General features: G+C 37.0%; 14 protein-coding genes, 1 long non-coding RNA gene and 1 pseudogene across 17 annotated transcripts; 6 read left to right on the forward strand and 10 right to left on the reverse strand.

Moving 5' to 3' along the window:
- Window positions 1-29010: 29010 nt before the first annotated feature.
- Window positions 29011-31601, reverse strand: LOC147532316 (G-type lectin S-receptor-like serine/threonine-protein kinase At1g34300 pseudogene; annotated as a pseudogene).
- A 1396-nt stretch (window positions 31602-32997) lies between these two features.
- LOC147532317 (ammonium transporter 3 member 1-like) lies at window positions 32998-36286 on the reverse strand. The gene is made up of 3 exons (XM_086650356.1): window positions 35314-36286; window positions 34925-35210; window positions 32998-33732 (listed from the first exon to the last, which is right to left on the reverse strand). Exons 1-3 carry the CDS (start codon window positions 35965-35967, stop codon window positions 33200-33202), a joined length of 1473 nt encoding a protein of 490 aa, XP_086506482.1. The 5' UTR covers window positions 35968-36286; the 3' UTR covers window positions 32998-33199.
- Window positions 36287-37383: 1097 nt separating this feature from the next.
- LOC147532318 (ammonium transporter 3 member 1-like) lies at window positions 37384-41488 on the reverse strand. Its single transcript, XM_086650357.1, has 3 exons — window positions 40745-41488; window positions 39696-39981; window positions 37384-38096 (listed from the first exon to the last, which is right to left on the reverse strand). Exons 1-3 carry the CDS (start codon window positions 41390-41392, stop codon window positions 37564-37566), a joined length of 1467 nt encoding a protein of 488 aa, XP_086506483.1. The 5' UTR covers window positions 41393-41488; the 3' UTR covers window positions 37384-37563.
- Window positions 41489-44435: 2947 nt separating this feature from the next.
- Window positions 44436-52136, reverse strand: XRCC2 (homolog of X-ray repair cross complementing 2 (XRCC2)). Its single transcript, XM_086648150.1, has 10 exons — window positions 51793-52136; window positions 51436-51583; window positions 49897-50051; window positions 48500-48570; window positions 46363-46425; window positions 45753-45884; window positions 45364-45460; window positions 45165-45201; window positions 44766-44866; window positions 44436-44664 (listed from the first exon to the last, which is right to left on the reverse strand). Exons 1-10 carry the CDS (start codon window positions 51967-51969, stop codon window positions 44641-44643), a joined length of 1005 nt encoding a protein of 334 aa, XP_086504276.1. The 5' UTR covers window positions 51970-52136; the 3' UTR covers window positions 44436-44640.
- A 726-nt stretch (window positions 52137-52862) lies between these two features.
- LOC147532320 (protein DMP3-like) lies at window positions 52863-54169 on the reverse strand. The gene has a single exon (XM_086648152.1). It carries the CDS (start codon window positions 53719-53721, stop codon window positions 53062-53064), a length of 660 nt encoding a protein of 219 aa, XP_086504278.1. The 5' UTR covers window positions 53722-54169; the 3' UTR covers window positions 52863-53061.
- Window positions 54170-54446: 277 nt separating this feature from the next.
- ABCI1 (non-intrinsic ABC protein 10) lies at window positions 54447-56122 on the reverse strand. The gene is made up of 2 exons (XM_086648151.1): window positions 55981-56122; window positions 54447-55447 (listed from the first exon to the last, which is right to left on the reverse strand). Exon 2 carries the CDS (start codon window positions 55346-55348, stop codon window positions 54674-54676), a length of 675 nt encoding a protein of 224 aa, XP_086504277.1. The 5' UTR covers window positions 55349-55447; window positions 55981-56122; the 3' UTR covers window positions 54447-54673.
- A 6133-nt stretch (window positions 56123-62255) lies between these two features.
- Window positions 62256-66089, forward strand: LOC147532322 (putative magnesium transporter NIPA4). 2 transcript variants are annotated; one of them, XM_086648148.1, is made up of 10 exons: window positions 62256-62760; window positions 63122-63178; window positions 63924-64014; window positions 64087-64247; window positions 64382-64509; window positions 64596-64733; window positions 65079-65171; window positions 65337-65442; window positions 65525-65646; window positions 65725-66089. In XM_086648148.1, the coding sequence occupies exons 1-9, from the start codon at window positions 62589-62591 to the stop codon at window positions 65635-65637; spliced, it is 1059 nt and encodes a 352-aa protein (XP_086504274.1). In that variant the 5' UTR covers window positions 62256-62588; the 3' UTR covers window positions 65638-65646; window positions 65725-66089. The 2 variants fall into 2 exon arrangements, with proteins under 2 accessions (XP_086504274.1, XP_086504275.1); XM_086648149.1 differs by having other exon boundaries at window positions 62280-62760; window positions 65740-65812.
- Window positions 66090-67218: 1129 nt separating this feature from the next.
- LOC147532323 (11S globulin seed storage protein Ana o 2.0101-like) lies at window positions 67219-68981 on the reverse strand. Its single transcript, XM_086647651.1, has 4 exons — window positions 68689-68981; window positions 67656-68379; window positions 67363-67542; window positions 67219-67298 (listed from the first exon to the last, which is right to left on the reverse strand). The coding sequence occupies exons 1-3, from the start codon at window positions 68876-68878 to the stop codon at window positions 67389-67391; spliced, it is 1068 nt and encodes a 355-aa protein (XP_086503777.1). The 5' UTR covers window positions 68879-68981; the 3' UTR covers window positions 67219-67298; window positions 67363-67388.
- A 1673-nt stretch (window positions 68982-70654) lies between these two features.
- Window positions 70655-75758, forward strand: LOC147532324 (histidinol-phosphate aminotransferase, chloroplastic-like). Its single transcript, XM_086647650.1, has 9 exons — window positions 70655-71067; window positions 72076-72159; window positions 72419-72573; window positions 72665-72762; window positions 72936-73044; window positions 73537-73694; window positions 74586-74728; window positions 74841-74981; window positions 75434-75758. Exons 1-9 carry the CDS (start codon window positions 70825-70827, stop codon window positions 75563-75565), a joined length of 1263 nt encoding a protein of 420 aa, XP_086503776.1. The 5' UTR covers window positions 70655-70824; the 3' UTR covers window positions 75566-75758.
- An 883-nt stretch (window positions 75759-76641) lies between these two features.
- On the forward strand, window positions 76642-81002 carry LOC147532325 (E3 ubiquitin ligase PQT3-like). The gene is made up of 8 exons (XM_086649477.1): window positions 76642-77287; window positions 77894-78488; window positions 78582-78730; window positions 79165-79332; window positions 79418-79636; window positions 79738-79782; window positions 79981-80221; window positions 80307-81002. The coding sequence occupies exons 1-8, from the start codon at window positions 77122-77124 to the stop codon at window positions 80845-80847; spliced, it is 2124 nt and encodes a 707-aa protein (XP_086505603.1). The 5' UTR covers window positions 76642-77121; the 3' UTR covers window positions 80848-81002.
- A 1811-nt stretch (window positions 81003-82813) lies between these two features.
- On the reverse strand, window positions 82814-89540 carry LOC147532326 (uncharacterized). The gene is made up of 7 exons (XM_086645310.1): window positions 88823-89540; window positions 87085-87903; window positions 86313-86668; window positions 85548-85759; window positions 84328-84584; window positions 84056-84234; window positions 82814-83258 (listed from the first exon to the last, which is right to left on the reverse strand). The coding sequence occupies exons 1-7, from the start codon at window positions 89034-89036 to the stop codon at window positions 83175-83177; spliced, it is 2121 nt and encodes a 706-aa protein (XP_086501436.1). The 5' UTR covers window positions 89037-89540; the 3' UTR covers window positions 82814-83174.
- Window positions 89541-93831: 4291 nt separating this feature from the next.
- LOC147532327 (DNAJ heat shock N-terminal domain-containing protein) lies at window positions 93832-100536 on the reverse strand. 2 transcript variants are annotated; one of them, XM_086645579.1, is made up of 13 exons: window positions 100292-100536; window positions 99363-99765; window positions 98576-98916; window positions 98378-98455; window positions 98058-98160; window positions 97793-97881; window positions 97439-97550; window positions 96881-96934; window positions 96169-96217; window positions 95418-95512; window positions 95172-95296; window positions 94466-94842; window positions 93832-94220 (listed from the first exon to the last, which is right to left on the reverse strand). In XM_086645579.1, the coding sequence occupies exons 2-12, from the start codon at window positions 99762-99764 to the stop codon at window positions 94494-94496; spliced, it is 1797 nt and encodes a 598-aa protein (XP_086501705.1). In that variant the 5' UTR covers window position 99765; window positions 100292-100536; the 3' UTR covers window positions 93832-94220; window positions 94466-94493. The 2 variants fall into 2 exon arrangements, with proteins under 2 accessions (XP_086501705.1, XP_086501706.1); XM_086645580.1 differs by having other exon boundaries at window positions 100296-100514.
- Window positions 100537-102279: 1743 nt separating this feature from the next.
- Window positions 102280-104548, forward strand: LOC147532328 (uncharacterized). Its single transcript, XR_015228468.1, has 2 exons — window positions 102280-102854; window positions 104322-104548. It is a non-coding gene; the product is annotated as an uncharacterized LOC147532328 (long non-coding RNA).
- Window positions 104549-106947: 2399 nt separating this feature from the next.
- Window positions 106948-110599, forward strand: LOC147532329 (NAC domain-containing protein 30-like). The gene is made up of 4 exons (XM_086648207.1): window positions 106948-107122; window positions 108932-109130; window positions 109348-109619; window positions 109751-110599. Exons 2-4 carry the CDS (start codon window positions 108968-108970, stop codon window positions 110276-110278), a joined length of 963 nt encoding a protein of 320 aa, XP_086504333.1. The 5' UTR covers window positions 106948-107122; window positions 108932-108967; the 3' UTR covers window positions 110279-110599.
- Window positions 110600-115832: 5233 nt separating this feature from the next.
- LOC147532330 (putative membrane protein At4g09580) lies at window positions 115833-118806 on the forward strand. Its single transcript, XM_086646677.1, has 4 exons — window positions 115833-116438; window positions 116836-117106; window positions 117256-117426; window positions 118317-118806. Exons 1-4 carry the CDS (start codon window positions 116188-116190, stop codon window positions 118446-118448), a joined length of 825 nt encoding a protein of 274 aa, XP_086502803.1. The 5' UTR covers window positions 115833-116187; the 3' UTR covers window positions 118449-118806.
- Window positions 118807-118985: 179 nt separating this feature from the next.
- On the reverse strand, window positions 118986-121384 carry RPL21C (Ribosomal protein L21). The gene is made up of 5 exons (XM_086646678.1): window positions 121001-121384; window positions 120762-120842; window positions 119946-120047; window positions 119781-119855; window positions 118986-119256 (listed from the first exon to the last, which is right to left on the reverse strand). The coding sequence occupies exons 1-5, from the start codon at window positions 121331-121333 to the stop codon at window positions 119185-119187; spliced, it is 663 nt and encodes a 220-aa protein (XP_086502804.1). The 5' UTR covers window positions 121334-121384; the 3' UTR covers window positions 118986-119184.
- Between the last annotated feature and the right edge of the window lie 480 nt (window positions 121385-121864).

A 121864-nucleotide genomic window follows, 5' to 3' on the forward strand; every position in this document is an offset into this window, starting at 1 on the left:
AGGGTGTCATCAGAAATGCGAATAAACCTTATTCTTGTAGTCTGAGAAACTAGATTAACAGTACCATAGTAGAGGATAACAGATCGTATCACCATACCACTTATTCCAAAAGAATTATGAGAGGAAGACAATCAATAAAGGAAAGGAAGAAGCAGTGAAGATCTTCGATGAAAAGATGGTTGAAAAAAAAAGGAGAAAAAAAAAAGACAAACAAAAGGAAAAAAACAGGGGGTTAAAACCACAAGAAGATGACAAAGAAGAAATTTTCAAAGGAGTAAAAGTTCCGATGATATCAAAGAGTCTATATCCTCAGGAAAGCTAAAATTCCATTTCGACATCATATCTGTTATCTCTAGGACGGTACTGTTAGATAGTTAATCAGGTGAGAAGATGAGTGAGCTTCCCCATCCTTAGTAAAGTGGTTGAATTCCTTCCATGAGATTGTTCCTTCTGAAATTTTAGCCCTTCTTAAAATCATGTGTTGAGTCCATTTTCATACTCATACTCACACATGCGAGTAAACCATTCCGAGTGACTTTTATTTCTGAGTGTATGTCCGTGAGGCTGAAGTCAAGGCGAAATGTATTAGGATAGGGATTGAGGTTTTTCTTTCTTAGATCTGAAATGGTGCTCATATTGGCTAGCAACGGATACTTTGAGTTTAGATTACTAGTGAGAAAATTTTAGTACTTGAATAGTATCTCAAACTTTGATCTTCTTCTATTAGCTTTCTAAAGTCTGACGTTGGATGAACTAGTTCTATTTTGACTCCTCTTAAACTCCAAATAGTTTGAACCCTATTGTATTTTGTGGGTATATTCACTGGAAACCCTCACGAGACACAACTCGTCCACTAAGGGAAACCTAGGGGTTTAACGGCTTGTTGCACGTGCTAAGTGCAATCGGGATTGCCTGCGAAAGTGAGTTAGGATTTTTATTTTCTTAGTATAGTATTTTTCTGTTTTGCTCGAGGACTAGCAAAATATAAGTTTGGGGATGTTTGATGAGTATGTAAAGTACTCCATTTGTGGGCTTTATTTTATAGTCTTTGCGTATTAATTTTGGTGGAATAATTAAGTTACATGGTTTTGTAGGAAACTCTCAAAAAGATAAAGAAGTTACTAATACAAGAATTTCCTAAGGATATTGAGATAGATGTATGGATTGGTAACTATAAAGGGTGAAGTTGGTGAAGAAAATGATTTGTTTAGCGTGCGATCTGCAGTTTGGCATTTTCCTGGGGTTAATTCTGGATATTAGGGACTGAACAGGAAATAGCATCCCTCCCCCCAAGTGAATTGAAATCTGGTAGATTTAATTACCAAATCTGGGGAAAGCTAAATAGTTTCTCGGGTGTGAAGACTTGGTCAAAAATTGGTCAATTTTGTTTGACAATTTTATTTTGGGGAAAAGCAAAATACTTCTCCACCTCAGCTCTCTCTGATGCAGGCGCATAACACGTGGGCCCACGTCCACGCGTGCCCACGTCCCGGTCGGCCACAATAGTGGTCCTAGTTAGTTTAGGATTAGGAAATTACCTTATGTTGGTATTTCTATTATTTAGGAGTTTCAATGTTTTAAGTATCTTTAATATTTAGGAATCCTAGTTTGAGTCTATCTAGGAAAGTCTATTATCCTATAAAAGGAGGTCTATACTATTTTGATATTCATATTGAAGAGAAAAACCATTGAAGTTAATCAAGTTTTAGTTTATTTATTGTTTTCTTTACAGTTCTTCGTTTATTTTATTGTTCTTATTTTAATTCCGCTGCGTCTACATCACTCTCTCTCTCCACCTCACCTCACTCTCTCTCCACCTCACCTCTTTATCTTCTCCGATTAGGTCGCCGGCCGGAAAATTTTCACAATACAAACCATATTCACATACGGTTCGTGCACTTGCGAGTTTTAATTTAGTCTAGTTAGTCTATTATTTAGGTTCACTAGATTTCACATCAAGTGTGTCATCTAAGGATTGAAGTAATTTTGATTTTTTGTGAAGAACCATCATAGTGAACCATGGTATGCTTCCTGAGAGAATTCCCATCACTATTGCTGCCCATGCTTGAAGAAGACCTAGAAAATTAACATATGTATAACTTGTAGTATTTTTTTTTGAACTACAAATTAATAGGAAGTATAAGTAGTACAAGATTAACTAGATATTTCAATGTAACAAGTGACATATTGGAGAAAGATAATCTTACATTCATATAGACTGTGGTTATGTCGCGACTCTTTTGTCCCGAGACAGAGTCAGACGGTCTAGATCTAAAGCAGCCGGCTCCAACATTATTTGGGGTTCATAATTTGAGTATTGCATAAGACAACAGTTGAGAGTAAATAAGCAGAGGTTGATTTTGTTTACGTTTGTTTGTTTTATACAGTAAGATAATGGTGTAGTGCAAAATATATTTTGTGTTAATATTAGACTTATACTGCTATTAAAGCCCATTTTTAGACCTTACACTAAATTTTTTATTCTCAGCTCCACTATTGCTGAGTCTTTGAGCGGTTGTTATCCTTCTTTTATGAGAGACCCACAAAACTAGTATGCCTCAAAGACTTTGGAACTCAATCACAGGAAGTTGCTTGTGTTGACTGACTTAAGTCTTCAAAGAGACAAAAACCTAAGTACTACTGACTATATGGTCTTCTCACACAATAAAAGACATTTAATGTCTAGATTTACCCCACCCAAAATATCATTTCAAAGTACATTACTTCTGTTGAAATAATCAAAGAAAAACTATATTAGTTTATACTTATTACCGTTATTATTGGATCTCGGTACATTACAAAATACATGGGATGCACATACCTAGATTCTTTTCATAAAAAATTTTGTTAAAAAAAAACAGAATAGTTTCAATAGAATTATTGTACGGAACCTAATGACTACGAAGTAAAACTTAGGAAGTTTTCATCTAGCGGCCAGTTGCACTGAAATTTAGGGTGGCAATTTGACGGTCGGGCACAAAAATCTTAAAGAAACATTAATGCCCGTATTGAGTATAGGTTTCGGGCAAAAATTGGGGATCCCTGACCACAACCCAGAAGCTGATGTGGTTGGCTCTCATTGATTTGAGCATGTAGAGAGAAAAACGTTAGGACCAATGGGAGTCTACTACATCATCTTTCGAGTTGTGGTCAGTCCCTATTTTCGGGCCAAATAGCATTTATGAGTTATGTTAGTGTTTCATCGAAATAAGGTCTGGTTGAAATGGTCGTAAAATAAATTAAAATGATTATAGATTATAAAGAACACACATTTTTATCATTAAGATCAGAAAATATGTATCATCTTACACTAATTTTTCATTAAAGATATAAGCTATTCTAATCTGTCATTGGTTGACCAATAAGGAGACAAGATAAGAATCTTGAACAATTCTAAGGGTTTCATTAATAACAATAACTTATCATTGAACTCAATTTACAAAATATATATCTAATTGGACACCGAGACAATTAGTCCAAGAACCGAGAGTTTTTTGAGGTGAGAGAAGGTCTGGGTGACGTCAGCCCTTCTTCTTCCCTTTCCACTCTCTGCCGCACCAGCACTACTCACCTAAACCCTAATATCATCTTCTTCACGCCACTCAGCCTTGGGAATCAGCAACTCCTTACCCCATTAATCACGACAGAGGATAATCATAACCTCTATGTCGAGTGATTAGTTATCCACCCAATCGAAGTTGGGATATCTTAAAGACTCGCCATTATTACTTGCATGCAACCTTTGATGCACCCGAAAAGGTTACACACCCAAGCGGAGGTATCAAGTAGTAATCCGGCAAAGCCGGGATCGATCCAAGGATAGGAAGGTAGTTTGGATATCGAAGGGTCTTATCCCTCGGTCTAGATATTAAAAGCTAACTTAGACTAAAAAGGAGAGAAACAAGGATAAATGGGGGGTTATGAAATTGAATAAGCAACAAGAAGAGAATAAAACAAGTAAAACTAAACTAAACAAGAAAGTAAACGGGCGAGAGAGATTCGAGAGAAGAGTCGAAGGAACAAGAGTCGGGAGGCAACAAGAGTCGGGAGATAACTAAGTGAGAGAGGTGTCGAACCGGGAATCCATAATGATAAATCTACAGCTATGTATGGTCCGATCTAATGTTCCTAAGTATAATCGATGTTCGACTCCTAAGGTGATGTCTATAAGCACTACGTATATCCGGAGATCATACTTAGTCAAACAAACGTCATAATCGGTTAATCCCGAGTCAACGAAAGTGTTGTCTAGTCGCCTAACTATGTGAAGTGCATGACAAGACACATGAAATTATGACTTAGACTACGATCGATATCGAATACTTCGTTTCGTCTATTAACTATGCGAAGTGCTTGACAAGACACATGAAAATACGATCAAAACGATAATCGAAATAAATGAACATCAATTTATAATCAAAACATCAAATCATATTAAACATAATCACGAATTCATCACATTTCATCTCATATAATCGACACACTAAAGTTAGCTAAACATGGTGATTGAATAAGAAATGGAAAGGAAATGATGAGAGAATCCCCCTTTTTCGATGTGGTTCGAGGCTAAGATCGTCGGAAAATATGAGTCTTTAAGGTGCAGCCGATGTCCCCTTAACAAATTCTGGGTTCCCCATAGCGACCACCATCATCTTCTCCATTTAGAACACAACCTCCATTAAAGCTAACCCTAGCTTTCTCTCTCTAGAAATTTGTAGCCCAAAATCAAATCAAATCACATGGGAAGCTAGCCAAGGACATGAGAAGTAAAAGCCCCATGGTTTCGGATCAAAAAGGTCGCCGGAAAAATCAGAAAATCCGGCCAAGATTCCGGCCAAAATGCATAAAATCCGGCCAACACAAGCTTCTCCTGAGCCGGTAGCTGCTTTCGCGCACGTCCCACAACCGTCCCGTGCTCCATGACGTGAAACCCGAGCCCTCCATGAAGATCCGAGCTGCTGGTCGCGTGCAAGAGAACTCGGAGCTGCTGTTCCGGTCGTTTTCCAGCCATCCCGTGCGCTGCTCACGCTGTTAATGTCGTTCTCTCCCGGGCTGTTGTGCTGCAGCTCCCGTTCCCTTGTGATTGCAGCAGTCCCGAGCTGCTGCTCCTATTGCAGCTCGGGCTGCTGCTCGGCCGGCCAAGCTAGGCCGGCCTAGTGTGCTGGCCGGCCTATGCTTGGCCGGCCCTCCTTCTTCCTTCTCTCTTTCACTCTCAACCCTTCAAGCTCTTGAACCACAAAGCCTCAAGTTTCTAGCCTCCTTTCTCTCTCTCTCTTCTTCCTTGGTTCTTCAATGATGTCCCAAAAGAAAGAAGATGAATAGTGTATTTGACTCAAACCCTAGACTTAGTCAACCTTGACTTTGACTCAAACTTGAGTCCATTGGGTGCCTCCAAAAATCTCTTCCTTCTTTCATCTTCTTTGGGCTTGGGTTTTAGACTTCACTTGGAAATCAAGAGGGTGCCTTCTAGAATTATAACCAAAGGAGGGTGCCTTCATAGAATCATTGTTTTAAGACCGAACCTCGACTCCTTTCTTTCACAACTTCCCCGTCCGAACTCGGAATTGACTTCCGTTTTCACCGTTGGGCTCGTCTTTGACTCCTCTTCTCATATGATTTGCTTGAAGTCTTTTTCTCTCATTTTGGGCACATGAAATGATAGTGATAATTTGCCCCCTTTATTCCGAATTCCATGTTTAGCTCCAAATATGGTACCTAAACAAGAAAAACACATAAAATATTATTGACAACACTCGAAAATGACTAATTAGTCTAAGTTAGGCTCTCCAAATGTGACATTTTCGTGTCACATCAACATCCCCAAACTTAAACTTTGCTAGTCCTCGAGCAAACAAAATAAAATGAAAGCCTAACTCACTTTCGGAGGAATCCCGGTTGCATTTAGCACATGCAACAAGCCGTTAAACCCCTAGGTTACCCCTAGTGGACGAGTGTGGTCTCGTGAGGGTTTCCATTGATGATACCCACAAACATCGAGTTCAAATGCATAAGGGTTCAAAATCCAAATCATAGATAAGCATGATTGATAAAGTAAAGGGTTTAAGCATGTCAACATATAATGAATCAAGTAAATAAGTTCTTGTAAAAGCTAAAGGCCCCTTCACTAATGATCTTACCCTAAAACTAGTGTTTATAGCGGAATTAAGACATCTAATGTCTACACTAGTATTCCCAGGATCACATGCATAAACCTATGATAATCATTAATTAAAACTAGAAAGATAAATACCTTGTTCGCTAGTTTTCCCTCGAACCTTTCCAATTGCTTATGAGAAGATCAAGAGCTTCAAGTGTAGCTCCTCTACTTGGGACACGAGCAAACAATTTGATCTCCCACCTTGTTGTATAGCTAGCACACCAATGGTGGTTGAAAAGAAGAACTCCTTTCTTCTTGACTAGATAGATAGTTAATGGGAATTAGCTCACTTTCTCCTCTCTACTTGATGTGGTAGAGTAAGAAAGCTTAGAGAGAAATTCCACACCTTATTCTCTGCCCTAAGAGTGTTTATATAGAAACCTAATAAGAATCCACCTCCTTTTAGGTTTCCTAAAACACCCTTTAGAATAAGATTTAGGGAAATAGTCGAAAATAGCAACTATTGATATTTTCTCAATTCCCTAAGGAGGAGGTGCCCAAACACCACGAAAATTGGCAGATATAATGTTTATTATATCAGCAACTAACCCTCCAAAATTCAGCCCAATCCGAGTCCTAGAAGTACCCGAACCGGTCTAGGCCCAAAAACCCTGTTTTTGGCCTTTTTGTACTATCTTTGCCTAATTCCTTTTTAGGCCTATGAGATATGTTTATGGGACACTCCCATGATTATATCTCACTCCCACTAGTCATATCCTAGATCAATTTGTCACTCTTATGTGTAACCCGTTGTAGGATCCGATCGAAGTTAGCCGCGAATTACTTCGTAATTCGACGATCGTAGTTGGTCTCTAGCTACAACTCTACGATCCCTAAATCAATCGGACTTGATGATCTTCCACATCAATTGTCCTATCCGACAAATTGTTCGTATTGTCACCTTGGTCGAAGGACATCTCCTTCAACTCCTTCAGACTCCCACTTGGACTTAGAACAAGTACAATGCTCGATTCCCATGTCACTTAGTATCCCATCTGATACGTCACGTCATTCAGACTTTCTTGATCTCGAGTACAACTGTCAAAACAAATGATTAACTTTTAATCCATTTGAGCACGGCCATGCATTTTCAGTTGTTGCTCGTCAAGTGGCCCGAGGACACTGTACCCTAACATGGTTAGGAGGACATAATCCATTCTTGCGCTCCCACTCAACTTCATGTCTATCCTGTCCTTCCCAGTATCTGCCTTTATAACCTCCTTTTACGGCGCGGCGTTTAACGGAACCAAAGTCAGACATTCCTTACATAAGATGAGCTGAGCACTCATGTTTTGAGGAATCTCTTCAATCTTGTCTTTGTGAGAAGTTTGACGATTTCATCATTCTTTGGATGAACTTCTCACGTTGAGGGTTATTCCAGTGTATAATCCCTATTATGCACTCACGTAGTCGAATCGAATACACTATTTCTATAGCCCATGAAACTGCGCTATCCCATCGACTCCCGTACTAGTCTTCGTGAGTCATTGTTGTCCATGCAATGACCTGGACTAGGGAATTGATAATGAATCACTCCAAGTTCACTTAGTAGGGTTTCATTCATCAGATCACGTATCTGACAAGCCTACTCGGAGCGTTTTCTTTATCGTGTGGACTGTCTCTTAAAATACCAAACCAAATTTTAAGGACAAAATAAAATTTCTTTTATTTTATTTATCGAATGTAAGTAATTAGGCACATAAACTCTATTATGAATCCAAATTACATTTGTTGCCATTCCCCAATGCGCTTTATACCAATGTCCCTCATGTGTGAATCATGTTTGGGCTGAGGTAACGGTTTGGTTAACGGATCTGCAACGTTATCATCAGTATGAACCTTGCAAATTACCACATCTTTTCTCTCTATGATTTCTCTAATCAAGTGGTAATTCCTTTGGATATGTTTGAATTTTTGGTGTGCTCTTGGTTCCTTGGCTTGAGCTATAGCTCCGTTGTTGTCACAATAGAGAGTCACGCCCTCTTCCATGCCAGGTACGACACCAAGTTCTATCATGAACTTCTTGATCCAGACTCCTTCCTTTGCAGCTTCCGAGGCCGCTAGGTATTCTGCTTCAGTGGTAAAGTCTGCAACTGTGCTCTGCTTGGAACTTTTCCAACATACCACTCCTCCATTCAGACAGTAGACGAACCCAGATTGTGATTTGAAGTCGTCTCTATCCGTTTGAAAGCTTGCATCCACATGGCCTACAACTTTTAGTGTATCTTCCCCGCCATATACCAGGAAATGATCCTTAGTCCTTTTCAGGTACTTTAGGATATTCTTGGCGGCGTGCCAGTGCGCTTGGCCTGGATTTGATTGGTAACGGCTACACATGCTCAAAGCATATGAGACGTCTGGGCGAGTGCAGATCATGGCGTACATGATTGATCCTATTGCCGAAGCATAGGGTACTTTCATCATGTGTGCTAGCTCATCAGGACTCTTAGGACACTGATCTTTGCTAAGCACCATACCATGTGACATGGGAAGGAATCCTCTTTTGGAGTTTGTCATCTCGAACCGTTGAAGAATCTTATCTATATAAGTTTCTTGACTAAGTCCGATCATCCTCCTTGATCTATCTCTATAGATCTTGATTCCCAATATGTATTCTGCTTCCCCTAAGTCCTTCATAGAGAAGCATTTCCGAAGCCAATCTTTAACTGATTCCAACATCGGAATATTGTTTCCTATGATTAATATGTCATCGACATAAAGAACTAAGAAAACTAGGTCGCTCCCACTAACCTTCTTGTAAACACAAGATTCTTCTGCATTCTTGAGAAATCCAAATTCTTTGATTTTCTCGTCGAATCGAAGATTCCAACTCCGGCTTGCTTGCTTGAGTCCATAAATGGATTTCTTAAGCTTGCAAACTTTTCCAGCATTTTTGGAATCTACAAAACCTTCGGGTTGTGTCATGTACACATCCTCTTCCAAGTGTCCGTTTAGGAAGGCGGTTTTGACATCCATTTGCCAAATCTCATAATCATAATGAGCTGCAATTGCTAGAATGATCCGAATGGATTTAAGCATTGCGACAGGTGAAAAGGTTTCATCATAGTCTATACCATGAATCTGTTTGTATCCTTTCGCCACGAGTCTAGCTTTGAAAACGCTAACGTTTCCATCCTTGTCAGTTTTTACTTTGAAAACCCATTTGCATCCGATTGGTTTTGCTCCATCGGGCAAATCGATCAAGTTCCATACTTGATTTTCTGACATGGAATCCATTTCCGATCTCATGGCCTTTAGCCATTTTTCGGAGTCGGGGCTCGTCATAGCTTGGTTGTAGGTACTCGGCTCATTATCTTCTAACAGTAGGATATCTGTTTTCTGAGATAATTCCTGGAGCCTTTGAGATCTACGAGAGGCCTGAGCAACTTTTGGAGTGTTCTCAACTAATTGAGATGTCTCCTGCGAATTTAATCCGACTTGAGCGGGAGGTACTCTCTCGACCTCATTCTCCTTTTCCATACTTTGTGTATAGATAGGAGCCGCTAAACCTCTTGATATCTCTATATCTTCGTTTATTTGTTGCTCATATCGAATTTCATCGATATCTACATTTCTCCCACTTGTCTGTTTGGAAAGGAATTCCTTTTCAAGGAAGACACCATCTCGAGCAACAAACACTTTGTTCTCAGATTCGTGGTAGAAGTAGTAACCCCTTGTCTCTTTTGGATAGCCCACAAAGAGACATTTGTCTGATTTAGGTGCGAGTTTGTCTCCTTGTAAGCGTTTTACATAAACTTCGCATCCCCAGACTTTGAGAAAAGACAGCTTTGGAATCTTTCCAAACCATAACTCATATGGCGTCTTTTCTACAGCTTTTGACGGAGCTCGGTTAAGTGTGAAAGCAGCCGTTTCTAGAGCATACCCCCAGAACGTGTTTGGAAGATTTGCTAAGCTCATCATAGATCGAACCATGTCTATCAAGGTGCGATTTCTCCTTTCAGAAACACCATTCATCTGGGGTGTTCCTGGCGGAGTGAGTTGAGATACTATACCACAACTCCTAAGATGATCGTCAAATTCTTGATTCAAATATTCACCACCTCGATCGGATCGAATGGCTTTTATTTTCTTGCCAAGTTGATTCTCTACTTCGTTCTGAAATTGTTTGAACATGTCAAACGATTCGGACTTATCCTCATCAAGTATATGTAACCATAACAAGTGAAGTCATCCGTGAACGTGATGAAGTAGCCATAGTTACCTCTCGCCGGAGTACTCATTGGTCCGCATACATCCGTATGTATGAGTTCCAAGGGTTCTTTGGCTCGGTCTCCTTTTCCTTTAAAAGAAGACCTCGTCATTTTACCCATTAAACATGATTCGCATGTGTCATATGATTCTAAATTATACGAACCTAGAAGTCCATGTTCATGGAGCTTCTTCATGCGTGTCATGTTAATGTGACCCAAACGACAATGCCAAAGGTAACTTGGATTTGAATCATCTGACCGTAGCCTATTGGTTTCTATGTTGAAGACTTCGTTCTCAATATTCGTAATATAGAGACCGTTGTATAGCTTAGCACTGGTATAAAACATTTCACCTTTGTATAAAGAACAACGCTGGTTTTTTATTAATAGGTGATATCCCTCTTTGTCTAATTCTGAGACTGAGATAATGTTTCTAGAAATAGAGGGTACATAATAGCAATTATGAAGTTCTAAAACTAGACCTGTTTCCAAAGGTAGACTGAAAGTTCCTACAGCTTTCGCAGCAACCGTTGCTCTATTTGCTACTCGTAGGACAAGCTCCCTTCCAGATAAATACTTGATTCCCTTAAGGCCCTGCACATCATAAATGATATGAGCACCACATCCGGTATCGAATACCCAGGATTGAGAATCAAATGTATTTGCTAAGTTAACTTCGATAACATAGATACCTTGGTCGGAATTGTGAGTTCCTTCCTTTTTCCTTTTGTTCTTCTGAATCAGTTGAAGTTCTTTCTTTGATTCAGACATTCCAATGCCTCTCCGGATTGCCTTAGAAGTTCCGTACTTCCTCAACCGTGATTTGTTTCGGGACATGTCCCTTAATCGACGGATGATTGTGTGCGCATCCATTTTCCTGAATCTCTTATGAAGATTAGGCTCCATGGTTGCCAACATAAGGCAAGTTACTGAAATTGATTTCATCCGGATACTTTTGGCCTGCTTTTGTTCCTCAATCTTTGAGTTCGCAGTTATTCTTGGAATAGGGGTATCCAGTACGCTTTCTTTGTTTGTAGATTTGAGAACACTTCTCAATCTCTTTTCCCAATCAAGGAAGTTATCCATGTTCAATTTGTCCTCATCAAGGATTGAACATAGGTTGAAAAGATTGATTTTTGCCATAGTAAAACTACATGAAACAGAAAAAAGGATTTTGCTAAGTATTACATTCGATAATTTTTGCAAAAAGTCCTAAGTTTTTGCCACATTATTCAAGATAAAACGTGTCCCTAGATGAATAATGCGATTCCGAGATCCCATCTCTCAAGGATTAAGCGGACTAGGGCCCTGCCCTTAATTCCCATTGATTTAGGTGAGTGAATACTTTCACTGATCATACCATATGATTCTCGGTTGATGGATTACATGTTTAGTGTAAAATCCATCTTTTTGCCTCGAGTATCCAAGACTCTCTTGCTGATCTCGTTGAGTAGAACCATTTAGACATGTAGGCCTCTTCTATAGGCCTACCCGCAATGTCCCAAGGTAGAGGAGGTACTCTGCGAAGGCCGACCCACCTTCCTCGAACAAGGGCGCAAGGAGTGTCTTAATTTGGATAGGCACTGTACTCAAAATTACTTTTAGGGACTTTTACGCTAGTCTGGCGTTCGTTTTAGTGAACTAATTAGCCTAACTAACATCCACGACATAAAGCGTAAATAAGTAAGTAAATGCGCGCGAGAAAGTAAATCAAGCACATATGGATCCTAGTATGGCCCCTAACCTAGAAGATCTAATCTCCTTTGGTTTGCTTCTTGTTTCGCCTTTTTAGTTCGTCTAGATCTCCGTCTTTGAACCTCCATTGATTTCTCCCACTCGCCTTTGAATTTCTTCCTTGAGTTTCATCAATGGACTCATAAACCCTAAACTCTAATTACAAGACTCAAACGATTCGCAGATCGTGTAAACTTGAAATTAAAATTATTACAAAACATGCACCCATCCGTGCTCAAAACAAGAATAAGAAATAAATTCTATGGCCATACTAGTTTCCGCATTCACATCACATGCAATCATATAATATATTTCAAGGCTATCAATTATATATGCATGTATATCCGGGAGATACTTTTGTCGACATCCGTATGTCATGTACGCACCTTAAGTCTACATCAAAAGATTAGACTAATGGTGTGTCTTGGTTTGATTTTAAAATTTGATTTTAAAGAGAAATTCCGTTTGGGCCTTGAATGGCCTGGGTTAATTTCGGAAATATTTGGATTGGAATTTTGGGAGAAAATTTGGATAAAACTCCCACTCGAATAGTGGTCCCTTTTCGTGGTCCGAAAAGCCTTGAAAAGACCCGGAACAAGTCCTAGACAAGTCCCGGCCCAAGCCCACAAAAGGGCTTGGACAAGGTCCGGATATGGCACGGCCCATAGGGCCGGCATGTCCGAGCCGAGGCCAATAGGCCTGATCTCGTCCTGGCCGGAGCCAGGACGCTAGTCCAAGCACCAGACGCGTCCTAGACGCATCTGGTGCTGGACCGGACCAGCACTAGGTGTCTCGGACTTAGTCCGAGACACCCAGGACCCCAGACGCGTCTGGTAGTAGCTATTGGACGCGTCCTCAGACGCATCCAACAGTAATCTGGGACGCGTCTACCAGACGCGTCCTCCAGGCTACTGGTCCGGCCAGGAAGCTTCCTGGCCGGACCTATTGAGTTTCTAAAAAAACTCAATAGTTTCCTTTTTTTTTTTTTTTGTTGCAATTTTAAATTGCTTTTTCCAAAATTTGAAACACTTCTAAAATATTTCAAATTCTTTTTAGAACTATTCTAAATTTCCAAATTTTGTTTTTCACAAGTTTCCAAAAAACTTAAAACAACTCTTTTAATCAAACCAATTTGGATCAAAATTTTAGGTTTTGAAATTCTTTTCAAGAACAAATTTTGAAATCTTTTGACAAATACTTGAATCTTATTCAAAATTAATCAAAAATTTTGTGTTTTAAACACTTTTAAACACAATAATCTATCTAGAAAAGCATGGAATTGGTCCAAAACTTAGATAAGATAGGCTAATTGCAAGAGGCTCTGACGCCACTGTTGGGTTTTACACCCTTCTACTAGTGTTTATAGCGGAATTAAGACATCTAATGTCTACACTAGTATTCCCAGGATCACATGCATAAACCTATGATAATCATTAATTAAAACTAGAAAGATAAATACCTTGTTCGCTAGTTTTCCCTCGAACCTTTCCAATTGCTTATGAGAAGATCAAGAGCTTCAAGTGTAGCTCCTCTACTTGGGACACGAGCAAACAATTTGATCTCCCACCTTGTTGTATAGCTAGCACACCAATGGTGGTTGAAAAGAAGAACTCCTTTCTTCTTGACTAGATAGATAGTTAATGGGAATTAGCTCACTTTCTCCTCTCTACTTGATGTGGTAGAGTAAGAAAGCTTAGAGAGAAATTCCACACCTTATTCTCTGCCCTAAGAGTGTTTATATAGAACCCTAATAAGAATCCACCTCCTTTTAGGTTTCCTAAAACACCCTTTAGAATAAGATTTAGGGAAATAGTCGAAAATAGCAACTATTGATATTTTCTCAATTCCCTAAGGAGGAGGTTCCCAAACACCACGAAAATTGGCAGATATAATTTTTATTATATCAGAAACTAACCCTCCAAAATTCAGCCCAATCCGAGTCCTAGAAGTACCCGAACCGGTCTAGGCCCAAAACCCTGTTTTTGGCCTTTTTGTACTATCTTTGCCTAATTCCTTTTTAGGCCTATGAGATATGTTTATGGGACACTCCCATGATTATATCTCACTCCCAATAGTCATATCCTAGATCAATTTGTCACTCTTATGTGTAACCCGTTGTAGGATCCGATCGAAGTTAGCCGCGAATTACTTCGTAATTCGACGATCGTAGTTGGTCTCTAGCTACAACTCTACGATCCCTAAATCAATCGGACTTGATGATCTTCCACATCAATTGTCCTATCCGACAAATTGTTCGCATTGTCACCTTGGTCGAAGGACATCTCCTTCAACTCCTTCACACATATATATACAATCACATTACACACGCAAATAGAGCTAACACATGCTCAAACATACTCATGAACCACTTTATTTCTTCTTCTTTTTTTTTTTTTTTTTTTTTTTTTCATTCTCTCTTTTTTTTTTTTTTCTTTTTTCTTTTCATAACACAAATACAATCAACCAAAGCAAAATACAAGACACCTAACTCTATTCTTGCAATCAACTTTTTTCATTTCATACTTGCTTTTGACATTCTTCATTCTTTTCTTCTCATGTCTTCATTCTCGGGATGTAAGATGATGAATGATGATGGAGTATCCGCCTTCCTCTAGTTGACACTCTTATTGGGTTTCATGGACTACAAGGGCAAGGTTAATTTGCTATCCTAATGTCACTCCTAGTGGCTAAGAAAGTTGAGCACACGAGATCAAATGAGCTCTTTTGATAGTTACGAGGTTGAGTAGCTCTTCATTCTACTCGGAGTTAGCGCGGAAGAGTACACTCGAAGGACAATTTAGGCTTTGAGCTCTCACATGGGTTAAGTCTCCACTAATGACTACTCTAGGTTTCTTAGAGATGTTTCTTCTTCACTAAGATGTTACTCCCATAGTATAATACAAACACTCAAAGACTCGACTTTCATGCAAAGACCATTAGCAATCACAAAACCCATCAACTCGATACATATGCATCAACATTCTTAAAACTATCACTACAATCACATGCAAATCTACTCAAAATGTTCAAAATTTTCAAATTTTGGCTAATTTGAACCATTTTGTCTTTGAAACCCATGGTCATGCATTGGTTATGGTCATATCCCGCATCCCCAAACTTAAAACTAACATTGTCCTCAATGTTCTAAGCATACACTCACCAAAAGATAAAGAGGCACATCAATTTAAAGAGAAGAGTGGAGAGATATTACCATAACCGAAGGAGATAAAGGATGATACTACCAAGACTCGTGTATAAAGAGGTTCCAAGTTGATGCCAAGCTCGCCCCATCCCCAAACTTGGAACAAACCACGCCTTAGAAGTAAAACATATAAGAAATGCTCCTAAAATATCCAAAACATAATGAGAATGAAGCACATAAAAGACATGACCATATAAAATGACCACTCACGCGGGATCACTCGATTGCATTTCGCTATGCAATTAGCCTTTGATTCTCTTGTTTTCACACAAGAGCACGAGTTATGTCTCGCGGAGGGTTTCCAGAGATGCTACCCACAAACATCAAAGGCCACCTAGTCGGCTAACGATCATATAGTAAAAGCCGAAAGATTTGGGGATCAACCCAAAGAAAGCTATATACACATGGTAATCGTCTCACAAATATATACAAGCTATAACGTGCAAGTGAGACGAAAACCGAAAAGAGGCCATCCCCAAACTTAGTGGATGCACGGTCCACTAAGTTAGCATGAATGCTAGGGGCGACGACTAAGAAGTCGTCAAAAGGATCGACATACAATTGAAGGGTCACGAAGTCGGTCGAAGGTAAAAAGTCAAACTCAAGCTTAGTGGATAAAACATCCACTAAGTCCCTAGATATGCTAGGAAAGACGTCCGAAGTGTCCCATAAGGGGTCAACGACCGAGTCTGAGATCATGTGGAAGGTCGAACTAGACTCTAAGGGTAAGGCAATAGGCTCAGGGACCAAGTCAAGGTCCGTAATTTCCTTAGGTAAATGGTCCGATAAACTATCCATTATGTCTCTAACTACTATGTCATCGACGTCCTTAAAGGCATCGGGAGCCTCAAAGTTAGGCATAACACCTTCTATTCTACATAACCCATCCAAATAATCACAAGTGCTCAAGATTGGAAAGTTCAACATTGTGTGATTCCCAAGTTTGCTCGTAGAGCTATCATCATAGATGGGACATTTTCATGTCTCATCAAACACAAAAACTAGATGGGCCTAGAAGGTTTCCCTAAATAGGTCTATACCGCAAGTGCACGGTGGTCAAGTAATAAAATCCCAGTAAGACCGGGGTCGATCCTCAGAGACTAAGTGAAACTTGTTCCTAAACTTAAAAGTAACACAATTTTTCTTCAAAGTTGGTTTTGGTGATAAAATACTAAAACAAATTATATAGACAAGTACAATAGAAGGAAATCAATGGGGAGAAGGTCTAGAGTTTCGAATCCACTCAAACACATGCATAAGGATCGACTTAAATCTAACATCTTTTGTGGGTCACTATGATCAATTTTCTAAAACTCTAACTATTACCTATCAACTAGCAAGTATCCACCATTAAAGAACCTAATCTAAACATGGTGGATCAAGCTTCAAGAAGCATAAGTAATGAAAGATTAGACATGTCTCCACAATAGACTATTAACTAAGAAGTATTGGCCATTAAAGAGACTACTCTAAACATGACGAATCAACTCGAGAATTTACTCTATGAAGAAATCACGAATATTATTGAAAATGAATGCATATGAGATGCTTATCAAACTAGTAAGACATTACATCAATATCTCATGCAGAGTTTTAGTATCATCAAAACCCTAGAATCAGAAAAGATTAGCTAAACATTGTTATGAAAGAAAGTTTAAAGAAGAGTTTCATTACAAAATTTAAGATTAAGAGAAAAGATATCACCAAAGTATTAGATTTCTTATTGTTGGTGATGAATTGATGAAGAACTCCATTAATAGATTGACATGAATACCTAAACAACAATTCTCTCTGTTTCTATTCCTCTCTCTCTCTCTTTCTCTCTCACTACAATTATTTCTCTCTCACTGAAATTACAAAGTAGTAAAAGAAGAAGTAGAAAACTCCTCTCTCTCTCTCCCTCTCTCCCTCTCTCCCTCTCTCTCTCTCTAAACCAACCACTGTTTCTAGCTCTCTGTTATTCTTTTTCTCTCTCTGATTTCTGTTTAAGTCGTCAGCTTCTCTCTATTCTTCTCCTTCTCTCTCTCTAGAATGATTCTTTGAAGCTCAGAGAGGAAGCAGAAGACATTGAGGGAAGGTTCTCTCTTCCAAAAGTGATCAGATCCCCTCCTCTGTTCTATCACCTCTATTTTTATAGAGAGATGAAGCAAAACCGGATCCAACTGTCTCTCTGTCAAATTTCGAAAATCTTCTTGATGTTATCTCTCTCTCTCTAAATAAAATCAAATCCCTTTCTCTCTCTAAGAAGATCTCTTCTTCAATCTTGTGTAACAACTCATTCTTTCTAGAAATTATCTCTAATCAAATCTTCTAACTCTGGAAATCTTTGAATCCTTCTTGTCTCTCTCTTCTGAAATTGAAAATAGTAGAGAGAAAAGGAAATTAAATCATCTCTTTCAATCTCCCTAAATCTTCCATCACAGCTCATCGAATCCAAGCTTTCAATCAAGCAATCTCTGCAAATAGAGGATAGAGATAGATCTCTTTCTCTCTCTAAAAATCTTTCTAAGACTTCTATTTCCTTCCAAACTAGAAATCAATCTTCTTCTCTTTTTGATCTGTTCCAGCTCCTCAATCCAATCTCTCTTTCCTTTCTCTATTGTGAATTTCTAATCTCCTTCAAAAACTTTCCAAACGTCTTCTCCCTCTACTGTCAATGTTATCTCCTTCCCATTTTGGCAGTAGAGAAAAAGAAAGAAAGCAATCCCGTGAAAAGGTTGCAGTAGGCGTTGGCTGTCAAGAGAAATCGATAGGATACATCGCAGGCTACTGAGTCAAGATGAAACGTACTCCAAGGACGACGGATTCACGCGATAATTCTACACCCGTCCGATCTAGCTTCCGCGATTGAGAGGCAACCGAAGTGTTGTACTCTCGGTTCCACTGGAACAGACCATCAACAACCCCTAGTGGCGTCCCCATGTGCCCGATATCATACCGAAATATTCAAATTGTCGGCTTGGATTGCGCCACGTGTTGCTGAAGGTTCCATGTTGACCAGATTTTGACCAAGACTTTGACTCGATATAATTTTCGCACTCGGACTCTGATTTCACTTCCGCTTTCGCCGTTGGATTCGTATTGGACTGTACTTTCACATGAGCACTAATATGGACCAGAATACCCTTGTCATTAAAATGACCAAAATGCCCCTCAAGTATGTCTTTATCACGATGTTTTCGCATCGAACTCCGTAAATGAGACCTGAGAAGGAAAATCAAACAAATCATCAGAGTAACCGCTCGAACTGGACTAACTAACCCGAGTTAAGAGATTCAGATGGGACATTTTCATGTCTCATCAATCATCAATATCAAAATCAAATGTAGTCGAATCATGGTGAGTTAACAATGGTCGAGGGAATGAGCAATGAGGGTTATCAGTCAATTCATGTTCAAAGGGTCTATTAGGAGCTTCTTCGACATTTAACTTAAGACTAGAGTTAGGTGTATTACCCTCACCATCATTCATAGTCTCCTCTTGAGTTTGGGGTGCGCAAACCCCTTCCTCGTCGACGATAGGCTCTGACTCAAGTCTATCAACAATTTTGAGAAGCCGTTCCGTGATCTCCGTTATATCTCGATTAAATCTAGTTTGGTACTCTAAAATTGCTTGGAGAGTGTCTTCAGACATCTCCTCGTAATAAGGCACATGAGTATAACTAGACGAAGACTCTCGCGGAACACGGATCATGGGACAATACTCGGTCAAATGGTCTAAGCTCGCACAAATAGCACAAACCGGGTTAATGGTCTCCAAGGTCCTTTCTTCACTACCTTCATGTAGATACCTAGACTCGACACTTTGAGTGGAATCATCGAGTCGGGAATTGTCATCACTAAAGGAACCGTTCATATATGCTTGTCGATAGTCACGAAGACTTCGACGTGGTCGATCAATACTAATAGAACTACGGTCCTCATCAAATGACAAATTCATACATGAAGGTGTGGTCATCCCAAATTCTTGTCGATAGTCTCGAAGACTCTTACGAGGTTGATTACCCTCATGCTCATAATCCCTAGAACCATGTTCATGACGAGTCTGACCGACTCCATACATCCGTCGATATTCACCCATGGTCATCCTAGGTCGGTCAGGGTCAACTCGCCTATTCCTATCACTAGTCGGAACATTCCTATATAAATTTGAGTAGTCCTGGTGACTTGTAGATGGTCGACTAGTGTTGGAAAGGGTTCGCATAAGGTCATTCTCATCAAATGACCAACTTGCCATGATCTCACAATTTTCAAAGATACTAGCACACACTCACAAAATGGGAACTAACACTTGTAAACTAAACAATAACACACAAGTAAAAAGGATGAGATAGAATGCGATACTATCGAGTGTTCCTCTCGTTTCGTTCGCCTTTCTTCTTAACTTCTCGAATCCTTCCTTTTCCTTCGCTTTTATGTCTCTTTTGGCTCTTTTCTTATAATGGTACCTAAAAGAAAATGAAATTAAGAAAGTACAAAATAAAATAAAGACGTCTAAGTAGCAAATAACACTAAACTAATGAACAAAACAACAAACGATATCCTAACTACTAAACCTATCCCCGGCAGCGGCGCCAAAAACTTGATGCACCCGAAAAGGTTACACACCCAAGCGGAGGTATCAAGTAGTAATCCGGCAAAGCCGGGATCGATCCAAGGATAGGAAGGTAGTTTGGATATCGAAGGGTCTTATCCCTCGGTCTAGATATTAAAAGCTAACTTAGACTAAAAAGGAGAGAAACAAGGATAAATGGGGGGTTATGAAATTGAATAAGCAACAAGAAGAGAATAAAACAAGTAAAACTAAACTAAACAAGAAAGTAAACGGGCGAGAGAGATTCGAGAGAAGAGTCGAAGGAACAAGAGTCGGGAGGCAACAAGAGTCGGGAGATAACTAAGTGAGAGAGGTGTCGAACCGGGAATCCATAATGATAAATCTACAGCTATGTATGGTCCGATCTAATGTTCCTAAGTATAATCGATGTTCGACTCCTAAGGTGATGTCTATAAGCACTACGTATATCCGGAGATCATACTTAGTCAAACAAACGTCATAATCGGTTAATCCCGAGTCAACGAAAGTGTTGTCTAGTCGCCTAACTATGTGAAGTGCATGACAAGACACATGAAATTATGACTTAGACTACGATCGATATCGAATACTTCGTTTCGTCTATTAACTATGCGAAGTGCTTGACAAGACACATGAAAATACGATCAAAACGATAATCGAAATAAATGAACATCAATTTATAATCAAAACATCAAATCATATTAAACATAATCACGAATTCATCACATTTCATCTCATATAATCGACACACTAAAGTTAGCTAAACATGGTGATTGAATAAGAAATGGAAAGGAAATGATGAGAGAATCCCCCTTTTTCGATGTGGTTCGAGGCTAAGATCGTCGGAAAATATGAGTCTTTAAGGTGCAGCCGATGTCCCCTTAACAAATTCTGGGTTCCCCATAGCGACCACCATCATCTTCTCCATTTAGAACACAACCTCCATTAAAGCTAACCCTAGCTTTCTCTCTCTAGAAATTTGTAGCCCAAAATCAAATCAAATCACATGGGAAGCTAGCCAAGGACATGAGAAGTAAAAGCCCCATGGTTTCGGATCAAAAAGGTCGCCGGAAAAATCAGAAAATCCGGCCAAGATTCCGGCCAAAATGCATAAAATCCGGCCAACACAAGCTTCTCCCGAGCCGGTAGCTGCTGTCGCGCACGTCCCACAACCGTCCCGTGCTCCATGACGTGAAACCCGAGCCCTCCATGAAGATCCGAGCTGCTGGTCGCGTGCAAGAGAACTCGGAGCTGCTGTTCCGGTCGTTTTCCAGCCATCCCGTGCGCTGCTGACGCTGTTGATGTCGTTCTCTCCCGGGCTGTTGTGCTGCAGCTCCCGTTCCCTTGTGATTGCAGCAGTCCCGAGCTGCTGCTCCTATTGCAGCTCGGGCTGCTGCTCGGCCGGCCAAGCTAGGCCGGCCTAGTGTGCTGGCCGGCCTATGCTTGGCCGGCCTTCCTTCTTCCTTCTCTCTTTCACTCTCAACCCTTCAAGCTCTTGAACCACAAAGCCTCAAGTTTCTAGCCTCCTTTCTCTCTCTCTCTTCTTCCTTGGTTCTTCAATGATGTCCCAAAAGAAAGAAGATGAATAGTGTATTTGACTCAAACCCTAGACTTAGTCAACCTTGACTTTGACTCAAACTTGAGTCCATTGGGTGCCTCCAAAAATCTCTTCCTTCTTTCATCTTCTTTGGGCTTGGGTTTTAGACTTAACTTGGAAATCAAGAGGGTGCCTTCTAGGATTATAACCAAAGGAGGGTGCCTTCATAGAATCATTGTTTTAAGACCGAACCTCGACTCCTTTCTTTCACAACTTCCCCGTCTGAACTCGGAATTGACTTCCGTTTTCACCGTTGGGCTCGTCTTTGACTCCTCTTCTCATATGATTTGCTTGAAGTCTTTTTCTCTCATTTTGGGCACATGAAATGATAGTGATAATTTGCCCCCTTTATTCCGAATTCCATGTTTAGCTCCAAATATGGTACCTAAACAAGAAAAACACATAAAATATTATTAACAATACTCGAAAATGACTAATTAGTCTAAGTTAGGCTCTCCAAATGTGACATTTTCGTGTCACATCAACCTTCACCAGTCCTTTAAGGAAGTGGCGGACGTTGGTGGTACATCAGCTCGAGGTCCCATTCAAAGCAGGTCGGCAGCTACCCCGAGACTCTACAACTCACGCATAAAATCGCATTAAAGGTATATCATCTCGGAAACCCTTCAACTTCTTTGTCCTTTCTTGGTCTTCTCTCCTGTTTTCTTCTTTTATTGGTGAGTCTTTCTTGTCATTTCGGTTTTCTGTCCTTCTCTTTCTTCTCTCTGCGTCTTCTCTTTCCCTCCGGGATGTCAAGCGTCTTGTCCGACGAGTAGACAGGTAAGGTGGTCGGCCCCAACCAATCCATGAGCATGCATGCTGTTCTTAGGTGTGATTTCTTCACTTGGACCCTCCTGTTTCTCCCCATATATATCCTCATTAGATCTGCTTCAAACCCATCTCCATCCAAACCTTCCCCCTCTCTCCCTTACCTCATCACTCCTCTCTCCACTACTGTTATTACATCCACGCTCATGGCAACCCACTTCGCTATTTCTCCTAGAGGCCATCTTTCACTGCGTTATCAAAAACCCTCCACCAACCATGAACTGCAAGAGACATCCGAGGGCTTTGTAGCTAGGTGGTGCTGCCCGGAAGAAGCATCACTAGCTCAACTCCGACGGATGTTATACCCCCTTACTGTCTTCTTTCGTGATTGCTTCTACTCCTCTGTGGAGGGACCTATTAACACTTTTCTAATAAAATCGAAGAGCCTCTTTGTCCTAAACACTATCAACGCAGGCCGACCTTGGATTATGAGGGGTAGACTCCTGGTTCTTAAGCAAGTAGAACTCCCTCTTAATGAAGCAGTTGATGATCTATTTTTTGAACCGATGTGGTGTACTTTGTATAAGCTTCCATTGGCCATTCAAAACAAGGAGGATTTAGATGTTATCTTTGAAAGGATGGGCAAAATAATTGAGTTAAAACCAAGGAGCTTAGGTTTTATCAACAACAAGGTCATCAAGGTGCACTTCATGTACGATGTTCAAACCCCTCTCCTAGCCGTCATCAACCTACCTTTTGCTGATAGAGAATGCAACATCAACATTAGCTACCAAAAGTTCCCGGGAGCTATTTGCCAAACCTGTAGGATCATTGAGCACCCTCTTGGCCACTGTCCCGAGATTGCTCCAGTTCTGCATTCGGATGATGCTGACGACTCGAGCTACGAACCAATGGAAGATATTGAAGAAGACCCCCAGAGTTTCATCCCGGAAGAACCAGTACTTAGGGCTCCACCACCATCACCTGTCCAGGCCCACAACCATGTTAGCTTAAGGATTTCAACCACTGGCAAGAGAGTGCGAACTAGTTCTTCTCACTTGTCAATTAGTTCTTCGGATGATTCCCCCCACTCCCCACCACGTCGTGCTCGCCTGTTAGCCGAGGAAGAGGCCAATCACTTGCCAGAGGAGTCCAATGTCATGTACCAAAGCCTTGACATCATCACTGCTCATGGAGAGGAGGGTGCCTCTAGACCACCAGCCTAGTCTACTGTGTCTGTTTGGTTCTTTGTCTTGTTGTTCTTTCTGCTGTTTCTCTTGTGGTTGTTTAGTTGTTTTGTCTTGTTGTTAGTTCTGGTACACCTGCAAGAGAAAGGAACCCTCAGGTGGTTCGTGTGGTGGCGTGATCCCCACCTTTTTGTTTTCTCTGGCATAGTGTACCGGAGCCTTGTCTGTCCTCGGAGGTGCCATTATACAGTGGGGGCGCCTCCAGCTTAGTCTGGGTCCTGTGTTTTGTTGTTCTGTGGGCGCCTCTTTTTAGGGGCGGGCCTTGTATTGCTTTTGCTTGATTGTAGTTTTTCGATTTATCGGTTTTAGTTGGTTCTTGGTTCTCTTTCTTTCTTTCCTCTCTTTATGGATCTCTCTAGGTCTGACTCGATGAACCCTCACCCCACTAACCATAGGTCTGAACCCACCTATACTTCTACTTACCCAACACACACAGACCCTCTCTCTCTGCTGTCCTGGAACGTTAGAGGTTGCGGAAACTTTCTCAACAGAAAACATCTCTGGGCCATGATCAAAGAACACTCCCCAGATCTTGTCTTCCTTTCTGAGACGAAATGTATGAATATGAATATAGATAGACTTCTCAACCTACATAAAATTTACAAGAAGTTCACGGTGGAACCTATCAACAAATGTGGAGGCCTTGCCCTTTTTTGGAACCCAAACATTGACCTAACCGTGCTCCATGCATCCCAGAACATTATCCACGCGTCCTTGAACCTTACTGAGTCTTCGGATAAAGTTCTGATAACCTGCTTCTATGGGTGCCCGTATAACAAGGATAAAATTAAGCCTTGGGAAACTCTTCAGATCTGTTTCCCGACATCCCCTACCCCGTGGCTAGTTATCGGAGACCTTAACACCATCATGCATCCGTCCGAGAAAAGCGGCCCTCCCAAACCCCTATCTTCTAAGGCCAAACACATTTCATCTATTATCCACGAGCTCGGCCTTCATGACTTAGGCTTCAGTGGATCCCCTTACACCTGGTCCAATCGTCAATTTCATGGCAATCTGATTCAAGAGCGCCTTGACAGAGCTCTTGGTAACTTGCAGTGGCTCTACTCCTTCCCTCACTCCAAAATTAATCACCTACAAGGGGTGGGATCGGACCATTTGCCTATTTTACTCTCCACCAACCCCCCTTCTTCTGTGGGCAGAAAACCTTTCAAATTTATCAGAACCTGGATGTCCCACCCAGATTGCAAAAGCTTTATTCGTGAAAATTGGAGTGAGAACCATTACCTGATCCAACAAAAACTCAATCACCTAGCCATTAAGCTGTCTCAGTGGAATAAGCGCGTCTTTGGTCATGTCGAGCAAAAAATCAAAAGCCTTACATTTCTTATTCAGTCCACGTATAACCATGAAACCCTCCAACTTCTGATGTCCCAGCTGGAAGAGGTGTACCATTTTCAAGAGAGCATGTGGAAGGAAAAGTCCAGAGTGGCTCATGTCCAGCTGGGAGACAGAAATACCAAATTCTTCCATGCCAAAGCCATCACCAGAAACCGAAAAAACAACATCACCACCATAAAGAGAGAAGATAACTCGTGGTGTTCGGATACTCAAGAGATTTACAACATCTTCACCTTCAATCTGGGGAAAATCTCCACATCCACATCCCAAGCTGCCCCTAGTTCCATTAAACTCTTGTTCACTAAACAAATCTCTACTTCACAAAATTCAATCCTAGTTGCGGCTCCTAATGATGATGAAATTCGAAAAGCTACTTTCTCCCTTAAACCCGAAGCGGCCCCCGGGCCGGACGGCTACCCCACTTTCTTCTACCAATCCAACTGGGACACGGTGAAAGATGATGTTGTCCAGTTGGTGAAAGCCTTTTTTCAGTCTTCCTCTCTTCCGCCTTCCACCAACCACACTCATATATGTCTCATCCCCAAAACCAAATCCCCACAATCCACTGCAGATTTCAGGCCCATTAGTCTGCTCAACACCACATATAAAATTATCACCAAAATTTTGGCTAACCGTTTGAAGATTACTCTGCCAGACATCATCTCTCCCTTTCAAGCTGCTTATGTGCCGGGTCGTCAAACCACTGACAACATAATCATGAGCCAGGAAATTGCCCACTCATTAAAAAATAAGCGAGGATCGAAAGGCTTCTTTGGTCTTAAGCTAGATATGTCTAAAGCCTTCGATCGAGTTGAATGGAACTATCTTGAGGACATCATGATTAATCTTGGCTATGATAAACACTGGATCAAGCTGATTCATTCCTGTATCTCCTCTTCTACTATGGCGGTGCTCATCAATGGTAGACCGGGTCCGTCTTTCAACGTGTCTCGAGGTTTAAGACAAGGTGATCCACTATCCCCCTTCCTGTTCGCCTTGGCCATGGAAGGTCTCAGCCGGTTGCTGGACTCCCCGGAGAGCCCTCATAAATTCATCGGTTTCTCTATCCCTCGTTCATCCTTCACTATCAACCATTTACTGTTCGCAGATGACTGCATTATTTTTGGACGAAACACCCTTGATAATATCAACAACCTTATCAAGATCCTTACCTTATTTGGATCGGAATCTGGACAAATCATCAACTACAACAAATCCACTATCTTCTTTTCAAAAAACACCCATCCCAAATTCAAACGCTTGATCACCAAATCACTCAAGGTGCACCAGGCCTCCTCCCTTGATAAATATTTGGGCACAAAACTGTTCATTGGTGCTAAGAAATGCCAAGCTTTTGAGACTCTCATTGATCAGATTCAGCATAAACTCTCGAAGTGGCAAACTAACCTCCTCTCGCAAGCTGGCCGCACGGTAGTCATTTCGACTATCACTGCAGCGGTTCCCCGATATCAGATGCAATGCTTCGCCATTCCGAAAGGCGTCAGCAATCGCATAGAGACCATTCAACGGTCGTTCTGGTGGGGAAAAAAGAAATCCATTCACACAATCAATTGGGATGCCATCTGTCGCCCTCGAAAATCTGGAGGTCTCGGCCTTCGGAAGCCTCTTCTTGATAATGAAGCTTTCCTTTGCAAACTAGGGTGGCGACTACTCAAATGTCCCAATGCTCCTTGGGCCCGTCTTCTTCAAGCTAAATATTACCCGAAAGCACCCAAACCCTCTGCACCTAAACAAAACCACTCATGGTTTTGGAAATCGTTGGCAGACCCTCTCAGTAAAACCTTCACTCTCACCTTTTGGGATGTCAACAAAGGAACCAACGTTAACATCTGGGATGACTACTGGATTCCTAACCATAAACCTCCTAATCCTAACCTCTATAACTGCCCCTTCATTACGGTGAACCAATTGATATCTGATAATGCATGGAATGAGACTTTGATTCAGCGATTTTTCAATGAGGAAACTTGCAAAGCTATTTTAAGTATTAACCTTCATCAGTCCACGGATGACACTATGATATGGACGCTGACCAACTCAGGTAAATTCACTACTAAATCTATGTACAATTACCTCTTTTCTGACGATAGGGAAGTTGCTCCTATCGACTGGTCATTTATTTGGAACATAAGAACCATCCCTAGAATTAAACTCTTCCTTTGGAAGTGCTGCACTACTAGTCTTCCAGTTAAAGACAAAATCGGAAAATATATCGGAAGCAACTACAAATGCGTGTTTTGTGAGGAACGAGAAACACTGGCACATGTCCTGCTGCACTGCAATTTCGCGAGAGCAGTTTGGTTCCATTTCCATGTAAGAACTGACGGTCTAGTTTCGGTGCTAGATTGGATAAAGAGTTGGTCTTCCCTTGACGATCAAACCATGACGCTGCTCGGCAAAATTATGTGGTTCCTCTGGAAAGCAAGATGCGACAAATGTTTTGGTAAAAATGACAGCACGCCCTCACAACTGATAAGGAAGATTCAATGCTACTCTACCATTATCCAAGATGTTCATATACCTAAACAGATGGCCGCTCACCCGACATGGCAACCACCACCACAACCTTTCCTCAAAATGAATGTAGATGCATCCTTCATAAAATACACAGACCCGGCGGGTATAGGCTGTATTATTCACGATCCGAAGGGAGACTTCATCATTGCTAAGGCGGAAACCATTAGAGGTCAGACGGCAGAAGAATGCGAAAGTTTGGCGATACTGAAGGCAGTGCAATGGGCCCAGGAGCTTTCCATAGCTCACCTCATCGTCGAAAGTGACAATAACAATCTGATCAACCACATCCACGATAGCACCAAGACCATCAACTGGCAATCTCTGCAGCATATGGCGCAAATCAAAGCTCTCTGTAATAACTTCGAGCTAATCCAATTCCACTATAGTCCGAGAAAGACTAATATTTCAGCCGATGCATTAGCTAAGTGGGGGAGAAAACAAGGGGTCAAACGAACGTGGAACTCGAAGGCTAGCATGAATCGTGATTTGAAGTTGTAACTAGGTTTCTTTCTTGTAGTTTGTTAGTTCCCTCAACAAAAAATATATATATATATATATATATATATATATATATATATCTAATTATGGGAACTAAATGCAAATGTTTTAGCTCAAGTTGCCCTAACTAGGGCAAGAGAATTGTATTTATAGAATTATCTCAAGAAGTACAATTACAATTCTATCCTTTTTACATAAAGGAGTAAATCTCAATTAAGTTAATTACATTGATAAACTAAGTTAGAAACACTTGATTAACACCCCCCCTCAAGCCGATCGTCGGTTAACAAGAGAGAGCTTGAAGGACAACTCTTGAAACCGAGAAGATGAAAGACCTTTTGTGAATAGATCAGCAACTTGAGAATCCCCTGGTAAGTAATGAACAAGAAGCTTCCCTTCACGAACGAAGTGAAAATCGCTGGCTGCATGACGTGTTCGAGAATGTAAGACAGGGTTGACGGTTAAGTAGGTTGTGCTTAGGTTGTCACAGTAAACAACAGGAGGAGTGTGGGTAGAAAAGCCCAATTCCTTGAGCAAATTTTGTAACCATATTATATCGGCGCTCGTGTGGGCCACGACCCTATACTCAGCCTCCGTGGAGGACCTTGCAACAGTTGGCTGAGTTTTAGAGGTCCACATAATCAGATTCGGTCCCAAAAATATGCAAGATCCTGTGGTTGATCTTCGATCATCTGGAGATCCGGCCCAATCGGCATCGGAGTAGCCAAGTAACGGAAAATCAGTCGCCGATCTGAGAAGAAGACCGGTATTCATGGAACCTTTTAGAAAACGAAGGATTCGTTTTGCCGCAATCCAGTGAACAGAAGTTGGTTGATGCATGAACTTAGACACTTGATTAACAGAATATGCAATGTCTGGTCTAGTGAGAGTGAGATATTGTAAAGCTCCCACCAAACTTCGAAATTCTTGAGGATCAGATAGACGAGTGCCATCAAATTTAGATAACTTCTTTCCTGTGATAACCGGAGTAGTAACAGGTTTCGAATCTAAAAGACCAAAACGAGCGAGAAGGTCCATGGTATATTTGTGTTGTGTTAATGTTAAAGTATGATCATCACGAACCACTTCCATACCCAAAAAGTAACTTAAATCCCCCAAATCAGTCATTGCAAAATTTGATTTTAGGGCTTGAATTAAACAGTGAAGATCTGAATTAAATCCCCATTCCTAGTCTTCTCTAACCTTGCTATAATATACATATCAAATTATAGTAGAATTGTAAAACCATATCTGGCTAGTTCCTGATTCTTACCAGCAATCATAGACTCATAGTTCACCTCTTGTCTCAGAAAAAAAAAAAAAGATGATAAACCTCATGAAGCTTGAACTGATGAAGATGATGATGATGAAGAAGAGTGAGAAAAATTGCATTTTCACTGAAATTCGTGCCGCCATTTGGGTTAACAAACCCTTCTGTTGATCCATTTGGAACTGGGTGGTCTCTCTATAGGAGCAATCCCTTCGAACATTTGTACTACTTTTCCCATTTTTGGTCTATGAGATGGTTGCTCTTGAATGCACCAAAAACTTGTCTGAATTGCCTTAATCACTTGCTCCATATCTATGTTCTGGTCAACTAGTCTTTTGTCAACAATGTTATAAATATTTCCACACTCGCCCCGTTACCATCTCTAGCAACACCATTCCATAACTATAAACGTCTGATTTCGGTGTTATTGCAAGATTAGCTACCCATTCTGGAGCTAAGTATCCTCTTGTTCCTCTAAGACTTGTCAATGTTTTACGCCAATGATGTAGATTTTTTGTGTTTATGAGTTTTGAGAGGCCAAAATCCGATATGCGGGCGTTATAATTCTCATCCAAAAGTATGTTTTCTGGTTTTATATCACAATGTAGGATACATTCTCGACACTCTTCGTGTAAGTAGGTTATTCCTTTCGCTGTTCCATGTGCTACTTTAAACCTAGTTTCCCAATTCAATGACTTCCCTGAAGTTTCTTCTGCAGTGAAAATGAAATTATCCAACGACCCGTTTTTCATGAACTCGTAAACCACCAACCTATGTCGACCGAGAGAACAAAACCCTATTAACCTCATCAAATTCAAATGGTGAGTACTACTAATAATTGATACTTCCATTCTGAACTGTTTTTCTCCTTGTTCAATCCCTTCAAGTTGCTTCACTGCAACTACTGTCCTATTAGGAAGAACTCCTCGGTAGACCGAACCGAAACCTCCTGACCCAATCTTCTCTGTGAATCCCTTAGTCGAACGTTCGAGTTCTTTGTACGTAAATTGAATTGGAGCCACAGACGCATACCCTACTAACGCGTATTGCCCTGATAATCCAACATGGTTTCGGTCGTTTCTATAGTAGCATAACCAAATAACACCACCCATCAAAACCAAACATAGAAGAGTAATTAAAACAACATAAACAATCACCCATCTGCGTAAGGTAAACCTTTTACCACTTGGTAACATATTTGGATCGAATAATGGTGGATTAAGGATAACCGGTCCACAAACCTTGATATAAGAAGTACTAGGGAAGGCAGGAGAGTGATACCCACTAACGATTTTCGATCTTTTCATGTAACAAAGCCCCGTACCATCGGCTAGAGAAGTCGATGCAGTACAAGTATCATCGGGAAGACAATTTGTTTTGCACGCTAATATCCCGGCGGCCGTGAGAGACTGAGAAGTTAACTCAGGTTGGTATGTAAGGAATTTAGTATTGTCTAATTCTAGCATAACTTTCTCAGTAGGACAATTTTCAATTTCGACTTTCCTTTTACACCCTTTTCTACTATCATTTTGATCAAAGTAATCGAAATTTCGAGATGGGCAAATACAAATAGGTTTTGATTCATTATAACTACAAATACCCATATTACCACACCATCCATAAACAAGACATTGATCTTGAACAGCTGCCCATCTCTCAAATAAATTTCCATTATCAAAACTGTAAATTCTCAAGTTTCCATCAGAATCAAGTTTTAGAAACCTAAAAGTATCATTTCCTTCTCCATAATCACTACTAAAAGCCAAATTAACAGGATTAGATAGATTAAAATCGTTAAGTTGGAGAACTCCAGTGGGTGAAAGGGTTAAATATGGGGAAATTAAGTTGGAATTGATTGTAGAATTTAGACCTAAATTCCAGTAAGTGGTGTTTTCATTCCATTTAAGAGTAAGATTACCAGAACTAAGAAGATTAAAAGAGTAAACCCCAGATTTTAGGGTTTTAGATGTTGTGAAATTCTGGGTAGGTAAGATTGTATCAGTTGGATTATCAAAACTAGACCAAACAGTAGTTGAACCATTTTTTAGGGCTAGATTACCTGAATCATCTAGGTTTGCTACAGTAATGCCGAGATTTGATGTGTTGGATTGCCAAATAATAACATCTGAACCGTTGATTAAACAAAGATTACCATTGGGGAGGAACTCAAATCGTGAATTTGAATCAACAATGGCGAAATCACCACCAGCTTTCCAAATTGGGATATTTGAGAAGGAAATGGCGAGGGAGAAAGATGAATCAATGGGGATGAAAGAAAGAGAAAATGAGTTATTGGGAGATTTCCAAGGGTTTAGGGTTGTGGGTAGGAGAGTAGAACCGATTTTGATTTCTGCAGAAGAAATTGTGGAGAGAAGGGAGTAGAGAAAGAAGATTAAGAATGAAGATGAAGGGATTATCATTTCTTCTCTCTCTCTCTCTCTAAACTTGTTTACCTTCTAATCTTATTTATGTAGCTCTGTTTCTCTCCCTTTCTCTCTCTAAAACATTAAAGCGGGAAAGAGCAAGTGGGTGGAGAGTGAGACAAGTTGGGGTCTAGGATCCAACTAACTTTTGATTTTTCTTTGGAAGAACTATTTTCATTTGGCCCCCCAAAATTGTCCAAATGACCTTTTTAGCCTCCTTGGTTAGTCGTCCTGTTAACTACAAGTTAATTTTATTAATTTATTCCAACTGTACCCTTTATATTTTTTCTTAACTTTTTAAAGTTAACAATTTCTTCTTCGTCCTCTTTTGAATCTCCTCAATGGAGATAATAAAGGAAATTCGACCGTGAAAGTAGCCTCCTTCAATCGTTATTCGAAAATGGACCAAAGGATAATTTTTAATTTAGTTGGACTATGGTCAATTCTCAGCCCTTTAAATTGATTGATCAATTACACTTCAATTTTGGTGGTCTCACCATTAGAGTTGAAAAATATTTAAGAATTGTCAGAGATTCCTAAGCATTAATTATAATCTCACTAATGATGTGAACACGAGTTTCACAGATAACCTACAAGATATTTGTAAATAAATAAATAAAATAAAAAATAGAAAATTAACATTTGTATAAAAAAATTTGTTAAAATTTTCAAATCTACCTTTCCTCCAGGATTCGTGGGCAAATAGTCCAAAATAAAAAATAACTTGAGTTTACAAAATCCAATTTTTATGAATAGTTGTTTTTGTCTCGTACTATTATGTAAATGTATCGCTAATGGGTTGATTGTTTGGTTAATATGTAGATATGTGTAAGACTAGATTTGTTTTGTACGTAACACAAATCAAATTGCGTGAACTTCAACACTAAAATGTATATGATTATTTACATTTTGTTTAATACAATAAGATAACGATGTCCTGCAAAAATAATTTTTTTGGTGACTCACCAAAAATAGTATATTTTTTCTTTTTTGTTGAACACCAGAAATAGTATATACAAAAATAATTTATTTCATACACTTTAAAATTTATAATTTTTTTTTGCCTTTTGACCTATTTTGTGTTACCAGTGGACTTATTGTACTATTAGGGTCCATATTTTGGACTTTCCAGGAATACTTCCTATCACACCCTTTCTCACTCTAAAACGATTTTCCTTCTAGAAAATAATTCAAAATCCTTAATCGATTGTTTTATGGGATCTTTCTGTCTATGTAGGACAATGTTCACACCTCGTGCGTTTGTTTTGTTTTTTTCGAGGTAATCATATACTTTTTTTATTAAAAAAAATGACTAAGTTGATACACTTTAAAAGCGATAACTGATATGGAGCAGAAGGTTGATTTACTTAAACTATCGACCTAAAAACTACCCAAATTATAAATGTTGAATTGAGCCAATCTTTAGACTAGGTAAACCTAAATGAAATTATAAACATAAAGACTAATTCACATCAAAGTCAAGTTATAGCTAGTCTAATTACATAATCCAACATATAATTGAAAGCAAGTACTTATATACATCTCCCTAAAACTGAAAATATAAATGAATACTGCTATATGTTCTATATTTGTGTGAAATAAAGGGAAGAGAGAGATAAGAGACTAAACAGAAGCAAGTTGAATACCAACAACATTATCTCCCTGCTTTTTATGTAAAGTTTCATCAGAATACCATCCATGTCTTGACTCATCATAAGTCTCACCATCTCCCCACAGTGCATAAGCTTCTTCACCATGAGCAGCATCATCCCCTACTATCAAGTGTTCTTCAGACATTCTAAGTGGCATAACCAACTTAATCAACAAGCATATGATTGAGGTCACAATAACATTCAAAACCACGATAAAACCCGCTGAAACTATCTGTTTTACAAGTTGCATTCCGCCCGATCCACCATAGATTGCACCCCTAGAGTTTGTGACAGGCAAGAAGAATGCACATAGTTCAGGCTCAGCAAATAAACCAGTCAGGATACCTCCTAGAATACCAGCTACCGCGTGGGTATGAAAGACGCCGAGTGTGTCATCAACCTTTTGAAGTAATGTGGATTTCTTGTGAATGACCATCATAGTGAACCATGGAATACTGCCTGAGAGAACTCCCATTATTATAGCTGCCCATCCTTGAACAAGACCTAAAATGATGAATTGCCAATTTAGTCATTGATGTGAAACCGAAGTTTTGGTTAACCTAACTATTTGTCTTCATATTTGCTAGCTAGGTCTTTTGAGTGGATTTGGCGCTTATATTGGCCTGTCAAGCAACATGGGGTGGTTGGGGATAGCCCATGTTCAGAAAATAGTTTGTACCATACGAAAAATTTGAATTGTTCCCTAGTCATCTAGCTACAAATTGAACTCTGAGATACGTATTTTATACAAAAACATTGAATGTTGTAGAATTCATCTCCAGCCTATTGAAATATTGCAAAAAGGACATATTCTTTTTAAACCATCTTACTTGTCGGCAAAAGCAAGTAATTATATTAGACGATGTCAATTTGAAAATTCTTCACAAGATCCTTCAACCTTCACACCAAGTTTTCACATTTAAGATAATGCAAAATCTTTAAAGTGTCACATGTGTAGGTCAAAAGTAGGGTTAGATTAGAAAGTACTTCAACATTTTCATACTAATTAATGAATTGCATATTCAATTGATCTAGATCCAATGCCCATAGGAAGTCATAGACTTATAGTTCTTATCTAAGGAGTTTCCCTCCCAAAAAATTTCATAACATGAATGTTTATATGGGAAGGATCTTGAAAAACTTAAGTATTACCTGTTAAGTTTGTCGACATCCAACTAAAAACTAATCCTTTCAACAAAAAAACTAAAAACTAATCGTCAAAGAGTGAAAAAGAGTTATATACTATATAATTCATTATGAGAGTAGCCTCTATCTATGTGGGACAACACTCAAACTCTCCCTCGGGTGTGGGATTTGTTTGAGATTAACATGTGTCTTTTTGTTAGTGACGTGAAACAGGTGTAGCGACCATTGGGCATGTTATGCGGGTCTAGCTCTATATTGTGTTAAGTTTGTCGACATTCAAATTCAACTCAAAATCAATTGGCAGCGATATTATATTTTTGGTTACTGTAGTACTCTTTCCCTATATGAGACTATTATTACATTTGCATAAGGCATCCACCGTAGTAACTTGTTGATAGGAATGGGAGTACCGGAGTAGGCCGAGCCATTCCCGACCCCAACTGCATGCTTAGGTCAAGATAAGCAGCAATATATAACATCCTCACTAATACAGACATGTATGTACATACAAAAAAATTTGCAGCGCATTAGGGTTAGACTACGTGATTACCTGCACCGGGAGTAATGCAAACGAGACCAGTGATCATGCCTTGAACAGCTCCAATGACAGAAGGCTTGTTGAAGAAGATGACATCCAAACAAGTCCAGACTAAAAGGCTCGTGGCAGCACAAATGTTGGTGTTCAAAATGGCCATGGATGCATCAAGGTTTGATGTATAAGGAGCACCACCATTAAAACCAGCCCAACCCATCCACAATAGTCCTGCCCCTGTCAATGTTAACAATACATTGTTTGGTGGGAACCTCTCCCTATCTTTCTTCAATCTTGGTCCAACCTAAAAATCACATCATATAAAGAAAAAATTGTAAGTTTAGGTTCTTTCGTTCGATCTGGGCCCTCTGGCGGTATAATGAATCACAAAAGAGAAAATTACGTACCCAATAAGCGGCGGTAAATCCAGCTATACCAGAAGAAAGATGAATAACGTAACCACCGGCGAAATCCATAACACCCCAATGAAACAAAAACCCACCACCCCAAATACTAAAAGCACCAATTGTATAAGAAAAAGTTAACCAAAGTGGTACAAAAACCATCCAAGCTTTAAAATTCATTCTACCCAATAAAGAACCAGCCAACAATATCAAAGTAACTGCAGCGAAAACAAATTGAAAGTAAACAAGCGAAGCCATCGGATAAAACGGAGCGATAACGGCTGTCTCGATATCTCCATTATGATAATATTGTGTAGATTCAGGTACTATAGCTTGTTTAACTAAAAACTCTTGACCTAAAGCTGGACCAGGCATACCTAAAAAGGGTAAAAGTTTGTGACCAAAAGACATTTTATAAGCCCAACTTACCCAACATATTAAAACAGCAGCAAATGCATATAAAGCCATGAAAGCTGAATTTACTGCCCATTTTTTCTTCACAATACTTCCATATAGAATTACTAACCCTGGTACACTTTGTAAACCAACTAGGGTTGCTGCTGTTAGTTGCCAAGCATTGTCTCCTTTGTTTAACCAGTCTGGTACTGAGGCTGATGTGTTTCCTTGGTATGCAACTGGAACAACATTTGCTGCCATGCCCCCACAAACTAGCCCTAATTTCTTTGACTCCACAGACAGAGAGAGAGAGAGAGATAGAAAATGGAAATTATGAGTATTTAGATTGAAAAAGAGAATGGGGGTTTAGAAGTTTTTATAGATAGAGAAAGAAAGAGATTCTGGAGAGAGACATAATGAATCTTTTTGGAATCTGGATCCAGGGTTTGTGAAGCTGGAATTTTGTATGGTTAATATTTTGTTTGGGAAGTTTTATAAGGCTCCCCATGAACCATTTTACTTGCTAAATTATCACTAAGGGGAGGCCTTTTAACAAAAATGAGGGGCCCTATAAAATCTCCCATTTTGTTTTTCAATTAAGTAATTAATATAGTACTATTAACAGACAGAATTTCAGTTTTTGACTTAGGGTTTTATTTTGTTTCACTTGTACTTGACGTGGGTGAGAAAAGCTGTTCTAGTGTTTGTAACTGATGACTTAGATAATGTTGTGTTTGTTCACTCATATTAATGTTGGGTGAACAAGAATATGAAAATATTGTTATTATTAGGTGTAGTTTTCAATGAGTATGGAGCGAATCAAGGGGGATTCTTGTTTTAAGGTTAAAGAAAGAATCTTAACTTGGGAAGGTAAAAGAAGATTCTTAGGATCTAGCTGTTCTTTTGTAACGGATCACTCGTGAGTTGTCCTAGGTAATGACAAAATTAGCCTTTTACTAATCTATTATATTAAAATAGTTGGGTGATAAGTTTAACCGTCCATTTTATTTTAGAGATTTGGTTGGGCACCCATCCGACGGATGATATAAAATATTTTTTATGTAAATAGAATCTATGTAAATCAGTCAAAATTGGTTAGAATATCTACTACCCAGATATCCATTTCTCTTGTAATTTTTTTCTCCCACTGATTACATCATAGAAACTACCAATTTTCTCAACTTTACAGTAGAAAATCGTGGTAGATATCGAAATAACGAACCCACTCTCCTAAATCTTTCTAATTTCTCTCTCAACAGCCTAACTAATTAAAATTCTCTCATTTCCTCTCCAAATTATATTATGTTTATGTAGACTACTATATTCTTGATCAGACACTTATCCCTAGAGCTGTGTGTGTTACGACCCGAACTTCATCAGTAACCTATATTACGCTCAGTATTATATGTCTTCGAGGCCTAGGTTAAGCTTTGCATAAAATATTAATCTTCACGAATAATCTGTTGTATACTTAAAAAGGTAAAGTGCTTCCTGAAATTCAACATGAACATGTAACTAATATCACTGACGTTCTTCCAAATAGTAAGACTATCACAATAGAATGAACTGTCTAGAGGCGATGAAGAACAAAAGACCTTGCAGAAAGAGAATTAAGAAAAACATAATTTCGTACTCTAAAATAGAATCAAAGAAACTAATTAAAGACCTAAAAACACATGACAAACCACATTTAAACAAATTTTATAAAAAGAAATCTTCAATATTAAAACAAGAGAAATAGGTAATAGTTTTTTTTAGAACTTCTTATTCTTCCTACATTTGAACATAACAAACAACAATGTTTAATTTCCTTAATCCACAAGACCAACATAAAACTAAAACCTAGGTTTATTAGCACTAGACAAGCTGAGTAACCCCAGTGGCAAAATTGTTATTAGTATGATGTGTAGTATCCTCAGAATGATGAACTCCATGTTTAGACCAATCATATTTCTCTCCATCACCCCAAAGAGCATAAGCTTCTTCACCATGAACAGCATCATCTCCAATCAACAATTGTTCTTCGGGCATTCGAAGAGGAATCACTAACCTAATCAATAAACATATAATCGTAGTTACGATTATATTCCATCCGATAACAAACAAACCTCCAACTATTTGTTTGAAGAATTGCATTCCTCCTGGGCCTCTATAAAATGCACCTTTTGAGCCAGTTACAGGCAAGAACAATGCACATAATTCCGGCTCGGCGAGAAGTCCAGTAGTGAGCCCACCAAGATAACCAGCAACAGCATGAGTATGGAAGACACCAAGTGTGTCATCAATGGATTGAAGTAATTTTGATTTTTTGTGAACAACCATCATAGTGAACCATGGTATGCTTCCTGAGAGAATTCCCATCACTATTGCTGCCCATGCTTGGACAAGACCTAGAAAATTAACATATGTATAGGTTGTAGTTATAAATTAATGGAAAGAATGGGTAGTCAATCTGTCAATGTTAACTAGATATTTCAATTTAACAAGTGATATATTGGAGAAAGATACTCTTACATTCATATAGATTGTAGTTATGTCGCGACTCTTTTGTCCCGAGACAGAGTCGGACAGTCTAGGTCTAAAGCAGCCAACTCCGACATTATTTGGGGTTCATAATTTGGGTATCACATAAGACACGGGCATAGAGAGTTAGAGAGAAAATAAGCAGAGGACAATTAAGAGTCCTATCTATTACTGCACCCATAGCTTCTATTATGAACCTAACTTTGAAATAAAAGGGGCCTAATTTATCTTCACAAGCAAACAAGCAAAAAAGTTTGAGGATTTTGGAAGGGTTGGTGGTTGACAAGTCCAAAAAAAAAAGAAATATAATGAGTTTGAGGCCTAAACTTAACTTAAAAAAATTGGTAACAAATCCATTTTTCTAAATTTTCTTCGAGCAAATACACAAATGAATTGTTAATATGTTAACATGTTTAGTGAAAAGGTAGATATGTGTAGAAACAATTTGTTTTAGTACACACCACAAACTAAGTTGCTTGAAAATTAAACAGTAAAAGACGTAAGGTTATTTATGTTCGTTTTCAGCCCATTTTTGGACCTTACCCTAAAATTTTATTTGTTCCAAGTAAATGTGAAAATGAAAAAAATGTAGTACTAAATTATTTTAATTCTCAGCCCCACTATTGCTAAGCCTTTGAGCAGTTGTTATCTTTACTTTATGAGAGACCTACCCAGAAGACTAGTACACCTCAAAGACTTTGGAAATCAATCACAAGAAGTTGCTTGTGTTGACTGACTTGAGTCTTCAAAAAGACAAAAACCTAAGTACTACTGACTATATGGTCTTCTCACACAATAAAAGACATTTAATGTCTAGATTTACCCCACCCAAAATATCATTTCAAAGTACATTACTTCTGTTGAAATAATCAAAGAAAAACTATATTAGTTTATACTTATTACCGATATTATTGGATCTCCGTACCTTACAAAATACATGGGATGCACAGACCTAGATTCTTTTCATAAAAAAATTTGTAAAAAAAAAAAGAATAGTTTCAATAGAATTATTGTACGGAACCTAATGACTACGAAGTAAAACCTAGGAAGTTTTCATCTAGCGGCCAGTTGCATTGAAATTTAGGGTGGCAATTTGATGGCAGGGCATAAAAATCTTAAAGAAACATTAATGCCCGTATTGAGTATAGGTTTCGGGCATATAATATATAATATGCTCGAGTCAATTTTTTTTGTTGAAAAATGCTCAACTTGATAAGCAAGAAGTATAGTATGCCTGAAAGCTACACCTGATTGGAACGTGTATATTTCACTGAGATTTTTATGTTGAGTTGTGCACAAAAAAAGTACTAATAAAAATGAATTATCTAAAGCTAACCTAGTACTGTTCAAGCCTAAGTCAAACATAGGATTCAGGCACGATAGAATTGTTACAGAAAAATATTGTGAATTTCTTTTCCGGACTTACTTAAGACGAAACATAATAATACAAGAAATTAATGACATACCAGCCCCAGGAGTGATACAAACAAGACCAGTGATCATGCCTTGAACAGCTCCAATAACAGAAGGTTTTTCAAAGAAGATGACATCTAAACATGTCCAAACTAGAAGGCTTGTTGCTGCACAAATGTTTGTGTTTAATATTGCCATTGATGAGACTAGGTTTGCTGCGTACGGTGCACCGCCATTAAAACCAGCCCAACCCATCCATAATAAACCCGCACCTGTTAATGTCAATAAGACATTGTTTGGTGGGAACCTCTCTCTGTCCTTTTTCAATCTCGGTCCAACCTACAAAAACAACATCATATTCATGAAGAGTTTTGACTAAAAAATTGTGGGATTTTACTTGTCCTATCGGATTCATTGATTAGGAACTTTTTGGTTCTAAGTTATTTCATATTTGTCAGTTATTCTAGTTAGACTTATTTTATGTCAAACTAAGAATATTAACGGATTGGATACGAATGAGTCAAATGGAAATGACTTACACCCAAATGCCTAAAACTTTGAAAATTGAAAAGATAAACAAGCAAACATTACCTTACTTAGAGTTTCGAAATTCATCGATATAAGACTTTTTTTTATAAGAAAAATAGCATACGTGCATACACACAACCCTCTCACATTGAACCGGATAGTAGGTGTATTGGATGCAGACAAAATCGACCTATTGAATTTGAAAATCCTCTCATGTGAGGGAGTTGTACGTGCAGAGGGGTGTCAAACTCTATATCATAAATATTTGTTCGGACATAGCTTACGCAAATCCAGAAGCTGTTTTCCGTGTCCAAAATACGTTGTTGAAAAAATAAAATTCTTGCAGAAATCAAAATTGACCTCTACTTCTTACTTCAACCAATTCAAAGTAATCCCTAGTTTGGGTATTTTGAAAAGAAATTGTCCAATCAATGAATAACTTACTAAACAACTTTAAGTTAATAATGGACATTAAACTCGTAATTAAGATAATATGAGCTTGACACTAGGAAGAAATAGTATGGTCATTAGGGACGGGTAGAAGTTCTAAAGAGAGAGAGAGAGAGAGACTAACCCAATAAGCGGCGGTGAGACCAGCGACACCGGAAGAAAGATGAATAACATAACCGCCAGCGTAATCCATAACACCCCAATGAAACAGAAACCCCCCACCCCACAAACTAAAAGCACCAATTGTATAAGAAAAAGTTAACCAAAGTGGTACGAAAACCATCCAAGCTTTAAAATTCATTCTACCCAATAAAGAACCAGCCAACAATATCAAAGTAATCGCAGCGAAAACAAATTGAAAGTAAACAAGCGAAGCCATCGGAAAAAATGGAGCTAATACCCCTGTCTCAACTTCTCCATTGCTGAAAAATTGAGTTGATGCTGGTACTCTAGCTTGTCTGATTAAGAATTTTTGACCTAAAGCTGGACCAGCTTTACCCCAAAATGGTAAAAGTTTATCACCAAATGACATTTTATAAGCCCAAGTTACCCAACATATTAAAACAGCAGCAAAGGCATATAAAGCCATGAAAGCTGAATTTACTGCCCATTTTTTCTTCACAATACTTCCATATAGGATTACTAACCCTGGTACACTTTGTAAACCAACTAGGGTTGCTGCTGTCATTTGCCATGAATTATCTCCTTTGTTTAACCAGTCCGGTCCCGAGGCCGACGTGTTTTGGTACCCTATGGGTATCACCGTCGTCATGGCTCTTTTAGGTGGTGGTGGTGGTGGTGGTGATTGTGGTGGGTTGTTGTTCCTGGAAGTTTTTCAGTGAAAGATATTGGTGAGTTTTGAGGCTTTATATTGTCAATAAGGTTGGTCCTTTATATTAAGAATGAAAGGAATTAAGAGAATCTTTGAATCTTAATTAGATGAAAAAGTCTACTAGGTCTTAAGATGGTGATTTTGATTGATTGTGAGACCTTAAAATTTAAATTGGGTGGTGGTGATCCATAAATACGTTTTGGTTGACTTGTGGGTAGGAGCCGCCTAAGTTGAATAAATTTTACACAAAAAAACAATTAAAAGAACACAAAGTAGTTAATCATGGGATCTTTCTTACACTTTGATTCATATATGGTAGATTCTCATGGTATTCCATTTACATTAAGCCTTAATCACCTCTCACACGTATCCGTAATTAAGTGTTTAAAACATTCCTCTATTAAAGTAAATTGTCACTTTTTTTTTCCCTTTTATACTTCCTTGTACTTTTCTTTCCTCATTACTAGTATTTGCAAAAGAAACAAAACAGTATTTTCTAGCAAGTGTTCTTAAGGAAGACCTTAGGTTAGATGAACTCAAAATAGTTTGGAAATTAGATGTGACAAATTATCCATTTTAACTTTTTTTCTGCAAACTTTGACCATGTATAGAGTTTTCAAATAACTACATATAATGAAGAGGTATTCTTTTTTGGCCCCCTATTTCGTGACCAGTTTTTTTTTACCCCCTACTTTTTATAAATTCAAACTTAACCCACTTTTTAATGTAAGTGTCATAACTACCCTTCCTATAAATATATTTTTAAAATAAAATTAATTAAAAAACATTTTTCTCCACCTCACCTCTCTCCCGACCTCACTTTTCTCTTCTCTAGCGAAGGTCATCGACCGGAAAATGTTCCGGCCTCAAACATTAAAAAATACACTCTTTCCTCTCTTTCTCTCTAAACACTCTGGCGAAGGGAAACCCCTTTGTCGGAGTGTTTAGACAAAGAGAGAGACGGAGGAAAAAAGTTTATGTTTGAAGGTCGCCGACCAAAAATTTTTACGGCCAGCGACCTTCGTCACAGAAGACAAAGGTGATGTGGAGAGAGATGTGAGGTGGAGAGAGAGGTGAGTTGGAAGTAAGGTAGAAAGGGAGGTGAGTTGGAAGTGAGGTGGAAAGAGAGGTGAGTTGGAAGTGAGGTGGAGAGAGATGTTTATTTATTAATTTTATTTTAAGAATATATTTATAAGAAGGGTAGTTATGGCATTTATATTAAAAAAAAGATGAAATTCGAATTTATAAAAAATAAGGGGTCAAAAAGGAAGCTGATCGCAAAGTAGGGGCTAATAAGGAAATAACTCTAAAATGAATTCTCCTCGCCATTGGATCATTTTCTTGTAAACTCCTTATAAATTAGATTATTTTCTCTTTGAATAAGTAAAGTAGATTATTGGCTCATCTTCATTAATTTGCCAATTTTATTACCCTTCATTTGGAAAAGGAAAATAGGGATTTCCCGAAATTGAAAATCATACATTCATGGATCATGATGCCATTTTGTTTCTTCTCCCTTTCATGACAACACAACTTCTTTTTTAAGAGTAGAAAAATTTGCTTGTTAGCAAAACCAACGATACTTTGACATTGTACTTTGTATACACCGAAAATAAATAATACATTGGTTATCTTTTAAGATGATAATGTAAAATCCTACAAAATATAATAGAGTTTTATCTCGTATTCCTATGTCTTTGTACACAATTTGTTACTTTCAATATTGCGAATAGGTTCATAATATCAAAACCTAAAATAAATAAGAATATAGGGTTATAAGTGGTTAATTGGTTATCAAGCTAGTATATATATAATAAATGAATATAAAAAAGAAACTATGAAAAATTATTGACAATTCAACATTTTGACTTTATGGTTGTGCATTCAAAGAAGGAATTAATTTTGATTGCAATTTACTCAAACATTTAACATCATACATCATTTGATTTTGATATATCAAGAATATGTAGACCATTCAAGCCACTTGAGATATATTTGTATTCCAAAAGTCTCCAAAAATAAAAAGCCTATATAGTACTGGCCGTATTTAGAGTGAAGTCGTGTCATGTTCAACCGAATACGATTGAGGTGATGAAGGGGATAGAGGGGTTTAAGTCTAACAACTAACTTTCCAAACAAATATAATCATAAGAATCACCATCTCAAAATCTACAAACTTGAAACTTCATAACCAAAAGTCTATGGTGACAATTTGAGGCAGATATATCCACAAGTATATTATATATATATATATATATATATATATAAGTATAATGGAAGGCGTGACTCGGGGGACAAGGTCGCCCGAGTCTTGAGGATGAAAATGACAGTCTTTTTGTTTCTCAATCTTAAACAAATGTACGATAAATCATTTGAGAGCAAAAAAATGAAGTCATCCAATGAAATGAACATAAAAGTCAAAGAATCTTATACTTCAAAAAAGAATATTATAGAGAGTGACATTCATAAATATAATACAACTTATGAACACATCATACTACTAATACCATTTACTTTATACACTTTAATGAGCTTTCGTTATACCTAATGGAGAAACAAAAATACATAATATCTGAAACGTGTTATGCAATAATGGTTGAATTTCTTACAGTAAAGACGCGTAATCTCTCTATCAGATAATAGATGGCATTGCTCGTTGGAAAAACGAACAAGCCAAAAAGAATATAGCTTATTTTTTTGTTGACAAGTTTTTTATTACCAAATTATGGATTTGAGATATGGATTGATACCCTTTTAGTACGCTAACATTTACAAAAAAGTCTTCAAACTAACTTAGGTTTCGGTTTTTTGTCAAACACAAGTTTGAAATGGTGAATCAGAATGGGGTTTGAGTTAGCTATTAGAATGTCGATTTTTCTTTTTATTTTTGGAGTTTTTGACACGTCTGACTTGTCTAAACGAGTGTAAGTTGAGTGTAAACGTAAAATCCATATGTAGCAACCCAAATTGCACTTACAGAACATCTAAAATACTTGGCTAAAATATATAATGAAAAACCGTCATCTCTAGTTTACCGAGTTAAACAGATATATTCTATTCTTTACTAGTTTAGCTCAAACCATATGCTAATATTTGTACGAAGTCAATTAAACAAGTAAGCCTAGGAATCTAAAATCATATAAAAGATTAGGCAAGTACCAGCTAGACTCAATGCTGCAGAAATGAGCTCAAGCAACCATGAAGAGACCTGCCTGAAGGACATGACAACATAAGCAAGAAACGGATCAGAGTTCAAAAAGTTATTGAATTGTGAAAAGAATGAATCTTAACATTTAGGTATTTATGTTCTTACATCTGAAACGTGAAATTTGTCGCAGAAACTTAGTGATGGAAGCAACCATTCACACAAAAATGTTGATTGATATTCATTGTTGCTGCTCCGAAGATCATCACCTGCAATTCAGTAATAACAGTAGGATGGGATATCCATTAATATTCCTTTAGGGTTTTGCTCCATCTCCTTAGGTTAGGTTTGCACAAAGTAAAGTTGGTATAACTTCGCACATAGTATGAAAGGTTTGCTATAGTTTGCACAGTTTATAGAGTTTATACAGATTCTCGTAGGGAGTCCAAGCCTAAAAAAATGTGTTTTTAACCAAGACCAACAGGACTTCGGCGAAAACTGAATTTCCTGTATTATATATAATGAAGTTAACATAAAATTAATAAAAGTTTGATGGAAGTTTCAAACCTGAAACTTGTACAAGTATCCTGTGTGTAATAAATTGCTGCAAGAATAAGATACATTAGTACGAGTTGTATTTGATTTCCCAATATACTTACCTAGTTGAAGGGTTTAGGTTTCAGGGTTTAAGCCAGTGCCAACAAGGATAGAGATGATGTTAATCTAAAAAAGAAATATGCGCAATTAATTGTCACTTGTCACTTACCTGCCAAACGGAAGGCATGTATTCACGATATGAGTGTTTCTTTTGGCTTCCATCAATAGTCTTGGAGGTATCTTGCCGTGACCATTTACTGAAAGAACTATTTTCAAAAATCTTCATTAGTTAAACTTAAAAGTACACTTTATTCTAGAATTGTACTTGGAATAAAATAAGAATAAGAAAATCTTGTGAAAGGGAAAAAAACATATTAAGCTATACACCACAATCCCGCAAAATTGAATACTAAAACTGATAGAACAACAAAGACAGCAAACAAGAACTAATGAAACAAACTCTGCTCGCGATATTGTTCTCTATATAGTTATATAGGTTGAAGCTATCACAATTTTATTATTTAGAAACAAGAGTAATGAAACAATTTCCCTACTAACCTTTTGTGTTCACTTAATCCATCCCCAAAAATGGTTGACTTGGTAGCAAGAAGAAGCATAGGTTGCATTTGTAGAAGCTTCCGAATTTCCTGAACAACAGTTTCTACCACACTATGAAGAGACAAGCTTTTCCTATACAATTTTAAAAACACAAGTACAGAAAAAGAGGTAGAAGAGAGAAGCTGATCACAACTGCAATGCTTAAAATTGAATGGTATATACTATATACTATATATATATTAAAACAATAGTAAATTGTGTAAGAAGAAACTCATCCAGTCATCCTAGCAACAAACTGAACAATCGATACTGAAATTTATAGCTAACTAGAGCAAAACTAGAAATGAGATGTCAAAGGAGGGTCTCTATCAACCTAAATCCTGAAAACAGAAAGGTGCAAGCAAATATGCCCACAGCCCACTTATAAGGATTCAACGAGTAAACTGGATCATAGCACGAGAACACCCTCGAAGATTTTAAACCAAATACCAAACTGCGCCTCGCTTACAAATTACAAGATGGTCATAATAACACCTTATTATCACAGAATTTCATAAAATTTGATGAAAAAGTAAAAGAAATAAACGTGTAAGAAAATGAGTACTTTTACCTGTTTTCACCTCCTACAGGCAGAGTAGTGGAAGCTCGATCAGCCCAATAAAATGCACCAATGCTGGAGAATATCAATTCCAAAATAAGTTGATTACCTAATAATAAATAATCAATCATGGAAGTGTAGACCTAGTAAACTCTATCCCAACAACTAGTTAAGCTGAAAAGACTAAAAGAAGAGGAAAACATGCTAAATTGTTCCTTGTTATTTCCTTCATAAATTTAGTAACCAGGTTAAAAAACTACATATTAGTTTATGACTGGACACTTTCTTGGTTTAGTTTAAGTTTTAGCGTAAACACCTTGGAACTATGTCAACAGCAGATAACCCAACAGTCACATTGTTATATAGGGAAAAATCAGCGATGCGCCGAAAGAACTTTTACCTAAGGCAGAAGGACCAGGGTCCTAGAGATGGAAAACACAACAAAATTAAAATACTAGAAGTAACAAGAATGAAAATGACAGAAAAACAAAAGGGAGTTACATATAGGCACTAACAGTGAGACTTGGACAATAAAAAAAACATAACATTGAGGAAAGATACTAATAAACTGTTTCTTCTATATAACTCCGTTCGGCCCACCTTCGCCGGATCCCCTTTTCGTTTTCATTGTGTGTTAGGCTTCCCTCCATTAATAGCTTCTCCTAATGTGAGAGATACTTATGAATCAAAACCAATCCTTCATATAGTTTTCTATCTCTCTCTAGATTCTAAAGAAATGGCATCATCCTCATCAACAAGATCATCAATTATCTATTCTTCTTGGATTCTTCCTCTTGTTATTCTCTCCCTAACATGGACAATAGATGCATCTTATAATGTTACAACAATTAAATTCAACCAACGATAATCCTCTTTTTGGTAATTTCAATACCCTCCGTTCATCTTATGGCAATTCCGTTCGTCTTCTCCTTAACCGTTACTAAGGATCAGGGTTAATTTTGTTAAGTTTATACAATCATGGAGTGTTCGGTGCAAAGATCAAATTGTCGGCTGTCTTCACTGCCGGAGTGGTTGTTGTTTTCTACATATCAAATGCAGATGTATTCGAGAAGACACTTGTTGAATTGGTATTGCATTTTTGGGGAATATTGAAGGAAAAGAATGGAGATTTCAGACTAATGTTTATGAAAATGAAAGTACAAGCATCCTGTGGACTGAAAAGATTATCATATAACTCGCACAAGATGAACAATAGGAAATGAGTGTGATTACGGTGATGGCGTGGTGATGGCGGTTCTGGGATTTAGTGTTGACAGTTCTTCTATGATGGTGGTGGTTTTCCGGTGTGGGCGGCGGTTTCCCGATGACGGTTTTCTGGTGATGGCGACGGTTTTCCGGTGACGGCGTCGGTTTTCGGTGTCAGCGGCGGTGGTTCTTCCAGTTATTTTGTCACATTTTGAGTTTATTTGTATTAATAGTATAATAATTTCGTTATTGTGGCGGTTCTCCGGTGACGGTTTTCCGGCGATAGCGGCAGTGGTTATTTTAGTTTTTTTCCAGTTTTTTTTGTCAGACCTTTAGGGTCCCATTTCACGATCTATAGGATCTTCTTGTCGACCTTTAGGGTCTTTTTATTCTCGATCTTTAGGATCATTGTGTCTGTGTCTTGTCCAATTTCTTTCCCTTCATGAGGCACTTTGCATTTAAAGGTATGTAACTCTCATGAAGTCTTCAGAGGAGAGAAATAAGAATTATCATCCTTGTATCATTGTGACTTTGTCACTTATTAATGGAATATGTTTTCCCTTGGCTCAAAAAAAAAAAACTCCGTTCGGCCCACACGAAATGATCAAAGTTCTCATGTTCTTCAGGAGACATCCCTACATCATATAGTTCAACTTCACTCAAAAATCATCCTGCCCTGAACCTTAACCACTATTGGTTAAACCAAGTTATGAATCTAGCTTATCAAGTTAGCATTCAATTTCAACAAGCAGATGCTGGAGTTAGAAGTTTCAGAAAATGATCATTTTGGGTAGTTATGATGAACGTAGTAAGTAGAACTTTTAACAAAAATTATCCATTGTGAATCTTCATATTAACTACAAGTAGTGGTGTAAAGAGATCATGTAGACAAATACAGTGTAACACAAATCCTATAACATGAAATTTGGGACTAAAAGAAAACCTGTCAATCATTAGAAAATGAGCAGCAACACCATTTGCTTCACTTTCCTTTTGAAGTCGGTAACGCAATGTCTATATATTCAGTGAAAGAAAATATAACATTAGTGTAGACACAAGAAAAAGAAAATTCCATGAAGTTGTGTTTAGCATACAAACAACCAAATCAAAATTAACAACTATCAAACTCAAATAATAACTCCGCAGAACTAATCACCATCTCTTCACAGGTATGTGATTGCTTATTTCATTCCCAGTCACTGATTCAGAGTCGTACATGCAAAATTATCCAAAAAATCAATCAAGTGCTTTCATCAATGCTGTTAAGATAAGTTGGTGTCGTCCTAAGAATATCAACCAAGCTTTGAAGCCATGGGAGTTTATGAAAAACCAAAGCTAGGTACAGAAATTTGGAACTTGATACCGAAGGCAACCATGTGGTATTTGTGGAAAGATAGGAATTTTAAAAATCTTTAAGGAATGAAATCAATATAGTAATATACTAATGTGGAAGTATAGGATGTAGAGGGGATCCTGTTCCATTGGAGCAGGAACCTTAAATGGGCTAAAACAAAACAATATATAGATTTTTTTTCGCAATTGGGAGGCGTTAAACTGACATATCACATGTAGCTCATTGCTTTTATTGTATGTTCTTTTTCTTCAGTACACTGACTCGAAGTTTCAAGATAAACTTTTATTGAGTGTAAATCACAAAACTATCTTTCAAATGCAGTAAGCATATCTCCATGAACTCAATACTAAAGTTCATAAAGGGACACTGTTTTGCTGGAGCGGCGGGGAGGGGGGGAGACAGAATGGGATAAGTAGCGTTTTTTATTTAGATTTAATAATAGCATGGGAAGTTTGGCAACGTTGCAATTTCGTGTTGCTGTAGAAGATTCTGCTGCCTTTTGCCTACAATTTTTGTAGGGCGAGAAATGTACATTCAATCAATCCAAACTGTTAAAAGAAGTCTTAATGTTATTCAATATCTAAGGTAGCAAATTTAAGTAGTTCGAGTAGGTTTAGGACTCTTTTGTAAGGAGGTATAAGGAGCTCTACTTACGAATTTCAGGCAAACTTTTCATATAAGGATGACGTTCATGCCATGCACTGAGTAAACAAACTTGTGCTACCATCCGACCCAAAATTTGCACTAGTTTGTATCTTTTCTTATGATGCACTATATACCGCTCTTCAACAGAAGAAATTTCCTCATGTATATTATTTCACAGGAGGTTATAACAACAACAGCAACAACAACATAATTGGTTACTTTCAATCCCAAACTGTTTTATGGAACTAGAAATATCGGACTAGATCAAGTCCTAAACACACAACACGAAAAAACACTTTTTCCCCAATAAATAAAGAGCTATAACAGCGAAAGAAGCTCACCTTGAGTGTGCCCAAAAATTCATAACTATTGTAACATCTTATGTATAAGAAACGCCTCATGCAAGCTACAAACAGTTCCTCGTCAAAGTTGGTTGGCGGTTCCCTCATAACACCATACTCTTGAAGATCCTTATTTAGTTCTTTGTTGCTCGATCCTAAAATATTTAAACTGATCATCAATTAAAATGACCCTATAAAAGCATCACTACTTGAAGTCTGTCCTATTGAGACAAAGATCGTAAGGGTAACCAGCACAGCTAAGGGAACAACTCCGATGTATTAACTGATGTCACACCCTCCCCAATATCAGCCATATTATCATTGATTTGGGCACCACCGAGGCCTGTTATGCCAGTTCCATCTGGTACAAGGTTTTTCCTTTCCATGGGCCGGCCCTAAACCAGCTAACAGTTCTAAGCGTCGAACTGACCAAAAAAGGCCTCACCAACTTAGACGCCAAAAGACGTAGGCTATATGTAAGAGAATTTCTTGTGCTGTTCCATCTCTTGAAAGGTTTTCCTAAGCAACAAGGAACTAAGTACGAAGTGCCTTGCACAAGAAGCTTCTATTTGACATCATTAACCTACTCTAACACTAATGTACATGCGATGGCAGAAGCTTCAGTGGAGGTTTAATACAATCCCAGCTGCAAACCTAGGAAACTGTTCTAATAACTTTATTCACTTCAAATTTGATATAACCTTAAACTATAACGTCACCCAAAAAATAGAGAGAGTAAAAGAAGCACAATAAAAGAGAAGAAGAGAACTCCCTGGCACTATCTGAACTAAAATGCCTACAAATATTTCCTTATGGCTGAGTTGTCAAATTAAGAGTCATGAGGCATGCCATTCTCTTCCTTCAACCTTTTGTCACCAAATTGTTAGACATCGAGCAATACCTCACCTTGATAACAATAAAGATAGATTGCCCGCCTACTTGACCTCCTACTTTATCATATGAATATAAGACAAGAGAGGGAGAGATGTGAAGTGGTCATGATGCCCTCAAAGCTCAAACCCATCTATCCCCTCTTGTCCTATTATCCAGACGGTGAAGTAGGGGGGTCAAAGGAGCGGGCAACCTAGAATTGTTGCCTTGATAAAGAGTTCAATAGCAAAGTGAAGTTTCACTTCCTCTTTTTCATTTAAAAAAAAAAACGGGTTTCCTAGTAACTTCAAAAGGTGTGCCAACACTTGATATAATTGTACTCATCTCCAAGAAGTTCTCCAATTACTAAAACAACAATGATGGAAAAGGCTAAAAAAACAGACGTACACCAACGTAATTGGGAATCAACGATCTTAATTTAGAGTGACGAAGTCCTTCAAGAGAGTTGACCCGAAAACGAGAACCCTTGATTTTGTTTAGGTTTGAGGTAGGTTTTGACTTTAGCCTTTTCTATCATTGTTATTAGCTGTTACTAAACTTACGAATAAATAGAAAGTTCATACACCCATAAATTCGAAGACAATGAACATCATATGAACAAAAAAGTAGCACGCCAAAATTGCGAATATATAGATTAATGCAACTTACTAGTTGCTTCAATAATATGATGCCTCAGCACTTGTGCTAAACGTTCGACATCAAATCGACAATCCAAGTCAAAGTACATTACTAAACGCTCCAACCCACCATATTGTACACCTTTCCACTCCTTGGGAAGGATACAACTAACAGCAGCCTACATATACAAGATACCCATATATCTTAATATCAATAAAGATAAGAAATTTCAAAGATTTGTAAATTTATTTAGAAATTTCATCAATATTGATAAACTACAAGTGTTGTTAACATTTTGATAGTTTGGATGAGAAATGTCATAGTTTTGATCATATACATGTAAAAATGAGTAGCATATATATAGTGATGAGACAAGAGAGAGGGAACCTGTATTAAGATTTGGGTTTTGGCGGAAGGAGAAGGGCCAATGATTTCGACAACATTACCAACGCGAAGAGGAACGCGATGAAGAGGAGGGAGAAGTAAGAATGGTCTTTCTGTTAAAACCCTAGAAAGCATTTCTTTCGCACTTTCATCTCCATTTATCCACTCTTTTGGTCTCATTGATAAAGAACCGCTCTCTCTCTCTCTGAATGTCTAATGTCTTGGCGGGAATTCTCTACTTCCCTATATATCCTGTGGCATCGCGAGTGGTGTCAACTGCCCGGGCTATCGTGACTCATTCTTGATATACGGCCAACCTAAAGAGGGCCAGAAAATGAATGTTTGTCTCAAACATATTCCGGCCGAATCGTGATACGTATGCGTTCGGACAGGATTTAGTAAGATAAAGTGATATAATTTCTTTCTCTAAATCCTGACCAAACACATTCTGATTCCAACGCGATTTTCGGACAGGATATGTGTCGAACAGAGCATCATGGCTGAAAAGACCCTGGACAGTTGGTTTTAAGAAGGGTCAGACCTGGTGTCCTACGAGGGGCTAGCCAGCTTTGCCCAGTTCGCCACGTGGGAGTCTATCGTCGATCCCTATTGAACCTGCTTGTGTGAGAGAGGTCAGATGGCTCACACAAAGTAGGCCCGAGTATCACTTGGCTAGGCACATTGGCTCGCCTAGCTATCAATCTAAGCGGGTTACATGATATACGGGTTCAAAACGTCTTGGGCCTCCTGATTGACATTACTAGCTTTTGACCACTCGATTATCAATTGTCAACCATATTCCCCCATCTTTCATGCGAAACTTCATTGTTTGACTTACAGTACTTCTGTTTAGTTCGAGTATTTGACTTCTTATTAAGAACGTAAAACCAAACTACATGTTTGCATTCGAATATTTCCGTATCATTTTCAATCGCGTTCAACTGGCAAAGGAGGTTCTCTTAATTCACCCATTACATAAAAGTTACTTACTCACATGACATTGATAGAGAAGAAAAAGTAGCTCTCTCCCTTTCTTAACCCTTTGAACACCATGTACAAATGACTCGTAAAAATAATCTAAAAATTAAGATATTGTAATTTGTAATTAACAAATGTTAATTCAAATCTTTGTTATTAAAACATAGATCAATTACATCTAATATAAAATTAAAAAATAATAATAATAGTAATAATAACATTCTTCCCAGAATTATGGGAACCCATTTCAGATAATTTACAGAAATTGAAAACTTATTACAGAGATGAACAAATCTACATTATCTTCCCTGAGCTAAGAGGATAACCGATACCGTGTCGTTTAGTCGGAAAAACCACAAACAATAAACTACTAATAAGTCCAATTCCAACTGGAATTATATTCAAATATTGTTGAATTTCATTATCTGGTTTTGGGTAAAAGCAAGTAATTACATTCTTATCTCTTAAAGCTATAGATATAAACACCAAAACTGATAGAATTGCATGAACAAAATCAATCAATCTTAGTTTATATTTTGAAAGATCAAGAAGATTAAATTGAGAAGATCCTGATGTGGGTTCATAATCAAATACCCAAATTCCTTTGAAAGTAGCAAACCCATGAAAAACTTGACCTTCAGGTGTTTTAATGGTGTCAGTAAAAGAAGCAAGAAAACAAGAAGTAGCAAGAAAGAATAATAAAAATTTTGTCATGAGATAAGTTGCTGTATCACAATTACCATTGTTGGTAAAAACTGGTGTGAGAATTTGAAATGCTAAGACAGTTCCTGTTGGAAGGAGATTGGCTAAGTTTGCTGTACTTGTTAAGGTTTGGGATAAAGCACTTTGGGGAAGAGGAGGTTTATTCTCTGTTTGAACAATAAGAGAATCTTGTTCTTGATCTTTAGTTTCTATTGTTTCTTTGAAGGATTTGGTTGTTGGTCTTAGAGACATCTTGGGTTTGTTTTGAATTGACAAAGAAGATTGTGATTAGAGATGGAAATGGGTTTTTGTATTAGAAAGAGTTGCAGGATTTGAAGATGATGATTTGAAAAAGAGAGAGAAAGGAAGGTGGGGGTAGGTGAAATGTTTGGTTGTTTCAATGGTGCTTCCTAATGTTTGCTTGTTTCAATTGTATGAAATTTGACATTCTTCCTTTGAATGAAGCGTGAAGTTATTGAATACCAACTCATCTTGATCCAACTTAAAGAAAGTACAGAGAATCATTTAGGTAAGTTTGGTTATAATCTATTTTAAGTTTTAGGTCATGTTTGGCGTGGGAGAAAGTAAACCAATTAGCGAGATTAACAATCTCGGAATTTGTAAGCGCACTATCTTCTTTTACTGATTGATTTGGTCAAGAATTAAATTCGTGTAGATTGATTTCGATAATAGATCATTTGATTAACTATTCAAAGTAGAATTAAATGACAAACAATCTCAACTTGTAGGCAACTTCCAACACGGTAGGTAAAAATGTTAGTTGTCAAATATTTTTCTATACACTTTAATAATACAATTTGTTTTTATTCGATCTCAAAGCATAATGGTGCATTATATTAAAAAAAAATGTTAATAGAGAGCCGACTAGTTGAAATTTTCGATTTTGGAACTATTATAACTTTGAGAGATAACTTAGTTAGTCCCTTAGTAGGTATATGTTGCCTATAAAACAATTAGAACCAGAAATTGGTAATCTTATTTGGAAACAAAATTTGAGGAAAATTTGATTCTACAAGGAAATAGACAACCAATTTTTGTAGTTTTGAATACAAAGAACAATGGCAAGTAAGAAATAGATAACAAAAACCTTCTTCCTCTGCAACAAAAAGGAACGACCACGAAATGAAACCTAGAACGTATAAGTTGGGTAAATTCCCATGCATTGTCTCTTGCTGTGTATCGATCAATCGAGCAAATCAACAGAGGTTTTCCTTCTGGGGAACCTCTCAGGCAACCTTAGATTCATAGCATCTTCGATCTTAATAGGTAAATGTGTAGCTACAAACACGATTCCCCCTTTCTTCCGATGCTCTGAAATGATATATTCGAGTAAACCTACACCTTCTGTATCCAATGCCACTGACGGCTCATCAAGAAGCCAAATTGGGCGGTCAAGTGCTACTACTCTAGCAAGCTGTAGTCTTTTCCTCTGACCCATAGAGAGCATCCTTGCCTTCTCGTTAATAAGTCGGCCAAGACCCATGAGTTCTAAAGCGGGCTTTGATTTACCACACTTGCCTTCAAGAACTTCAAACCATTGAACATTATCAAGAACTGTTCGATTGTCTTTAATAGCATCTTTCAGGGAAAGCCAGTTGAGTTGGAGTTTATATTGCTCGAAAACTCCGGAATTTGTGATGTCATGACCGTTCCAAAGTATCTCTCCGGCTGACGGTCGTGAGAAACAAGCTAATAGACGTAAGAATGTGGATTTTCCTGCACCATTGGCTCCGGTTAACACGAGGGCACCTCCATCGTGCAATGAGACATTGATGTTACGAAGTATTAATTGGGCGTTTCTCATGCAAGAGACATTGTTGAGGAGCATTCGAGGAAGTGGTGGTTTCCTTATAAACATTTTATATATCCTCTCAAAAATCTGGTCGAAATTAGGGTAGGAGCTCTCTTTTCTACTTGTAAGTCGAGTAGTATAAGAGTACTATTCTGATATCTGAATCTGCATGAACAAAAAATACATGGTCATTGTGGACTTAAAAGACTATGTTTTGGTGTATTATGTGCAGAAAGGACTCTACAATCTCCACAAAGAACAACAAAACCCTAAAATTTATAGAGTTCAGCCAGCATTGTCTCTGTGAAATTCTAATTCCTATTCTAACTCTTGCTTTCTAATATATTAATTCTAACTAAACTTGAAAATCCCACTAAAGTAGACGTCCTATAAAAGAACCTAAATCAACTTAATCTTGGTTTCTAAATGTTTAAAGATACAAAGGAAGTACTGGTTGAGGATTTTCATCGAACAACTGGAGCTCATGTTCGTAATAGGAAGTTTCTGAAAGATGAATTACTGAATCTCAAATCACAAGAAATACAAAATGAAATTCTAAACATATAATCAAGCTAATAAAATCAAAGATGAATACCCAGATGTTAAAATCAATTTAAGCATCGAAATTTATTTCGAATCAGATTACGGGTTGAAAAATTGAAAATCCCAAGTAGAAGAGAAAGAGAGAATTTGAGTACCCAAGTAATTAGGGGTTGCGGTTGTTCTCAGTCGTCTTCCTCTGCTTGTTCCTTCGTCGGCATCGGTAAAAAGAGAGAGAGAGAGAGAGAATTAAGCTGGCCTGTAACTTGTAAGCTTGTGGTTCAATAGTTGAAAGTGGTCAATTCTGGTTCTCGGTGATCCCAATTCCGGTTCCTTTCTGGTTCTCCGTTACTGATCATTATAACAATCGCCCTATGGGATTTGTTCGGGTCGGGTCGGGTGGGGCGATACAAGGTTTCCTGGTGCCCCTACCCGCAAAATGATTTGGCCCATTCGGGCTTATCGGGCCAGGCACTCTAGCGGAACACGACGCCCATGTATAAGTGTTTGTCCGCCTAATCGGGTCACGCACTCCAGTGGAGCACGACGCCCATGTATCTGTGTTTGTCCGCCTACTCGTATATGAGTGTCTATCGACTCGCTCGAACATGTGCCGATAGAGTCGGGTATCCGACTCTCAGACTGTTTTCCCAGCCTATAGTCGGACACTACCCGCAATTGGGCTCTTAAAATGACCAACTTACCGAAATGATCTCCTAAACATGTCCAGCTTACCGATATGATCTCCTAAATATGCGCAGCTTCTGAAATAGTCTCTAAACTACTCAACTTTGCCCACCTTAAAATGACCAACTTTTGGGATCTTGGATGTTATTAACCCAGAAGATGATTTTATTTGGGGTCAGGATGATCATCTAATGGCTTTACCTACCTTCTTGAGAAGAAGATTCAATCGATTAAATTTGGGTTCTTCCTCCAAAGTCCATTTTCGTCTTCAGAGATCTACATCACTTTGTCGGTTAAGGAAGAACTTTAATGAACAAGGCCTTATAAGTTCAAAAATGATGCTATGCCCGGTTGAATCCCGGCCGAGTTGGCAGTCCAACCGGGCATAGCATCATGACGTGTTATGAGGGAGAGGGTAGTTTTCTGAATTTTACAAATTGGTCCCTCAAGTTTTAAGCCTTTTGAGTTGAGGCCATTCTCCATCAAAACCAAAACACGGGATTCCATTCCCCTCTTCCTCCAACATCTAAGGCAAAATCGATTTTCAGTCTCGGTTCTCTCAAAACGATTTCAGCTAGGTTTTTAGTTCAAAAGCACTCGATTGGGCATCCTCTTCTTCACTCGATTACAACCCCAGGAAACTCAAAAGCACCCGATTTCATTCTCTTCTTCACCCTAAACGGTTTCATCTAGGCATCATCAGGTAAGTTTAAACATCCAGTGAATAACCAATTCGTTCTTCTTCTTCTTAGTTTGATTTGCTCGATTCTAAAGGTACGTATTCCTTTTATTAACATGTTGAAAGTTTTGTATATACTGAAATACACATTTCTGATCTTCTCCTTGTATTACTTTGATGGTGGTTGATGTTGAAAGTTTTGTATATACTGAAATACACATTTTTGTTAACAAATTTGTGGTAGTGGAGTTTAGACATGAATGTTGTATATAATTTATATAGTTAGTAATACTCTGAAATCAAAATTAATCTCTTCCTTACGATCCGATTTTATCCATCAATTATGTAAACTACTTTGTAATGTTTATGTTCTTTGAATTTAGGGTATTGATGGGGATGAACCTAGTAAAGTTATCAACTTTCAGTACTATAATCAGACTATTTGTCACCTGGTTTCTTGTTTTTCAATCTTTATCTTCTTGTTTAATCACTTAAATTCGTATATATTATCTCTCAATAGAGGTACCCATGATTTTCTATCATTTTCTTTGTCACTCAAACTAAGATGTATTTCTGAAATTCTTGATTATATGTTACTAAGATGTATGTTCTGAAATTGATTATATGTTCTGAAATTTTCCTAAGATGTTACTATTTTGTGAGGTTTTGTTGATAATTAGTGTTTGTTGCTATTTTTTTTGGGTTTTGTTGCTAAGATGTATGTATTTGATATCTTATACATATTTTGGCTGCAGAAATGTTAAACTCTTCACAGAGTGAGGATGTGGATTGTTTCGACAAAACGTCTGAGAATGACATTGACAAACAGAAAGAAGACTTGTGCGAAGTTACAGTACCAACTGTAGGTTTGGAGTTCAACATTATGGATGAAATGTATGCCCTTTGTCTTACCTATGGTCGAAAAGAAGGTTTCTCACTCAGAAAATGATCAAATAAAAAAGAAGGAGTAGTTCGATATATGACATTGACTTGTGCGAAAAGTGGGACAACTAAATCAGTAGGTAGCAATCTTATTGAACAACAACCTAGTAGTCGAAATAGGTGTAAAGCCAAAATCTGTTCGAAGTTGAATGAACGTGGGAAATACGAAATAACTAGTGTTCTTTTAGGGTCCGTTATTCGTTAAGATCTTTTTACTAGAAATTTAAAGTCCGGATCTTCGAAGATCTCAAAAGTTTTGGGACAAAAATTTATCAGAATTTTGAAGGTTCAGGAACTTTTAAGTTGTGAAAATTTTTAAAACATTTTTATCTGGGACATTGAAATTCTTGGATCATTAAGTTCTGGAACATTTTTATTGGAACTTTAAGTTCTAAGACCTATTTTGTTAGAATTTTGGAGGATCAATTTTAAATCTAAGTCTTTCAAATAAATGGTTAAGATTAAAACAAAAATTGAACATTAGGTGCATGTAGACAAAAATTGCAAGTAAATGCGATTGCACGAATAATAATGTCATTGTTACTATTTATTTTTTCAACATGTTCCTCACCTTCAACATTATCTTAATCCATTTGATAAATCCTAACAAATAAACAATGAAATAAAATACGTCAAAAACATTATAACATAACCCTTATAAGATTGCTCAATATAAAAAAAACATATAGAAAACCATATAAAGTAAATAATATCTTTAAACGATATTGTCGTTCCACTAACATAAATCAAGCATAAAATAGAGTATTTGAAGCATAAACAAAACAAACTAAAATAAATCTTAAACCCTAAACTCCAAAGTATCATTTATCAAGCTCCGATAGTATCTAATTTTTTCGCTCATCCAGATTCATCATGGAAAACATCATTTTCTGCTCCGGAGATTTTATAAGTTTTGCTCCTTCCATTTTCATTGTGCAGTCCAAATCAGGAATCTCATAAAGTGTTTTACACCAATCATTTGGACTCTTTGTAGTCTGAACAAGTTCTTCAAGACTCAGAGCCATTCTTTCACTAACTTCTTCATAGTGTGTCCTTGCTCGTTTTCGTTGGACAGGTAATTTGCTCCTACTTGGTTGGTTTGATCTATAAGTATTATCCTCAACGTTTGGAGGCGCATAATGTTGGTCACAATTAATACTGTTAGGAAAAGGGTCTAAGTCGACATCGAAGTTGTCGACATCGATCCCTTGTAACCCCTCGACTGATGCTTCACAAGCATTATCTCCAACAGCTAAAGACCCTCCAAATATTGTGCATCAATCCTCGTATTCTGGATATCTGTCACTCCGGTAATCCTTAGCATTAGAGTGTTTCTGCAATAAACTACTTGGATCAAATATTTTACTAAGAATTTTATTACAGTTACTTAAATTAAATTTATGTTTAATTACCTTAAAATATTCTTCCCAAACTTCTTGTGGAACGGTGATCTTACAGGTGGTTGCATCCCAACCAAATCTAGAGCATGAAGAACACAAAACACGTCATGATGCTATGCCCGGTTGGACTGCCAACTCTGCCGGCCGGGATTCAGCCGGGCATAGCATCATTTTTGTTATAAGTTTGACCTAGTTGGGTTCCATACTTTTACAATGCACAAAATCATCATGGTTCGTATGTAACGTGTCACACACACGCTCAACTTAACTACGAATGGACGATTTCCATCCACGTGGGAGTTTAAATCAAAAGTTTCCAGAAAACAGGACTATAGTCCAAATAGTGATATAACACCAAGGGGTGTGTGCCAAAATCTCTCTTTTTTCTTTGTTTGGATTTTGGATAATTAGGTGCTAGTCCTAAACCTGGACAGACAGTGAGAGCCGGACCTACGTATAAACACGTGCATGTCCAAACACACAAACACCTCTATCTATATAAAGCATAAAACCCGCGTTTATAACCAACCGCCCCACTTCACTAATTAGTTGCTCTCTTCTTTCTCTCTCTCTCTAGAAATTGAAATCTCAGGGCTCTTTTCAATCTTCTTCTCTCAGAATCTCTTTCTATTCAAAACTCGTAATAGATAGATAGATAGATATATAGATAGATATACTCCTAGATTAGGTAAATGATAGACAACTGGCTAATTACTTGAATCATAATTTGTAACCTAGCTAGCTATTATGGATCCTATCCTTCATCATTATCATCCTATTCATCGATGGAATTTATAAGATCTTTCTGTAATTCTTCGCATTGTTGGTAAAGCTCCATAGCTTTACGAGATTCTAACTCCAAAGACATCAATTTTTCAGCAATACAGCTTATTTCGTCTTCTCTCGTAGACGCTTCCGGTATGTCATCACAATCATAAATATCTTCTTCGAAAATGTGAAAACCACATCCGCGCTTTCCATCATAAGATGACTTTGGGCAACAATAGAACCTTCGACCTTCATTTTGCTGTGATGAGCTTAGCAGGACCATCGCCACATGGACACAATCGAAGCTCATCTAACCAACACCAAAATCCACATCCATTGGCATTAAATGCTCTCTACACACATAGTGAATGATCGTAACCACATTTAAATAGTTCCAAATACTTCAAATAATGTATATAACACATAGTAAAAAGAAAAATGATACCGCTTATGGACACTTTGTAAACCATCAATTAGGATTGCGCTCAGTTCTGGAAAGCAACACCTTAAGAAAACCCTTCGAGCAAGCACATATGATTTGTTTTTTTTTCTTCTACGGAATCCGATATCATTAATTTTCTATTGCCAAAAACAGAGAGACCTTTATTATAACATCAAAATAGTATCTAATAAACACACACACACACACACACACAACCACAATATTACCTTTCTGTTTCGGTTAGTCGAGCCATCACCTACAAAATAATATATAACATGAAATTATACCCTATTTGAGGGCAAATTCTCTCAAATTTATCACACCAGTTATGTAGATAAAAATTAATTGCAAAATCATACAAAGTTCATAACATTTATAACATATAATTAGGGCAACAAAACCCAAATTCATCAAACTAGACATATATAATTTATGACAAAATCTTACAAAGTTCACAAATTTTAGAACATTTATAGCATATAATTAGGGCAATTTCTCCCAAAATCATCAAATCAGACATATATAAATCAATTTATGGCAAAATCTTACAAAGATCACAAATTTCAGCACATATATAACATATAAATATGGCAAATTTCTCCCGAATTCATCAAATCAGACAAACATAAATCAATTTATGGCAAAGTCATACAAATTTCAGAACATTTATAACATATAATTAGAGAAATTTCTCCCAAATTAATGATAGAAGAAGAGATTAGAATCTTACCTAGTCTGATGAAAGAGGGAAGAATGAAGAACCTAGCCTTTTGCTCCCAAATTTCCTCTTTCTCTCTTATGTTCGATTTTTGCCCTAAGATGAAGCTTCAGTTTGAGTTGGCAAAGAGAAAGAGGTAAGAGAAATAGATAAAGATAGAAGAAGAGATTAGAATCTTACCTAGTCTGATGAAAGAGGCAAGAATGAAGAACCCTAGCTTTTTGCTCCCAAATTTCCTCTTTCTCTCTTATGTTCGATTTTTGCCTTAGTTTTCTCTCAACTGGTCGAATAGAGTACCAGGTTGACTAAAAAGACTGATTTTCAATAGACCTAAATTCGAGGGTTCAAAAATGAAATTAAAATTCAAATGAACAGAAACACAAAACACGTCATGATGCTATCCCCGGTTGGACTGCCAACTCAACCGGCCGGGATTCAGCCGGACATATAGCATCATTTTTGTTATAAGTTTGACCTACTTGGGTTCCATACTTTTACAATGCACAAAATCATCATGGTCTACACACACGCTCAACTTAACTACGAATTGACGATTTCCATCCACGTGGGAGTTTAAATCAAAAGTTTTCAGAAAACAGGACTATAGTCCAAATAGTGATATAACACCAGGGTGTGTGTGCCAAAATCTCCCTTTTTTTTTGTTTGGATTTTGGATAATTAGGTGCTAGTCCTAAACCTGGACAGACAGTGAGAGCCGGACCTACGTATAAACACGTGCATGTCCAAACACACAAACACCTCTATCTATATAAAGCATAAAACCCGCGTTTATAACCAACCGCCCACTTCACTAATTAGTTGCTCTCTTCTTTCTCTCTCTAAAAAATTGCAATCTCAGGGCTCTTTTTTATCTTCTTCTCTCAGAATCTCTTTCTATTCAAAACTAAACTCGTAATAGATAGATAGATATACTCCTAAATTAGGTAAATGATAGACAACTGGCTAATTACTTGAATGAAATTGTAATTATAACCTAGCTAGCTAGCTAGCTATCATGGATCTTATCCTTCATTATTATCATCGTATTCATCGATGGAATTTAATAAGGAGGAGATTGTGAAGTTTTCAAATTGGGGTTTATTATTATTAGGGTTTCATTATCAACAGTCATGGCTGAAGGAAGAATTTCTCGGAGGAGTTGGACTGATTCTTATTACGTTATGTCATCAGATAATGTCAAGGGTTTGGTTTTGGCTTTATCTTCTAGTTTCTTCATTGGAGCTAGCTTCATTATCAAGAAAAAGGGGTTGAAAAAGGCCGCTGCTTCCGGAATTAGGGCAGGTAAATTAACCTACCTAGATCCTTCCATCGTTACATTTCATAGAATATCAACTCATAGTTCTGTAAAATCCGTCATACCGCTTCATTTGATCGATGTAAAAAAAGAAGAATCTGTTTTTGATCTATTGTCAAAATGGGAATATAATACTAGCTATTCATTATCATCATAATAATCGTCTAACTGGAAATATCTCAATTCATTTTTCGAACTTTGTTCATTTTTCATGGCGAAGAAACATGAAGTGAATTAGGGCATATAAGAACAGAATTTTGTGTTTCCTCTGTTCTGTTATTGTACATTTGTTAATCTATATTGAAATCTTACAGAGAAACAAAAAATTTCTTATATTATTTTTCACAGGAAATGGAGGTTATTCTTATCTGTATGAACCACTTTGGTGGGCAGGCATGATAACAAGTGAGTTTTCTCTATGTTTATGGTTGCTAATGCCCATGATTTATAGTTCAGGAAGTCTTTTGATCCCGAGGTTATGATTCATGGACCTTCGTATGTAATTCGGGTATATCTTCTCGAGTTCAAAAGAAGGAGAGGTTAAAGTTAGGACCACGCCAGAAACCTGGGGCGGAACCCTAGTTCGGGACTAATCTGTTTTACATTAAAGTATTGTGAGAATAGTGCCACATGGGAGAATGGGTAACTAGCAACCAAGAATATAAAGTAGGTCCTCTCCACTCATTGCCAATTGGTTTTGAGTTGGATGGCCACAAACTTAACATGGTATCAGAGCTAGGCCCACACGTGATAGGCTTAAAAGCCACACGTGCTCCACGTCACCCGTAAAGAAAAAAAATACACGCGTTAGGCTCAAAAGACGCCACACGTGAGGGGGCGTGTGAGAATAGTCCCACGTGTGAGAATGGGTTTTGAGTTGGATGGCCACAAACTTAACAAGTATCGATGAGACAATTCCTTCTAGCTGAGTATCTGAGATGAACGCGACCCGACAAGTAGCCCCACGTCTAACTTGTGCCTTAGTACTAAATTTGCAAAAATGCGTTACAATTTTAAACTTCAGGTGGTCGACTAGGGTTTGAGAGAATCCATCTTTATCTATATTAATCTAAAGAAACACAGCTTTTGCCGTTCTGTTTTCTGAGGTTCTAGATTTTTAGTATTGATGCGGTGACTGCTATTCTTGCAGTGATTGTCGGAGAAATTGCTAATTTTGCTGCTTATGCATTTGCTCCAGCTATTCTAGTCACTCCTCTTGGTGCACTTAGCATTATTATCAGGCATGGTTCTTAGTCATGTTTTGTATTATATCTTCTCTCTGTTCAACTAACTAAAACCATACTATGTTGCAGTGCTGTACTTGCTCATATTATTCTGCGTGAAAGGTTACATATATTTGGCATCCTCGGTTGTGTTTTATGTGTGGTCGGGTCGACAACAATTGTTTTACATGCTCCTCAAGAACGTCCAATTGATTCTGTGAAGGAAGTATGGGACCTCGCCACAGAGCCAGGTATCCCTTTCTATGTTTGAATACTCTATCCCTCTCACTCTCTCTACTCTGTGCCCCGGTTCAAAAATTTGGCACCATTTCTCTTCTCTGAGCTACATAGTGTATTTGACTTAATATTGAAAGTTTTTCTGCAGCTTTCATTATGTATGCAACTTTGGTCATAGCGGCAGCGTTTGTACTTATATACCATTTTGTCCCCCAGTATGGCCAGACACATATAATGGTCTACATTGGGATTTGTTCACTTGTAGGATCTCTATCGGTGCGTATTCAAAGGAAAATTGGGATTGTTATTATGGTTTTCTTTTGCCTTAAAGCTTACCTAAGAGGCATTATACTTTTCGATAGGTCATGAGTGTTAAAGCTCTCGGAATTGCTTTGAAGTTGACGTTTCTGGGAACAAATCAGTTAATATATCCTGAAACATGGGCTTTCACGACTGTCGTAATTGGTTGCGTGCTTACTCAAATGAACTACTTAAACAAGGTAAGCTTGTTAATTTCATGAATTTCCTTCCAATGGCTTTACCTAGTATGTTCTTAAAGATAATCTCCAAAAATATAAGAGGATCTTTTTTACTTCTTTCCAACTATATGATGCTTTCTCGGATGTAAGATAACACTGTTGTTTCTTTGGAAACGAGCAGATTAGCTTGAATTTCTTTGTTACGAGTATAGTTTTCGTGAAAATTGGTTTGATCAACCTGAACTTACTAATATGATCTCGAGGAGACCGCATCAAGAAAGCAGTTCTTTTCCCGTTTCCCCATCATCCTTTATCCCCATTGAGAGTTTTGAAATAAACATATGTTTTCTGCTATTTCAAGTGCAGGCCTTGGATACATTCAACACGGCAGTTGTATCACCGATATATTTTGTGATGTTCACAACATTAACTATTCTGGCTAGTGTGATCATGTTTAAGGTATGCCTTTTTTCTTGTCACAGGCCTCTGAACTTCACATCACTTGGCCAACTCAAGACCAATTCCACATTTGACATCTCATAGTCCGTTGTTTAATGACAATATGATCTTTATATCTGATGTTTCCCACACAACGATCTTGATTGTACTGTTTCCTTGAAACAGGACTGGGATCGGCAAAATCAAACTCAAATCCTAACAGAGATATGTGGATTTATAATGATCCTCTCCGGAACTTTTCTTCTTCACAAAACAAAAGACATGGCTGATGGTAAGTTTCTTTGAGGTCTGAATTGGTTTGAAATTTAAGAATGTTTGTTGATCCACGATTCTATCACTTTTTTCTTGTACAGGCATGTCAACTCGTCCTTCCTTTAGGTACAACGATAACGAGACTCGTTTTGCTAATGAAGATATTCCTCTTCGGCCCCAGGAATCTTTGAGATCACCACAATCTAGTAGATAATCCATTTGGGTACTTAGTTCAACTCTTTACTTCTTATACAACTTATTATCCTAATCTCGGTTCATAATCCGGTAAAATGGCAAACAGGTTCTTGATAAAAAGAAAGAGCTATTTATTCAGATATCTCTGAGGCCCGTTTCTTCTCCCAGCAGCACCTTATAGCAGAAGTATATCCGGTGAGATCAGCTTCACATTATGTCGTTTTCTGGGTGAAAATACTATAAAGGAAATAGAGTTTGAGTGGGAGCTAAAGCATCTAGAGTTGTGCTTAATTTAGATGTAGTTAGATTTTTTTTAATTCTATGTTAGACAAATTACATGGTGTAAAATGCTTTGATTTGTGAAAGATTTGTGCATAATGAGCTAACAAAGGTGGTTGTTTAACACCCGATTGCTCTAAATCCAAAATATATGCTATGGTGCAAATATATGCTAATATTCATTGATGTATCGACGCTGAAATCCAAAATGTTGGGGGTTTTCATTCCCTCTCATGAAATTTAGTTCCTTCATTTTGCCCCCCATATTCAATAACCATCTATTTTTAGAAGAAGATATTGGGTACCTGTTATAAATTACTTCTAGCTAATAGAACAGGATGTTATTTCCTATGGAAGTTTTAAGGTGCCTCGTGTTTGACTTTTCTTTGGTAAAGGCGCATCACAATCGGTGGTTGCGAGCTGGTTTTGGTTCACAAAAGTGGTTCCATTCTACCGTTTTGGAGTTGATATTGGAAACATAATAAAATATTGTTTTAACCAAAAGATGTTTTACCAGACGTAAAGAAAAGAAATTTGGAAAAAAAATTAATATTCATCGTTCTTTGACCTTTCTAACGCACTGAAAGTATGATCGTTCTTCATTGTCTGATTCTGTCAAAAGACGTAATTCTGACTCGTTACCCACACCATCAGAAGTCACAGTATAAACAAAGTTATTAGGTACACTGGAACTTCCAATATCTCTCTACGTGTCCGTATCCCCCCATTTTGAATGTGCTTCTCCCACGACAATATTACAGTTCTTCCAACCACTTTTCTTTTAATTGTTCAGCGTGCCTCGAACCCTTGACTTGTAAGGTGGAAGATGCCACGACAACATTACAGTTCTTCCAACCACTTTTCTTTTAATTGTTCAGCGTGCCTCGAACCCTTGACTTCTAAGGTGGAAGATGCCTCGAACCCTTGACCCCTTGACTTCTAAGGTGGAAGATGCCTCGAACCCTTGACTTCTAAGGTGGAAGATTATACCTCTTACCACTCCAACCGAGGGTTGTTGGCTTCTTCCAACTACTTATCAGGCACCAACAACAATCTCATTACTTCATTCACTACCCTCTCTCTGTTTCTCTTATAGTGTTGAATTTCTTAACAAGAATGGTGGATGCTGTGACTTCCCATGGTGTGGGAGTAGAAATAGCAAAGAAATTGAGAACACCCATGGCTAAGAGGTTTATGTAATTGGTCATTTAAGTAGAAAGAGCAAGCCTGAATGTCTAACTTTAAAGAAGGAGAAAGATAAGAGGAAAATAAAACTGCCATGTTTCAATGCCTAACTTTCAAGAAAAAGAAAAATAACATCTAAGTTCTCAACATCTTCAATCTATATTAACTTAATTTCAACTAAACTAGCAAGAATTTGCAAAAAAAAAAAAAATTAAACTAAACTTGTAAGAAAGTAATAACTGGTATTAAAAACTTCCTGTCCAAAGAAAAAAAAAAGTACGACGTAATATTCTTCGTTCTTTAATCTTAATTTGGTGGAGGGAAGAATATGGCATCGGCAGTTCTCTTTGAGCGGAAATGCTTCTCGGCTTCAGCTGCAACATTGAATGAAGCCTCAAGAACTTCAGGAGACAGAGCCTTCCACACAGACGTCCTTCCTGCTAAGTGACTGAATATAGGGCTGCAAAATCAACATCGACCAATAAGAACTCAGAAAACTTGATTAGATAAACACTTGCAAGATAAAGAAGATAGGATAGATTAGACAGAGAAAAGGATGTTATAGTAACTTACTTAGGAGTGGTGATGATGGAGAACCATTCCAAGCCATCCTCATCGGCTATCTTTGAGACCACAAAGAACCTCGGAACAATGAACAAGTTGCCAGCCTTCACTCTTGTTTCCAGGACACGACGCCCATCTACTCCAACAACCTGAACATGGCCGCTACCCCTAATGATATATGTCACCTGAAGAGCTGAATCACAAGAGAAACCAGGCGAACACATAGCACTCCCATCCAACCTGACAAGATCAGCACCAAGTCCAACCTCTCCAACCAAGGGCAAATTCTGAGTATTCAATACCACTACACGGCCACCGTTCTTAATATCGACATCCAGTGGTGCTTCTAAACAATTCAAAGCCATCCCGCTTCTGTCTTCCTCCTTTGGCTCTGGCATGTTGACACCATCGGCTAGCTTAACAATGCCACTGGCTTTTTGGCTTCCAACAAGCGCATTCACCTTATCTTCTTCCAAATCCCATGCTCTACCAACAAACTCAGTTGAGAATCCAGTAAAGATACCATTTGAACCAGTCAATGAGAATTCAGTGAATTCACCAACTTTATGACCTTTAGAAGTATCCCCCAAGAAGAGAACAACAAGTTCGGTGTCATCTTTGTTGTACCACCATGTGACAACACCGAAGGGGAGGGCGATTGCATCACCCTCCTTGATCAAGATCACCTTCTCCTTTTCGGCTTCAGGAAGGACTATACCAGCCCTACCACTACCTGAAAAAACATAAAGTTAGTAGGCAATATGATGTAGGAAATTATTGGATGTCGACAACGAAAACGTCATCATCCAGTACAAGCATATATCTATCTGTATGGTTATATGAATTTAAAATTTGTAAACAACAATTTGTAGGATTTTTAATCTATGAATCATGAGGGAGATAAACTAGTAGTACCACCATTGATGAACATCAAAATCAAATACCCATTTATGTAAACATTAAACCCTATAAGTTCTGTGATCAATACAATTGAAAAGAAAACAATACAAGAAGAAGAAATATAATAATAATAATAATATACCTTGAAGAACGTAAGCAACCTTGGAAGAATCAGAGTAGGAAGGAAGAGAGAGACCATTCTTATGGAGAGAGAGTTTTGATGCACCAATGTTACCCTCACGAAGCATGGGTAGTTCAGAAGGAGACCATGACATATATGATCCTCCTTCTCCTCCATTCACTGTCTTTGCCAATCTTGGTGTCAAATCCATTAGTCTATGTAAACTTGTATACAAGTGAAGAAGAAGAATAAGGAAGGTGCAGAATAATTAAGAAGAAGATGAGAGAAATTGGTGAGATAGAAGTGAATTTGTCAACTTGTATTTATAAGGAAAGTTAAGGGTATTGTAATCCGGATTAGAGAGAGATTAGGATAATTGAGATACCTATTATCTTTTACTGTTTTGATGAAAAACATAAGTTAGATTTGGATAAGTAGAGATTTATTAGTATAATCACAGGAATTTGAGTAGGATTAGATTATCCATTCCATGGGTTTTTCTTTTCCTCCCCACTCTGTGACACCTTCTCTTTTGCCCCCTTAATTTTCACAATTTAAAAAATGACCCTTACTTTTACCATCGTCAGTAATCTGTAACACCTACCCTTTTTATTTTCCTTATTACCCTTAAAAAAATATTCTCTCTTCTCTGCCGCCAAAATGACCGTGGGCGGCTGGGTTTGTCGGTCAACGGTTGGGAACCTTTATGAATTTTTACATGGATTAGTCGAGCTACTTAGCATAAACAAATAAATAATTTAACTTATACAACATATCTAAAGGGATCCATCCTAGGTTGTCTACTAATGAGTCTGGTCGTATCTGAGCGCCACTACAGACATATTACTTGTTCTGATTTTTTACTTCAAATATTCGTTCAATTAGTAGATGTCGATTATTTTCAATTTAAACAATAACTAATAAGTTAATGAACATGTGTTATGTTTCTCTTATTCATTATTAAATCATAAAATGACGGAGATCACCTATGATCATTCAACACGAGCATATAAATGAACCCTTTGGTAAAGTGAATTTCTCGGGAAAATCCAAGGTTGTAGCAAACACTTAAATTTGCATTTTACCATGATCAATTGACTTCTTTCCCTGAGAAAGAAAATGGTTTTCACATCAAATACTTTCACACGTATCAAACAGACCCTTAGGTAAATCAACCGCTAGATGTTAATGTTTTTTTTTCTCAAAAAGAAATGATTAGTCAATTTAAGAGAGTAAAAAAGAATCAATTTTTCCCCATCAAACTGTTTTGTTACAACCTTTGTCTGATCTAATGGGGATGTTCGTAGATTCTCATCTGTGACGGGAGAGTTAAAAAAGCGTAATCAAAATGAACGAAATTAGAAACTTAACCTTAAATTTCACCCTGTAAATTTGTAGTGGAGAAGGAGAAACAACATCACTTAAAAGAAGTTCGCCTAAAACTCTATTTGTTTATCTGTTTTTTCATGGTTTGATGTCAAACAACTTGATCACGTGCTGGTACAAATAAGTTTCTTTAATCTTTTTCTCTTGATAGATTCCTCAAAGACCTCAAAGATTTCAATATGATTTGTTTTTTATTTCATAAATGATTTTGGAAATACAAGTCAGAGTTAGTAAGGTTTGCAGACGAACTTGCAACATTTCCAACACCATATTTTATTTGCGCAACAAATTTACATTATTTTATTTGCGCAACAAACTTACATTTCAAAAACCGAATTTGCAAGATTATAAACTCAATTTGCAAGATTACAAACTCAATTTGCAAAACAAAAAAAGATTACATTTTTTTTTCTTAACGGATTGAAAGCGTGTCTTATTAATAATAAACTAATACACAAAAAAAATTATTTTTGAGTATCTATCTAATAAAAAAAATATTTATTGAATTTTATTTTTGGTCTAATTTGCAACAAAAGAGACTATTTTTTTTTTGTTGAACTACAAAAGAGACTATTTAAAAAAAAAAAAAATGGATCAAAAAAAAAAGACCCAGCGGTATTGGTCCAACCGAGTCAGAGGATCCGCAGTCTAATCACTAAAAATTGTCAAATAACCTAATTGTTCTCTCTCTCTCTCTCTCTCTATACCTACTACTACTTTCTCTCACTATCTCTGAACTCAACTTTCTCCATTTTGTAGGTTTTGATTCTCATGGGTGTGATTGATATGCACTGTGCTTCTTCTCTTTCTATTAATAAAACCACTCCTCCTCAATCAACTCGTTCCAGTTGTTCATTCAGAGGAGGAGGAAGAAGAAGTTCCATTCTCAGTATGGCTTCGATTATACCAGTAAATGAACAAGTCAACGACAACCCAGTGAAGTTAACTGGTGATTCATTCATCCGTCCCCATCTAAGAAATTTGTCTCCTTATCAACCCATTCTCCCCTTTGAGGTAAACCCCAAATCTCTCTCTATTCCCAAATTAACACATTTAGGACTTTTATTTTTGTGGATAGTCATCTGGATTGTTGTTTTGAGCAATTTATGATATTTATTACCACTTCTGTGAATAGATGATGGTTAAAATTCAGAACTTGAAATAGATTTATGGAAAAGCTATTAATTTTGATGATTTTGACCTAATTCCAACTTTGATTTTTGCAACTTAAGTTGTTTCATGAGTGTTGTTATCATAAGCCAAACTATTTAATTTATGTCTCTACAGTAAGGAATTTTCAACTTGGATATGGTGCAAATATGGTTTGATTCAAATGCTTATATACCCATCTTATAATTCTTATTTATTACTTGTTTTTGTGATTCTGCTAAGTTTTACTTTTCGAGGAAGAATTGTTCTTTACCTTTCTCCATACACTGTTTTTCTAAGTTACAGAAAGGAATTTTAGTTCTTTCTAGCTTTTCAGCTTTTTTCAGTGCTTGAGGTTTACTTATCGTTTCGTTTTAATGGGGATTAGGGTATTAAAATTTGTATAACTGTAAAACGAATTGTCATTTCATAGATGTATTTAGTATAACGAGTCTGTTTGAAATCATCCTGAGAATGATAATTGGTAACCCATTGCATCACAGTAGCTATTTGTTTGATTCTTTCATACATAAAAAATGAGTTACGTTGTTTTAGATCCTTAAATGCAATTAAGATTTACCTCAAATTTTGAGTTGTGAAGTAACGTCGACATAATGGGTATCAATAGCTTCTCCCATTTTTGGTGCAATGTAGTTTGGTACTCACTGAATTGTTCCACAAATGTATGTTCAGGAACTGCTGTCATTTAAATTTTACATATAGTTGTATGGTTATCAATCTTATTGTAGGTTAAGAAATGTACCATACATCTGTTTTCACGATTGGCTTAGCTCTTGAGAAAGATCCTTACAGATTTGAGTAGGCGATGGTGTTCTACTAAGTAGTGCTAACCAAATTGTCTTCAACATGCAGGTCTTGTCGACCCGTCTTGGAAGAAAGCCTGAAGACATTGTTAAGCTAGACGCAAACGAAAACCCATATGGCCCCCCTCCAGAGGCTAGTGTTCTATCTCATGCTCCTTTTTTTATAGTTTAATAATTCAAGGTGGTGCTATGTAACCACAGAAAAAGAAAAAGAAATAGGTGAGAGGTGACTTGGCTACTATCCTCACTTTCTTTAAAATGTAGTGAACTGGTTAGTGTTAAATATGTTGCAAAATGGTTGTCCCCACTAAATTCTGAATGCTATAATGCCAGGCATAAACCTGGTTGTTTTAGAGTTTCTCTTCTGAGTCCAAGTTCCAGATTGTTTTTAGGTGGTTGAAGCTTTGGGGACAATGAAGTTCCCTTATGTCTATCCGGACCCTGAGAGTCGTCGTTTACGTGCTGCGCTTGCCGAAGATTCAGGCATTGAGGCTGATTATATTCTTGCAGGATGTGGTGCTGATGAACTCATTGATTTAATCATGCGGTAAGATATTGAAGACACACGATGTGAACTTAATGCAGCTAACTGAACTTCCTGATTTTTTTTCTTCCCTTTTATGGTTTCCCGATGTTAGATGTGTTCTCGATCCTGGGGATAAGATTGTGGACTGTCCTCCTACGTTTACAATGTATGAATTCGATGCAGCAGTTAATGGAGCATCAGTCATCAAAGGTAGAAACGAAATCTCCTGTTTTTGCATTTTGGCCTTTTCACGTTTATTTTTTGGCATTTTTCTCTTGTGAGTGCTGAGTTATAATCAGATATTGTCTATTTCGGGCTTACTCTTGCTATCTAGTATAGTAAGTTACACTAATCACTGACACAAGTTTATCTCTATTCTACAGTACCAAGGAAGTCAGACTTTAGCTTGAATGTAGAAAGCATTATTGAAGTTGTCGACCAGGAAAAACCAAAATGCATATTTCTTACTTCTCCCAACAATCCTGATGGAAGGTATGTGTTTAGTTAGAGATTCTCGCAGCACATTATATAGAGATAGTTATGGGAGTCCGGAAAGCCATCTTCTCAATTGCCCTACATATTTTACACTTCTAACTAGTAATTAGTTACCTTTTAAAAAAAAAAAACAAGTCAGTAGCTTTTGGTTCTCTTATGTGTTTAATTAGTTGACCACCTCTTGGATGGGTTATGAGTTATGACTAGAGAATAACTGAATATCGATCTCTGTTTCTTGACTTCTTCAAAATTTATTTACGTTTTGTTTTTCTTGGAAAAAGAACCAATTCTTCTTCTGGTGGTCTATTCTTTGTAATGTACTCCACTCTAGAGGCACCATTGGTTCAATTGTTTGCTTTGGTGCTTAGCAACATTATAGGATATAATGTGTTTATACTACAAAATTCAAATTTAGGCATCGTATATCATGATTTTATTGTGGATCTCTCTCAAAACCTCTGTGCTGATATGGAATGGAACTTGTTACAGCATAATCAATGACGATGTTCTTCTGAAGATTCTTAAATTGCCTATTCTGGTTGTACTTGATGAAGCATATATTGAGTTTTCTGGAATGGAGTCTAGGATGGCTTGGGTAAAGAAGCATGATAACTTAATTGTTCTCCGGACATTTAGCAAACGTGCTGGTAAGTTCAGAAATTTTACTGGCATGTCAGTTTTTATAATCATTTTGTGTATCATTTTTTCTATATTGTATATTTGTATTAGCATTATTACTTTCTGAAGAGAATTACTCGTCCTCTGGTAACACTGTCAAACTCTTTTCCTATTCTTAAACTGATTTCCTTAATTAAGTTTGCGCTTTCTTAATCTTCTGACAACAGTGATTAAAATAGTGAGATAAGTCAACTTCTCTTAAATCTTATCTTCATTCGCTTACGTACCAGTATAGGAATGTGTCTGCTAAAAGACAATTTATTGTTTTTCTTTACATTGTTACACCTAAACTTGTATCGGACTCCAAAGGAAATACTAGTTACTACAGCAAAGTCCACTTCCACTTATATAAGATCCTAATATTCAAGATACTAGGTGCTGGCCCCTATTGTTTTAATAGGCAGTTCTCCGCCACTTCTCATCCACAGCTTTTACTTCTGTACTTCGTCGTAAAACTGTAAACCCAAAACCGCAACCAAAACAAAAAACTGAAATAATTCTTCATCTGCTGCGATCCAACTCTCAACGCCAAGTAGTTAACCAATTCAGCTTTCAGGTATTGTTTTGAATCAAGTAACGGCCTACGGATTCACTGAAAAAGTGCAGACCTTTTCCTACAAGTGTTGCATTACCTTATTTTGGTGTTGTTGCTTTACTCATTATTTAAGCTTCTACCGGAGTACTTTGGGTAGCTCTAATAAAAAGGGATCCAATCATAAGAAACAGTGATCGACCTGCTTATGATTCTAGTGTTTCTTTTTCTGAATTGAGTATAAGTTGTTGTATGCAATTCTGAAATTTATTTCGACTGTTATAAGGCTCTAGGCGTAGTTTACATACGAAAGTGAATTTTCAAACAGGTTTGGCTGGATTACGTGTGGGATATGGAGCATTTCCTCTAAGCATTATCGAATATCTCTGGAGAGCCAAGCAGCCGTACAATGTCTCAGTTGCTGCCGAACTTTCTGCTTGCGCAGCATTACAAAACCCCGAGTATCTAGAGGTACCTTGTTTTTTTTCTTCCTCCTGCCCGTGGGTGTCGGTTCTAACAATTATTCGGTCTTTATTCAAGAATTACTTAATTAACATCTTTTATGGCCTGATAATCTCATCAGAAAGTGAAAAATGCTCTGGTGCAAGAAAGGGAGCGACTATTTTCGCTCCTGAGTGCAGTGCCATTTTTGAAGCCATATCCAAGCTACTCTAATTTCATTCTTTGTGAGGTCACTTCTGGCAAGGATCCGAAAAAGCTAAAGGTACTCAAAACGTTCATATAAAACTGTTGCTTCATGTTTGAAGTATTCCTGATTCTGCAATGCTATGTTTGTGGTTCCATGATATCTTCTTGATCTTAAAATCTACAAAAAATGGTTTATGAGATCGAGCCTAGTAGTCTGAATTTTAAATTATACTGTTTTCGATGTTTGTCGTCTTTTGCATGCTTTTACTATCGTGATTCCAATTCCTTACAAAATTATCGCGCTTCCTAGGGGTCTTTTGTTTCACATAGTGTAATATCTCGCTTCATTTGGGAGAGCGTCTGGCTATATAGTTCGAGCTTAGACCTAGTAAGTGCCGAGGCCTTTTGGATGGGCTCGTGAAGCCTTGTATCCGTTGGGGTTTGGGTGGAAAAAGTGGGGACAATATCGGTAGCGGCTAGGGCTTAGCTTGTTAAACATAACTGACGTGGGTGTTTTGTTATTTTCAGGAGGACCTTGCGAAAATGGGTGTTATGATTCGACACTACAGTAACAAAGAACTAAAGAGTTATGTCCGAGTTTCAGTCGGGAAGCCTGAACACACAGATGTCTTAATGGAATGCCTGAAGGTCCTGACTTGAAATAATTTTTACCTGAAGAAAATGAAAAGTGAAAAATCTATAACATTTGTGGGTTTATGACAACTAGTAAAGGAATTTAAAACAATATGTCTATTTCTCTTAATACAGTTTGAGTTACAGAATTGATTCATCTGTCTTAAGTGATAAACAGAGTTGAATTTGAGGTCAAAGTTAAAGATCCCTAATTCTTCTCTTTCCTATTTATTTATGTTTTATTTGAGTATTTCGTAATAGAACATTCATAGAAAAACAATTTGGATATGTTGGAATCACTAATTCGACTGGGTAGAGATTCCACATTCAGAGTTTATTGATGAGTTTAATCCGTGGGCGCGAAGCTACCGTGTGCAGAACCTTTTTTTGCTTGCTTTGGGTTTGAGCTATCTTGACATTAGACTCAAGGAGTCTTTACCAGTCGATACATTATTAGTATTAGTATTTAATATAAAGATACATGATAAATTGAATAAGTACTACAATCACCTTCTATGAAATCTTAGGTTATATGGTCTATATAACTACATTAATTTTAACTACTTTAATTTCATGTAAATTGTTTCATAAAAAGAAAATGGTGTAAATTGTTTTTTTTTTTTTTTGTTGAAAAAGGTGTAAATTGTTTTAGAAGCCATCAAAGTCGACTTGGAATTAATAATACTATTTTGATTCCAAAAATATTTCTGAAAAAAAATTGAACTTCTTTAAATTACAAATCAAATTGCTTTTGGAACAAAACCGATGAATTTGTTACAAATTGAGAGTCAAATCAAAATTAATTTTAAATTTTGAGTGCCAGTAAAAAAATTTAATTTGAGGTCATCACATTATCGCATCATATTCATGTATCAATACCGGTGACTATCTAACCATTTTTAAAAGAAAAAACAAAAAATAAATTATTTAATTAATAATAATACTATCATTAGTGGTAATAATTTAAATTTAGAAAGTGGGCCCACCCAATTGGAAATGGAAAGGTTTGGGATAAAGGAAGCATCCGCCTAGTTGGCACTCTCCTATTGGACAGCTTAGCGCACACGTTTTTACACGCGCAAATAAGAGGCGGTTACGTCTTTGCTTAACTTCTACGCTTCTAATTCCCGCGTTCTCTCGTCTTTCTATAAATACCTTATAACAATCTACGCTACTACTGTATTATTCTCATCCCCATATTTCTAAAACCCTAACCCTAGCTTTCCAGTTAATCATATAATCCCTTTCTTCTTCCAACGAGGATCTCTATTTGATTCAACTCTCAAGGTTCTTCATTCGGCGGTGATATCATCTCAAGATTTTGGTTCTGGTTGTTAATTCGTAAACATCGGTGTTGTTCCGCGATCCTATAATTCGATCTTGTGATTTCTTTTTTCACTTGTGGACGAAGAAGAAGAAGAAGAAGACGATCAAGAGACGAAATTAGATACTTGTAATAATCATTGTTTTCGATTTCTTGTAATATTGATTAAGAATTAGGGTTTTGATTGTAAACTGAGAGATTTGTAATTTTTTTCTGAAGCAATTCTTTGTTCAGATAAACAGAAAATAGAAGAAAAATAATGGCTGTTTATTACAAGTTTAAAAGTGCAAAAAATTATGATACAATACCAATTATTGGTCATTATATATCTGTTGCAAATTTGAAAGACCTAATTTTTGAATCCAAGCGTCTAGGAAAGGGCAAAGATTTTGACCTAATCATCACCAACGCCCAGACTAACGAAGGTCCGTTGTTTTCTTAATTGTTTCAGTCATTAATCTTATCCACGCTATTAAATTTATGAATGTTGTAATTAGGGTTTCTTTTCTAGTTTCCTAATTAGGGTTTGATTATCTGTCTCATCCCTCGTGAAATTCATGATCTTGAGATGGATTATTGGATTGTGAGATTAGGGTTTTGATTAATTTTGCAAAGCAATTTGTTTCCTTGCAAATTTTGAGTACACTGATATTGCAAATACGTCAAATTTTATTTTTGTTAATTTGGAAGTTTATTAGTTGGGAATCTGAAATGTCTTGAGTCGGACCATGGAAATTGTGAATTTGATCTTCCTAATGCACTAAAAGATCGAGGTTTCTGTTTAACCTAATGGTAGAACATTGATTTCATTTTCCTAGACTTTCTAAGGTCCATGTTAAAAATGTAATTGATAATCGATATCACATTCTGGTTTCTCTAATAGATCGTCTTTCTTGTGGTAGTAATTGCGAACAACTCTTCTCATAGCGTGCACCATTTGCTTGCATGCCACCTTATCGAAGTCTTCCATTCTTAGTTTCCGTTACCCTCGTCGCAGAATTTGATTCGTTTTTTTTTTTAATGAATTTCAGAGTACCGCAATGATGATAATATACCGAGAAATACCAGTGTTTTAGTTCGACGAATTCCTGGTGTGCCTTGTAAGCCCATTGTCTGTGAACCAAAAGAGAAACCAAAAATTGAAGATGCCCAACCACAAGATAGCAATACCACTGCTGTTTTGAGATATCCAGGAGAGGCAGAGTGGGATGAGTTTGTTAAGGAGTTTTTTGAAGATCAGAAAGTTCCATCTGCTGTTTCGGGTCCTGATGATTCTCTTCTCAACAAAGATGATGAAGATAGCAAGATTAAAGCTCTGGTAGAAACTTCTGCCTTGAAATCGGGTGCTGTAAGAAGTTTCGGGAAGTTTATGGGCGAGAAATTGATTGGTGGTCGAAGTTACGGATATGGTGGCCTTACTTGCAAGACACCTCCAGAAGGCTATGTCTGTCACAGATGCAAAATCGCCGGGCACTTTATCCAACACTGCCCTACAAATGGTGATGCTAGTTACGATATAAAAAGAGTGAAGCCTCCGACTGGTATTCCGAAGTTGATGTTAATGGCTAACTCGGATGGCTCATATTCATTGCCAAGTGGTGAAGTTGCTGTTTTGAAACCAAATGAGTAAGTTGATCTCTTCGATAACAGGTTCCGTTTTTGGTTATCTTCTGTTATAGGCATACTTAACTGACTTGTACACTTCTAAATCTGGATCAGGGCTGCTTTCGATAAGGAAATGGAAGGCATAACTTGCACCAGAATGACTGTTGACATTCCTTCAGCACTTTGCTGCCCATTGTGCAGAGAAGTAATGAAAGATGCTGTTTTTACCAAAACGTGCTGTTTCGAGAGTTTTTGCGACAAATGTTAGTATTCCTTATCTTTCTATCATGTCATATCCCTTTTCTCCATCCTCGCGTTAATATTGTATTGTTTCTGTATTCTATAAGCCACCTTACCAGTTTAGAGGAGAAGAGATGATTGTAGGAATATCCTGTTGGTTTTTTCATGTTAATATAGTTTTCTGTAAATTTTCATGTGAACTGTGGACTCTTCCAGAGTCCATGATTGACCATAATAGCGTATTGGCTGTATGAAGACATAAATAGTAAAAAAAGAAAAATTCTAGGATAAAATATGGGTTACTGACCCGGAGGAAGTCTTACACGATATCACTACGCTCTTATGTTACTTTTGTATTATAGCATACTTATACCACTCATTCGAATTCGTTGTTTCTCTTATATGGTACCAAGATGTTACATACTCATTTTATTTCATTTTTGAAACATTTAATCAGGTATAAGAGACCACATAATCTCGAAATCAATGTGCTTTTGCCGGGCTACAAATGTACTTGCAGATGACCTTATCCCTAATATGACACTTCGGAGCACCATCATCAGCATTTTAGAGTCAAGTAGCAAGGGTAGTTCGACAAATACAGGAAGCTCTCTTAAAAATCAAGGTTTGTGATCTATCTATAACATAATGCATATATTTGGTTGTTAAAACTGTTTACTTAGTCCTCTTATGACATATACTTCCTTCAGGTACTACAGAGTCTGCTCATAGTTCACTTCCTAAAGCACCATCACCTACTCTTTCTGCCACTTCTGAGAGAGAGAAAACGACAGTACCTCTTGAGGGCCAGCCTGCAATAACTGTTAATAGATTTGAGCCTAAACAAGAGGCAGCGGAACCAAAAGAACAGAGTCGTGCCTCGCCAGTTGAAGAGAAAGTGCAACAGAAGCAACCTGCTTGTGAGCCAGGTGAGTGTTTTTATGCATGGATGAATTTTGCACTTTTTTCACGTCTCAATGAACCACTTCCTCTTTATTCTGACATTTTTTTAATGTCTGTGTTATTTCAGGAATAAAAAAGAAAATGAAGAAACCCGACTTCTTGCCCGCGAACGGTTAGTTATCCTCCTTAAACTATAATAGTACTTTATCTGACTTATTTCTTAGAGGAGCTGGAACTCATTCTATATGACATTCTTCGGCTGTGGCCTTTTGATCCATTCATCTTTCTTTTTCATCAGATTAACTGATTAAGCAAACCGTAAATTTCTGGTTGGTCCTAATAGTTTTTTGATTTTAATCTTTTGTTGCAGACCTTATATGGGGGACATCTATGGCTGCCAAAAATTATATGATGCCTTCTTCCTCTTCAGCATATCACCCATACTGGGGTAGCGTACAACTTGGGATGGATGGATATATGTCTCATTTTAATGGTGGAACGCCTTACATGGGTTATGTCCCTAATCCGTATGATAATCATCTTGGTGGGTTTATACCTCAGGCCCCCTTTGGATGTCAAGGATATCCCTTGCCAGCTGTTCCACCTCTGAGGTATTGTTGATCGAAATTGTTACTTTTGTTATTTGTGAAATGAAACAATTGGTTTACTCAACACTAACTTATAAAAACTTTTCAGTGCATCATCTGCGCGTGATATGGGTCCTAACCACGTATTACCTCCTCTTATGGGTAATGAGGAGTACAAGGAAAGAAAATCAGATCTAAAGAGGAAGCGTGAATCTGGAAGGCGTGACAAGAGCAAAGAATACTATGAAGATCACAAGTTTAGTAGGGGAGCAGAGAGCAGGAGTGAAGAAGTTTCTTACACGAAACCAAAACACGTGGATAGACACATGAATTCTCAACGATCTGACTCTTCTGACATTGACGAACGTCGCCGCCATCACCAAGCCAGGTCAGAGAGGTTCTCTGGTGGAGCACCGAGAAGAGCATACGACGATGAACTTAGTGATAATGGCGATGATGACTGTGAGAAGAACCTCAAGAGAAGGCGCTCTTGGTACGATAATTCTTCACAAGTTTCTGTCGAAGCCAATGTGAAGGGAAACCGAAGTGCCTCAAGAGAGGATCGAAATGATTTCTCCAGCAGCAGAGAATACAAGCAGGACTATGGACGTTGTAAAACATGGGGACGGGAACAAACTGTTTTAGTATAAGATCGAAGTTGTAATACTCAGATCGATCCATCATGATTTGATCTCTCTGTAATTTGTCTCTGAAAAGAAATTGCTGAATAAATTTAATTTTTCCTTATCCCTAACTTGTATCTGAAAAGGCATTGCTGAATGAATATATTTTTTTACCTTCAAAATGTTTTGTGAAGAAATTTGCCTTTCAAAATTTATTTTTTTGTTGAAGAAAGAGAAGAGGAGCATTTCAAACTCATGTTTTTTTTTTGAATCCAAGGGAAACATATCCATTAATAAGTGATAAAATCACAATGATACAAGGATGATAATAGTTATTTCTCTCCTCTGAAGACTTCATGAGAGTTACATACCTTTAAATGCAAAGTGCCTCATGAAGGGAAAGAAATTGGACTAGACACAGACACAAGGGATCCTAAAGATCCGAGAAAAAAGACCCTAAAGGTCTGACAAAAGGATCCTAAAGATCCGTGAAAGGAGACCCTAAAGGTCCGACAAAAACGAAATTATTATACTATTAATACAAATAAACTCAAAGGACGACAAAATAACTGGAAGAACCACCGCCGCTGTCACCGGAAACCGCCACCGTCACTGGAAACCGCCACCGGAAAATCGTCGCCATCACCAGAAAATCGTCACCGGTAAACCGCCGCCATCACCGGATTATTTATCTTCTCTCGTCTCCCTCTGAACTCTCTCTCTCAATCTCTGATTTAAGTCATGAACTAATGTTCAATGTCCTTCTCATGAATTCCATCCCATAAGTTTGAAGTTTTTGTTTTCTCTACATTTTAACATTCATTAATTACCATTGAAATAGCCACGAAGGAAGAGAAGAACTTTGAGAAATTGGATTAACCTTCTCTAATCACCATTGAAATAACAATTGAAATGCCTATTTTCTCAAAACAGAGGAGATGATCCCCGATTCACCATTGTGTCACAAGAGGATTGAAAGCCGATCTTCTTGATTCGCTTTCGACAAAAAACCTAGAATCCACAAGTTGATAGGGAGAGAAATTAATAGAAAAGAGGGAAGTATAAAAGAGCAAAATCCGGCGAAGGGAGACCCTTCGCCGGAGAACTAAACTCCGATCTCTCTCTAGAAAGAGTTATGCAGAGCCGTTTATCTCTCTAATTCCGATGAGAGGTAGGGACTATTTTTCCAAACTCATGTTATGTTGAGCTCTTTCTGCAAGCCTTCCAACTGTTGCAGTTACTAATGGCCTAAAACCCAACGAATTAAATGGCCTAAAAGCCTACAGAAAATACTTTATTTATACCGAAGTTCAATATTCCTGGATTTGCAGTTCCATGGGATCGAACCTGAGACCTCTGCTTTGCGGAGTAGATGCATTGACCAACTGGGCTACCAGTTGTTGACTCATGTCAGATTTTAGATGTATAGATTTTTTCTGTTTTTTTTTTTTTAATATTGAATACAATGGTTATTACAAGGTATTGATACATCCATACGATGTGATAAACACGATAACTTCTGAACTGGCCTTTAGCCCGACGAAATTGAATGACCTAAAGCCTACAAAAACTACAATATTGACACCCAAGTTCAATATTTCTGGATTTGCACTGGATCGAACCTGGACCTCTGCATTGCGGAGTAGATGCACTTACCAACTGGAGCTACCAGTTGTTGGCTTGTCAGATTTTAGTTGAGGTTGAATTCATTAATCAAGGTTCAGTCAATGAGAGAAAATACCAATTCCATTGGTCATCTTAGACTACTGAACCACACTTACTATTGAAGCCATTTGTTCTATCTCACATTTTTCTCAATCTTTACCCTATAATGGTTTATGCTGCTTTAAGGGAGAGTGATGGTTAAATATACATATTTGTGCTTCCTTTAAAAGTAGATAATCATAACGAAAGTTTCGACTAAACTGCAAAAATTTTGTGAACACTAGAAATGAGTGATCCATCAAAAAATTTCAGGCAAAACAACAATACATGCTCTATGAAATGAATTCAAATATCAATTTCTCTTTCGTCTATATAACAGTAATAGTCGTGCTCGTGGTAGTACAATGGTAGAAAATGTGATTTAGACAACATACCTTCAATGAAGAACCATATGAATCAATAAAATACATCTAATAGTAATTTTGAATCTCACTTCTTACAAAATGGAATATCAGAATAATGCATCATCTAACGCTGTTTGCTGCGAAATCTTTCTATACGCAGTCTTCTAATCGAAGCAGATGAACGTTTGGATTAGATGAGATATCGTCGAAAATTTGATGATGCATCAATTCAGCCAAGCTTAACATAGCACAATGAAGGTTATCCATTTATGCAATAAGACACAATCACCCGCTCACTTGCAAAGGCATGTTCCGCTTATTCTCAGGTCTGTGACGAAATAGTTTTGCTATAGCTCGTCTCTCGCAATCCTGATTTACAAGCAACCAAACAACAAAAAGGAACCTCTTAAGAAACGTGACGCACTTCTTTTGGACAAGTGTTCCACTTCTTACAGTCACATATGGAACAAAGCGTTCATGACAAATATCCATATATACACTATGCTCCTATCCACTAGTTACAGAAATAACTATCAGGAACGAAGTAATCCTTTATCTGTAGAGCCCTCTTCTCTTTTCCGATAAAGAATATATATATATATATATATATATATATATATATATATATATATGTAGGTTGGAAGTTTAGCCCATGACCTTTCCTCTTGTCCGGATTTGTTATGGACCACGGGTCCAACGAAATCCGACATGAGATGCCACGCCCGACCAATTAAATGGGTCGAAATTAGCATTTTATGTTACTTGTATAACAATTTTTTTTATCATAGTATGTGGTTATTGGCCCAAATTTCAACGGGCTTGGATGGATCTGGGATATTAGTATTGTGAATGTACCAGACCCAAATATGCCCCAAAGCCCGAATGGTCCTTCAATTTTAGTGCTTAGTCTGGCCTGCCTGAAAGCTTAGAGTACGGAGTACCCACCCACAAGTACCCGACCCTGCCCGATTCCCTAAGTAGATAATCTCCACGATTGTTAATAAAGGATTTCGAGAAACCTGAAATTGGTTACACGTGTTGCTTTGCACGAAGGAGTTTGATCCTTATGGTGAGGTTCTTGGTCATCTTTATAAACCACAATGCTTTGATCTTAAAAGTTCAATCAAAAAGTGCAAAAAACTAGTTATTATTGAAAATAATCTTACCTTAAACATATTAAGATGAAAGGGCTTCATAGGATTCATCCTTCTTAGCTTGTGATATGTATATGCGAAGCTCAGTTGATCACGAGGTGTAAACCGATCAACTTCGTTGAACCAAAGACAGGAGAACAAATTTGACATTGGTGTGTGTGCTCTAATTATAAAGGACCCTTCAGGAACATCTGCTCAAAGTACAAGCAGCAGCGGCAAATAGGTAAGTTACAATTTTCATATGAGAAACCAGAACACCGTTAATGGAGTGAAAGAACTCTTACTGCTTGGAAGTAGTTTCTTAGGATCTGAAAAATTGAATCTCTTTAAGCCATCATTCTGGTAGAAAGCAAATTGTTCATCGATGACGGAATGGTTGAACTTATTCAGTTTCTTGTTTTGTGCAACCTCTTCCCATACACAGTGCCGATCGTAGTGATTGGAAATAGCATACTCGTGACCTTTTCTCCACAAAAAGTATTCCAAAATCAGAAGCGGGTCATTCTGGAGACGCAATTTGCTATCCAACCAGATCGAATACCTGAAAAACGAAAGAAAATTACAACTCGATTTTCAGAACCACAAATAAAGGTTGTTGGCCAGTTGTCTATCTTCAGGAATCAAGAAAATTAACATCTTCTAGAAATGTATATGCGAACATTATGATGGGCGAAAATCATCACTACATTGTTATTTGTTAATTCACTATCAAGTTGCTTGAATAGTTAGTCTAAGCGTTACCAAGTTGAAAAATATCAGTCTGATGAAACTGATCCTTATAGAGGATAGGGTCAGATACTTGGATTTCTAATACAACCGATCTGAATTGAAATTTGTTTAATATATTTATGTCTTAAATCAATCAGGAAGCTCCTAGTCCACCGTTTTTCAGAAAACAGCAAAAAGTTTATCCATTCGCGGACAACATAACAGCCATCCAAAATAATTAAAGATCAAAAGTTAAACACTATTCTCTCAGGAAAAGAAGGAACCAAAGGGTAGTTGTAGTAGTGTTTCTCGTAGTCTTTCAGTATTTTGAACTTTTCCCCATCACTACTCCAACAGAAATGAAATGACTTAATGCACCGGTTACTAATAAATGTTTACCATCACCGCATGAATGTAAACCCCATATAACAGTAAGTTCCTGGCAAAGTTGCACTTCCTAGTTCCTAATACATAATCTTATCATATAACTTCTAAATGTTCATTTCTTGGAAGGTGTCACTAATACCCTGTTTTAATAGATGTTACATACCCCAGAATAGACTTATGTTACTTATGAAACTAGATATAGTATTGTCAAGGCGGGCGTTCAGAATATATATATATATATATATATATATATATATATATATATATATATATATATATATATATATATATTAATTTGGATGTTACACAGGAGAGAGTATATTGGTCACTCAAAAAGGTCGCCAATCCTATTAAATCATAGGAATCAACGACACCGTTGACGACACAGCTTCTACTCATGTAGACGTACCTAGCAGAAGGAAACAGTCTGTGCGTCAAAAGCTTTGGAATTTTGCCCACTCTCCGCATGTCAGTGTAGGGTAAATTCCTCACCACCACAATCTTCCATAAACCAATGAAACCTGCTCTGTCTGGCTGTTGGCCTTCTGAAGAAAGTGTCTGCAATGTCCTTTCATCCACAAACATTACAAAACAGACATTTTTCCTTGACAACCTTGTCACCTGCATTAAAGATAAAGTTTCTTATCCACAAGTTCCAAAAATGGAGGACATTTGCCAGATCAAAAGAATTTGAAGATTTGTCTACCAAAAAAGTGCTATTCATTAGGGGTTGGAATCAGACAGCAGACCAAGCTGGGCAAAAAAATTTAGATACTTATATGATTGTGTGCAAGTACCCTCAAATATACATAAAAAGTAGTCGACTATCCATAATAAGAGAACACCAAAATGAAATATCCATGATAAGTTGTATTTTACACAGCTTAAAAGCTCCTTGTTGATTTTAAAAATGCTGACATTGCATAGAAAGAATATGAGAGACAGCAGTAGAGAAAGAAACAAATAAACAACAACCAACAAGATAACAGGAAGCTGTAACAAGCAGTAAGGGAAGTATGAGTAACGATACTATTTACTATTTAGTATAACATTATATGCTCCAAAGAGATCAATGGCTTCCCACTTTTCAAGAACAATATTATAAAACTCAATAACGTAGACCAGTTCACTCATAACCAATAGATAAAGGCATATGCAGGTATAGTAACAGTACCATTTTACCGTAGGGGATCCTTAGTTTATCAGAGTTTCCAAAAATGCACGAGGATACGGCTATGTGACAACTACTCATAAATTTTGAGTCGTCTTCTGCTAAGTCAAACCCAGTACTTGCAGATCCTTTAGGACCTTTTACAAAGCCGCAATTAATCTTTTGGTCGCGTCCATAAAATGATTCTTCCCGTTCTCTCAGACTTTGATGGCCAGCAAATCTAGGTTGCCACTGCTCTTCTCCTATAGGTCTCTCTTCCACTTCTGTGTACTGCAATGAAAATCTTGAAAACTTGTGACTCTCTAAAGGTTCTACAAGTTGTGCAGTAGAGTCCAAGAATCTCATCTCACAAGATGAACCTGAGTTTATAAACACAATTTGAAGGTCATAAGCTCATTCAGTATTGCTGCAAAATTGATTTATAACTTTGTACTTGGAAAGTCAAAGCATAACATGGAATATTAATATTAAAAAAATACATGAACTATCAAACGGAGCTTTAAATGCATACATATATGCTCTTATATGGCACCAAAAAAAAATAGCAGCTACCATGAACTAAACAACAATCCTATAATGGTATTATCTACTGCCGTGAAAATGAAACTCTAGGTAGGAAGCAAGCTTACTCTGTTATGATATAGTTTGAAACCTGTAGCTTTCCAGCCCCATACAAGAGGAACACTATAGTGTCTATGGTCTAAATGAAAACACCATAATATACAGAAATGAACAAGTAAAAGGTCGCTCGAGTGGGTGCAGATGTAGAAATTACCAGAAGTTCTATGGCGCTTTGGTCTTCTTCTTGAATTTGTTTTCTTTTCAGAGGTAGAGCTCCTAGATGTTCGGCCACTTGCAACACTTACACGTCTTGAATCTGTCTTAACAGAAGCATCAGTTTCAGAAGTGTCCTCTGATATTTTATTGTAGTCCTGATCAGAACTCTCAGTCCCCTTATCAGACAGATCATCTCCTGTTAGAGCTTCAAGGGTATCAGATGACTCTTCGTTATCATCATCCTGGCCTTCTGCTTCATCAGACTGAAGTTCGTTTTCTGTCACGCGGCCATCACCAGAATCTATACCATCATCATATTCATCGTCAGAAAGAGCATCTTTATTTTGCATGGTCAAACCAACATCATCTGATATGTCATTATGATCATTTTTACGAAATTTAGCTGATTGACTAACATTCTTCAGAGAAGCCTCGTACTTAGCTTCGTAAAGTTTCAATTCGTCACGCCCAGCTTCATTATACAAACCTACATTTCTTTTGTCAACTGCATTCTTCTCATGTGACTTCTTCTTGATATTGTTATCAGAGGTTTGTCTTCTATCACCTCTCTCCTTGACATGCTTCTTCCTCGTGTCCCCATTATCAACATCATCCACATTAACAAGCTCTGATGCATTCTCGTTATATTCATCATCCCTTCTTCTGTCATCCGTATCCCAATACCTGGAATCCCTACCATGAGCTACCGAACCATGACCAAACTTGAGAACTTTAGGATTCCTAATTCTAGTCACATTCGCAAGAAAATCCACATCATTCTTCAAAAAGTCATCTTGATCATCAAACCTGTTAAATTCTGCATAGTCATCCCTTTATAGTTATTTTAATGCTTTAATCACCTATCATACATGATCGGACCATCTACAAAATCAGTTAAGAAAAATAGTTCCTAAACGTAATTGTTATATGCAAATAGAAGTCAACTATGCAATTCTTTAACCAATATAGTACTATCTATCAGCAAATATTAAATAATTACAACAACTAGTTTTGCAATTTCAACAGTTTGATCAAATTAATTCAACTGAAAATCCTACTTTAAACATAAGCAGCTTGACCAAAACTGCACTAAGAGGTAACCAGTTCCATTTCCAATTTATCTAGAATTTTCAGCGCTTTGGCCCGAACTTTCTAACAAAGTTCAGAATTTGAGAAGCCCACTTTAGTTGGAAGTTAACAATGTGTTTGTCCACTGGGGGAGACCAGGATTTGAATATTACCTTTTGAAGAAAAGGTTTGAAATTTCACCCAATTTCAGCTAAACCCAAACCCAAATCTTTTCATATCTTCATCTATGTATAAAGTTCATTGTTTTTGCAAGTTTTAACTAAATCAAACCCAGAATGCTCGGAATCTCAACTCAAACTAAAGATAAACAGCAGGTTCCTACCAACTTGACCAAGCCTATAACAAAATATTAATAGTATCCTAACAAGAACTTCAAAAAACTCCCAGAATAGACAAATTTCTTCTTTACTGTAGAAATCACCAGTATGAAATACCCAATTTCAGATTTATTCCAAACTTCACCACACACATTAACTAATGCACAACCTAAAATCTAATCCCTTAAATGAACCAGCACTACTAAAATTCACACAATTAGTCAATTAGGGATTAATTTTTTAAAAATGAATCAACTTTTTTTTTTTTTTTTTTTCTTTTTTGTGGGAAAGTAACAAGTAGTAAATAATAAGAGAAAGGGGAATGAATACCTTTGTCTCTGGAGATATAATGGTAAGCAAAAACGGTGACAGTAAGAACAAGAGAAAGAATGAGAACGATTGAACCGATTGAGATCTTAGAAGAACGATTTGATCTTCGAGTTCGAATACCTTGTTTATGTGATTGAAATTTAATACCTAGTGAGACATGATCTGTTGTTGTTGGTGTTGCTAATGATGAACTTGTTTGTCTATACTGAGCCATTCCCACATTGTCTTCTTCTTCTTCCTTATCTTAGTCAGAATTAATTAACTTCAATCAATCAATTTGTTGATCCATAAAAGTTTAAGATTCTTCTTATCAGGAAGAACTTTAGGGCTATTGATTATGATTCTCCCTCTAAATGAAATTCGTCAATTAAATCGCCATTGGAGAATGAGACCAGATCGAATTCCTCTCTCTAGAATCTCTAAAATCTCACCACGCTTTCTCTCTCTCTCTCTCTCTCTATAAAGGAAGAGTAGATAGAGTAGAAGACAAGAGAAAATGTTTTGATTGCCAAAATTAAAAAATAGGGAGATTTTATTTATTTATTTATTTTATTTATTTTATTTATTTATTTATTTACTTAGCCTTATTAGGAGTATACCCCTAACATGATTATTGTTCAAGCGTTAACCCCCAGAGGCTAATTTTCCGTCAAATGACCGTTATATAAGGGGCGAGTGAGTCACATGCTACTTCTCGGACGAAAAATACCCCCTCCAAATCCGACAGTCAGCATAGGCCTAATAGTTTCAATTGTCTTGATCAATTAATAACATCCCACCTTCTTGTTCACATCCTCTTGTAATTTCACCTACATGATCCATACATAGAATGAAAGAGAAGGAAATGGTAGTATTAATTAAACCTAACAGAGATCCACTTATAATACTTGTTGTATTTCTGCCAATTGAGAAGTATGACAACACATTTTCTCAAAATGAAGAATCTTGAACGATGTTCTCTTGATATCACAAAAGCCCACTTCGCCTTTTCCTCATTGCTCCTTATTTTTTCGTTTTTTTCCTTCAGTCATATTTGTTGTTTATGAATTTGCACCACCAACCATCACGCACCCCTAATTTCTATTTCAAAACTAAACACAAAACAAATAAAAACTCAATTGGAAACCAACCTCAATTGATTATGATATTAGATTGTTATCTTCCCCTTAAATGAATAATCGACCACCAGAATCACTTTAAGAGACTGTAATTTCAACACCATTATAAGCAAGGATGTCGCTAAGATCAGGTTCGTTAGGCATTGTAACGAAAGCTTTACGGCCATCAACAGTTGTGAGTTGCAGACTCGTTTTATCTTTGTTGAATCTCACTCTTTCTACTTTACCCTTTTTTTATTGCGTTGAGAAATTCACTGTATCTTCATTGATTACCACTTGGGAGATCAGATTGGATCTGGGTTTGGAGTTTTGGGATTTTTAGAAGAAGATTTTGAAAGATGGGGAGATTCAGATGTGCTTAACGGTTGTGGGTTGACTTACAAGAGATGTTAAGAAGATGGCGTGATGTAGTCAATTGATCTAGATCGTTGAAACTATTATGCCTCTACTGACCATTGATCTTGGAGGGGGGTATTTTTGTCTGAGATAAAGCATGTGACTCGCACACCCCTCATATAACGGACATTTGACGAAAAATTTGCCTTTGAGGATTAACGCCTAAACAATAATTATTTTAGGAGTGCAGTCCTAATATCGCTAAGAAAATGGGGGTCGATTACTAAATCTCTAAGGAATACTAACATTTTTGTTTAGAGTAAATTTTTCCATGCAATTAGAGAAGATAACGTCTTCAAAACCGTTGATGTGTTCAACTCATATTTTGAAATTAATTTTTGGGTTCCTAGTCAAAAAATCTACACCTAAACACAAATTTAGTCCGTTCTAATATTAATATAAGATTTTAAGCCAAAATAATAATTACTCCATAATCGATATTTAGTCCAAATTAGTTGAAGTATCTCTAGATGTCAAAGTTACAGTGTTTTTCTGTTTATTGATTCTTGTTTTGTTTCATAAATTACATGTTATTTATTATTAAAGTTTCATACTTTATTTCATTTTTTTTATATGTCATACATAACACATTATGTATCAACAATGTTTCTTCCAAAACGGAAAAAGACTAAAAACCCTTTTTTTGGGAAGATTGGACCCTAAACTCTTTTTTGACTTTATTTTGGACTTAAATCCCATGGACCATTTTGAGATTAGGATAATCATCTATCTCCATGAAAACTCAAGATCTAGAGGGTCATATTTAGACACCACTCTGTATGTAGATGTATGAATGTGGGCCAGAAAATTATACTCTATAATGTACCACAAAAATCTATTATTTGTGATAACTCCCTGATAAATATCTTGGAAGTCTTTCCAAGCTTAGGTACATTTTTTGCATCGCCTCTCGCTTTCGAAAGTAAGAAAATGTTTAGATGAAAAATTCTAAAAAAAAATGAATTGTGAAGTTTGTTAAAATTTCTGGAGTACAAAATTTCAAGAATTTTTTCAAATTTTCTAGAACAACAAAATTTCTTTTTCTCTTCAGCTCCGACCACCCGTCATTAGCTACCGACTCCGGCCATTTCCTCCATTTTCTCATCCCTTTCTTCTTCCCCTCTCTTCCTTTCTTTTTCTATCTCTTACCTCTTTCCTCTATTTGTTTCGGCAACGTGGTGCTCCCTTTCGCTCGAATCTAGATCTATCGGGTGGTTTGAATCCCCAGACCTGTAGCTTACAAGTTTGGGTAACACACTAAAATAAAAATGTCGCCACTGAATACAAAAATTGGGTAACGTTTAATGGTGTAAGAAATGGCTAACACGCTCTCTCTCTCTAACCGTTCCATTTCTTTCTTTCTAAGTCGCACTTTCTCTAACCGACCCAGTCAAGTAAAACGCTCACCGTCAACAGTTGGTGGCCCAAGTGGTTCCAAGGTGTTGACATAAACTCCAGAAATACCTGGAGGTCCCAGGTTCGAATCCCAGAGAAGGTGGAATCTTGGGTTATTTGAATTGGGATTATTAGGGTGTAAATAAGGTAGTGTAGTTGGGCTTTAGGCCATTATCTAGTTGGGCTATAGGCCAGGTTATGTTTGAGTGGGCTATAGGCCAGGTCATGTTAGAGTTTGAGTGGGCGGGTAGCAAGCTAATCACATCTTTGATGTATTCAATGCCAATTGTACGACAATGTAATCGGTTTCCAAAAAAAAAAAAAAAACGCTCACCGGATCCGACAACGGTTTCGTCTCTCTCTCTCTCTCTCTCTCTCTCTCTCTCTTTTTAACTGTTGATTAGTTTGTGGGGATGTGATTTTATTTTGGTGGCACGATTTGGTGGTGTTTAGTGGCGGTGGTGGTGGTGGTGGGTTCTGTGGTTGAGTGGTGGTGGTGGTGTTGAGTAATGAAGAAGATGGATGTGTTTAATGGTGATGGTGGTGGATCTGTGATTCGGTGGTGGTGGTGTGGAGAAATGAAGAAGAGGGTTGTGTTCAATGGTGGTGGTGGTTTTTGTGGTGTTATGTGGTGGTTGTGTGGTCTGTGGTTTTTTAGTGGTGGTGGTGTGTTTAGTGGTGGGTCCTGTGGCGGTGGTGGTGGTGTGGAGAAGAGGTAGAGGAGGGGGTAATTCAGTATTTCGACATAATTAGTATAATAAAGTTGGCGATTTTTCAGTAGTGGCGGCGACTTCCCGGTAATGACGGCGGTGGTTCTCTCCGTTAGGGGCACTTTTAGTCTTAGTTCAATTATATTGTCGTCCTTTAGGGTCTTTTCATTCTCGATCTTGAGGATCTTTTCATTTTTCGACTTTTAGGGTCTTTTCGTTGAGCCTGTGTCCTGACAATTCGTTTCCCTCCATGAGGCATTTTACGTTCAATAGTTCTGTGTAAAACTTTACTTATGTAACTCTCATGTAGTTTTCAGAGGAATAAGAACTATCATACCATGTAGTGTTGTGGATTGATTTCACTTATAAATGCAATTATGATTTTACTTAAAAAAAATAGATTTGGTAAGAAGTACGTAACAAAATTTATGTCACCTTTAAGGGGTAAGAAATAGGTTCTGTAAAATGATAATTTGTCTATAAAAAAAAATGAAGATTCCCTAAGAAAATGAAGACCTAAAGGTTCTGAATTCCACCAGAGACTAGTGATATTCCTAATAACCACATCTACTCGAATGATATTCCTAATAACCACATTCTACTTTTCTTAAGAAACTGACTACGATAGTCACACTATAAAGTCATTGTACCATTGATATGACGTGATAAACACGATAGCTGCCAAATTTAAACAGTTGGAAAAACAAGTTGAACGCCTAACTGATACTGACCTCAAACTCAGTTAAACTAGCCTAACTTTTCTTAAGAAACTGACTACGATAGTCACACTATAAAGTCATTGTACCATTGATGTGACGTGATAAACACGATAGCTGCCAAATTTAAACAGTTGGAAAAACAAGTTGAACGCCTAACTGATACTGACCTCAAACTCAGTTAAACTAGCCTAAAGCCCAACTTAACTACTAGCCTGAAGTCCATCCAATTACTATTATTTTTTTGAAAAATCGACTACGATTTACGTCAATCGTTACAAGGCATTGATACATCATGAAGATATTATAAACACGATAACCGCATAAACATAAAAGAGGCCCAAAACTCAACAACATGAAAGAGACCCAAAACTCGACAAACTTCTTACATTATTTATCCCTTTAATAACTCAAATTCTATAACTATGGATTCCACGTCCCCTGGAATCGAACCTGGGACTTCCAGGTTTGGAATTTATGTGTAACACTATAAACCACTTGGGCAACCAAGTGTTCACAAATTCTTCAATTTATACCTAAAATTCAATAAATCCAGGACTTCCCCTTACATGGGATTAAAGTTGAGACCTCCCTACTGCGTAGATGCACTACAAACTCGACTATGAGTTGTGTTGTTATAGCCTCAATATTACCGTTAAGAGAAAAAAAAAAACTCAAATAAACACATTTGATCATTTTCACTTGGTGCAAACATTAGTTGGAAACTTGGATGGAGTTCAATTATCACTTTAAAGCCCTTATGCTACTCTTAGAACTTATCGATTTACTCCATTAGAACAAATTCACCCATCTTGGACATGATTTTCTATTGAATACATAGTACTCATTTTCTTCGATCAGTTGCCTATAGAGCACAGGAACAAAGCAAGCAATAATCCACTAATGACTTAAACAACTTCGAAGTCGTAGGCATTAGAATCTCGTCTCCATATTGCATGATAAGTTTGATCAAATTAAAGCTCTAGTTTTGCTGTGGATTATCAAACTCATGTTGAGCATTCAGATATTCTTTGGGCCATGGTCTCAACTCTCAACCAGGTACCTGAATTAGAAAACAAAAACAACTTTCAGATCAACATGAAGCTTTGAGTAATTATGAAAGTCATTTCTCATTATACTAGAAAAGTACATTGTGGTCAAATCCTCGACTGATTTCTAACCAAATAGCTTTCAGGGCCTAATTTGAACATAAAGATCAGGCATAGGATTTGAACATGTTAGAATTGTAGTATAAAAACTTAAAACATAAACCAAAAGAAAAATATGTGCTTCAACATGTTTACTCACAGATAACAAAACCAGATATCATTTTCTTCTACAGAAAGTTTCTTTGTATGGTTCCCGATGAAAACCGAGAAGTCAGTCCTTCTACCATGCCTTCTGCGTCCAAATTGACCTTTTGTCGTCCTGCTGTTAAATCTTTCTCACGGTCCCAAGGTTTCCATGGGTGCTGTCCTTCCCATTCTCCTTTTTTCGCCTCTTGTTTTGAAACTTTTGATTTCTTTTTCGGGCGACTAGTTGATGACTCTTCTTGGTGCTTCTGCACCAATGATTTCGAACGTCTAACGCTATTATACTGATCCACTAAATCAGCATCTGGATTAGTTCGTTTAGTTTCCTCGTTGGCAGCAAGTGCAGCAGCCTTATCATAAGCCTCTAAATAACTGTTAGAGAAAAGGTGTTATTGCATACCAAAATCAGAATACTAATCCCCAAGACAATTTAGGTGTTCGTTTGTTTGCTTTCAAATTCAGATTTCAGCCTGTTTTTCTTGTATCTGATTCGGGTCTCTGACTCGTCATCTAAATGGTTGACTCGGCCTGATTATGGGTCCATTTGAGCCTGACATAAAGTATGTCGCAGTTAAGAGCATATAGTCTAATATAATCTAAAATGACGTAAAGTCAAACTCAGACGAGCCAGATCCAGACAAGTCAGACCTCTGCGAGTCAGATTCAGACAATTGAAAAACAACACCACCTAATATACATACTTCATTTTGGCTCTCTGCGCCTTCTCCAAAGGATTGTCGGTCCAAGCGCTAGTATCACCACGTCCTTCTTTAGCATTCCTACTAAAAGCTGTGGTTGACTGCATGTTTGCACTTGGAGGTCCTGGCTGGCGATGAAAAGAAAAAACGGGGGCAGTGATTACCAAACAATTTGAAGATATGGGATTTTCATTAGAATATAATTAACTTAGTTAACATGGTCACCAAAAGAGTGAAAAGAGATCTTACTTTCTTTTCAGGAGGAAGAGTTGTCATCCACTCATCTCGTGTAGGTGGCAGTTTGATTTCTTCTAGCAGCTCATCATCTCCAGCAAGTGATATTCCTGCAAATGTAATAAAATATCTTAAGTTCTTAATTCATTGTCGGAAAATTTTATTTTGTATCTTTGTATGAGGGAATTGATAGTATTGCTCATTCAAACTTGCACATGAGACTCTGAGAGCAACATTATATGACACTATCCATCAATTCCTAATATTGAGCTCCAATTATAAAATCATTAGAGTTACTTGAGAGAATAAACCAAAAAAAATTGTTCAACGAAAAAACTATACAACCAATTCTATTTAAACCTCGCGGACATTCAGAATGTTGACTTAAACTAAAAGGCACATGCCACTGCTCAGATACTATGACATAAACTTCATAGACTGTTTCATTATCATATGCAAAGGAGAGATGTGTTATTAAATGGTTCTCAATAAAGCAATTGTCAAGATAACGAGTTCTTTTCTTCAGTTTGTCTGATTAACAGGATGAAAAGTTTACACGTTCATAGGGAAAAGAAACTTCCGTTACAAAAGCTTCAACCAAATTCAATACATTATTTCAAGAAATGACTCTAGGTTTATCCATAAACTTAAAGTTATATTGTAAAAAAGAAAAGGCTGAAGACAAAAGACAAGAAAAGATGCACGCTACATTGTGGATTAGGTAACAAGAAACTAATTTGAAGTCCACAACTGAAGAAACACTAACCTTGCAATCTCCTCCACTGTGCTGCTTCTCGCATTGCTTTTAACTCAATCTACAGTTAGCAAGATTTCGGTGACCAAATATTCAATAACATGTATATTTTTTTTAGTATTCTTTTTAGCCAAGGAAATAATAATTGGAAGTCATATAAAGGACCGCATAACAAAGACAACAAAGTATATGTGATATATCGTCAAAGGTGCCTGCTGTGACTCAGTGACTACTCTAAAAGACTTCATTTCATCATTTGGGAACCTCGCTCTTCTGAGTGACCACATTGAACCTTTTGTTTAGACATTCTAATAGTTATATTTTCTACTATAGTGTCAAATTGTTTATTTGTTAGTTGAATTTACTAATTCATGGTGTACAATGTAATTTAAATAATATTCTATAATATCAAATACAGGATATATATGTATTCAGTTATTCATATTGTGTGGGTGTGCCATGTGCCACCCACACCTCACTCCGCTTTTCGCCCCCAAGACAACCTAATATATGTGTACACCACTATAGCATTCGTCCATAGGCAAAAATAACATGAATGGAGGGTGCTATGTTAGTATGGCACTACACCTGCTGAAGCTGAACATAGTCGAGCTTCCCATAAATAAGATACCCCCCAAACCAGTTCTAGGAACCAAAGGAACTGCATGCAACCACAAATTCCTATTCACAGAATAGACATATTTACCAGCACAAAGTTTTATACCTTAAACTTCGCCTTCTCCTCTTCCTGCTCAAGTTTCTCATCTGTTGCTTTACGCTGTGAGAAAAGTCACACGAGTGAGAGATTCCAACATCACTAAGTGCCACAATTCGAAGTCTTACCAAGTAAAAACCGTGAAATAGATAATAGAAACTCAACTATGATAGTTAGAACATTTTTATGACGTTAGTTGACTAGAAAAAGAAGGAAAAAAATTGGGAGAGGATGAGTCGTTTATTTTCATGAATATGACAAAAGCATGGTGCATCAGGAATTTCAAGCACAGACACTCTCATGAACATCCAAGTGTGTTAGAATGGCATATGGAAATAAATGTCCACATTTAAAAAATTATAACATCTCAGCTTACAGTTGCACATGAAAATGGCTAAGAATTTAATGGACTAGAACGGAAAAGGCTTTGGTAGCCTAATCATCTTTGATTTTTTATACAGTAAAATATTGCATAATGCACTATTGCTCAGTTGCTTTCTCGTAGAGGATATTTGATACGAAATTCTACCAATTTGTAAACTAAACCATGATAGTAACAAGTAATACCTTTTCTGGATCTTGTAATTCTTTAAAAGCTTTATTTAGTTTGATGAATGCCTGATGGGCCTGAGGATGGGAGCATTTATCAGGATGAACCATAAGAGACAGCTTCCAGTACCTGAGTCAAAGATTTTATTAATAGCAAGGGGAGACCAACGTGATCACTGAGGAGAATATCCTTCATCAACATAACTGAACAAAATATAGTACCACGTACTGACAATATATCAGAAAGAAACAGAAAAATGAGTACATCTATTCTATGAATGGTAAATTTGAAGACTAACATTTCGTGAAAGGACTCCAATGATACAAATGTTGGTCCACACAAACTAATAGACCTTTTCTTGATCAGGTTACCTTTTCTTAATGTTATCACTGGACATTTTCCAGTTCACTCCAACTACATCATATGGAGAATCAATTTCTACTCCCATGATTCTTGTGACCTGGCAAAATCAGAAAATGGACAAGATGGCAAGTAAGATATGTAAGAACAAAATTAAAAAAATATAATTTTTATGTTTAACATATGCGAGCATGCAACCATCACTAAGCTTAAATACCTTCTTAGAGAATATAGCTTATTGATTTGACCAAAATTTTGAAGGATAAATTTGATTACCTCTTCAAAGCGTTCTGCCTCATTTGCTGAAGCAGCTTCAGCAACCAGAGCAGGCGGCGGAGGGCCTATAAATAAACCATCATCAGTCTCAACCTCTGCATCCCTGAAGATAATATCATGTAAGGGTAAAAGAGAACAATCACACAGTGCCTAAATCTGCATAATTTCTGAATAAAGAATGATCTAATGTAAAAAAACAAAATAAATATCGGTATTAAGTTAACTATCAAGATTCACATGAGACAAGTTAGTGGCTTAGAAATTTGAAGTTAGTTCTGGCTCGTTATCAACAACCAATGGAAAGTCCTTTTAATAACTACCTTAGCTCAGCTTCCGCTTCCGTCAATTTCGCAGCAGCAGCTAATAACTCAGCAGATGGCATTTCAGGGCCGATCACTCTATTAAAATAACAAAGTGTGAGGTGAGCGGAAATATGAATAACAAGTGAAAAATGTGCAATCAGTATGATCGTATCATTATGAAGTTATAAGCAAAAATACAACAAATATGCCTCTGACCTTCTTCTCGGACCAGGATTATCATCCGGTACTGATTCTGTCTCTTGAGTTTTATCAGCCTGATCGGTTGTTTGTTTGGAATCTGAATTTGAACTTGGAGGTTGCATTTTGTCTGGTGATTCAGAATGTGAAACTTCCTCCCTACTAAGTTTTAGATGTGAAGAAATGATAGGCCCAATGACTTCCAAAGTAGGACTAACCTTCCGAGGCAGAAAGAAAACGCCACTCTCAGTTTCTTTAAGGTTCAAGGTCAAGAATAACTTCCTCAAAATTTTCACCAAAGTCTTATTAGGTATTCCTCTCGTATCAACAGCTTGTCCATCATCGATCATGTTTAAAAGCTGAAACAACAAAAAGCAAAATTATAGTTCATGTTTCAGCTAATTGAAAAGAGAAAAGGCTAAAAAGATTTTGAATAAGAACAGAGGCATGAATCTCCTGTTCCATAAGGATAACGAACTAAATGATCTAGTAGGCGTCCTTGTTAGGTGGCACAAATCTGTCGCTATAGATGCAAAAAATTGTTGTCAAGGCACACAGAAACACATTCACCACCTTTGACCAAGTTAGGGACATCCATAAGATAAACTCAGTCCAATTAAGTACCATAGACTGAACCGACAAAAACGTACGAAGCATAAATACTACTTAATATTGTCATGAAGACCATCAACAACTATCGAGAAATAGGATATCCATAACTTGTATTTTTGCTCGCACACATAGTTTTAGTTCCAGATCAGTACAATTAGCAATCTATGATAATGAACTTAGTAAGTAATTATACCTGCTTCAAATCATCTAGCATTTCTGGAAATTTATTCATAATGTAGCTAAGGACGATCTCTGGATTCTTTGATGATTTTGGCAGCTCTGATTCATCATCATTTGATGAACTAGAATCACTTTCGTAGTTAACCCTCTTTTTCTTCCGTTTCTCTTCTTTCATCCTCTTTTCCTTTTCATCCCTTCTTCTTTTACTTTTCCCATGTTCACGATCTCTCTTACTCTTCTTCTTCTCTCTCCCAGACTCCTTACCACTCCTCTTGTACTTCTCGTCTTTATGACGACGACTCGTTCTCTTCTCCAAACTATCTTCATTGTCAGAGCTGAAAGATGAGGAGGAACTCGAGCTGCTTGTGTTCGACGTATATTTTTTCTTGCTTTTGTGCCTTCTACTACTTCCCATACTGATAACATAATCCACATACCAAAAGAACAACTTTTATTCGCATATGAAATCTAAATCAATAATACCAAAAGAACAATTTTTCTTCAAATTTGAAATCTGAACTAATCATTCAAATGAAATTCATCTAAACCCTAATTCAAGTGATAGAAATCAAACCCTAATTAATTCTTTAACTGTTGGATCCTTCTAAAAGTTAAGATGGAAATGTATTTATATGTTTTCTCTCTCTAGGAAATGAAAAACATAATTCACCAACACAAATAATTACAAGAGGCCACATTTCAAATTTTCTAAATAATTCATGATCTCGTTGTTCAAATAGTTTCATGGTCCAAGTGTTTTCTTTCTCTAGGGCTAAATGTCTACATAACTCTTGTCAGATTAAGAAAACAATAGCAATCTACTACTGTTCGGGAAAGTATAAAAACCCTAATTTCGAAATTCACCATTCATTCATATATAAATTCAAAAGTGAAACCTGAGTTAGATAGGTAACGAAATTCTTTGATTTAGAGCCAGATTACTGACCTTCACTTTCGGGTTTGATTAGAAATTCTTGAAGAGAAGTTTACTATCACAACACTTAATTCGAAGTTGAAGAAGAAAAACCAAATCAAAGCGAATTCGATTCCTAGGGCTTCCCTCTTCGCCCAACTCAGTCCCAATATAAACCCTCGTTAACGGCAAGCGTTAAGAGGCTCTTTGAGGCTTTCATTCGGTATACATAGTTTTTTTTGTTGTTTGTTTGTTGACAAAGAGTCAGACTAGGGGTGGGAATCGGTCCGGGTCGGGCCGGGCGGGTTCATGTTATTCATCGGGTCGGGCCGGGCGGGCTTTGAAACTCTCTGTCCAGTCGGACTTTCAGTTTTAATCGGGCGGATTATTTAAAACATCCTAGTGTCCAAAACCCGTCCAATTCCGTCAAACTTTTCGGGTTTCTCGGGTATCGGATGGTCGAGTAGCGGGTTTTCACCAGTTTCAAAATATCTCGGTCGAAATCACCAAATATTTATATTCCGATGGTACCGAAATTTCTATCGAAACTAAAATTTAATTAAATTTCTCTTAACAATGTTTTGTCAAGGGCATTCCTCACTTGGATAACAATATATGACAACAATATATGTATATATATATATATCTATATTATACACTTCAAATATTTTAAAAATATATATATATATATATATGTTATACATGCATACATAAATACATACAAGCAAGCATACATATAATGTGCATAGGTATTATCATATAAATGGATGACATTATTAAGCAGGTTATGTCGGGTATAAAGATTATCGGGCTGGCTCGGGCGGGATGCCGGGTAGCACTTCAAAACCCGTACCCGACCTGTTGATTTCATCGGGTCGGTCGGGCTAAACCCGCCTTCGGGTTTCGAGTACCCGTGGGCTCTAATGGACTCGGGTACCCGCGACGGGTTTCGGGTTTGCAGACTTTTTTCCCAGCCCTAGACATGGTGGCCTTTTTTTGTCCCTGGGACGATACATAGTGGTTGACTTGGAATCACATGAACCCTTAGATAACCCGTTCATGACATTCAATTGAATCAAAGAAGTCTTTTTTTCTTTTTCCTTCTCTTTGGTTTGAGTACCTTTTTTATTTTTATTTTTTATTTTTTATGTAGCGAATTCAAGAATAGTGTGATGTAATGGATTCAACGATAGCGTCCGTCTTTCGGTCTTGATTCAATTCTTCCTTGGGGTATGGATGTAGCGTCCTGACCTTCGAGTCGGAGAATCAGACGAGTTGGATCGTCGAACAAAGCTAGCAATTGTCAAGAATTGGTTTCGAGTATATATTTCAGTTGATTCAGACGACCCATTGGATATATCTCGAGAAATAATAGATTTTGACTAGTCACATGTAAAGATCGGACGTTGTTTGGCTATTGTTATGTATTTGTTAGTTTTCTTTGTGATCCGGTTAGTATCATATAATTATTTCATGGTTGGTTGTGGGAGGAAAAGGAAATAAAAGGTTAAATTAAGGTTCTAGTGGAGGTTGAATTAGAGAGATATTAATATAGTGGGACTTTCTTGTGAAGTAGGTATAAATGGAGGACTTAAAATAGATTAACTTTCATGGCCACTTCACTAAACCACATGTGGCACCCAATTCCCTTACTTCTCAACGCCAACCTCATTTCATGCCTTACACGTGACAACCAATTCATAACCCCACCTCTCCATTTCCCATTTTCATTTCTTTCAAACCCAATAATCCATCAGCAAACATCAGATTAAGGTTGTAACGACTGGAAAATAGGGCTTCGAGCAATACAAATTTTATTCGTCGATTATTTCGCGTTCGATGGTCGGAATTCAATGAAACTTGTTTCAGGTAATCCCATTCGACTTGTTCTACATATCTATCCGTTCAGAATTTTCAATTTCGTCCGTATTTGATGGTTTTATGATTATTATTTCGATAACTGTATAGTTGGGTCTAATATCTCTTGGGTTCGTAATTTAGATCTATTTGGGATAGTTATAGTTATATTTCTTCGAATGATTTATGTTCAGGATCGTGTTTAGGATATTGTGGACTATTTTGGGCTGTCCATATATGGACGGGTTGCTGCCGAATTATTTTATTGCTCGAATTTCATATTTGGAATAGTTTTGGAAATGAGTTGGAATAGAGATGGTTACCCGAACTTTGTCATATTTCACATAAATGGATAGGTTGAGTTATGGATTCGTGACATTGGGTTCATTTTATGATTTGATAGTTCAAGATTCATGGTATTTGGTGTGTTATATAATTTGTCAGCTTATGAAGACTCGGAAATGTAAAATAGAGTTTGTGGGAAGTTGGTTGGTTTATATTCATTTCAGTTATTTGATGAGACGTCTCAGTGAATTGTATAGTGCCAATAGGACATTCCTAGTATAGTTTCATTCATTTTATGCATTCTTGCTCTGCAAGAGGACTCTTGACAGTTATGTAACTGTCAAATGACCGTTTTTCCCTTTCATATTTCAGTAGGACTAATGAACTGCAATAGGGAACTCGAAGAGAGGTGAAGGGTAGCCAGGAGCACCATTGGAGGCGCAAGAAGAGGTAGGATCCTATGAATCTTACTTAGAGCACGGGTATTCCCCGTTTCACCATTATATATATATATATATATATATATATATATATATAGTCATTTTTCTTCTTTTTTATAGTTCTCTAGTTCAATTTATGATATGATATGGTATGATATGAATGTAGTGGTGTGCTATATGTTATGGATGTTTCTCTTTTCAAAACAAATTGGTTTTTCTGAAAAATAATCACATAGAGGCGGGATCGCTTGATCTGTGTGATCGTTTTGTGTGAATTGTAAACACGTGGTGGCGGAATCGCTTGAGTTGCGTGTATAACATGGAGGCGGAATCGCTTTATCTGTGTTACGTGTATTGATTGTTTGACGCCGGGCATTGGTTGGTCCCCTTGTTTATATTTCTGTTGTGGATTAGCCATGAATTCATGTTAAGGGTTACACTCGGTGCGTGTGGCCAGCCGTTTGGTAACGACCATTCTTGTTTACCCGGAATGGGGTCCGAGAGAGATTGGGAGTTGGGGTATTCCGACCCTTGGAGTGATTAGGGGACTGACCAGTGCCATGTTTGTTTATTTATTCTGCTAAGCCACTGGTAAGTGTGGTTTGAATTCTGTAATGTCTTGTGTTTGATACGTACAATGTTTCACCGAACCGAAAGAGGGTGTTTACCCAAGTTTTCTTAAAAGAAAATACTTAATCCCTGAAAGTGAAAACTTGTAAAAGCTTGGCTTTAAACAGGGTTTACCCTACCTTGAGACACAAGAACGCTCTTCTCCTTCGGTTGATGGGACTTGTTAGGAGGGCTCTGTTCTTGTAGCTTTGGGAGCCTATCAGATCATTTAATATTATTATAGGTTCATGCATATGTTTGGGTATTCTTCGAATGGTCAATTAGTTACCTTGCGAGGAAGCGTCAGATCTGGCCGGAGATAGGACGCGCCTCAAGACGAGATAATTGTATCGCCGTGGGTATATGGCTCTACTAAGCGACGATACTCTTATAGTCGTCTGCGTAAGTCATGACATATTCTAAGCGTATCATTGTTTGGGTGAGATTTACTATTCGATGCGTATTGAGATCACAAGCCAGCCCGATGGGCGATGATGACGAAGGGAGAGTTACGGAAGCTCTTACCGGGGTATTACGTGGATCCATGTGTACACTGCAGTAGTCAAACGTTCGATAAGGCGCTGCCTGCCTACGCACTAACAAAGGCCTACCGGTTCTTCCTAGCCGAATAGTAGGTGACCCCGACTGAGGGCGTATTCAGTCGTGATCTTGGTAAGCTAGAAGAATTATCTTGCTATATTGTTTTGCTTCGTGTGCATATTGATATCTCTGTATATATATCTGTATATATGTAACACTTATAACTATTAATATATTAAAATGTTGATGTGTGTGGTACGGGTAGGATGTCTAGGTATCCTACTGAGCTGACCTTCGGGTTATCTCATTCCTATTTGTTGTTGTTCAGTTGCAGGTATTGGTGACCCGGAGTGACATAGTTTACTTCGACGGCTCACATTATGTAAGATTATAACTTCTATTGTATTTTCAACATAATCACAACGTTAATATTATATATGTATCATCTAGAATAGTTAGGATCGTTCTCTCACTCGTTTGCGATTGTACACATGTAAATAGTATGCACATTATCACTTTCTATTTGATGCTATTGATATTTAGAAGTTTGTGAGATATGTATGATGAATGTTTGACAGGTTTTTCAGGTTTGATATGTTCAATTTATAGAGGAGACTCTGTCCTAATTCAGTCTCTTCTGTGAACTTTTTATAAACATGAATTCAAGTTGTTTTTTTTTTCTTTATGAAAACTATTTTGGGTTACATATTTTCCGAGCATATTTTCAAAAGGTTTAAACTATATATGATTTTCCGCTGTGTTTGTTCTTGATTTGTAACCCGTGATGAGAGTTTTGGCTTGGGTTTATATTTGAAACTGGTTTTAGTGAGTCTGAGACCGAGTTTCTTTTATAAACTGCCTGGCAAACCGTGATTCGGAACACGGGGCGTCACAATGGAGGTTGCGTTGTGGGACTCGCAATTGATTGAAAGAAGGCCACTGGCTTATTCCATCATCAGATCGGTTCTGGCAGACTCTAGAATGGTATTAAGGTTAATATCGAGCAGACTCGTCTGGTGCCCAAAACCCGTTTAAGTCCGTCAGATCTTTCAAGTTTACATTATTAAGAAAGAAGGAACTTTTCCTCATCAAAAAAAAAAGAAAAGAAAGAAGGCACTTTTACACGCTACTCAAAAGAGCAACACCTTTAGACGATGCTGACATGAATTCATCAATGTTAAGGCCTAGTAAGTCACTTGAGCTTAAAGAAAATTTGAGAAGATCAACAATTATAAATGAAGGTCATCCAAACATGTGTTATCATTTTACGATGTGAAACTCAAATACTTTTATCCCTCTCTTTTCTTCAATGACATACATTAATAAGTGAGTGATGTCGGACAAATACTATGGGGTCGGGTTTAGGTCGGTTTGAGGTAGGATGAAGCAAATGTAGACCCAAGGAGAGCACTAAGGAGATCAACCTGTGAGGTTTTTTAATTGGAGGAGAACATGAAGATTCCATGAACCATCTTTTTTAATACTATGTCAATTGAATCCCATCCTATGTTGTCGAAAGCCTTCTCAATGTAATCTTGAACATCAGGCCGAAGATTTTGATCTGACCGCTGACTCTATCGCCTATGAGAATTGAATTTAAAACTTGTCTATTGACTACAAATTCACCTTGTATATCAAAAGTTAGCTTATTAAAAATAAGTTTGAGCCTATTGGAGAGAGTCTTATTTCAGTAAACCAACCTAAGAAAACATATCATCGAGTTCAACAAAAAAAAACATATCATCTTTTAGTTAGTTAATTGCATTATCCAAATTAGGTATTATTTTTATCCAAAGGGGTGCTTGTGGGTTAAGTGACCTCCCAACTAATATGTTACCAAAAATGAGAAGTACATTTGTTGCCATTTTGTGATTAAATATATAATTTGTTGAAACAAAAACCTTATATAATATTCTAAAATACAGTTGGATCAGTTTCCAAAATCCAAACCTAATCACAAAAGTGAAGCATTGTTTGTTTCAATTCACATAAGTAAATTAAGCGCTAATACACAAACAATCGACAAGTATTTTTTTTTTTCGACCTCCTAACTAACAATTCATAGAGATTTTAGTTTACAATTGTTAATTTGTAATTCATACAAATACGGTGATTCTAGCTAGAGATTTTAAAGTTAAACATAAGGTTCTTTTAATTTTTAACATCCAACTCAAAATCAATCATCAATGTGTAAAGATATAATCTGATGAACTAATATTAAATTCTTGTTATCTAAGTGACTATTCCACAAATATAATATCCTTCTGTCTAAAGTTTTTTTTGTTTTCAATGGATAGTCATAGCATATGATCAGTCGGCCAATTAAATCACGCGAAAGAATGTTGTGGTGGTGGCCGCTTGTGGTTCATTTGGTGGGTCGGACCATCATAGAAGTGCATAAGGGTGGTTAATGGTGGGGTGATGATGAAAAATGAAGAAAATTGAGAAAGACACTAATAATTTCATACATGATCATTTATTTTCCATGGATTATGGATATATGGGGAAGAAGAATAACAATCAATATATAAGGTAAGGAGGGACTAGCTAGCTAGGGTGGGCATTAATTTGTGATAAAAGTGAGAATTAGAGAGAGTTTAATTGGCTAGCTAGCTAGCTAATTATCCATCAAATTCAAATATCTTGGAGAAGTTGATGGGGTATCCAATGAAAAATAGTTAAATTATATTTGCCAACAGTTTGAGTGTCTAGCAAAATATCGGTGAGGAGTTGGCGTGAGATAGATACAGGCACTACCTAGACAGACAGAGAGAGAGAGAGTTTTAGAGAGAGAGAGAGAGAGAGAGTTTTAGAGAGAAAGAGAGAGAGTTTAGAGAGAGAAAGGTTGGTGTGAACAAGTCATGCACCAGCTCTCCAAACAAACCTTTATTTCTCTGCCCACCCGGCCACCCCTATGAGCACTTACTAACATTTCTCATGCACCATCAACTCTCTCTCTCTCTCTCTCTCTCTCTATATATATATATATACATCTTTTTCTATAACTGATTATATATCCTCTATCAACCCAACATAACCCAACCTCAAATTACCTCTCTCTCTCTCTCTCTCTGTCTTTGTGATTGGGTGTTTCCAACAACAGAAGATCCAATAGGCATAAATTTTCAAGTAAGTTTTTCCTTGTGCTTTAATTCCACCCCACAAGCTAAGTTTATACTGAATTTTATCAATTGTACATTAATTATACTTACGATTATCTCATTTGCTCGTCTTGGGGGGATGATCATTTAATTAAATCCATGATTTTATCTCTTTAAGAGTCACCAATCTTTCATTAATTATGACATCTCAAACCTATATATATATATATATATATATATATATATATATATATATATATATATATATACATGAATCCTCTCTTTTTGTACTTATCTTGGGTGCCTACTAGTCACCCTCTTATCAATATATATATATACCAGTATTCGGAAGCACTGGTGGCAGGGAACAAGAAATTTCGGGCAGATAAGGAAGAAATCTCATGTGGCTTCACATGATTGGAGCTTCCAATGATCAGTATCCACTTCTACTTCAATCATGGGAAGCCACTTAGAATTTCTGCCAAGAGCCTGTTCGAAATTTCTTTTCCGTAAACATTTTTCGTCAATTGCAATAAAAAGAAAACATTTTTCGTCCAAAAAGTTAAATCGACCATATACATGCAAATGAGGGCTCCTAAAAGAGCTGTTAATACTAATTTCCAAGAGGAACGTCAAAGTCTGTACTATAGGTGTGATTCCAATACCTAGATTTAGGTTGTGCGAGGACTTTTTTTGGAAGATTTGTGCTAACTGCTAACCTCCAAGAAAATGGAACCCGACACTACTTCAAGGAGCCTAACCAAATATAATATCACACATGTCGTTAGGTTCTGAATCGGTACACAATAAATTATCAAAGCACTGAGACACCATAAAGATCAAGAACTCGATCTACAAGGAGTCACATCCATAGTACAAGAAGGTCATCTTGAAAAGTTAACGGATAGATTTTGTACATGTTTTCGGAGGCGTACGTCAATGATAAGTTCCCATTAGTAAACATATATTGTTCATTGTTGCTATGTGTACAATTAGTGGTAGGTGAAATATTAAAATGACTTCCACCTTAATATATACATATCTACATATATTATATATTGAGTGCACCTCACTCTAAGAATGCAAATACATCTACAACACAACATACACATTTATATTCTATGTTTTGGATAAAAATCATGCCAAGAAAGCCAATATATATAATATATGATGAGATCAAGTGATTTCAAGTTCCAAATTAATGGTGGGTCCTATACTCCTTGTATAAAGATAACACCATTATGTTGTTTATGCAAGTTGTGGATTCATAAGGAGGTCTAATATACATATACTGGAGTGTACTCCAATTCAAAAGACCTTTTTTTTTCAATAAAAGTTAGGTGGTTGGTTTCCTTCTTTGCTTGAGAGAATGTTTATTGTTATATATATATATATATAGGACTCCTATATATAGATTGTCCTCTCAATTACCTAAAAGGCCGGGACATCTTAGATCCTTTATTCATATAGGTTTAGATATTTAGGACCCACATCTCTAAGTAAGGGTCCTAAAAATTTCTACTTGCCCTTTACGAGTACGCGTAGAAAACCTCCATGGATCTAGTAAGAGTCTAACTAAGACTCCATGTAACTAATTGCCTGTATATCCGAGTTTAATATGTGTACGATGTTTTCAAGTATAAAATTATATTTTTGGTGATAGATAACAAATTACATATATGTTAGATTTTCGAATATTGTACACTTTTAATTGGAGAATCACATTGATGGAAGCATTTGTAGCTAGACTTAAAAAAAAAAGATTTTGGGGACATTATCATCAAGCTTTGACTCTATATACAACATTTTATGGGTATTTTTGTTGACTTTTCACCAGGGTGATAATTGATAAAGGAATTTAATTTATCAAAAAATGGAGGTGGAGTTATCAGCAGTCCCACCAGGTTTCAGATTTCATCCAACAGAAGAAGAATTGGTGGGTTACTACCTTAGAAGGAAAGTCAACTCAGAAAAGATTGACTTAGATATTATCACTCATATTGATCTTTACAGAATAGAACCATGGGACATTCAAGGTATGTAATTGTAAATGTTATGGTTGATTCCAGTTTGCCCCAATTTGTGATCAAATGGAAAATTTGGTCCTCGTATTTTTCAAACGTTTCAATTTTACCCCCTAATACCAAGACTTTATTAGTCAAACTTAACCATCAGTATTTTCTTTCCCTTTCTAGCCTTAATTTGAAGAAGGTTTCATCCATGCCTTTAATCTATCATTTGGTGTATATATAGACAGGTGCAAACAAGGTAATGAAGAGAAGAATGAATGGTACTTCTTTAGTCACAAAGATAAGAAGTATCCTACCGGAACACGAACTAATAGAGCCACGACTGCTGGATTTTGGAAAGCGACCGGGAGAGATAAGGCCGTGCTTTCTAAGCAAAGCATAATAGGGATGAGAAAGACCTTAGTTTTTTACAAAGGTCGTGCTCCTAACGGAAAGAAAACCGATTGGATCATGCATGAATATCGACTCCAGTCCTCAGAACATGGACCCCCTCAGGCATGTATGCTCGCTCATATAATATTCTTTTGATTTATACAGTAAAATTTGAACTCTGGTCTCCATTTTACGAAGACAAAAATCAGTCTAACAAAAAAAAAGTCTTCTAATCGACGTCGACGTTTATGCAGGAAGAAGGATGGGTTGTTTGTAGAGCATTCAAAAAACCAACTCCAAGCCATAAACAAGGTTACCAAGCTTGGCATCACACTTATAACCTAATCAAACCAGCTTATAATCTTACAGGATTTCAATCATTCAATGATATTGCAAGTAGTTCATCAATTCAAGGAGTCAATTTTCATCAACAATATTTCAGTTGTGATCAAGAACTTGGATCAAAGAACACTCATTTGGATGATCACCATCAAATCATGGAACTACCACAACTAGATAGTCCTTCATTTTCTACAAGTTTAGCTACTAACAAAGAAGGGTTTGATCCTAATCACAATAATATTGATCAGAGTAGTTTGGATCATGACCAAAAAATTAATTATGGAGGAGGAGAATTTGTTGATTGGAAAAATGTGGATAGATTATTGCTTACTTCCCAACTGACTGAAACTAGGGTTTCTCCTAATGCAGATTTATCAGTGATGCAGCAAAATTATGATGAAAATACTCATGGTAGTGATGACTTCTTTCTCAACTTGTAAGGACTATAAATACCCAACTGATAAAGATTACTTATGTAACTCTCTCTTTCTCTAGGTTATTGATTAGCTTGCATTAATATCAAGCTATTAGATGAAGAATAAAAGATCTTAGGATGAAGGAGGGAATGATTAATTAAATCTTTCTTTTCCTTCCATCTTTAAATTGTGTATTATGTTTTTCATATTGTTTTTAATTTGAATATGTGAATTGTCTAGACAAAAGTATACAGCTCCTTTGAGGTATATAGAATCCATGGGAGACTAGCTCTTGTAACCCTAGTTAATGATCTTATTTGAAACAATTGTTAATGTTTTCATCAGCATCTTATCTAGCATTTCTCTTCTATTGTTGGAAAAACACCCAATTTCCTATGGTTGTCTGTGAGAAAGGTTAAGTTTGTAGTCATCCAATTCAAAATCAAATGTCAATGAGTGGAGAGGACGTAGACATTTTCTTCTTGGTTGCTACCTTTCCCCCATGTAGGACTATTTTCACACGTTCCTTCACCTGTGGCATTCTTTGAGTCGAACAAGAGTGTTTTATTTTCTTTCCTAGCTCTAATACCATGTTAAGTTTGTGGTCATCCAATCAAAACCAAGTGGCAATGAGTGGAGAGGACCTAGACATCGTATTCCTCGTTGCTAGATCGCCTTTCTCCTATGTGGAACTATTCTCACAAGAAAAACATGTTAGCTTTTCGAATAGTATACACATTTAATTTTTTTTTTGAGTTAAACCAGAATTTCATTCGTTCTTAGGAATTCAATAAACACATTACATGATTTTGAGACTTTTGGCTCCTTTGATTACAACACGGATTTACCAAAGTAAATTACAACATGAAACTTACAAATGTAAAGACAACATGAAGGGAAGGAGTACAATATTGAAAAAATAAAATAGAAAGACCCTAATAAAGGTCACAAATAAAAAGATCCTAAAGATCACGAATGAGAACACCCTAAAGGTCGTGAGGTTTGTTATACTTAATGAAGAAGGATGAACCAAGTAGATACAAATGATGGTTGCATCAATAACACCACCAAGTTTCTCGGAGGAGAATTATGAATGTCACCAAAGACATTGACATTTGATTTTAAAGCTGAAGATTATGTTATTTCATAACTTTATCTTCTTGAGCGAAGATACATCAGCCTTTTCTTTTCCTTCCATCTTCTCGATATCTGTTGTGACGTCAGATCCTAAAAATGCAATACGTATGATGTCCTTTCTCCACACCATTACCACCATATAAAACACCACCACCACTGAAAACACCACAAAACACACCACCACCACATAACCACCACCACCACCACTAAAAACATCACCACAAAACACACCACCCCCACTGAAAACACTACCAGACCCGACCACCACCACCACTGAAAGCACCACCTCCTCTGAAAAACCACCACAGAACACACCACCGCCATTGAAAACACCGTCAGATCCGACCACCACCACCATGCCCGACCACCACCACCACCACCACAGAACACACCACCGCCACTGAAAACACCACCAGATCCGACCACCACCACCACCACAACCAAAAATGAGATTGCACCACCAAATATCAGATCACATCTCCACAAACGAAACCCTCTAACAGATCGCACTGCCACAACGAATTTTCGCTTAAAAATCAAATTAAAGTTGTTCTATGATGCCCATTTCTCTTTCCTTTCTGTAAGACATCTTCAATTGGTGAATTGGAAGAAGAAAAATCCCATGAAGATCGAATAACCGCCATCATACCAACTGTCTCTTTTCACCTTCCTCATCACGAAAAGACGAAGAGAGATGTAAAAATAAAAAAAAAATTAAATTAATACTAAAATAGGGGAACTCTCCCTCAATTGTGAAGGAGATTCCGGCGAAGGGACCCCTCCGTCGAAAATCGATGATCTCGTTTGGTACTCTCTGCAACAAACGGTTTTAGAGAGAGAGAGGTGGACTTGGATTTTTTTTTTTGTTATACAAAGTGAGCTGAGAGAAATGACATATTTTTGTTTAGAGAGAGAAAGAAGGAAGTATACACATTTAATTGGGCGATAACATTTCCGCTTACGCATATACAATATTAGGCAATCATGCAACATTTCGGATGACTCGACATTAACAATCTAAGATGGCCATTTGAATAAGCATGATCTCACGATACGCACAATGCTTAGGAACAGTGGCGTGACTGAGAAATTGGGGGTCCGGTGCCAAAATATTAGTGGGGCCTTTTACATGTTAAATTTTTTTACACAAAATAATAAACATAAAATGTAAGTGATCTAACCATAAAAATAATATTTAATCGGGGAATTGAATCACAATGTTGTGTTATGAATTAAATGATTATAATTAATGTCGCTATTTGAAAATTTTCTTCTCGCAATTTTTGAAGCAAAATCGTTAATTAAACTTCCATAATCAATCTTGTTTAAGAATCCACTTTCAATACTAAGCAAAGCCAATCCCAGTCTGCTTCTTTTTCTTTATAAGAAGTGAAGAAACAAACACGGTAACTAGTGAGATGTAGAGATTTCAACAAAAAAAAAAATTAATAAGTTGTAGTAGTCATTAAATAATATTTACATTAACTCGAATGTGGGTAGATAGAGAAAGAAGGTAAGTGGGATTCCTAGTTACTGGCTAAAGAGAAGTCGGAGAAGAGCTAAATAAATAAGGGAGAGAATAAACTAAAAAAAATGAAAGAGGGAGAATTGGGTAGGCTAATTGATGGGCCTAGAAAGTTTCCTAAATAGGTCTACACCCGCAAGTGCACGGCTGTCAAGTTGTAATATTTCCGGAAAGACCGGTTCGTTCCTCAGAGACTAGTTAAACCTATTCTAAAACTTAGAAATAGTACTGTTTTGGTTTTGATTTTGGTTTTATGATTTTGGTGATAAAATACTAAAGTACTAAAACAAATAAAATAAACAAATCAATGGGGAGATGGCCTAGGGTTTTGGAATCCACCGTATATCTCACTTTCAAACACACAAAATTAACTGACTAACTCTCTCTTTTTGTAACTCAGAATTTTGGATAATGAACTATCCTGATTCCGGGAGATGTTTTCGTTAAAACCGGTTTTTTTTACTCATGAAATTGTAATTGTCTTATTTAAAAAATGAATTCCTAAACTACTATCTATCAATCAATAAGTATGTACCGTCAAAGGACTTAACCTAAGCACGATACATCAAACCTAAAAGCATAGATAGTGAAAAGATAATCGACTTGACAAATTAAAACAATTTAAACATTAAATTACATTCAAAAAATTAACCAAATAATTTGTGTTTCTAAAAGCTCGAATATGGTTTCATCATCAACCTCAGATTAAGAGTCTTAGCTAATCATGATCAAAGAGTAAAATCAATATGAAGAATAAGAGAAAATGGAAGGAAAACATAACTTTTCTCACTGATTTTCCCACGGTAGCCAAACGCTCCTCTTGAGAAAATTATTTTCCAGCGTCAATGGAAAATTATTTTTCAGTAGCAACTACGAACCAAATGCGGTCTTTTACTCCAACTAAATTCTCCTCTTTCTACTGTTTCTCTTTTCTTTTTTTCTTTTCTCACCAAATGAACAAATAACAATTGATTCATTGTTTTTTTAACTATAATATGAAAAGGAAATTTCAAAAGGGAAATGAAGGAGGATTAAACAAGATATATTGATTTTCTGTGTCTCTCTCTCTCTACAACTTCTGATTTTTCTGAAAACAGCGATGAATCTCTCTGTTTCTTACTAATCTCTATACTGTCTACAGGGCGGAGGTGTTAGTGGGCTTCTCATCCGAGCACCAACACTGCCTATCATCAAACTACCATAATCACCAAATGACTAAAATGCCCACAGACGTGTCTTTCTCCCGTTTTTATCTAATTTTCGAGCACAATTCCATAGAAGATACCTGAACAACATAAACTTCCAAATCATCAGAGTAGCCGCTCAACATACACTAACTAACCTGAGTTAAGAGATTCAGATGGGACATTTTCATGTCTCATCACTAATAGGTGGTTAACTATTGAGAAAGTTGGGTAATAGTGTGCCTCTATCCTATAACCCTAGTTATACACTAAGTTTTGTTTTAGGGACCATGTGGTGGGGCCGTGGGGGTCCTGTGCGGGAGAACACCCCCCGCACCCCCCACCACACGTTACTGCTTAGGAATGTCTACTACTTTAGGAGTGAGAGACTAGATTTGTTTTGATAATTTCATATATATATATATATATATATATATATATATATATGGATTCAAAATTACATACGTCTATAAAATAAAGTAAATTTAGGTTGGGAACTTTTATAAAGAAGCTCATATTATGCTTGCTTTTATACCCAAAAATTATAATGGAAAATATAGCAGCTAGGAGTGAACCAGGTTTTTCGACATATTTGCACGGTTATCTATTATAGTGGTTCAGATTTTATATGTAAAGAATCTGACCAAAAACATCTACGCAATAATAGATCACACATTTAAAACACAGGTCTTTCAGTTTGGTTTTTCGGTTTAAATTTTATTTTAATCAAATATTAACAATTAAAAGATTATTTTGAGACTAATATTGTGTAGAAGAGATCAAATGAATATGATCCAACAATGACAACAATTTGTGCAAATAGTTCCTTCACTCAATAGCTTATCGAAACAAAAATGAGAATAAGAGCAATGAGATTCAATATAAAATAATGTCTAACTTGATTGATTATTCAAAAATAAAAAACTTCAGTTGAAATGACTTCAAGATTATTAGCATTTAGTTGGCCATTAATTTTAAGATGTAGTACTTAATTTTTCTTGATATTTTACATTTAATTGTAGGATAATATATCTATATAATAAAACAGAAGAGAAAAACGCCTACCGGGACAAACATCATTTTTTAATAAAAGATAATGTCTAGAACTCTCCAATTTAAAATATAGTCTTTCTTAGAAATATAATATCAATTTTAAAAAAATAATCGTGTCTTTCTTAGAAATAAAATAACTAGTTTAAGAAAAAAATGAAACAAAAGAAAATAAACAATAAATAGAATGCCACCATGTTAGGATATCCAAAATATAACAATAATAAATATGGAAAGTTGGGTGACATGTTTGGAAAGAGCGCCTATAGAAGCACCGTATTAAAATTTCATCAAATTTAATTAATACAACTATTTGCGCCCTAGGACAAAGGATATAACATAGTAGTGTATATATATATATATATATCATTTAATCTGGTCATGCTCGAGGCCCACAGACCTGTCAGAAAAAATACTGAACTAGACCTAAAGACCATTTTAGTCAAAAAAAAGACCAACCATTCTAAACTGCAATTTTGGTCCGGTCTGGTTGGGTTTTCACCAGTCTTCCGGTATTCGTAGTCTTTAATTTCACAGATTCACCCCTAATAGAAGCTAGGGGTAGTTTTAAACACACCATTATAAGGGTTAAAAGCGCCTCCCTCAAAGCAAATACGGGGGGAAGTCGGTGAAGGAAGGGGGCGTCTTTAATACTTATAGGGGGCGTAATAAAACTTCCCATACACGGATGCCACTTAAAAGTTCATTTCGATCTTAAAAGAGAAGAAAACGAACGCCAAAAACTTCAAATTCTTTGATTTCTTTCAAATTCGATTGATCTACTACATGTAACAGATCGATCCCAAGAATCACTTCTAGGGTTTTACCAATCATCCCCACCCTTTCATACCCAATTCATCAATTTTAAACTGAGACATTCTTATGTTGAGGTTCGATTCAGAATTCATCGTCACGATTTCAAAACCCCCAAATCGGAAAATTGGTTTTCGGGTTTCAATTGATTAAGCACTAATTAATGGTGATCATATCTTACCCTAAAAGATAAAAATCATTATCTTACAAATTGTTTTCAAACAATGGCAGCTCCAAGGAATTTGATTATCGATTTTGGAAAACAAAGAGATGAGGAAAATCAGAATGAAGATTCTCCAACTAGTAAGAAATCTTTTGGTGGAAAATTTCCATTGTCTCGTTGGGAATTAGCTGCCGCCGTTACTGTATTTCTGGTTTTCTCGATCGGACTTTTTTCGATTTACTTAACTATGCCAGCTGCTGAATATGGAATTCTTAAATTTCCTCGCTCTATTTCAGATCTTCGAATTCTCAAGTAAGTTTAATCTTCAAAAACCCCCCCTGTTTTTTTTTTTTTTTTGATAAATTCATGATGATAATGACAAAATGAAGAACTTTTCAGTTTAGGGTATTCAATTGATTCCTCGTGTAAATTTTAGGGTTTGGGTTTTCTGTTTGATTTGATTTTGGTAGTTTCTTGTTCAAGTACAACTGGTAGCCCAAGTTACTTTGATTAACGTATTAGTAGAAAATGTGGTTCCTTTTTTCAATTTGTTGGAGGAACTTTAAGAAATTTTGTTCTTATTTAAATTTTGATCACAATCAAACTGTTATTTTAGGGTTAAGATTGAAACTAAATCTGGTATTGTTATGAACATTTGGGTTCCTTTGATTAGAAGCTTATATATATTGGATAATGGTTGTTAATACAGAGATCATTTGGCAACGTATGCAAATGAATATAAAGCACAATTCATCCTAGGTTATTGTTCGACCTACATCTTCATGCAGACGTTCATGATCCCCGGCACCATATTCATGTCATTACTAGCAGGAGCTCTTTTCGGTGTTATTAGAGGCTTGTTGTTGGTTGTTCTCAATGCCACAGCTGGGGCTTCGTGTTGCTATTTCTTGTCTAAGTTAATCGGAAGACCTTTGATTAACTGGTTGTGGTCGGAAAAGTTGAAATACTTCCAAGCTGAGGTATTCATGCGTATTCTCTTGATGTTAATAGTAATTATGTCTCTTTTTTGTCGAAGTTGCTTCCACATACTTTATCAATGATCTGTTTGAACTTTCTGAGTTTCTTATTTAGTTATTCTTCTGACTCGGAACTTGGGTTCAAATTACAGATAGCTAAGCGCAAAGACAAGCTGCTAAATTACATGCTCTTTTTGAGGATTACTCCAACTTTGCCCAACACATTTATAAATGTGGCGTCTCCAATAGTAGATATACCGTTCCACATTTTCTTCCTAGCAACATTGGTTGGTCTCCTTCCAGCTTCGTATATAACTGTCAGGGTAAGTATTTGTATTAGTTGGTAGATATCAGCTAATCTGTCCTTATTTAGTTGCTTCTCTCATTAATCTTTATATTTTTACAACACTCTCTTTGTTTTCGTTGAAGTTCTAGACTTCTAGTAGACATCCCCCTGTTATGTGCTTTACAAAACATATGCTATTCTCGTGGCATGTTGTAATTCTGTGTCACATGGATACTATGGTTTAGTTGGCCAACCATAGAAATGGAGCCCGGCGACCTTTGAAATGGACTGCTTGTTTGGAACAGCCAGTCCACATCTGTAGTTTGGAGTGAACTGGCATGGCAGCAAACATTCTTCATTGGGACCAAGATTTGTTTAGGGCCGGACTCGTTACCCCACCGACCTCATAGCATTTAGCTTGAGTCGTGTAGCTACAGAGTAGTTCTTTCGTGCGGGCATCTATCCAAATGCAAGCAGCCGCCTACCAAGAAGTAAAAGGTTCGTCAGTCCAGGCGGAAATACATACATAGCCTAGGTAGTGGTCCAATGACAAAAGTGAACTCTTACGATGAGAAGTAGGTCCATAATTTTGGCAGGAAGAACTCTAGCGAACTGTCAAAATGCAGAGATTTATTGATCAATATGAATCTCGAGAGTCAGATACTTCTTGCATGTCGTCACTTCAATCGGCATCATGTGTGATTGTGTACATGTACGTCTTGCATGGAGTTGCACAAAATCGTATATTGCTCTAGATAAACATTATTGTAACAGCCTTTTTTGGTCGGTATAATGTTGTTGTAGGTTGTTTTGTGTTGGGTATAATCTAATGTTCCTGAAGAGGATGTTTTAACATTCTATGCCCTTACCCAACTTTGCCGACTTCATTATTAACTTTAGGGCTATGTTGTTGTATTTTGTGATCAGGCTGGCCTTGCTCTGGGGGATCTTAAATCTGTCAGGGATCTATACGATTTTAAGACGCTCGCAGTGCTATTTCTTATCGGATCTGTTTCCATAATACCAACAATTTTGAAGGGAAAACGGACATACGAATAAAAGCTATTTAGACTCTCATACTGCACCAGACTAGCAAACAGATATCCATATTTGGCGGTGAATGCCACAACTTAAGGACCAAAGAGGAAGACAAACTGAAGTACTGATTCTCTTATAGCAGCAGCATTTTGGTCTGCTCGGGTAAATTTTTCGACAATTATTCCCCAATTCATTGTTGTTATTAGTTGTTGAATCATACTCTAAATGTAATGTATTTTCCCAATTCATTTTCTTTTTGGAAACTAGATGAGAGAATTATCAAAAAATGTTATAGAACTTATATTCCATCTTGATGACGATGTCACGTTGTAGATTAGAGTTGCAACAACATAGAAGATCATTTCCTGCAAGGTTAAAATGGCTATTTTGGGTTGGTTTTGGATATATTTGAGTCAAACGATCCAAAACTTAGACGAGAAGATTCAAACTACGACCGAGAAACAAACACCAAGATAGTTCACGGTTTGTAACTTCGTGCCGCCAGTGCTTGGAAATTTAGTTAGAAAAGAAATAAAAATTGCTGCAGGAAAACATAAATGAGAAACAAAAATTTGTTAAAGGAAAAAAGTGACTCCAGTTCCAGGCATCCACCAAGTACATGCCACCACAAAGCTTGGTTCAAATTGTGGATTTCTGACTAACATTGAGATCGATGTAACGGAAAAGCAAATGAAGAACAGAATATGAAACAAGAATAACTACAAGTACATCCAACAAACAAAAGAACAGTAAGAAACTATGAATCGAGTGTGACTGCTGGTGCATCTTCATAGCCGGTAATGCCTGTTATCCTTATCCTTGTGTTTGGCTGCAAAACAAATCACCAGCAGTTCTTATCAGCCTAGATCTGAATCGTCTAACACATACAACTATAAACCCAATGCTGAAAATGCAAGTATGGAACAACAAAGTTATTCTTGTTTGAGTTATCAAGGAAACCGATTTTCGTTCAATAAGTTAGAGTTTGTTTGTCTCGAGATTTATATCAGACTCGTCTGAGTCAGGTTGATTTCAAATATTTTTGCCTGATCCGCGCATCTGACTCGTCTAAAAATGGCTGAATCGAGCTGAATTTCGGTGCATTGAAGCAGACGTAAAATAAGTCTAAATCAAGAATATATTATCTGAAGTAAACTAAAATGCTATTGTATCCATGACCAAAATAAGTCAAACCTAGACGAAGCAGATTCAGATGAGTCATGATTAGACAAGTTGGATTCAAACGAATAAGTAAAACAAACACCAGCTTGTTTATCTAATGATGAATGAAATCCCGTGATGAAAAGCTAAAAGACTATCATAAGTTCATAACTGAAAAGCTTTGAGAAATACCTGTCTGTGACCAATTGTTCTTCGATAATTCTTCTTCTTCTTGTACTTGAAGACAATTACTTTATCATTCAAACCCTGTGTGTATAGGGGAAGAAAATTTAACATGAGTTCCATCTGAGATAAGTGGATAGAAATATTATAAAGCTTCTTTAGTTCTTTTTATACCTGATCTTCAACTATGGCATGAACGACAGCATTGGGTACGACAGGTTTTCCAATGTAAGTTTTTGATTTCATCCCTACCAGCAACACCTTGTTCAAGATGATCTGAATTTTTCTGATATTAGAAATCCGTATATGGACGTACATATCTCAAATCCTCAACATAGAGAACAAATTCCTAAAGAAAACTAAGGAAAATGTAGATTAAATCTCTTATCCTAAACATCTTTCTCGACGATTAAATAGTGGTTGACCTACTTAAAGTTAACCACCTTTGAAGATGAGAAGTTCACTAACAATGGTAAAGATGCCTCATTTTTGCTCTCTAACATATTCACGTATAGAATACTTTTGGAAATCAATAAATTAAACGGCTATGGAAATTCAGGTACATTTTACTAATCAAGTGGGGGGTCATACACTAATCGAGGCTAGTCAAGTGTAGTTGAGGAGTGGTTCAGAAAGATTGGGAAACATAACCATGTGATCTAATTCGTTCTTCATTGTCATGAGCCATATTACGGTTGCCGATTAATGCTCCTAGTCCAAACTCATAGTATGTATAGGACGAGTGGACGACACAATAAACTATCACTCATAGTGTGTATAGGATGAGAACAAACTATCTAACATCTATATTAAGAATTCAAGTATTGCACACATCAGAAGGTAAGTGAGCTCTTTGAGAAGATAGATAGACAACTTAAATCGACCTTCGGGTTGATTCTATCTTTACATGTCAACTGTTTGTTTATATGTCTGAGGGAACAAAATCTCAACACTAAGAACCCAAAAACAAAAAGAAATGGTATTGCTTACTTTGTCATTGACATTGGCACCTTTAAGCCTCTGAGTAGTGAGAAATCTTCCTGGGAAAACAATATATTGACGACCTCCAATCTGAAAAACAAAACAAACCCAGATTATAAAACTAATTTGTTAAAACCTAAAAGGAAAAGGGTAATTATAAAACTTGCTCAAATCTTATTTAGGGTAATTATAAATCTTATTTAGATGTGGGTATGAACAAAAATCACTTAAAAGGTAGTAAAACTCACCATAACAACAGCAAAAATCCCTTCTGGTTTAGGGATTTCCTCTGTAGTTTCAACTATCTGGGTTGGTTCAGGAATGACTTCAGAATCAACTTCAGCTTCAATAACAGGTGCCTCAGATTCAGAGTATCTAGTGATAAATGAAAAGTTTGAGCTCTGGGGAGAAGAGAAGGAAGAAGAAGAAGAGAAGATGAGTTTGTGAGAAGAAAGAGAAGAGGAAGAAGTGAAGAAACTGAGGTTGGGTTTTGAGTAATGGAGAATTTGATTTTGCTTTTGAATAACAGCAGATGTTGCTGTTGGGGAAGAGAAGAAGGTAAGAGTAGCGGACGACGCCATTTTCGGTTCTCTCTCTTTCGTTCTCTATCTCTCTCTGAGATTTCTCACTCTTCTTTCCCTCTCTCTATAATTCTATCTATATGAGAGAGCAACTCTATCCTATTCCATTTGTTTTTGATTTTTGGGTTCAGAAATGACTTCTATAACCTTGATGTTTCTTTCTTATTACAAAAGATTAGGGAGATAACATAGAGATAGAAAGGGTTCAAACTAAGAAGGGGAAGTCACCCAGACATGAATAGACTTCGTGTCTCTGTACATTTTTCATTAACAGTGGAGGGTCTATAGATTTCATGTCCTCCTACTGCCTCGAGCTTTGAGACTTGGAGGGCATAAATCAAGTTTGCGACCTCTTAAATCAAAGGATTTTGGCAGCATTAATCATTGTTGGTCGGAGTTACTCAAATTTACGTGCGGGGTTTTTTTCGTATCGATCGAGGCTCAGATTGATAATGCCTGAGTTAAATTTGAAGAATTTCTTTTGATATTTCTACATCCGTCGAGACATAATCCCGCGTTTCAGATATATAT

Source organism: Eschscholzia californica, unplaced genomic scaffold, assembly GCF_041429995.1.
Source record: "Eschscholzia californica isolate CP2 unplaced genomic scaffold, dmEscCali1.0.p SCAF_6, whole genome shotgun sequence".
Classification (NCBI taxonomy): Eukaryota; Viridiplantae; Streptophyta; class Magnoliopsida; order Ranunculales; family Papaveraceae; genus Eschscholzia; species Eschscholzia californica.

Bases quoted from the DNA above. Each gene is read 5' to 3' on its own strand.
- LOC147532317 (XM_086650356.1), bottom strand. From the start codon at position 35,967: ATGGCAGCAAATGTTGTTCCAGTTGCATACCAAGGAAACACATCAGCC. The intron at 35,211-35,313 runs GTACGTAATTTT...TGTGATTTTTAG, and splicing joins GATTTACCGCCGCTTATTGG to GTTGGACCAAGATTGAAGAA. The intron at 33,733-34,924 runs GTAATCACGTAG...TCATCATTTTAG, and splicing joins TTGCATTACTCCCGGTGCAG to GTCTTGTTCAAGGATGGGCA.
- LOC147532318 (XM_086650357.1), bottom strand. From the start codon at position 41,392: ATGACGACGGTGATACCCATAGGGTACCAAAACACGTCGGCCTCGGGA. The intron at 39,982-40,744 runs GTTAGTCTCTCT...TTGTTTTTGTAG, and splicing joins GTCTCACCGCCGCTTATTGG to GTTGGACCGAGATTGAAAAA. The intron at 38,097-39,695 runs GTATGTCATTAA...TTAATTTTCTAG, and splicing joins TTGTATCACTCCTGGGGCTG to GTCTTGTCCAAGCATGGGCA.
- XRCC2 (XM_086648150.1), bottom strand. From the start codon at position 51,969: ATGAGACCAAAAGAGTGGATAAATGGAGATGAAAGTGCGAAAGAAATG. The intron at 51,584-51,792 runs GTTCCCTCTCTC...TTGTATATGTAG, and splicing joins AAACCCAAATCTTAATACAG to GCTGCTGTTAGTTGTATCCT. The intron at 44,665-44,765 runs GTAAGAACATAA...CATGTCCTTCAG, and splicing joins ACAAATTTCACGTTTCAGAT to GCAGGTCTCTTCATGGTTGC.
- LOC147532320 (XM_086648152.1), bottom strand. From the start codon at position 53,721: ATGTCTCTAAGACCAACAACCAAATCCTTCAAAGAAACAATAGAAACT.
- ABCI1 (XM_086648151.1), bottom strand. From the start codon at position 55,348: ATGTTTATAAGGAAACCACCACTTCCTCGAATGCTCCTCAACAATGTC.
- LOC147532322 (XM_086648148.1), top strand. From the start codon at position 62,589: ATGGCTGAAGGAAGAATTTCTCGGAGGAGTTGGACTGATTCTTATTAC. The intron at 63,179-63,923 runs GTGAGTTTTCTC...CTATTCTTGCAG, and splicing joins GTGGGCAGGCATGATAACAA to TGATTGTCGGAGAAATTGCT. The intron at 65,172-65,336 runs GTATGCCTTTTT...TCCTTGAAACAG, and splicing joins CTAGTGTGATCATGTTTAAG to GACTGGGATCGGCAAAATCA.
- LOC147532323 (XM_086647651.1), bottom strand. From the start codon at position 68,878: ATGGATTTGACACCAAGATTGGCAAAGACAGTGAATGGAGGAGAAGGA. The intron at 68,380-68,688 runs GTATATTATTAT...ATGTTTTTTCAG, and splicing joins GGTTGCTTACGTTCTTCAAG to GTAGTGGTAGGGCTGGTATA. The intron at 67,543-67,655 runs GTAAGTTACTAT...TTGATTTTGCAG, and splicing joins TCCATCATCACCACTCCTAA to CCCTATATTCAGTCACTTAG.
- LOC147532324 (XM_086647650.1), top strand. From the start codon at position 70,825: ATGGGTGTGATTGATATGCACTGTGCTTCTTCTCTTTCTATTAATAAA. The intron at 73,045-73,536 runs GTATGTGTTTAG...AACTTGTTACAG, and splicing joins CCCAACAATCCTGATGGAAG to CATAATCAATGACGATGTTC. The intron at 74,982-75,433 runs GTACTCAAAACG...TGTTATTTTCAG, and splicing joins AGGATCCGAAAAAGCTAAAG to GAGGACCTTGCGAAAATGGG.
- LOC147532325 (XM_086649477.1), top strand. From the start codon at position 77,122: ATGGCTGTTTATTACAAGTTTAAAAGTGCAAAAAATTATGATACAATA. The intron at 79,783-79,980 runs GTTAGTTATCCT...CTTTTGTTGCAG, and splicing joins CGACTTCTTGCCCGCGAACG to ACCTTATATGGGGGACATCT. The intron at 80,222-80,306 runs GTATTGTTGATC...AAAACTTTTCAG, and splicing joins CCAGCTGTTCCACCTCTGAG to TGCATCATCTGCGCGTGATA.
- LOC147532326 (XM_086645310.1), bottom strand. From the start codon at position 89,036: ATGGCTCAGTATAGACAAACAAGTTCATCATTAGCAACACCAACAACA. The intron at 85,760-86,312 runs GTACTGTTACTA...TCTTTAATGCAG, and splicing joins GGATCCCCTACGGTAAAATG to GTGACAAGGTTGTCAAGGAA. The intron at 84,235-84,327 runs GTAAGAGTTCTT...TACTTTGAGCAG, and splicing joins TAAGAAACTACTTCCAAGCA to ATGTTCCTGAAGGGTCCTTT.
- LOC147532327 (XM_086645579.1), bottom strand. From the start codon at position 99,764: ATGGGAAGTAGTAGAAGGCACAAAAGCAAGAAAAAATATACGTCGAAC. The intron at 98,161-98,377 runs GTAGTTATTAAA...TATTATCTTCAG, and splicing joins GAAGCGGAAGCTGAGCTAAG to GGATGCAGAGGTTGAGACTG. The intron at 95,513-96,168 runs GTTAGTGTTTCT...TTACATTTGCAG, and splicing joins ACAGTGGAGGAGATTGCAAG to GAATATCACTTGCTGGAGAT.
- LOC147532329 (XM_086648207.1), top strand. From the start codon at position 108,968: ATGGAGGTGGAGTTATCAGCAGTCCCACCAGGTTTCAGATTTCATCCA. The intron at 109,131-109,347 runs GTATGTAATTGT...GTGTATATATAG, and splicing joins AGAACCATGGGACATTCAAG to ACAGGTGCAAACAAGGTAAT. The intron at 109,620-109,750 runs GCATGTATGCTC...ACGTTTATGCAG, and splicing joins CAGAACATGGACCCCCTCAG to GAAGAAGGATGGGTTGTTTG.
- LOC147532330 (XM_086646677.1), top strand. From the start codon at position 116,188: ATGGCAGCTCCAAGGAATTTGATTATCGATTTTGGAAAACAAAGAGAT. The intron at 116,439-116,835 runs GTAAGTTTAATC...TTGTTAATACAG, and splicing joins TCAGATCTTCGAATTCTCAA to AGATCATTTGGCAACGTATG. The intron at 117,107-117,255 runs GTATTCATGCGT...TTCAAATTACAG, and splicing joins TGAAATACTTCCAAGCTGAG to ATAGCTAAGCGCAAAGACAA.
- RPL21C (XM_086646678.1), bottom strand. From the start codon at position 121,333: ATGGCGTCGTCCGCTACTCTTACCTTCTTCTCTTCCCCAACAGCAACA. The intron at 120,843-121,000 runs GTGAGTTTTACT...TTTGTTTTTCAG, and splicing joins GGATTTTTGCTGTTGTTATG to ATTGGAGGTCGTCAATATAT. The intron at 119,257-119,780 runs GTATTTCTCAAA...TTTGTTTTGCAG, and splicing joins GAACAATTGGTCACAGACAG to CCAAACACAAGGATAAGGAT.